Source organism: Phaenicophaeus curvirostris, chromosome 12 (assembly GCF_032191515.1).
Source record: "Phaenicophaeus curvirostris isolate KB17595 chromosome 12, BPBGC_Pcur_1.0, whole genome shotgun sequence".
NCBI lineage: Eukaryota > Metazoa > Chordata > Aves > Cuculiformes > Cuculidae > Phaenicophaeus > Phaenicophaeus curvirostris.
The window spans coordinates 20,529,582-20,670,660 of NC_091403.1; the positions used below are offsets into that span (position 1 = coordinate 20,529,582).

The 141,079-nt window shown below is 53.1% G+C and overlaps 1 protein-coding gene across 7 annotated transcripts; it reads left to right on the forward strand.

Moving 5' to 3' along the window:
* Positions 1-46,003: 46,003 nt before the first annotated feature.
* On the forward strand, positions 46,004-77,399 carry TLE3 (TLE family member 3, transcriptional corepressor). 7 transcript variants are annotated; one of them, XM_069866612.1, is made up of 21 exons: positions 46,004-46,192; positions 46,660-46,787; positions 47,598-47,698; positions 47,788-47,851; positions 49,038-49,082; positions 58,521-58,583; positions 59,026-59,100; positions 65,792-65,993; positions 67,554-67,570; positions 70,135-70,254; positions 70,504-70,554; positions 70,739-70,894; positions 71,049-71,181; positions 71,770-71,951; positions 72,767-72,843; positions 73,011-73,260; positions 73,418-73,665; positions 73,956-74,103; positions 75,186-75,336; positions 76,042-76,118; positions 76,353-77,399. In XM_069866612.1, exons 2-21 carry the CDS (start codon positions 46,764-46,766, stop codon positions 76,458-76,460), a joined length of 2,292 nt encoding a protein of 763 aa, XP_069722713.1. In that variant the 5' UTR covers positions 46,004-46,192; positions 46,660-46,763; the 3' UTR covers positions 76,461-77,399. The 7 variants fall into 7 exon arrangements, with proteins under 7 accessions (XP_069722713.1, XP_069722709.1, XP_069722708.1 ...); XM_069866608.1 differs by having other exon boundaries at positions 46,005-46,192; positions 59,026-59,130; positions 65,789-65,993; XM_069866607.1 differs by having other exon boundaries at positions 46,005-46,192; positions 59,026-59,130; positions 71,770-71,966.
* Positions 77,400-141,079: the final 63,680 nt, after the last annotated feature.

The following is a 141,079-nucleotide window of genomic DNA, read 5'->3' on the forward strand; positions in this document are numbered from 1 at the left end:
CTGACAGCCCGCTCGGAGCATCCTGCGTGGCTGGCAAGGCCTGAGTTCCCAGGGTGATCACTTCTGGCACTGCCTCCACCCACGGCCCCTAGAATGGCAGAGGGGACGCGCAATCCCAGCTCTGAATCCACGCTGTTGCCTCCCTGGGGCAGGTGCTTCAGCACAGTTGTTCCCTGAGCTCTCAAAGGTCGTATCCCCTGCTGCAGGGCAGCTCTGCTCGCTCCTGCTGGGCAGGGCTGCGGGGTGCACACCCAGCCCCCAGCCCTGATCCTGCTGGCGCTGAGCCCCCTGCATTGCCAGTGACTGCGTATTTATTCCTGATGACTCCGATAGCTGACTTTGCAATTCTTCCCACGTGGAAACAGCTCTCCAACGCTGCTTGCAGTAGCCATGTCCCAACACCACGTGTGCCCAGGATAGTTAATCTTTTGCCCAGCATGAAAAATAAGACAAACATTCAAATTAAATGGAGCATTAAAGGAGGATCAAGATGGTATTAATATTCAATTAGAAATAATCAGGGTGAGACTAAGGCTGACTCTTCTATTATTGCTGTGTTTTTAAGCAGCTTTTTCTTGCCACTGGAAGCTGGGTTGGGAGCAAGGGACCGTCCTTGTGTCCTCACTGGGGACAGATGCTCCACGCTCAGCTCAGTAGCAATTGGAATGGTTGTACTTGATGATCTGGTGGGTCTCTTCCAACCTGGTTATTCTATGATTCTATGATGGAGGGACCAAGCACTGGTCCTGAGTGGAGCCTGTGACTCTTGTGAAGCAGCCAGGCGAATGAGTGCAATAAACTAGTGAAGTTGAAAAGCAAATGCAGGTTCTGGTGCTGAACTAGCCTGCTCTGAGCAAGCCTGGGGAGGGGGAGCAGCCCCCAGGGCAGGGAGGACTCCAGCTTCTCTTTGCAGTTCCCATCTCTGCAGCCATGGAGCACAAAGGCAGAGCTGCATCCAGTCCGGGCAGCAGAATAGCCGGGCTTGTTTGTGCTTCAAGGCTGTGCATGAATAAAACATCTCGAGAGCACAGGCTCCCTTTGTCTGGCCAGTAACCGGGTGCTCTGTTTTCGGCCATGTGCGCACAACTTGAAGGGCAATGTTTTAATGGGATGCTGCCTCTGACCAAGATAAACGCCTGATTGTTCTGTCTGTCCTTCCCCAGCAGAGGGGGGCTTCCTCCAGGCACTCCTCGTGCCACTGGCTCTGGTGGGTATGAAACATCCTTCCTCCAAGGGAGACCAAAGGCTCCTTCCAGGTGATGGCTCTGCTGATGCTGCACAGCTTCATCTCCAGAGGCAGAAGCAGCAGCTCCGCATGCCTGCCTGTCCCTCCTACTGAGTTTCGTCTGTGAAAAGTCTTCATCAGAAATGAGTCACAGACAGAATAATCAAAACTTTTGATGTTTCAGAGGATAAAGAGGTCAGAGCAGCTCAGACGGAGCTCTGTCTGCATCCTGGGGAGGCCCCCTGCCTGTTCTGATCTGGAGGCTGACAGTGCCAGATCTCTGCCTGCTGTGGGGCTGGGGAAGCAGGGGTTAAAGAGGGTTAATGTGGAATCCAGCCCAAAATCACAGGGTTATTGCTGATCCTAAAGCTGAGCTCAGGTCTCTTGCTTTTGGTGGCTGGGACTGCATCTGCTGCAGCCTGTGACAGCAAGACCAGCTTTGGGGGTAGCATAGTCACTGCATGAAGGGGATCCCAGCAGCGCAGGGAGCAGGGCCACGACGCTGTGGTGTTGGTAAGTGCCCTGGTGTCACATCATGCCACATCATGTCACAGCAGCGGTGCTGCTGGCTGCTTGACTCCCAAACGCCAGTGCTGCCCCATAGGGTGGCAGCAGCTCGGAATCAGATGACGTGGGGCAAGCACGTGTCCTGCTGGCACTGCGGTCCCTGAGCCAGCTGCAACAGCCACTGGGCTGATGAGTTCATCCCCACCTCTGCAGAGGTCAGGGACCAGGCTCCACTCGTGGATCTGAGCTCAGGTGCTGCTTCTCCTTCACGTTTTTCATCAAATCCATCCCAGGGAAAGATTTAGGTGTTCAGAAATGAGCTTAGACATTCATCTGCCTCCCCCTGCCCCATGCGCTGCCTTGGCCAATGCTTGCTATGTTGCTTGGCTGCTCCCTGCAGCCACCAGTGCTGCCCCACGGCCCCTTCACAGCAGAGAGGTGAATCCTTGGGCAGCTCCAGCAGTGTTTTGCCCCGTTCCCATGTGACGTGATGGATCACACACGAACTGACCCCTTGCCACGAACAACTGGGTGTGGAGGTGACTTGCGATGCCTGTCTGAGCTCTGGATGCTTTTGGGCATCCTCTCAGCCCTGGGAGGGGACCAGGAGAGCCCATGCTCTGAGGTTAAAATAAGGAACATTTCTAAAGAAACAGGGTTTTGTTGGAAACCATCAACATGTCCCAGAGGAGCAGCAGAAGGCACAGGAGCAGAAGAGCTGCTCTGGCCTCAGCTCGCTCCCTCAGCCCAGAAATAACTGTACAAAAATCATTCCCCCACTACACCATACTGCAGGCGATCAGGGGATGAAGCACTTACGATGATAATAATAACAATAATAAAAAATAATTGATAATAATTAATAATAATACTCATCCACTGTTCATTGAGAGCCTGCTGGAGCAGGATGTGCAGTGACAGAGTTCATCCACACCTGATGCAGGTGACCCTGTGTCTGGTTGTCCCGTCCCTGTGTCTGATTGTCCTGTCCCTGTGTCTGGTTGTCCCGTCCCCGTGTCTGGTTGTCCTGTCGCTGTGTGTGATTGTCCTGTCCCTGTGTCTGGTGGCCAGCACAGAGCGAGGGCCATGCTGTTCTCTCACCCCATGGCTCAGGCGCTCAGGCACCTCAGCAGGGTGGTGGCTACACTAGGAGTGATTTAAAAAGGTTTATTAAACACTGGGGCCTTTGAAACATTAACAAAAGTAATCAGGATGCGTTCTACTCTTAACCTTTTCTTACAACTGAAACCTACCCATGGCTTCTCAAAAGAAAAAGCTGGTGGGGTGCAAAAAAAATATTAAAAGGTCTGATTTTTTTTTTCTTCCCAAAGAAACAGCCCCAATTTTGATGGCACCAATTTAGAGACAAAATGTTCCTTCCAAACAGGCGGTTTCTAATTGGAGAGGAGGATTTTTTTTTGCAATTCCCAGCCAAGTGTGATTTCAGCGGCTCTGGTGAGGGTGTCTCCCACCATCACCCCGTGCTGGAGTCTCCTGGGGACCAGGAACCAGTCCCAGCCCCAACCATGAGCAGGGGCTTCACAGCGGTGGCATCTGTGTCCCCTCGGCAGTGGCTGCCACTCTCACTCGACTGGAGCTGGGAAGTGCTTATATTGGGCTGGGTTTTGTGGGAGGAGAGGGCTGGGGAGGAGGAGAGCTCCCAGTCATGGCAGGGATGAGCCGTGGAAAACCGGGTGCTGGCTTAACACTGCTGGAGACACGCAGGAGAACAGAAATGCAGGAGGAGTGGCATGTGATACTTGATTGCTCGCTACAGGCATGTTGGCTCTGCATGTGTAAAAACAATAATTAAACGTAAGATGTGGGAGGATTATTAAAGGTTTTATGGCATCTAGTCCTTTTTGAAACCTTTCTGTAGGCTGGAATCTGAGGCTAGAGCAATAAAAATGCAAACTACACCCAGATTAATTCCGTACACCATTATTTTCCCTCCCCAGCCCATGCCCTTGGTGTTTACGGGGCTGTGGGAGCCGGCTGGCAGGCTGGAGACGGGATGGGCATCGCCTTGTGCTGGCGCGGAGGGAATGGGTGTGAGCTGTGGAGATGCTGCGGCTGTGGATGCTCCAGCCTTGGCAGCGCTGTGGCTCACAGGGCTGGGGAGCTCATCCAGCTCGATTCAGGACCCACATCATTAACACCTGGAGCACTGCGCTTACATCGGGGAGGCCCTGGAACAGGTTGCCCGGAGCAGCGGTGGCTGCCGCATCCCTGGAGGCAAGATTGGAAGGGACTTGGAGCAACCTGATCCAGTGGAAGGCATCCCTGCCCATGGCAGGGGGGTGGAACTGGATGGGCTTTAAGGTCCCTTGCAACCCAAACCACTCTATGATTCTATGATCAGCACAGGTTCATGCGTGTGTGTGAACATACAGCCAGGTACATCTTAACCCCACCTTCCAGCGATGCCCCTTGGGTGCAGCTCCTGCCCCTCTGTCTGAGGACAGAACTGAGCAATCCTTGTGCCCCCACAAGCGATCATGGAAATAAATAAATTAATAAATGCGGGCACCTTTCACACGTCAAAGATGGGAGATTTCTTTTCTCTCTTCTCCTCCTTCAGAATGGCTTATCTCCATGAAATTAGTAATTGGCGTTTCTTTCTGAAGCTGGGTAAGCACCAGCAGCCGCTAACACCCACGCGACACTCCATTCTCTCTGAGGGGCCCCAAAGCCAAAGCAGAGAGGCTCATAAAAATAATAACAGGCGAAAAAAAGAAAAGGCAGAAAGTGCTGAAATCAGATTTTCCTTTTCCTTTTGCTCCTTCAGTGTTTTTCAGGGTGTGCAAAGTAGTGTCAGGGAAGCACGGCAGGCAGGTTTGGGGCCCCCTTCAGTGGATGAATGCTGGGGAGAGCGGCGTGAGTCAGGGCGAGCCAGGCTCTCAGCCCAAACCAGCCCTTTTCCAGGCTGGGGTAGATACACATATTTACCAAACCATTTCATCTCCAAAGTTCCCTTGGGGCAGCAGCATCCTCTCCCTGAGCTCCCGGCCTCGCCGCTCGTCTGGCACGTCAAGGCGGCAACCCCCAGCCAAAACAGGTTTTGGCTTTTGACTTCCAGCCTGCTCATTAACTTTGGGTCCTTCTGGTTGGCTTTATTAATTTTTTTTTCCATATGTGCCAGCTCATCCTGCCCTCATGCTGGTTCTTGGATACCCCCCAAGCTTTGTGTGAACTCGTGACCCAAACCAAGCTCCCTTGGGGTTCCTCTGTGTTATCCTCCATGGGTCTGAAGGCATTGGAGTGACCTCCCAAGTGATGCCTTGGCTGGGGGAGCTGAGAATGGAGACATGGGGCTGTTCCCGGGAGGGTGTGCCGGCTGCCTCACCGAGGGCTGCGGCAGATCCTTATCGATGGCCAGGAGTGCATCCAAACACGCGGAAAACAAAACCAGCCTGCCAGCGGGGCAAGCAGCAGGTGAGCTGGGCGCACATGGCATATCCCTCCTAATCCCCTTTGAGTTGCTGATGTTGAACACGCCCTGACAGCCGATGGTTATCAGTGTGGGAGATCCTGGGTGCAGCTCCATGCCCTGGCCATGCCAGAGCTTCCCAATCTGTCTTGCATCTCTATTGCTCTGGCTAAGGCTGCTGCAGTCACTGAAAGAGAGGCAGTGGATGTCAGCTGTCTCCTGCTCAGCTGTTGCACTGGTTGGATGCCCCAGCCAGCTGTGAGCAGCAGCAGCTCAGCAGAGGAGTGAGGCTGATGCTGGAAACAAGCCCATGAGTCAGAATCATGGAATGGTTTGGGTTAGAAGGAACCTTAAAGCCCATCCATTTCCAAGACCCTGTCACGGGCAGGGACACCTCCCACTGGATCAGGAGCTCCAAGCCCCATCCAGCCTGGCCTTGAACCCCTCCAGGGATGGGGCAGCCACCACTTCACTGGGCAACCTGGGCCAGGGCCTCCCCACCCTCACAGGAAAACATTTCTTCCTAAGATCTCATCTAAATTTCCCCTCCTTCCCCTGAAAACATTCCCCCTCATCCTGTCCCTGTACTCCCTGATCAAGAGCCCCTCACCAGCTTTTCTGGAGCCCTTTTCAGTACTGGAAGCTGCTCTAAGGTCTCCCTGCAGTCTTCTCTTTTCCAGGCTGAATGACCCAACTCTCTCAGCTTGCCCTCGTATGGGAGATGCTCCAGCCCTTGGATCACCCATGGCCTCCTCTGGACTTGCTCCAGATCCATGTCCTTCCTATGCTGAGGGTTCCAGAGCTGAAGGAGACCTGCTGTTCTGTCTCACCTCTCTTGCAAAGCTTGCTGTGCTGGGGCAAGTGGGGCTGAGAGGCACCACCAGCTCATTTGGCACCTTGCAGCCTCCCAGGGCAGCCAGGGCTCACCCACCCTCCAAATGTCTCCTTTCTCTACAGAGAAGCAGTGCAGTGACTGGGGACTACAAAGCGACCCCACAGTCCCAGGGCAGAAACACCAGGCTCTAAAAAGGGTCTGGAGGCAGGAGCCTGAGGGGGTGTCCTTGGCTGCACCCCTCCCCCTGCAGACACCTGGTCCTGCTTTTGCTCCCCAGTCGGGTGATTCATGCTGCTCCCCAGCACAGCTACCTGAGCAGGTAAATTACTTTATTAGGTAGAAATTGCAGTGTGAATTAGAGCATGCTGTGGTTTCTAGCCTGGGCTTTAAGGAGTGCTCCATTTACTCTGGGGTAACCCCCTGCAGACACTTTGGAGGATGGCTGGGGTTGTCATGGTTTGACCCTGAGCACAGGGGATGTGACATTGCCTTGGGAAGGAGCCACAGACCCCCTTATGTCCCTCTCCCCAAGCCATGCTGGGAGATGCAGGCACCAAGCTCCCACTGTGAAACAGGAAGCACTGATGGAGAAGCCATTAGGTATTTCAGTTTAATGAAGATGAGCCCTGGACCTTGTGCACACACATTTCCTGGGGTCATTTAAACAGGAGAGTGGCTGAATAGGTTGGGGTAGAATGCAGGATGGGTTCCCTCTACATTAGGGCTCTTTACTGGCTGGCAGAGGACCAACAAGACCAACTCCACTGCCAGACTCCACAGCAGCCCATATCCTCCTCCATCCTGACTTCTTACAGTGAATCCCTGTAATTTGTCTTTTTTTTTATATATTTCTTCTCTCAGGCAAGCCAAAAGCACAAAAATTGCTCTGAATCGATTTTTTGGACACCGAGTTTAGATGGGTCATATTTGCCTAGCTTTTAATGCCTGGTGTCTATAGCTTGCACTTCCATCATCCCATTACACGGATGACAAGCAGGCCAGCACCACAGAGAAGAAACAAATTACCTAATAAATCAAGCACCTAGGATATAAAGCAGACAGGGTTATTAGGCTGCTACTGAGAGGGATAGTAACAGATCATCATAGAATCATGGAATGGTTTGGGTTGGAAGGGACCTTAAAGACCATCTAGTTCCAACCCCCTGCCATGGGCAGGGACACCTCCCACTGGAAAAAATTCTTCATGGTGAGGGGGGTGATGCACTGTCACAGGTTGCCCAGGGAAGTGGTGGCTACCCCATTCCTGGAGGGGTTCAAGGCCAGGTTGGATGGGGCTTGGAGCCCCCAATCCAGTGGAAGGTGTCCTTGCCCATGGCAGGGCTGTTGGACTAGGTGACCTTAATGTTCTGTTTCAACCCAAACTATTTTATGATTCTATGAGACGAGTTCCACACCGAACGGAGGAGGTTCATGGGGCTGAAGGGGTGTTTTTATAAGCCTTCCCCTTTTTCTGAATCCTCCTTGCAAGTTCTCATCGCTTTAACAGATTCTGCGGGGTTAGAAATGAGCCTGCTCCAAACCATCAGGTCTTTGTGGCCTCCATTGCAAAGCGCTGATTTCATTGTGGGATTATAATTAGCAAGTACAATGCCATAATTATGCACCACTTAGCTTCTTGGCTTTAATAGCTGTGTAAGCCAGCATTAAGGCAAACGAACAGGATCCCGGTGCTCAATCGTGGGGGAAATATAGAGGGAAGGAGGCATTTCCAAAGGGGGTGTCATTCCTGGCGTGCGGCTCAACCTGCCCTCTCCCAGAGCCATTGCTATTGTTTTCTGTGAGAACGGAGCGGGGCTGCGGGATGGAGCAAGCCCTTGGCCCCGCCGGGGCAAGAGGCAGAGGAACAAAAGAGGGCTGCAGGAAGGAAATGCTTCAGAACCTTCTAAAAGGCTCCCTCTCAGCAGAAGAAACGCTTTTGATTTTTATCACTTCTGTTCTTTCAAATAACCTCCCCTTAACCTTTTTGTGTTTCCCTTTCTGGGACAACAAGATAGTGCTGGGAGTGCTTGGAACTCTCGGTGCGGACGGGGAAGACTTGGATTTCATTTTGGTACTCCTTACCTCAAGTCCTTTTTGTCTCTTTGCCTACAGAGGAGTTATCTCCGCTTTAGCATCCGCAACTTTTGAGGCCCAGGTGGGGACCATGCTTTGTGGGGCTGGGTCCCCACCGTGTGCCAGTAACCCAAGGGGATGCACCCCCCCTAACACCCCTCTGCCCTCCCCATGTCCCTGGGATCCCTCGATTTTCTTGCCTAGCACAACTGAGTGTGTGTTCCTTGAACTCCGCTGCAGCTATCACCCTCTGTGTCACTTAACTCATCAAAAGCTGCCCTGCAACTCATTATTCTGGATGAATTAAATTGTTTGTAATTGATAAATTATGCAAAAGTGCCTGCCAATTTTGAAATGTAGAGCTGATATCAGCCCACCCAGGGGGACTCAGTCTAATTTTATCTCAGCCTCGCATTGTGCCTCGCCTGCTTGATGTGTGTTGTATTGATTTAACAAGGCTCCTGGGAATTAGGTTGATTTTCTAATTTTATCCCCTGGATGAAATGAATCAGATTTAAAAACAACGAGGGCATTGTCTGCCATGGGTGGAAACGGTGGCCCCTGGTCTGATGGTTGGGACCAAACCTACCCTCACCTCCCCTGCAACAGGCACCTGACAGCAGATGCTCCACACGCTTTTCCTTCCTTGATCCCCTCAGATCACAGCAGAGCAGGAAACATGAGATTGCTCCTCAAAATAGTCCTGGCTTTTCTATCAGGTAGGGTTGCTAGAGCTGCTGTGGTGCTTCAAGGACGACGCTGGCATGAGCAGTAATGTTAGTGCTAAAAAGAAGCTCAGGAAAAAGAGGAAGGCTGTATTTTTTCCATGCTTGTTCAATTCTACATGGTAATAGTCTATAGAGGGGATAATGGAAGAACTTGATTCATGTATCGGGTGCAATCTCTGCCTGAGAAATTTCCATTAAAGTGTGTTCAAGGGTGTTCCTGGTCCCTCTGAGCCTCCCCAGGGCTGAAGGCAGGAGTCTCAGCCTGTTATCACCTCCAGCTGGAGGACTTTCAAAAAACAGCATCTGATGCTCTGATGCCCGACACAGCTGTGCTCTGCCAAGAATCACTCTGACCCACCCTTTCCTTATATCCATTTATCAGATAACTGGGACAATTAAGAGATCATGACCATAAATAATCTGGAGTATGCAAGAAAAAGCTGTGGTTAGGGTAATGTGTTTTGATGTGTTGGATTCAAAAGGCTGGAAGAGACCTTTGGCTTCTGGATGCGGCTCAGAACGGTGGGTTTGGAGGAGATGGGCAGCTCAGAGGATAAAGCACCAGCCAGGGACACGGGTGCTGTGGGCTGCGCTTTGTCCCTGGTTTCCTGCTGCGGCTGTGGTTGAATCTTTTCAAGGCTTGGGGTTTTCTGTAGCTATATACCAGACCTGGTGAAAAAAAAAACCAAACCAAACCAGGAGATGTGGATGCAGGGTTTTCATCTGTGTGCAGATCTTGCTGGAGCCCAGGATGGGATTGTGCACTGTGGCCTTTGCAGTAGTTTGGGTTGGAGGTGCCAGAAGGTAATTCCTGTCAAGCTGGATGCAAACGCTGCTCCCAGGCGGTGTGGGGAGAAGCTGGGGGTGAATTGCTGCTGGGGAGAGGAGAGCTGATCCCTGCCTGACCTCCAGGGCTCCTGGCACTGCCTGAGCTCTCAACTTGAGCTCTTACTGCTGCACTTCATTGCACAGGTTTTATCCCTGGGATATAGGATGCAGCCTGGAAACCTCTCCTGGGTGGAAGCTGCTATCCAAGGGGAACACTTGGCCCTGGTGTCACCAGTCAGAACAGCATCTCCCTGCTGGAAAGCATGTTGGAGAGGCTGGCAGCGGGCAAGGGAGGATGCCCTGCGGTTCAGCTAAACCCTTCCCTGCCTGCTGAACCTGAGCTGCAAGGCTGGGTTTGAGCCAGGGGACACACAGGGCTCTGATCCCCAGTCAATCCCCTGTGGCCTTGCTGGTGGGAAGCGCAGGAGCAGCCGGGGCTGTCCCGCAGACCCGTTCCTCGCCGGAGCAGGCTGGTCCAGCCAGAGCTCCCAGACAGCCTGGGCGGAAGGGAAGAGCTCGACAGATTTTTCTGGTTGCGACGATAAACACGGAGGAGCCAGCAAGCACATTTCCATGCAGGAATTCTGCATAACTTGTCTGTGCATACAGTACAATGGCCCCGAGGCAGCCAAAATAACACAAAAATTAATTTTTTTTTTAACTCCTGTTTTCAATTAATACATGTGTTTTCCTTACAACTAGGACTAGCTCTTCTCTCTCTCTCTCTCTCTCTATGGGAACAACATAGAATGGTTTGGGTTGGAAAGGACCTTAAAACCTACCGAGTTCCAACCCCCCTGCCATGGGCAGGGACACCTCCTGCTGGATCAGGGGGCTCCAAGCCCCATCCAACCTGGCCTTGAACCCCTCCAGGGATGGGGCAGCCACAGCTTCTTTAGAATTCAGCCTGAAGAAGAGAAAGCTCCAGGGACACCTTTGAGCAGCCTTCCGGTACAGAAAGGGGCTCTAGGAAAGCTGGAGAGGGACTTTTTACAAGGGCCTGTAGTGATAGGATGAAGTGTAATGGCTTTAAAGAAGGAGGACTTAGATTAGAGAGTAGGAAGAAAATCTTCGTGCTGAGGTTGAGGAGACCCTGGCCCAGGTTGCCCAGAGCAGTGGTGGCTGCCCCATCCCTGGAGGGGTTCAAGGAGGGTTCAAGGCCAGGTTGGATGGGGCTTGGAGCCCCTGATCCAGTGGGAGGTGTCCCTGCCCATGGCAGGAACTGGATGGTCTTTCAGGTCCCTTCCAACCCAAACCATTCTGTGAATCTAAAATGTGTTTGGCCGTTGAGGAAAGGGTTTGCTAATAGGAGGGCGATGAATTGGTTGCCTGGGTGGGGAAACCTCCAAGAAGCGTGTCTCAGAGCTTCAGAAGAGTCTAAGTGGGGGATCCAGGGGCTTCTTTGTTGAGCCGAGGTCTGGTCCCAGGCGTGTGCTGGGCTGGAGGCAGAGAGCTTGGTGCCAGCCGTGCCCTCTTTTGCAGTCCCCTCCCCTCCTGCGTGGGCTCTGCTAAAGACCATATTGATCCCTTCTTCCAGCACAGAGCCTGTTAGGACTCGAAAATTGCTGTGCACCAAGAGCAGCTTCACCGAGAATGAGAATTTGGAGTGTTCAATAAATATTATTAGAAAAGTGAAAGATAATAATTATGTCAATTATAGGATGGGTAATTGGGCCTGGAGAAGAAGAGTACTTTTCTTCCTAATTGCTGGGGCCATGCTACCATGATTGCATGTATCAGTTCCAAAAATAAAAGGCCAGCTATCAAGTGGAGAAAGCACTCTGTTTTTCTAATGGCATGTTAGAATGCTGTGTCTGGAAGAGCACACTGGGGTGGCCTGCAGGAATGTAACAGCATCAGATCAAAAGAAAAGAAAGAATAGCATTTTCAGGTGTGATAGGAGCCTCTGCTGCAACCCTTTCACTCCCACAGCCATTACCACCCTGACTTCTGCTTCTACCCTCACCTTCCCTGGTGTCCTGGTTGTTGTGCTGGAGAGGAGCCCCTCCCCAGCTTTCCTGGAGCCCCTTTGAGTACTGGAAGCTGCTCTAAGGTCTCCCTGGAGCCTTCTCTTCTCCAGGCTAAATGACCCTGAATTTCTCAGCCTATCCTTATACAGGAGGTGCTCCAGCCCTTAGATCCTTGGCCTCCTTTGGATGTGATCCAACAGATCCATGCTCTTTCCGTGCTGAGGGCTCCAGAGCTGCATGCAGGGCTCAAGGTTGGGTCTCACCAGAGCGGAGCAGAGGGGCAGAATCATCTCTCTTGCCCTGCTGGTCCCAATGCCTTGCACGCAGCCCAGGACACGGTTGGCTTTCTGGGCTGCAAGGTGCCTTGGAAGTGACTGTGAGAGATTTAAGCGTGGTGAAACAAGCAGCAGCTCTCAGTCAGCAAGGATCACCTCTACGGGGTGATGGCAGCAGAGCCACCACAGCCCTCAGCCTGCCCCGTGTCCATAAGCCCCATGCTGAGCATCGCTGAGCTTGGTCATCTAATACCCTCATCCCATGGGGAAAATCAGGGAGCACTGTTGGGGGTAGGAGGGGTTAGCAGAGCCCCAGCTCTATTCTGGGCACCTCCTGAGTACCATCGAGTACCATCCTGGTACCTACTTCCCATGGCGTGACACTGAGTGGGATACAGGCAATGCTGTCTTTTCTGGCTCTCGGCAGGCTCCGAGATTGAAATTTTTAGCTGTGTGCTAAATTACATGGGCCGTCAGTCAAGTCTTCGAGATGTTTTGAGTAGACAGATTTATACAAACACTCAAAGCTCAGTAGACCCAGCACAGTATCTTTTATACCGGGCGAGGAGGAAATAAATCACCACTCCCCTTTCCCTGCTTCTACCGTGCTGAAATTTCTCCCAGGCATATTTCAAGCAGGATCACAGGATTTTTTATTTACCACGGAAAAAACCAAAAGCCCCAAGGCTCTAGGGGATGTGCCTGCCCCTGAATGATGGGTCATCCAGCCCTGGCTGGCTCTGCAAGCCCAGAGCATCCCTCGCCTGGCATGGCTCCACACACCCTGCCCAGCCTCAGGAGCCTGCAAACCCACCTAAGGAATAAATGGGGGCAGCACTCTGGGATTTTATCAGGGAGAACAGGGATAGGATGAGTGGGAATGGTTCTCAGCTGAAAGAGGGGAGATTGAGATGAGATCGAGATGAGATCTTAGGAAGAAACGTTTCCCTGTGAGGGTGGGGAGACCCTGGCCCAGGTTACCCAGAGAAGTGGTGGCTGCCCCATCCCTGGAGGTGTTCAAGGCCAGGCTGGATGGGGCTTGGAGCCCCCTGATCCAGTGGGAGGTGTCCCTGCCCATGGCAGGGGGTTGGAAATGGATCGGCTTTGAGATCCCTTCCAACCCAAATCATTTTGTGATTAAGGTGTGATGCACCCGGCAGCACAGACACATGAGGTCAGGATGTTTGGGAGCTCCAGGACAGCCCAGTGCACTCCCTGTGAGCTCCCTGTGAGCTCCCCACGTGCTCCGCTGCCCCAGCTGCAGCCCAGGTGCCTTCCCACAGCCCGGGGACTGGTTTTGGGGGCAGAATAAGACTTGTTGGCAGAGTAGACTTGGGCTGAGGCACTCAGCCCCAGGCAGTGGTGGCTGTGGGGGCACAGGCTGTGACTAGGTGTCATCTCCCCTCAAAATATCTTCCTTGCAAGCATCAGGCCATGAGAACCAGCTGAGCAGGTACTGGCTCCCAGGGTTTGCCTGACTCTGCTTTCTTTTTCTTCTTTCCCTTTTATCTCCCACTTAATTTGTCTGCCTCATTCGCCCATATGTTTGCCTGGAGATGGCAAGGTTTATTTTCTTCCCCCCCGCTCTATAAATAGACATTTCAGAACAACTCCTTGCTGCCAGTTATCCGTCTACACATCAACATTAACATAATTACCGCAGTGAATCTCTAATCTCGGCAGTAGCGCATTCAGGTTTTAACAGCGGATCGAGCATCGTAAATGTGTGTAATTTGGGTCTTTAGTGAGCTGACAAATCTGGAGGCGAGCGGCAGCGGAGAGCTGTGAGCATCCCCCGCTCTTCAGCCCCGACTGCTCCCAAGCTGTGTGGTGACCAGTGAGATGGGAACAATGAATGCTCTCTGCCACGGATCCCGGAGGTGGGGATGGATCACAGCCGAGCTCGTGGCTGTCAGGAGAGTGGGGCATTCATCTTTCATCTTCTTTGGTTTGTTTGCAAATGTCCCCAAAGGACAGAGCTGTAACTGGGCCAGTGGCAGAGCTGGCAGTGGAATTTCTCCAGTGTGTTTTCCAGCTGCCAATGACAATGGCTTTCTGTGGAGCTTGTTTTCAGCAGGGAGGTGATGCTTGCACCACTTGCCTGTCACCAGATCCCCAGGACACACTGCCCAAGGCTGTGCTCACTGGGATTTGGGCTCAACCGCAGCCTCCCTTCAGCTGGAGTCCACCAGCAAAGCATCTCTGCAAACCCACATTGAGTCCACGCATCTTTCCCGTTGAATGCTACTCTTCCAAGAGATGCACCTCCTTCTGCTTTGCCCCAGGACTGGGGATGCATTTGTGGCTTGCAGGGACTGGAAGAGAGAGCTGCCTCTCTGCAGCCCCTCAGCTGTCCCCAGGGCAGGAGGCTTCATGCTGGCAACCAGCTTTGCCAAGCCAGGGCTCCTGAGAGCTTCTGCTTTCCAACCAGCACGAGGAAGAGTTACCCCAAACCGTAAGTGCCTCTGTGTTCCCTTCCCAGCCTCTGAGTTACACAGGGACTGGTTAGATGGTTTCAGTGGTTAGATGAGTCATGACCTCATCATATTGTGGCAAGGCTGCTATAGTACTCACGCTACAAATTATGGGCTGGATCTCTCCGCCCCGACGGTGGCTGGGTGCCTGGTGACTTCAGATACAGTAGAGTGTGTTTGTTTTCTGAAAAGCTTTGACTTCAATGGGAGGGTTTGGGTTTTGTTTTTTTTTGTTTTTTTTTGCCTGAGGAAGAAAGAAAGAAAAGATGGGGCCTTCAGAACAGAAGGAACTGTGCTGCTGGAGCTGCTCTGCTGTCTGGCTGGGCTGGGATGTCCCTGGGCTGTGACAGGCTTAGGATCCCTCCCTTTGCAGAGGACGTGCCTCTCCATCTCATTAAGTCACCTGTGCTGTCTGTGATGCCTCCGCACAGCTCTCGTTAGCAATAAGAGTTGCCTGTGTGACCCAGGTACCACTGCCCAAACTCTCAGCTCCCCGTGAGCTGCTGTAACTTGAGTGACATTTGCAGCACATTTTCCACTGCTGTGGTGGGCTGCCTGGCAGAAGCCTGCTCAAATCATCATCACTTTGATTCCCAACAAAAGAAAGGAGCCGACTGAGTTAAATGCCTCCCTTCTGATGTGCTCTTTTGTTATTTTGCTTTCAAGAAAAATAAATATCCCCTTGGCGTGTTTACAGTGCTGGTTTGGTACAGCAAACACAAGCCGAAATCGGAGGGCAAGGCATTTGAAGAAGAGGAGTGAAAGCAACCTTGGGAGTTGGCTCTCCATGCTGGAATCGCCCTGCAGCGGGGCAGAAGGGGCCTTGGGATCCAGTTCCTCGCTCTGCAGGAAGGAAACCTCTGGCTGAGTTTAGGGAGCTGCTCCCACAGCCCCTCTTTTCCCCCGGCACGGCCCACACGTCTTCTCCTCTCCCTTCCCAGGGCTTCTCCTCCCTCATAGGCTTTCAGCTGCCACCTCGGGGTGAAGCAGCTCTGCCCTGGGTGATTTCCCCCATTTGCATGCTGCACCTGGCTCCTCTCAAGCTGAAATGTTGCTCGCTGTTTCCTCGGGTTCCAGCCCCACTGGCCTGGGTGCAGAGCTGGGCTGAGGGGATGCTGCTCCTCCCTTTGCCCCACGTCCCTCACCCTCAGCCCCATCTGCCCACAGCAAGGTTTAACATTTGCGTTTTGATTGCATCTGATATTTGGTGGCATCTCCTGCCTCCTCCTTCGTCCCCAGGCTGCAGCCATGGGTGCAGGGAGCAGCAAACCGGCCCGGCATCTCCATCCATCCCTGCAGATGTGCCAGATGTGGGGCTTGTGAAAGCAACAGTGAGGGCTGGCAGGGATAGGAAAGCTCCAGGGAGGATGTGCCACTGCTGCTTGCTCCTTCCCTGCCCAGGGGAGATCTGGCACACAGCATCCTGCTGGGGTGTATGCCCTTGGCCCAGAGCAGGGAACACTGGGAGCAGCAACTGCTCCTCCTTCCTCCAAATCTGAGACTTGGGGTTGTTCAGCCTGGAGAAGAGAAGAGAAGGCTCCAGGGAGACCTTAGAGCAGCTGAAAGGGTCTGATAAGAAAGATAGTGACAGACTTCTTAGCAAGGCTTGTAGCAACAGGACAAGGGGGAATGGTTCTAAACTGAAAGAGGGGAGATTTAGACTGCATCTAAGGAAGAAAAGTGGTGAGGCACTGATAGAGGTTGCCAGAGTGGTGGTCAATGCTCTTTTTATGTTTCATAGACCTATAGAATCATGGAATGGTTGGGGTTGGAATGGACCTCAAAACCCACCCAGTTCCAAACCCCCTGCCATGGGCAGGGACACCTCCCACTGAATCAGGTTACACAAAGTCCCATCCAAACCGACCTTGAACACCTCCAGGGATGGGGCAGACACAACTTCCCTGGGCAACCTGGGCCAGGGCCTCCCCACCCTTACACCAATATTTTTGTCCTAAGATCTCATCTCAATCTCCCCTCTTTCACGTGAAAACCATTCCTCTCATCCTATCCCTGTTCTCCCTGATCAGGAACTCCTCCCCAGCTTTCCTGGAGCCCTTTTCAGCATTGGAAGCTGCTCTAAAGTCTCCCCACAGCCTTCTCTTCTCCAGACTGAAGAACCCAAACTCTCTCAGCCTGTCTTCCTAGAGGAGGTTCTCCAGCCCTTGGATCATCTCTGTGGCCTCGTCTGGACTCAGCCCAGTAGATTTATGTCCTTCCTCTGCCTCCCCATCCTCCCCATCCCATTTCCCCTGCAGCTCCCCATCCCGCACACCCTTTCCCATAAGGGAGCTGAGCCCCAGGGTGGGCAGAGGGGGGCAGGCAGGGATGCGGGGCCAGCCTGGTGGCTGTCGATAGGCAGGGACGATGATAATCACATCGCACTATGGGGGGTGACGGTTGTTTTTCTTCCCTCAGGCTTGTGTGGATGCACCAGCATCTCTGACAGCATAATCTTCTGCCTGGTGTCATCATTATGGAAACAAGCTGTAAATCTTCCCTTGATGTTATGTAGATCCGGGATGGCTTGCCTCACGGGAACAGCCAGCGTTAAGAAATAGGGTGTTGAACATAAAGATTAACATATTGCAAGCACTAATTTTGGGCAGGAACTGCCTTTGTGCGGAGAGCCGCGGTTGGTGACGCCGTTAGCAGCTCTGCCGAGCCCTGTGCTGTGTCTGCTGGATACTCGCACCACTCCATCGCCTTCTTTCTCTCTCCTTCTTTTCCTCTGGCTGAGCTGCTGAGTAGCAGAGGGAAGGATAGAGCAGAGCGAGGGATGCCGTGCGCCAGCAAAAAGTTGCTGTTTGGATGTTTTCAGCGTAATCCTGCTGACCCGTAGACACCTCTGCGAGCCGCTGCGCCCAGACCTGTCATCTTCCCACCTGCTCCCATTTCATCCTGCCCATCCCGACCGGTGCTGCGTGTCCGTCCTGCCTGTGCCGAGGGTTCCCACTCACCCCCACGCTCTTCCCCACCAGCCCTTTAATCTCGGGAATCTTTTTTTTTTTTTTTTTTTTCCCTCTGACATCTCTGACTCTCTTGTGAAATGCAAATTAATTAGATTCTAATTACTCACTGTGTGCTGTTTCTGTTTCACTCTCTTGTTAGGTTAGTCTAACATCTTTGTTGTCAGCTGTATGTTGTATGTATTCAGCCCATTAAAAGTGATCCTTGTTCAGCAGGAGACAGGCAGAGCAAAGAGACAGTTCCCCCCCTCCTGCTGGGGCTTTGTCAGGAGCAGCTTTGTCAGCACTTCCCGGCAGCATCGCGAAGGCAAACCTCCGCTTTTTTTATTGTTCAGTTTTTCTCTTGTTTTTTTTATAACCCAGCGAGTTAAGCATTTCAACGAAACATTTAGCGAGCATCAGCCAACCCTCTGGCTCAACCGTGGTGCTCGGGGCTGCTCCAGTCTTTTCTCCAAGCTGATTTTGCGCTGCCAATGAACTGGGAAAGTCCTGGGACCCCTGCCTGGGTTCTTAGACTCCTGCATGTCCTGCATCCAGCCCCATCCTGGGTCCCACATCCCTCTGTCCTGCTGGGAGGACCCTCAGTGCAGACTCAGAGGCAGAGGTGGGACCCTTAGTCCAGGGATGCTCATCCCCAAGGACCCTTTGACCTATGAAAGGTCCCACAACCACCTTGGTCCCTCCCTGCCCTCTATGCCTCCCAGTGGGAAAGCAGACACCAAACTGCATCCTCTTGCCTTGCCGATGCCTGGCTTTGTCCCTTCTCCTGTCCCCTTCTCCTCACTCCTTGGCACCATTCTCATCTCCTGCCAGATCCAAGGGACCCTGCTCTCATGAAACCACCTTTGCGCCATGGGAAGGGGCACCTACAAGCACTTCTGAGGCTGTAGATGTGGCAGCTCTCATGGTACGTGTCTTCTTCTTGCACAGGTGGCTCCTGGACAACAACCTGCCACCGCTCTGGGTGGGAAAGCCCATGCAGGTGTGGAAGGGAGGGCAGAATCGCACACTATTGTCCAAAAGCTGGCTGAGAAACGTGGATATTGGGCTTCATCCTGTGCCCAGAAGTTTCAGACAGATTCATGCCTGGATAGCCCAGTAACAGAGCCCTTAACGGAACTCGTATGCCACTCAGCAATGACTCAGGTAATAATGTCAACATAGAAATGGTCCTCATGAGCCATGGGAGCTCCCAGCCATGGCACAGAGCACTGTGGGGTTGCTGAGGGCACGGCTGTGTGGTGGGAAGGGGGGTTCCCCCAGATTCAGTCCCCCCACTGTGCCCCCCGCTGGCACTCAGCACCTCCCAGCGAGGAGGCGGCTGCCAACCGGCAGCTCCTTTAGGTGCCTGTTTGATGTCTTAACAATCTAACAAAACATGTGGCAAACAGGAGCATTCATCCCACGCCTGACGCTGGGAATGAGATGCTTCTTATACTTTCTATAAATCGAGCGCGTAAGCAGGGAAGCTGAGAAGGAATCACACGAGGGAGAAGGAGCATCGGCAGCGCTTCTCTGGCGGCTGAGACTGGCATCGCCCTCCTCTGCACCCCAGGAAGCTCTGCAGACCCCCAGCCTGAGAAAGTAGCGTCCGAGATCAGTCTGACCAGCCCACGGCCTGGGGATGGAGATGTCGCTTTGCATGGCAGCCCCTTCGCATGGGCAGATTTTGCCTGCAGGAATGAATGCAGAGAGGAAGCCCCAGACTGCAGTGCACTTGTCTTTTGGTCTTCAAGTAACTCAGGGAGAGGTTTGCAAGGTGTTTGGCCCCTGGCTTCATGGCTGTGTGCAGAGTAGAAGTCTGAGTGCTGCCCAGGTCTGGCTGTGGCAGCAATCCTGCATCGCTGCCTCCCCTGGGATGTCAGCCCTTTACCTGGCCCTTTGAGCCACTGCATCCATCTGCTGCAGCCTTGTATCCCCGGGGAGCGTCACGCACGAGCACTGCGAAGTTTAAGAGGGGCCACAAAGCATCCCTAGTCGGTCACTGTCCTTCCAGCTTGGGTCATAAAATCAGAGAATCGTGGAACGATTTGGGTTGGAAGGGACCTCAAAGCCCACCCAGTTCCACTCCCTGCCATGGGCAGGGACACCTCCCACTGCATCAGGTTGCTCCAAGCCCCATCCAACCCGGCCTTGGACATCTCCAGGGATGGGGCACAGTTGGGTGTCCTTTCAGCTGTTGAACTTCCAAATGGGGGGTTTGTGGGAGGTCCTGTGCCAAGACTGATGCAGCAGAGCCCCCGCTGCTGCCCAGGTGTGGGTACCAGCATCTCCCTAGGTCCCACAGGTGCAGAGACAGGAGGCTGCTCCTATAACAAGGCATCAGCAAGCAAAACAGACCAAAGCTTCTTCAGGATGCTTCTCTCCCCTCCACGTACTGCACAGCCCATAAACAGTGTTAAAATACAAGCAGGATCTTCTACCTTGGTGCTCTTTTTCTTCTGCGGGAAGCCTGGCTCGCAGCTCTCCGGAGTTTGTTTGTTGCCCTAGGAGACATGCTGACAAGCATCACAAGCTTTGAAAGTCAATTGCTCACTGGAGTTGAAAATGTGTTTTCAGGTATCTGGCTGATAGGTCCTCCATGAGGAGGATGTGGCTTGAATGCTAAGTGAAGCAGCGCTGAATCTGGCCCCTCGGGCAGCAAGAAGGGGAGATTGCTGTGCTCTGATGTGCGGTGATAAAATGCTGCAGCTCGAAATGACCACAAGATCGGAGTGCGAGCTCCTTGTTTGCCAAGTCGATAGAGTCGAAGCAATTTATATTTAAAAACGCTATAAAGTTTTTGCTCCTAGAGAAATTATTTGGGATGAAAATGAATCATAGAATGGTTTTAGGTTGGAAGGAACCTCAAAGCCCATCCAGTTCCAACCTTCTGCCATGGGCAGGGACACCTCCCGCTGGATCAGGGTGCTAAAAGCTCCATCCAACCTGGCCCTGAACACCTCCAGGGATGGGGCAGCCACGACTTTTCTGGCAATGATGATTAAAAATTTCTGTGGCTCTGGGAAAACTGTTGTGACTCTGGGTTTTTCATGGTCCTGGTTCCTCTAGGAGCAACAGCATTGCCCAAGTCCACTGGGCTTCAACACGCAGAGCAAGCCTCTGGATGAAGTGTCACACCAGTGAGGTCCAAGTGTCTCCTGTGGTGGCTGCAGAAGTAGCAATAGTGATGCAAATCAGGCCAGAAAAATTATTCAGCTCTCCTGGGGCTGGTGACGGATCTCCTCGCCCTTCCTTGATGCCACCCTTGGCTCTGCACTGGAAGCCTGGTGCCCCAAGACATTTCAGTGCTTGGAGGTGATGCTTGACCGAAGTCCATCAGCTCTAGGGCACACAATCTAGGCTCCAAGCACTTGGATGGAACTTTCTCCAGTAGTCAAAAATCTCTCTGTGTTTCTCTGCCTGGAGTTTGCAGAGCTGCATCACCTCCCTGCAGCTCCATCACCTGCTGGAGGTTGGGCGCTCACAGTCCTGGCAAGGCAAGTGCAGCTCTGCCTGCAGCCAGTGTTGATGGGGCTGAATATTCCAGCAAGCCAGCCGTGCATCTTTGATGGGGTTTAAATTAATCTCGATTGCTGTCTAATATTTTAAAAAGGCGCTTTCTATAACACACGAGAATAATGTAGGAGAACTAATGTTCCCTTATGAAATGCCTTTCAGAACAATGATAAAAGTGCACTTTAATCTGCTGTGAGAAGTCTCCATGCGGGAGAGACGTCACACGAGCAGGTGGAATTGTGGAATAAATACAATCATTAATGAGAAGGGAGAATTTGCATCTTTTGACTTTTCCACAACACCTGCTCTTTTTTTTTTTTCCCCCAAAAGGCTTTATTTTGTTTCCCGAGGGGGTCAGAAAACCTGGGGATCCAGGCTTCTGGCCATTATTAAGTCATACTTTCAAAGACTATAAAACGTCAGGGAAGCAGCGCATGGGAACTAAGTGCTCCATTAAGTTTTCCCTATGAAATTAAGCACCTTTATTGCCTCCAATGAGAACTACCGCCTAATGATGGACCGATGCAAATTCCCACCTGCACACTGGAGTGAAAGGGCTGGTTCCCACCGCAGCGTGCAGGGAGGTGCTGTCAGCGATGAGATCCCTGCCTGGTCCTTGTCTGCCCAGCACCCTGGCCCAGCAGGAGGGAGCCTGGGGACAGAGAAATCGAGGACCTTGTCTAAGCTGATGGAGATTGCTCCCAGTGACGTGTGTGGGGCAGGAAGGGGGTTGGGTGCAGCTCTGCAAGGCAGCAGCGTGGCCCCAGGCTTGGCTTGTTCTTCCCAAAATTGAGGCTCTCATGGTGGGGTGCTGATGTGCACACTGTTCCCAGCTAGCGGGGACAAATCCTGGTCCTGTACCCCCCATGCCAGCTACTCAGGGTCTTTACCAATGAGGATGGCTCACATCTGGAAGAGTAAGCAGCCTCTTATGTCTCGAGACACTGAATGAGTAACAGGTCTGCCTACAGCAATCTAATAGTCCATTCGCATTTGGAATATCTCCTTTTTAGAAGGTGCTAATTTTAATACCGTTTCTGGAGAAATCTTACAGTTTCCTTCTTTGTCTGAAATCGCGGTGTTGCAGCAGACAAACATTTTGCAATCACAATCCAGTTGCAAAATAGAAAACCCTGAGCAACTGGTTCATTCTGGCTGGGAAGAGCTTCAGACACGAAGGTTGTACAATATGTGTTAGTCCTTGATAATTGCAGAATCCCAGGCAGACTTCAAAGGTCTCCATCGATGGGCAGAAATTTTAAGGTTTAGACTAGATCTTAGGAAGAAATGTTTTCCTGTGAGGCTGGGGAGGCCCTGGCCCAGGTTGCCCAGAGCAGGGGTGGCTGCCCCGTCCCTGGAGGGGTTCAAGGCCAGGTTGGATGGGGCTTGGAGCCCCTGATCCATGTCAGGTGGTGGAACTGGGTGGGCTTTGAGCTCCCTTCCAACTCAAACCGTTCTATCATTCTATGATAAATACTTTACAAATACACTATCAGAATGCATACTTTACAACATGGCATGGATCATCATTTCTTCTGTCCTGAGGGCAATGACTCTAATTAAACACTTACAGATATGATTAAAATTTAACCCCAGTGATGGTAACTAACCATTCAAGGACATACTTCACATAGTTAGGGAAGTACCTACCCGTATCGGTAGCTGAATGACTTCATACCACTAACTCCAAGCACTCTAGTACGCCAGGGTCTCACCATCCTCACAGGTAAACCTTTCTTCCTAAGATCTCATCTAAATTTCCCCTCCTTCCCCTGAAAATCATTCCCCCTCACCCTGTCCCTGTACTCCCTGATCAAGAGCCCCTCCCCAGTTTTGCTGCAGTCCCTTTCAGTACTGGAAGGTTTTATGAAGATCAATACTCGGGTTTTAAGGCACTATGAGGATAAATTTCTGCAGTCATCTTATGATTCCAGCTGTTCAGCCACGAAAGCCTTCATGAAGGATTTCAGCAAGATGCCTGAGTATGCAGACAGTGGCTGGGGAAAAGCAGAAGCAGCATGCTGGGGCCTCATCCTGATTGACTGTGCTGTGCATGAAACCAGGAACGCACAAAGATTGGGATAAAGGCTCAGGAGCAGTGTCTGAGCCAGTTAAAGGACATGTTGAGTCATTCTGTGGAGCACAAGGACAAGGGCTTGTTGATCTGCTGCTGGGAAACATCCCCAGTGCAGATCATGCGCTGCCAGCTCTCCAACACTGCCGCACGTGATATGGGCAAGACCATGGTAAGTAGGAAAACTGAGCACAGTCCTGTGTGTGTCCCTCCCAGGCCAGCAGTGATGTGCCCGGTGCTGCTCCATTCCTCTAGTCACAGCATCCAGGCTGAGTCTCCCACACAGGGATCGGATCCACAGCATCACAGATGTTAATGAACCCAGTTCTGCAAATGAGCCTGATTCCGTTTCCCGGTGGAGGAGCAGGCACAGCCAGGGCATCTGTAGGTCATCAGCCCATGGATGCACAAAGAGGAACCTCCTAGGACCCACCAACTTCCCTAGAGCTGTAAACACTGCCTGTTAGAGGAACACTGAGGGATAGGAGCAAGAAGAGTGTCCATAAGGAGTGTGTTGTGCCTGGTGGTTACCACCGTGCTGTGGTCACGTTTTCAACTCCTCCTCTGCCATCTGTGAGAGCAGGGAGGCAGGCAGGGAAAGCTGCTGGCCATGCTGGAGACCTGCACCATTATCAGGCAGCAGAACCACAATTAGCAGCCACGGCAGCTTCATACGCAGTCAGAGAGGCAGCACATTGGGAACGGCTGCATCAGGGCTGAGGTCTGGACCTCCTCTGCAGCGGGATGCAAACGTGGCAGGAGCATCTGGAGGCTGAAGTTGATTGTCCTCCGCTCGTGGCATGTTCTCTGCGTGAATCCGTAAGGTGGCTGTAACCACAGCCGGGCAGCAGCGATCCGGCAGCGCCGTTCGCAGCCGATGGTTCCCATCCCGCAGAGACGCGGGGAGAGCAGCAAAGCTCTGCCACCAGAGTTTGCAAGGCAACACTTTCATCTGGTAAATAACACATTATTAATTTGCATGAGGGTTAAACTACTGCGCTGAGCTGTGTCTGCTTCAAAGCCATTTAAAGAGCAGACATTGAAGTGGTAACTCAGGCATCCTCTGAGCTGCTCTTAACCAGTCTTCCCTGTTTGGTGAATGGCTTCAGTATTGTAGCTGCTTATTTAAAGCTTTAAAAAGTAACCGACTTCCTTGAAGTCATTAAAGCCTAACCTTTAAACTCCAGGAGTCTAATGGTTCAAGCCAAGCATAATGTTGAGGCACATCTGTGATAAATCTGCTTTTAATCTCCACAAAGTGCTTTTCATAGATTCCAACTCGAACGTATGAGGTGTTAGATGAACACACTGAGTGCTGGTAAAACACACGCGATTGTAATCCATTACCTTTTACACAGAGCAGCGTTTAGTTTTATTAACTATTGAAATATACTGAAAACTGTTAAAAAAGCACCGTGTAAATCTCTAAGATTCATGCTGCTTGATTTTATAGAGGCCTAATTCCTTGCCAAAGTAGCAGGAGAGGAGTTTGGCCAAAGACTTAATGCTTTGTAGCTGATTAACAGAAGCCTCCCAGCTAATTGAGGGAAATGCTAGTTAATGAGGGGCCAGGCAGGGTGCGGGGATGGAGGGGGCTCTACGGGAGCTGGGACCAAACACCCCTGTGCACCCTGAGTTGTTCTTTGCATGGGTGCAGGGGCTCAGGTGCGGCTTTTCAAGTGAGGTGTTTAAAACCAGGGTGTTTCTGACCCTGAGTGTCTCCAGGTGTGTGCTGGGATGGGGAGCAGCCTGCAGGACAAGCACCAGCAGGGTCAGGTGAGCCTGTCTGATGTCTAGGGGAGGCTCTTTTTTTGCATATGCGTCCTCCTGGTGAGAGGAGAACCTGTGAGTGATGGCCTGACAGCCTGTCATGACGTCCCTGCCACCCGTGAGGTTGCTGTTGATGTGTTTTAGCCTGGGGTGAAGTTTGCAGAGAGGTTGTTGCAACCTGCTGGGGTTCCCCTTGCTGCAACAGGGAGGCGAGTGGCTCTGCCTCGGAGTGGGGCCGACGGGCTGAGCGCGGGGCAGGATTACCAGAGCGTGGTGGTGTGTGCCAATCATGGGGTTATACCTCCCTGTCGCCTTCAAGGGTTATCGGGGTTGTGGTGCGTGGGGGTTGGTGCAGAGCCAAAGGCTCCCCAGGCGCCCAGTGTGCCCAAGAGAGCGATGAGCATCCCCAGCCCGGGTCCTGCGTCATTGGGGCAGGAGGTGGATGCTCACAGGGACTGTAATCTGCCACGCGTCCCTGTTCCCTGGTGCCCTGTGTGTGCCTGGCCCTCTCTGGGCCACCTTCCTCGTGTCCTCACCCAGCCCAGCAGCCACATCCCAGGCTGTTTAGACGTGAATAAATCCTCACTGACTCAGCTGAGCTCCAGGCTGGGTTTTGGGGTTTCCTCAGGTGTGAAAGTGCAGAGGATAAGTCTGGGATGCAGCGGGGCTGGGGCTGGCATACCCACCCCTCTGTCCCCAGCGAAGGACCTTTCTGCCCTGCCTGCACGCTTGTGCCACGGGAGTTTGCAGCTGCACAGGCAGGCACGGTGCGGGGTGAGTCAGAGCAAGAAATGGTGAGGTTGGCTGGGGGAGGCCTGGGCTTCCCCTTCTGCTGCTGCCTTGCATGGCTGTGAGGAAAATTCAACCCACGCATGAGCCGTGGGACATGCCCAGGGCCGACCTCCCCAGCCCAGCTTGCTGCTGGCTGGTGCATGGGATGCGCTCCTGGCTGTGCTGTGCCCGAGCGACCACCCGCAAGGGTTCCCAGCCAAGCTTGGAATGCCCTGAGGTGCCAGTTGCAGGGATGCTGGGGATGTATCCTACTGCAAAGCGGGGCTGGGTGGCAGGAGGCTGGGGATGTTTAACGTCGCTTGTGTGCAGGAACCTCACCAGATGCCTCCTGCACGCCCAGGGAGAACCTGTCTGGGCCCAGGTTTTCCCTCAGGCATCAAGACCCTCCTGCTTGAGCCATCACATGCCAGAAGGGCTCAGTGCAGTGGAGCAGCAGCGCTGCGGTTTGCTTCGCTGCTATAGGCATCGATGCAGCCAAGCGAAGCGAACCCTCTGCCCGGCTGCTGCAGCGCGGAGCACGCCCAGGGCGCAGTGCCCGGCTGCTGCACGCACCCCGGGACTGGCCAGGGGGGACACGGCCAGCACTGAGCAGGCCTGCGTGAGCCTCAGCTGGCACACAGAGAGCCTGCAGAGGGGGGGACGTGCCCAGCCATAGATTTAATTTGCTCGCTTGCATGCAAGCGTTGGAGCTGAAGTTGCACGGGAGGCTCCAGGATGGAATGAGCCCACAGGACCCGCACCCCACAGTGCCTCCCAGTTGCCCTGCAGCCCATCCTTTGCTCCGTGACAAAGCCTGGCAGCTCCCAGACTCCGGCTGGCCTCATCCTGGCTCGCTTGGCTGGGGGCTCCCTCCCCAGGGCATGTACTGAGAGGGGTGGTGCTGAGCTGGAGCAGGTGCTGGTACGGATTCTAGGCTTGCCCCAATCCTGAGCTAGGATGGGGCTGTGCTGGGGTAGATCCTGGTGCTGAGCTGGGACAGTGCTGAGCCGGGGCTGGTCCCGATGCTGAGCTGGGGTTGGCTGCTGGCACCGCAGTGAGGAAGGAGGTTTGGATTTCAGGGCTGGACTCATCTCCGTCTCCATCCCTTCATCTGCGCTTTTACAGCCAGCAGGGATAATTGTCAGGAAAACATGCATTTAAGGGGAAAAAATCCTTTAAGCCACAGCAAACTATAAACATGGGAATAATTAAAAGACATACAAGGGCAGGGAGTTAGCACAACAGTAGGTGATTTAAACATGTGCACAGGGATCTCTCTCTGTGCTTCCCAGCCAGCCGCTCCCAGAGGCCTTTGAGACAGCAAAGGGAAGGTTTGTTTGGATGCCAGGAGCCCGAGTAGGGGCTGTAGCACTAGGTACAGTTGCAGTGGCAGAGGAAGCTCCGTGGGGCAGGCAGCAGCGTGGGTCTGCCAGGGCACGGCTTCGTTTTAATAAAAAGCTAAATTGGAAAATGTGGTTCGAAAGTCTCTTCCAGATCCTGAGGGAAATAACTCTGTTTCAGAGCTGATGAAGCCAAAATGTGTTTTGGTTCTTTCCCCTTTTGGAAGAACTGTCGATAGCTTTTTTCCTCTCACTCTCTCTCCTCTCTTCTCCCCGTGTGATTATTCAATTTGCCATGAAAGTTGGGACCAGCCCAAAACCTCTGTGCCAAAACCTCTGCACTTGGAGAACATTTGGACCCCGAGCTGGGGCTTAAATTACATTTTGCACATGGCCCCAGCCATGCTGGATTAAAATCCAAGATATACATGAGTTCCTGGTTGTCAAAACTCAGCTCTGGAGTGAGCTGTGTTCTGCCTGGGGGTTTCTCCGTCTTCCCCAAACCTACGGGAAAGAAATCCCAGTGCACTGGAAGGGTTTCCCCACGCGGGGACCGCTGGGTGCTGATGGGTGCTGTGGTGCTGGGGCACACGGCTGCCCCACAGCACAGGGGGCAAGGGTCACAGCTGCCCTTTAGGGCGTTTTGCATTTCTGCCCTGGCTTAAAGGAGCTGGGGGTCCCTTTTTGGTCGGGCTGGGCAACCACCCCTTCTCTCCCACTGTGGCCAGGTAGGAAATACCTTGCACAGCTCAGTCCCTGGGTGGGTGGGAAGGGGAGAGGGCAGCTCCTGCCAATCCTGTGTCCTGGCAGGGAGATGGGGAGATATGGGTCTGGCACAGCTCTGCTGTGGTTGATCTCAAAGCCCTGTGCGTGTGTCCTGCAGCACCAACAGCCAGATGGCTGGATGCATCCTGCTTTCCATCTGCAACAAAGAGGGTGGGCACTGGGTGCTGGTCCCTCAGGACAGTGCTTGATTGCCCAGCTCAGGCAGGCTCTATGCTTGACTAGAAACTCCTCAGTGATGTCTTCTTTAGGATGAGATGGGACCAGCAGCATCTGTGCAGGGATGCCTGAAGCCTTTGCTTGTGGCAGAGCCCATGTACCTGCTGGGAGGAGCTGCAAGCCACTCTACCCAGAGCCTCCACACATCACCCTCCTGCAGCCAGCAAGAGGCAGCTTTGCTCCTCGGCCTTCATGCTGGGATTGTCCAAGACTGAGCTGCTGAGGACTGTGCCAGCCTTGATGCTCTTACCAGGGTCTCTGAAGGAGACCAGCTTGCCCATGCTCTGAATAACTCTTTCCACCAGCAGGATCAGTGCTTTCCATCAGGAGGATTACCCTCTGCATCTCCACCATCTCCCTCTCCATCCTGGTGTCTCCCTCTCTGTGGGATCCCCATGGGACCCAAGCCACAGCTCACAAAGTGTTGCCCTAGACCCTTTTCTTTCATGCTTTCCTTTCCCAGTTTCCTTTCTTCTCTTATTTCCACGTCTCTGCCTGCTCATATTTATCAATCAGTCGCATAAACAGGCACATCCTCCTCTTGTGGAGCCCATGACCAGAGAGCTCTTGGCCTCATTTTAGCAGTACAAGGTGTTCCAGTGATTATTACCCCTAAATAATGTGGTTTAACAATTAACAGCTTGTTTAAACAGTATTTGCATTTCCCTGCTACTGAACGGCAGACTTTAATCTCCACACACAGACAGAGTCTTGTTGGGACAAGCTGCGGGATCCCCAGGCTGCGGTGCAGCCGTTCTCACCCCACCTTGCTGTCCCTCTGCAGGGTTTCACCATGAATTCCTGTGACATAACCAGGACCCGCTCCATCAACCCTGCGTGCTTGGGTCCAGCCAGTGCCGAGGGGCTGGTAGGGCTCAGCACGTCCCCAGCGTGGCGGATCAGACCCCTTGGTACAGACGGTGCTGTATGATAGTGCAGCCAGCTCCTCTGCTCCTTGGACTCCTTTGAATGTGCTCGTTTCAATTATCTCTAATTACACGCAGTATATCGGAAGCCAGGCTACTTTGAACCTGCAAGAGAATCTGCACCGTTTCCAGACGCAGTGAGCCACCCCAGCCACATGAAAAGGTGGTATTTCTGAAAATATTAAAGAAGTGCCTTTTAATGATTTAATAAAATAGCCAGTGTAGCAAAGAATCATCTCAGATGGCAAAACCCAATCCAATAAACCATTGCTCTGACAGCTGGCTTCCTCAGATACTTCATCAGGGAATGATTTTCCGAGGCAGCCTGGGATGTCCATAATGATGGAGCTGAAAGGGACCTGAGGAAGGGTCATCACTGCTTGTTAGCTCTGGCTGGAGCAGCTCCCCGCACCTTTGGTGTGGTGATGGTCAAAGCTCACCCTGCTCCATCCATGGCTGAGAGAGCTGGGGGTGTTTAGCCTGGAGAAGAGGAGGCTGAGGGGAGACCTCATTGCTCTCTCCAACTACCTGAAAGGAGGTTGTGGAGAGGAGGGAGCTGGGCTCTTCTCCCAAGTGACAGGGGACAGGACGAGAGGGAATGGCCTCAAGCTCCGCCAGGGGAGGTTCAGGCTGAACATTAGGAAAAAGATTTTCACGGAAAGGGTGATTGGTCCCTGGCAGAGGCTGCCCAGGGAGAGAGTTGAGTCACCTTCCCTGGAGGTGTTTAAGGCACGGGTGGATGAGGTGCTGAGAGACATGGGTTAGTGTTTGATGGGAATGGTTGGACGCGATGATCCGGTGGGTCCTTTCCAACCTGGTGATTCTATGATTCTATGGCGCTCTCACCTCTGCACGCACCGCAGCTCATACACCTGGGGATAGAATCATAGAATCATGGATCATTGGGATTGTTCAGCCTGGAGAAGAGAAACTCATCAGGGAGACCTCAGAGCAGCCTCCAGTACGGAGACGAGCTCCAGGAAAGCTGGGGAGGGTCTCTTGATCAGGGAGCACAGGGATAGGACAAAGGAGAATGGCTTTAAATTGAAGAGGGGGAGATTTAAATTGGACATTAAGAAGAAATTCTTTGCAATGAGGGTGGGGAGGCCCTGGCCCAGGTTGCCTGGGGAAGTGGTGGCTGCCCCATCCCTGGAGGGGTTCAAGGCCAGGTTGGATGGGACTTGGAGCCCCTGATCCAGTGGGAGGTGTTCCCTGCCCACGACAGGCGGGTTGGAACTGGGTAGGCTTGAAGGTCCCTACCAACCCAAACCATTCTATGATTCCTATTTATTTTGAGGATGCCTGGTGACCTTTTACAGGCAACACAGATAAATGCTGGGCCAGGCAGCATTGTTCCCTCTTGAACCAAGAAATAGAAACATTAATCATCTAACCAGTCATTTATCATGGTTTGGGGGCATTAATTTGATGGTATGTCATTTCCTATTTGGTTTGTGTGTTGTGGAGGCTGCATTCAAAACGCCTTCAATTAGATGTAACTAATGATATAGAGCTATTTTAAGGACCGATGATCCTTTAGAGCAGGAGGTTGCTGTGACCAACACAGCCCTTAGAGCAGCCACCTCTGACACCAGTTTGGAGCCAGGGGATGATTTAGCCTCTCTTCATGGAGGATAAGCCAGGGCTGCTGGGATGCAGGAATGCAGCCCCACATGGTGCGAAGAGTCTCACTCCACGCTTGGGAAATCATGAAATCCCCCAAATCCCAGGAATTCCCTGCTCCTCTTTCATTCGAGGTGGTCGGTGGGCTCGTGCAGGCAAACCCAGGCAACCCTGTTTCCAGCTCATAGGTGCCAAGCTGATGTTCCTCATCACGGCCCTCCCTTCACCTCGGAGGGTTATTTGTAATGCAGACATCGTGGAAATGTCCTGGACCACGTCTGCCTCACAGCTACCCAGGCAAGGAAGGCCTGAGATGTGCAGTTCTTGAGTCTGGGTTTGTCCTGGGGGTCCACAACAACATGATGGGAGCTGCAAGTGGATGAGGTTGTGATGGGAAAGGGGACAGGGAAGTGTGAGCAACCAGGCACCTCCTGTCCCATTGGAGCCTGAGCACTTGTCTGAGGATGCTGCAGTACTGAGGGTCAAATAAGTCTTGAGGAGTTCGGATCAGGACTGGGCAGATAGAGTTTGATCCTTTTCTTCCTCCATGCATCCACTGCATGAAGACAGGCAGACCACAACGCTCAGATCAAAGACGTCCAAAGGAGAGCGAGACCCCTGAGGACGTGGTCCCAGTGCAGGGAAGCACCCTGCCAGCTCAGAGACCAGCGTGCCCCAGCCTGCGAGCACCGTGGTCCTGCAGAGGAGCCCCAGCCTGGCTCTGGGCCGAGGTGTGAGCACAAGCTGGGCGAGCTGTGGCCTGGTGATTGGGCGTGGGTTTGGTTCCTGGCTCGGCTGTGGACTCATTGCGCAACGGAGGTGAAGCAGGTAACCTCCCACCTTGCTTGTTTGACTTTGGAGAGCTGTTAAGTCTCTGAACCCCGTAATGACTCAGGTTATTAATGGTTGCTCGGGGTGTAATGGCAATGCTGGGAAGATCAGAGGAGCAGCCTGCAGCCTGTCATCTGCCTCAGAGCTGGCCTGCAACACCCTTATCTGTCCCAGACTGGTGCAGCTCCTGAGCAGAGTCTACAGTGCCAATTGCGCAGCAGAACAGGCAAACACTCATTAGGTGCTGGGTGGAGCCTACCAAACCCATACTCAAGAGCCACGGAGACCACAGCAAAGCCAGGCTGCAGCATCAGGCTGAGCTGTCAGCACGAAGCAGAAGGAGCTGTGTTGCCACAGGTCGAGGTCAGAGCTTTGCTGTGCCTTGGAGAACTCTTGCTGGAAGAAAAGTGAGCACCTGCCCTGCAGCCATGCATGCAACACACCCTTGCCACCACGGCAAGCCGTAACACTCTCTAATGCTCACTAGAAAGTCCTGTCTCCTAAAGACCTGCTCCAAAGCTACTTGGGGAGAGGCAATTGGTGTCCTTTAGAGAGGAGGGTGATTTACTCCATGACCTGCAGTGATTCACTTGGAGTTGGTCTGGTCTATTTGGTCAGGGCTGTTTTCCAGGCTGGGCTTTTGGTTCTTGGTGCAGCATCACCTCGGGGGCCCTGGCCACAGAGGCTCCAGGTTTCTTGGGTGCATGGTGGGTGCCAAAGGGACTGGAGACCTCCAAGCATCTCTGTGTCCCAGGGCAAGTGAGAGAGCTGAGGAAGAGGGAACCATCCCAAGGCACGTTTGGACTTCCAAAGGCTTTGTCAACAGGGAGAAACTGCCTGGAATAGCTGTTGCAGAATAAGCTGTTCAGCTGAGCTGTTTGAGGCCGAGAGACCCCTGTTCCCTTTTGCAGGCTGGGGAGCCTTTGAAAAGCTAACGAAGTGAATCTCGTGTGTCTTTTGCACCAGCTTCTGGCTTTTGCACGGGAATTGTGCTGTGATGATGGCTTTAAATAAGAGGAGATGCTGGCCCTGGCTGTGGGAGGGCGTCCTGCTCTGGCTTGAAACACAGCACTGATGCTGGCCAGGTGGAAATCCTGCCTGAGTTCAGCGCAGAGTTGGGCTGGGAGGACACTGGTTTCCCTCCCGCCGCCCCCACCTCACTCAGGCGACTTCGACTCCTATGGCAGAGGCTGAGGCCTTTCTGAGGTGCAGGTGCGGGCTGGTGGTGGTGCAGGGCTGCGCCCACAAGTCATTCCTGTGCCTTTTCCCCCAGGTACCAAGCACCTCTGGGCTGCTTCATGCTGGGGGGAGCTGCACCAGGGCCATGCCCTATGCTGAGCACCAGAGCTGCCCCCTCCCGTGGGTCCAGCAGCAGGCAGGCAGGCAGAGATGCCCAAGAAAAACACTGTCATCTCCTTTTTCTCCTCCATGCCAGACCCCTGCCCTGCACAGGGCTGACACTGCTCCCCCAGAGCCGTTCCGAGGGTGTGCTGGCCAAGCTGCACTCCATACGGATGCCACAGTAATGCTGCTGTTATTCACAAACCCCACGCCGTTATGTTTTCGCCTGGGCCCAGGCAGTGGCCTGGCTGTCTCAAAAGAGCGCGAAGCCCTTCTAAAACTTTCCAGCTAGCTGACAAAGTCCTCTGTGATGTAGCAGCCCCAAGTATTTGCTTGATCTTCTGTTGCCACACATTCTTCCGAGAACAAACCCGCACAGCAACGCGCGCACGTCATTCTCCTCCGGAGAGCTGGCTGCTTTTCTCTGGTTATAAAGCAAAGCTGACAAGTGTCAGACCTCCTGCCAAATCCGCGCTGACTGGCATTCTCATGAGTGTTGGTCAAACAGTAAAATCCATTCATTCGTCTAAAAGCAAAGCCACAGCATTCTCCTTGTCTCAGGCTGGGACAAAGTCTGTGCCTGTCTGCTCCCAACGCCCTTCCTCTGGTGGCAGCGGCATCGCCCCCTCCTAACCCCGCAGCCGGTGCAAGGATGGGCTCTGCGGGTGGCACAGGCACAGCCCTGGCCCCCTGCAGCCGGTGCTTGGTGGAGAACATCGCAAGACCCTTGGCAAAGCAGGAAAAAAATGCTCTGGAGGAGCTTGGCCTCGCAGCCTAGAAGGCCAACTGTATCCTGGGCTGCATCGGAAGAAGCGTGGCCGGCAGGGTGAGGGAGGGGATTCTGCCCCTCTACTCCTCTCTTGGGAGACATCACCTGAGTCCTGAGTCCAGTTCTGGAATCTCCAACACAGGAAGGGTATGGATGTGTTGTAATGGGTGCAGAGGAGGTCACAGAGACAATCTGGGGGCTGGAGAAACTCTGCTACGAGGACAGGCTGAGAGAGTTGGGGTTGTTCAGCCTGGAGAGGAGAAGGCTGTGGGGAGACCTTAGAGCAGCTTCCAGTATGAAAAGAGGCTCCAGAAAAGCTGGTGAGGGACTTCTTTGAAGGGCCTGGAGTGATAGGACGAGGTGGAATGGCTTTAAATTGGAAGGGGGAAGATTTAGATTAAACATTACGAAGAAATGCTTTCCTGTGAAAGTGGGGAGGCCCCAGCCCAGGTTGCCCAGAGCAGTGGTGGCTGCCCCATCTCTGGAGGGGTTCAAGGCCAGGCTGGATGGGGCTTTGAACAACCTGATCCAGTGGGAGGTGTTCCTGCCCATGGCAGGGGTTTGGAACTGGATGGGCTTTGAGGTCCCTTCCAACACAAACCGTCCTATGATTCTATGGTTCTGTTTGAGGCAGTGGGGTGGGAGGTGGTGAGGCTGATGCTCTAACTGGGATGCTCCCCTCCATTGTCCCAGCACAAATTCCTCACACCTAGGTCCCACCTTTGCTCCCATGGATCCCGGGAGGCTTCATTCTCCCCATCCACAGCACGTGGCAGCAGGCAGCTTGGCTGAGGCTGAGAGGAGCGCTGGGTTTCTGGCTGACGGCAGCATCAGGGCTCGCCACTCAGATTGACGTGCGTGCGTGTGCTCTTCGTGTTTGATTAAATGCTTCTGAGGAGGGAGATGCTTCATTTCCAGACCAGCAACAGACTGAGCAGCAGAAGCATCTTCAGGAAGCTGTGGGTATTTTTTTTTTTTGGAAATGTATTAGGAGGAAAGCAAAAAACACAGTGTGAACGTTGTGCAAACCTGGCAGCTCCTGCGAGCGGCTTGTGCGCAGCCTTCACCTGGGAGAAGCGACGGCTTTGAAAGCTGAGAGTGAACCCCGCTGGTCCCGGATCCGCTTGGAGCTGGGTGTCCTTGGCCAGGGCTGGAGCACAGCCCTGAGGAGGTGCTGCTGCCCTGGTACCTATATGGGCTAATCTGGCAAGAGGCAAACCACCGGCCAATGGGCTCCTGGGGAAGGGAGAATCCCTCAGCCCAGGCAGCTTCTGGGACAAACCCTCACACCATACCTTATCAGACATGATGGGAGGCCTCTTTACCTTCCCCCTCTTCCATTTTCTTCTTGCTTCAATGAAACTTCTCACACGTTCTCACAGGCCACTTTGCTGAGCCCCACACTGTGCCTTGATGGGCAAAACAAGCCTTTTGTCGAATTCCCAGCTCCCAGGTGGCTCCTTCCCGGGGCTGGAGAACAAAAAGCAGTGTGGCTGCACTATGCTGGAGTCCCACCAGCGTGTCCCCACCCCCGTGCTGCGCACAGACCAGCCAAGAGGCTCTGAAATCAAACCTGTCCTTCACACAGGGTCCTGCTCTTCTGCAGCCCCCAGCTCAGCCCAGCCCACGGTTGGTTGCGGGCTCCACGGATGCTGCAACGCGCTGCGGGCTGCGTAGGAACCGCAAGGTCCCTGATGCCTTTCCTGGGCTTCTGGATGTCTCAGAAGTTATCACTTCTCGAATGCTGAAAGCTCAATGCTTTGGTCCCAAATTCCATGATTTAGAGCTGGGATATAAAACATGGTTTAATTAGCCGAGGGGATGGAGGGGTGCTGGCAGCCGCCTCCTGCCCACTCAAGGGAGGCAAAGCCCTGGGAGAGACAGCAGCGCTGGCTTCGGGCAGGCAGTGGGACCACTGCCACGGGCTCGTACGGTCATTATTCCTCCAAAGAGAGACCACAAAATTGCTCCTGCCCAGCAGATACTTGCTGCAACTGAAACCATTCCTGAGCGATCGCTGAAACCCGTTCCAGGCTGAGCCCCAGACGAATGTGCGCGGCTCTCGTGTATCAGTGGTAAATGTCTTCCTGTTTAAAATCTCTCCAAATCACAGGGGTAGCTTGTTTTGACATTTGATTAGCCACAGAGAACAACTCGAGAGTGCTTGAGTGAGTGAGTGAGCAAACTCAGAAGCAATCCTGGTGCTGAATGCTCTGGCCTGTTAGCGATAGAGGCGTATCGGGCTGGGAGGGTGGGCAGCGCTCCAGGGGAAGATAAGTGGGCTGCCGGGAGAGACGAGCACGAGGAGAGGAAGTGATGAGTGAAGTCAGCTGAAAACAGTTTCTTTTGCTCACTCTGACTCATAAATTTCATTAATACCCGGGTTTGCGAGCAGAGCTGTGCAGAGCTCCATCGTCCTGGATCTGTGCAGAGCGACACACTGCTGGAGGGGGACCCTGGCTGGGCAGCACCCAGGAGGCTGGAGACCCAGGAGGCTGGTGATCCAAGAGGATGGAGATTTAGGAAACTGGAGACCCAAGAGGATCATAGAATCATAGAATCACCAGGTTGGAAAAGACCCACCGGATCCTTGAGTCTGTCCATTCCCATCAATCACTAAACCATGTCCCTCAGCACCTCATCCACCCGTGCCTTAAACACCTCCAGGGAAGGGGACTCAACCCCCTCCCTGGGCAGCCTCTGCCAGGGACCAATCACCCTTTCTGTGAAGAATTTTTTCCTAATGTCCAGCCTAAACCTCCCCTGGCGGAGCTTGAGGCCATTCCATCTCATCCTGTCCCCTGTCACTTGGGAGAAGAGCCCAGATCCCTCCTCTCCACAACCTCCTTTCAGGGAGTTGGAGACAGCAATGAGGTCTCCCCTCAGCCTCCTCTTCTCCAGGCTAAACACCCCCAGCTCTCTCAGCCGTTCCTCATAAGGCCTGTTCTCCAGCCCCCTCACCAGCTTTGTTGCTCTTCTCTGGACTCGCTCCAGAGCCTCAACATCCTTCTTGTGGTGAGGGGCCCACAACTGAACACAGGATTCGAGGAGCGGTCTCACCAGTGCCGAGTCCAGAGGGAGAAGAACCTCCCTGGACCTGCTGGTCACGCTGTTTCCGAACCAGGCCAAGATGCCATTGGCCTTGAAACACAGCACTGGATGGAGATCTAGGAGGCTGGAGGCTCAAGGAGATGGAGACCCACTGCTGGCAACCGTTTCAGCTGCTATTAACCCCCCTGTCCCTTGTGCCGGTGGCCGGAGAGGCGAAGGTGCTGCATTGCTTGTCTTGTTGGTGCCAGCATGATGCTGGACCCCAAGTGTGAGGTCTGCCCAGGGTCAAGGGCACGGGGGGTCAAGGAGGAGCATCACTGCCTGCAGAGCCAGGCCTGGGCAGCCCTGAACTCCCAGGGGTTCATTTTTTTTCTCCCAGACCTAAAACGTGTTGTGTCAGGTTGGTCATGACACTGCAGGGCTGTTTTCCTTTCCCTTGCTATCACTGCTATCAAGTAGGAGTTAACAGCTCTTGTTTATACAATGACTATCTGGCCAGAGGCTGATTTAATACCTCCCACTTCTTTTAAGTGCAAATAGACTCTAATGTGTGTATTAGGCTACTTGAATGGCTGTTCTGGCGAAATCTTGCTTTCCAAATAACTTATCTGCAGTTAATGCCGGGAAGAAAAGAGCAAACTACTTTAGAATTTAGCGATAATAAAAAGAAAACAATCCGTTTATTATATTTTCCCCCTTTCCCTGGCTAAGCCTTTAGGCACACCGAGCCTTGCTGGGTTTCAGCAAGCAGAATCCCATAATAGTTTATGGGCCGCAGCCCTGATTCAGCGAAGTTGCTTATGAGCATCCCCAGGCCTGAGCTGAACAGCTCTCACAGGCGATCATAGAATCATAGAATCACCAGGTTGGAAGAGACCCACTGGATCATCGAGTCCAACCATTCCCATCAATCACTAACCCATGTCCCTCAGCACCTCGTCCACCCGTCCCTTAAACACCTCCAGGGAAGGTGACTCAACCCCCTCCCTGGGCAGCCTCTGCCAGGGACCAATCACCCTTTCCGTGAAAATATTTCCTGATATCCAGTCTGAACCTCCCCTGGTGGAGCTTGAGGCCATTCCTTCTCGTCCTGTCCCCTGTCATTTGGGAGAAGAGGCCAGCTCCCTCCTCTCCACAACCTCCCTTCAGGTAGTTGGAGAGAGCAATGAGGTCTCCCCTCAGCCTCCTCTTCTCCAGGCTAAACACCCCCAGCTCTCTCAGCCGTTCCTCATAAGGCCTGTTCTCCAGCCCCTTCACCAGCTTTATTGCTCTTCTCTGGACTCGCTCCAGAGCCTCAACATCCTTCTTGTGGTGAGGGGCCCACAACTGAACACAGGATTCAAGGAGCGGTGCCACATCTGAGGACACAGAGCTTTGCAGCAAGGCTGCCATCACCCCACTTCCAACCTGGTGCCAGCCTTGCACCACCACCATCCCGCATCCCTCCCGCTCCCCAGGACACTTGCTCCACATCCAAGGACACGGAGCTTCTCAGCAAGGCCACCAGCACTCCGCTTCCAACCAACCCAGCGTGGATGCCAGCCCTGCGCTGCCACAATCCTGCATCTCTGTGGCTCCCCAAGCTCCAGGCTGGAGTGTGGCCACTGGTGGGGTGGGAGTGGTAGCCGTGCTGCGCAGGCAGCCGTCTTGCAGGCACGCTTGGCAGGGGAGACAAAGAGTAATATCATCCCTGAACGAAACTGTGGAGTTTCTGCTGAGTCATAGTCATCAGGGAACGGGGAGAGCAATTACAGCCGAAAACTGGGAAGGCATCCCAAACAAATTGGTTATAATTAACAAGTAGGAGAATAACACCAGTAATACCATTAGCAGGCCCAAAAGCCATTTGCAATATAATATCTATAATTAGACAGGAGACAGCAAGAGCCTGGGCTGAGCGGCTGGCCCCTCCGAGGGAGGGCAGGTGAGGGTGGGGAGAAGGGTGTCCACAGGCTCCGGAGGCAGCGAGAAGCCTCGAGCATCCATGAACACCCATGAGCAACCCTGAGCAACCTGGCTGGCCCTGGCTCTGGTGTCTGGGGAGGCACAGCTGAACCTGCTCTCCCTGCTGAGAGCGGCCAGGGTCTCCTCTTCCTCCTCCAGGTTCTCCTCATCCCTCTCCATCCTGAATGCAGCCTGGCTTTAAAGATGGGTAAGCGCACTGTGTGGCTGCATCACAAGCCCACACAGCGTTGAAGCCCCAGCACTGGTTGAGCGTGCAAGACCCTTGGTGTCCCACCCTCTGCCAAACACAGTCACGGCTCACGGTTCATCCAGGGGGTCCCTGCGTGGGGCAGCACCCAGGCTGGATGTGAGCAGGGGCAGGGAGGCAGGTAGGGGCAGAAAACACTGTTCCTCTGCCTGCAGAGTCCTGTTTGCCCTGCCTGGTTTGGATACTGGTGGTTGTTTGATGGAGCCGACAGTGCTGGAGCTGCTGAGTTTTGACCAGAGCTGCAGCTGAGCCTGTTAGTGAGCGCTGGGCCTGGTCCCTTCACCTGCTCTTCTTGGCCAGAGCTTTCAGCTGAGGCTTTCCTGGCAGGAGGGATGCCTGGCTCTGGCTCCTCTGACATGTCTCTACTGCCAGGAGAGGCCTGGGCTCACCCTCCCTCCAGCACCATTTGCACTCATATAATCATGGAATGGTTCAGGTTGGAAGGGACCTCAAAACCCATCCAGTTCCAACACCCCTGACATGGGCAGGGACACCTCCCACTGGATCAGCTTGTTCCAAAGCCCCATTCAACCTGGCCTTGAACATCTCCAGGGAGCAACCACCACTTCTCTGGGCAACCTGGGCCAGGGACCTCCCCACCCTCGCAGGAGAATATTTCTTCCCAGTATCTCATCTCAATCTCCCCCTCTTTCAGATTAAAACCAGCCTGTCCTTGCAGAGGAGGAGCTCCAGCCCTTGGATCATCTCTGTGGCCTCCACTGGACTCGCTCCAACACATACATGTCCTTCCTGTGCTGAGGACTCCAGAACTGGATGCAGGACTCCAGGTGAGGTCTCCACCTGCCCCCCATATCCATCTCCGCACACCTCCGATCCCAGCTGCAACAGGGACAGGGAAGAAAACCAGGCCCTTGTTCAGTGCCAGGAGGGATTTGGGGCAGGTTTGGAGCAGGTTTGATGCCTCCCAGACCCCTGCCCGTGTGACCCCAAATGCCCAGAGGTGCCTGGCTGGGCGGGCACAGGGATTGCTCAAGCAAATCCTGCAGATGCGGGTGAGGCCAGTGGGAGTTTGGCTTGTGAAAGGACGGGGAAATTGGGCTGTGGCAACACCAGCAACCAACGCTCTTCCCCATCCGTCTGCTGCCAAAGCTGGGGAACCTCCGGGAAGCGTCTCGGAGATGCTCCTGTGGGTTTGCAGAGTGGGAGCACGTGGCCATGGGAGGCAAGAGCAATGCCCATCGCCGCCTGCTCCTGCCACCAGCCTGGAGGACCCTGGCATGGGGCTGCCAGGAGCTCAGAGGCTCTGTGGAGGGGTTTGAGGAGGTTGCGTTGCAGGTTCCTGCAGCAGGAATCCACCCCTGTCCCACAGGAGAGCCCCATGTCCTCTGCCACTTCACAGGTTTGTGGGGTGCATTTTTCCCCGTGGAGTCCCAAGATTTGCTCGGAAAGGGAAAAAAGGAGAAACAAAAAGCTCGGAGCCAGAGTGCAGTCTGTTGTGCAGGTGTTTGGGTGCTCGAGCATCATAAATAGGAACACTGAAAAGTAAAGGGTTTTTGTGCTGTGCCCAGCCCTGCAGGGGTGCTGTGCCAGAAGTGGTTGCAGGATTGAACCCTCTTGCCAGGGGGGCTGTAAAACCTTACTGCCAAGCGCTGATAAACCAGAGCGTCCCCACAAAGCGAAATAAACTCACTGATAGCTCTCTGGGCTCTCCAGGCTCAGTCATTTGTATGCGTTTCACTGCCTTCCCAGTGCTGAAACCCTTGTTTAGGTAAACTCCGAGCTAAAGGGAATTTGGCAGGCAAGGTCCTGCCCTGTGCAGAGGGCAGACAGTGTCACCTGGAATGCAAACACACACTGCTGACCGGGGCCTGGCCCCGCTGCCAGCGATAACCGCCGTCACGCACCCGCGCACACGGAGCAGCGCCTGCGCCCTGCGTGAATTCGGCTGGACCAGGGGCTGGGGAGGGAGCAGGGGACACAGGGGGCTCAGTGAGCAGCAAGGGGGCTCTGTGTGTGTGTGTACGTGTGTGCAGGATGTGTGGTGTGTGTGCATGCACGCCTGCACATGCATATGCAGGTGTGTGTACGCGTGCGTGTGCACGTGTGTGTGCGCAGGGGTGCACACGGATTTTTCCTCTTTCGCCGCCGCCTCCTCTGCACCCAGCCAGCCAATCCAATAATGGAGCTGTGTAAAACCACCACCAGCCTCTTCCAGCATTCCTGGGACACACAGCGGATGAAGCGGGGCAAAAACTACAGGGGAAAAAAAACGCGTTTCTGGTGGTTTGGACCTTTTGCCCTGCTGGGAAGCTCAGGGAGAGCATGGGGGTTGTGGCTGTGGAGGCGTTCAGACCCCATAATCATAGAATCACCAGGTTGGAAAAGACCCACCAGATCATCAAGTCCAACCATTCCTATCAAACACTAAACCATGTCCCTCAGCACCTTGTCCACCTGCCCCTTAAACACCTCCAGGGAAGGTGACTCAACCCCCTCCCTGGGCAGCCTCTGCCAGTGCCCAATGACCCTTTCTGTGAAAAATTTTTTCCTAATGTTCAGCCTAAACCTCCCCTGGTGGAGCTTGAGGCCATTCCCTCTTGTCCTGTCCCCTGTCCCTTGGGAGAAGAGCCCAGCACCCTCCTCTCCACAACTTCCTATAAGCTGCAACAAAGCTCATCCTGCAGGTTTCTTTCTCCCCTCATTTCCACAGCCCCCAGGAGAACCTGGCCTCTGGGAGCACTGAGGCCAGTGGGGTCAGCCAGAGGTAGCCAGTGTGGGAGTATCACCCATGGGAGGATGGAGAGCAGCAATTCTTCCCCTGCAGGGGCCGTTCTGGAAGGGGAAGGGCAGCTCAGACAGTTTCCCCAAAGGGCGGCATCGCGGGGAGCACAGGAGGGTGTCACAACACCCCATGCCCAGAAGCCGAGCCGGAGGTTTCTTCTCAGACAGGGTGGATGAGGACATCTCCTGTTTCTTCTCCCTCGGGTGTGAGACCTCACAGGGTGCCACAGCCGTGAGCACACAGCACACCTGGGCACCTGGGCACCACGAGAAGGGACAACTGTCCACAACAGACAACTCTCTGTGGGACAACTGTCCCTAGGGAGACATTAGGGTTAGGCTTAGGGTTAGGCTTAGGCTTATCGTTAGGGCCAGGCTTAGGGTAAGGATTAGAGTGGTCCTCCTGTAGGGATGTCACCTTCCCTGGAGGTGTTTAAGGGACGGGTGGACGAGGTGCTGAGGGACATGGGTTAGTATTAGTCAGCCTGTGGTGACAAAGGTACCTCATGGCATCTTGCTGGCTGGGAGAGGAGCCGGCGGCTTCTCCCGCTGAGGCTTGATCTGAGTTCATTAAGGATAAAAAAACCTCAGGAAAAGAAAAATAACTTATGGGAAGAGATCACGGTTGATAATTGGGATGTGCAAATATCAATTTAAGTAGATTTTAAATCAATATGAACCAGGACGTTTCCTTTCACCCCTAATAGTTCTTCTCTCCTTCTCTCTCTTTTTTTTTTTTTCAACCAGGTGAGTTTTAATAAGCTAAAATAAAACATCTGCTATTTCAGTTCATTTCTAGTGTGAGGAATATCAATTAACGAGCGGTGTTCTCGGTCGTTTGAGTTCACCACAACAGCGCTGGAGCTGCAGCGAGATGGGAATGGGAAGAAAATTACAACCTTTTCGGGGAAACCATTAAATAAAAATCAGAATTTGTCCATAAGTGCCGCCGAGGGAGGGAGGCGGCTCATCTAATGGGTTCTATTTTGAGCAATGAAATGAATTTTCAGCCCAAACCCGCTGCTTTCTGTTCCTCTCCCCATGGCCCCGTGTCCACTGAATTCAGCTCCAGAAAGCGCCTTGGGGCAAAGGGTCCGGCTCAGCCCCACTGCTGGAATCACCCCAATTTTTTCACTTTTCCAGCTCAATTAAGTGCAGAGTGAGGATCAGGGGGGAATAGGAGCTCAGTAGACAGTGTGACCCAGGGACAAAAATTCTACCCCAGGATTAGCATCAGCCTGCAGGGGGAAGATCACTTAACCTCCCCAGCCATGGAAATGCACACAGACCTGCGACCCGGCAGCGAGTGCTGGGGCCAAAGTGCCTGAGTTGGAGAACTATGATTTGAGGGTGGGGAGGCCCTGGAACAGGTTGCCCAGAGCAGTGGTGGCTGCCCCATCCCTGGAGGGGTTCAAGGCCAGGTTGGATGGGGCTTGGAGCCCCCGGATCCAGTGGGAGGTGTCCCTGCTGTGGCAGGGGTTGAACTGGATGGACTCTAAGGACCCTTCCAACCCAAACCAACCCATGATTCTGTGATCCTATGATGATCCTTCCAGCCTGCAGGAAGCCTCGGCAGCTCTGGCCACCTGCTGCCACGCGAGGAGAGGCAGCATGTGTCCCAGTCCCAAGGGCCTCCCAGCGGGAGGGTTTTCAGGTGCTGCTGCCTTTGCTTTGCAATCCTGAGACTGATGTGAGTGGGCAACACTCAGAGCAGCGGTCACGTTTCTCTGCTAAATTGATGTTGCCTCGGATGTACTGAGCAGCGCAAACTGCCAGGGAGAGCACTTTAGAGGAAGAATTAGTACCAGTTTCACCGCTAATATTTCCAGGGTTACTAACTGCCATTAATTTTTGCTGTTTCCCTGGGTACAGGTGATCTCACGAGCCCCGTCTTGCATGGCTGAAAAGCACTGTGGGCCCACGCTCTCCCACGCTGGCTTGCCTGGGTGCTCTCCCAGTGTCTGCTTGCCTGGAACAGGTAACAAATCTCTTGGGGCTGCAGTTCCAGGGACGCTTTGCGCTCCTACATGCACCATGATGCCCACCCCGACGTGCACCCTGTTTTTCCCACATGATGTGTACCCCATTTTTCTCACCTCATGTGCATCCCAATGTGCACCTGGATGTCCACCCCAACTCCCACTCCATTTTTCCCACCCAATGTGCACCTCAACAGGCCCCATGGTGTCATAGAATCATAGAATAACCAGGTTGGAAGAGACCCACCAGATCATCGAGTCCAACCATTCCTATCAAACACTAAACCATGTCCCTCAGCGCCTCGTCCACCCATCCCTTAAACACCTCTGCAATCTGTTCCCAGCGCCGACGACGACGAGGGGTGGCATTCGGTGCCGCAGCGACTGAATGCCTGGTGGATGGGAGCGGGGTAGGAAAGGGCTCTCAGCCCTCCCCAGCACCCAGCTCGGCTGCCGTGGGCGCTGAGCGCTGCTCCTTGGCACCCCAAAGGGCGAGCATCCCCGCCGGAGCGGGCACAGAGCCTGGGAAAATGGAGAGGGAAGGGAGCACCTCGTTATCCCTGCTCCAGACTGTGCGGCTGCCTGCTTGGAAAGCCCAGCCTGAGGGACCGCTCTGTGCCTGGGGTGGGCACAGCGTGGTACAGAATGGCACGGCACAACGTGCTATGGCACAACATGCTATGGCACAGCAGAGCGCAGCACAGCAGGGTACGGCACGGCTTGGAGCAGCATCGCATAACACATCATGGCATGGTACGGCACAGCACGGCACAGTGCGCTTGGGACAACACCCCGTGGCACGGAACGGCTTGGAATGGTGGGTATCATAGAATCACCAGGTTGGAAAAGAGCTATCGGATCATCGAGTCCAACCATTCCCATCAATCACTAACCCATGTCCCTCAGCGCCTCGTCCACCTGTCCCTTAAACCCCTCCAGGGAAGGTGACTCAACCCCCTCCCTGGGCAGCCTCTGCCAGTGCCTAATGACCCTTTCTGTGAAAATATTTCCTGATATCCAGCCTAAACCTCCCCTGGCAGAGCTTGAGGCCATTCCCTCTCATCCTGTCCCCTGTCACTTGGGAGAAGAGCCCAGCTCCCTCCTCTCCACAATCTCCTTTCAAGCAGTTGGAGAGAGCAATGAGGTCTCCCCTCAGCCTCCTCTTCTCCAGGCTAAACACCCCCAGCTCTCTCAGCCGTTCCTCATAAGGCCTGTTCTCCAGCCCCTTCACCAGCTTTGTTGCTCTTCTCTGGACTCGCTCCAGAGCCTCAACCTCCTTCTTGTGGTGAGGGGCCCAGCACTGAACACTGACGCGCTCCCTGCTTCTCCCACCTGCCCTGCGCCCCCCGAAGCCAAAGGGGAGACGGGAAAAGGGGCCTAAAGGGGCGGGAAACGTTGAGCGCAGCCTCAAGGCCGAGGAGGGCGGCGGGGCAGGCCGAGCGCGGCGCGGCGCCTCCAGCTCCGGCGCTGGAATCCACGCCGGGTTTTGTCGCCGCCCCCCCCCACCTCCCCAACCCCGCGCCTCGGCCGCGCCCCACGTGGGGCCGGGGCGGGGCCGGCCGCGCGGGCCAATGGGAGCGCGAGGCGCTGACACCGCGCGGCGCGTCAACAGCCGGGACGCGCCCAATTAGCGTTGGGGGGGGGGGGGGGGCGGGGGACGGGAACCAAGCTTGGGGCGGGGGGGGGGAACCGGGCTGGGGCACCGGGGCGCACCCCCCCCCCCCGGCCCTCCGCGTGCGTTTCGAGGCATTATTGGAGTGTTTTCTTTTCTTTTTCTCCTCCTTCTCTTTCACCGCTTCATTACCAGGGAGGCGAACGCGACCCTGCTCCTTTGATGCCCCAAATCAAATTGATATTTAGCCCGGCGCGGCGGGGCCGGCTCGTTTGAGCGGGAGGAGCAGCCATTCCGCGCTAATTACGCCGCCATGGCGGGCGGGGCCGCTTTGGCAGCGCCGGGGCCCCGCGTGGCTTTGATTGACGGCGCCTCCCCGTTCAGCCAATGGCGCCGGGGGACGCGGCGGCTCGGGCGCCGCCATTGGCGGGTGGGCTGGAGGGCCCCCACGTGGGGCGGGGAGGCTCCGAGTGACGCGGGGCCGTGAGGGGAGGAGGAAGGCCGCCATTTTGTGTGGCCGAGCGGGTCGTGGCGGCGCCGGCCCCGCGCACGGGAACCGCGGGGGGGCCGCGCGTGTGCCCGGCGCCCCCGCTCCTCGCCGTAGGGCTCGTTCAAAGCGCTCACACTTCAAGGGAGACGGTGGGGAGGGGGTAAAACACACACACACGCGGTAACCGGCACATCAAAGCGTGGGGAAGGGCGGGAGGAGGCACAGCCTCGCGGGGGCTCCGTCTGCCCCGCGCCGGCGCGATATCACGGCTCGTGGGGAGCGAAAAAGCTATAAAACGGGTTCCGTTCGCCTCGTAGCCCCCGCGGAACCCGGCGCGAAGGCCTCGGGGGGGACCGGGCGGCGGCGCTGGGGGGTGGGCGTGGCCTACGGGGGCGTGGCCCGAGGAGAAGGGGGCGTGGCTTGAGGAGGGGGCGTGGCCACCGGGGCAGCCCCCGCCGCCGCCGCCCCGGCCCCCGGCTCGCATTGTGACGTCGGCGCCCAATAGCCGCGCGCCCTTCCGGTCCCCACGTGGGGCCCCCGCGCCGCCATTGGCCCGCGCGCGGAGGGGCCGCCCAGGTTTTGTTCCCCCCCCCCCCCCCACCTCCCCGCCGCCCCGTTTCGCTCCGGCGGCGGCGGCAGCGGGGACCGCACCGCGTGCTCCGCGTTGTCTCGTTCCGCGGCCGCCGGGCTCCGCCACCCCCCTCCGGGAGCCTCCTTCCAGCATCGGGAGCGGCGCGATGGCTCGGGGAGTTACGGCGCTACCGGCTGCGCGGAGCTGAACGGCGGCGGGGGGAGCCGCGGCGGGGACGGCGCTTCGCATGCCCGCGGCGCCCGGGGAGTCGGATGTGTACGGCCTTCTTCCCCTCCTCCTCCTCCTCCTCCTCTCCTCCATGGCTCCGGCGTTAGTTCCTGGCTTTGCTTCCCCCTTCTCCTCCTCGCAGCAGGAATTCCGCGGGATCCTCCTTCCTCCGGCGCTCTTTGGCTTGTTTTTTTTTTTTTCCCCTGCTTTTTTTGGAGCGATTTGGCTTTTTTTTTTTAATTTTTAAATTTTTTAATTTTTTTTAAATTTTTTTTAATTTTTTTTTTTTTTCGGAAGCCGATGGGGGGGTCAGCCCGGGCAGGGCTGGGCTCCGCGGGTGCGCAGCGCCTCCCCGCCGGTGCGGAGATTTCCTCGGGGGGAGCACAGTCCGTCCACCCCCCTCGCCAGCCCCATTCCACCCCCCCCCAACCCCCTCGGCCCTGTTCTCCCCCCCCACCCCCCCTTTTCTCTCCTCCGCCCCCCGCACGGACTTTCCTCTCGTCTCTTTGTTCCAGTTCTCGGTCTCTCCCGGAGCGCTCCGTGGCCGCCGGGCAGCAGCTCCTCACGTCGCCATCGCCGTAGCTCGGCTCGGCTCCTGTGACCGCGCCCCAGCCCTGCCATGTACCCCCAGGGCCGGCACCCGGTGAGTCCCGGCACCCCCGACACCCCCCCCACCCCGAAAACCCCGAGATCTTCTCCCCGAACCCCCTTTTCCCGCTGTCTCCGACCTCCCCGTTCACCCCCCGACCTCCCCGTTCACCCCCCGACACCCCCAACCTGTGAGATCCACCCCCCCCACCAGCTCCTCCCGAGACCCCCGTATTTACCCCTCCAGTCCCCCCATCCTGCTCCCTCCGATGAGTTCCGAGACCCCCCCTGAACCCCTCCTCTTCTTCTTTCCCCCCAACCCCCTACTTCCCCTCCTCCTGGTGAGTCCGCCTCCCCCCATACCCCTCCAAACCCTCCCCTCTACCCCGCTTCCCCCAAGACCCTTCAAACCTCCCAAAGCCCCCTCCCTCTCCCTCTGTGACCCCCCCAAACCTTCCTTTCCCCCCTCTACGTTCCCCGCTCCCCCCTGCGAGTCTTGCTCTTTCTAAGACGCCCTGAAACCCTCCCCACTCTCCTTCCCTCGACACCCCCACGCCCGAAACCCTCAGACCTCCCCCCAGCACCCCTGGAGACCTCCCATCTCCCCCCCTGGGGAGCCCCAAGACCCCCTGTTACCCCTTCTTCCCTGCTCCCTTCAGACATTCCCCTACTCTTCTTGCCCCCCCATTGTCCCCAGTGACTCTTCCTCCCCCCAAAACCTTGTGAGCCCCCCTCTCCCCCCTAATCCTGCTCTCCCTGGTGACCCCAGAGAGACTCCAGGTCCCTCTGAGACCTTGGCTTCCCTTGACCCACCCCCCCCCACCCCAGCCCCTCTGCTGAGCACCCCCCTGTTTCCCACCCCCAGGCTCCGCACCAGCCGGGCCAGCCGGGCTTCAAATTCACTGTGGCCGAATCCTGCGACCGGATCAAGGATGAGTTCCAGTTCCTGCAGGCCCAGTACCACAGGTGAGCCCGGGGGGAGCCTCTCTGCCCCCATCCCTGTCCCCCCCCCCCGCCCTGCCCGCGGGGTCTCACCCTCTGCTCCCCCCCCTCAGCCTGAAAGTGGAGTATGATAAGCTGGCGAACGAGAAGACAGAAATGCAGCGCCATTACGTTATGGTAAGAGACTTTAATCAGATTTCGGCTCAGGCTGTAAATGTCATTAGCTGGGAGCCCAGGCGGGTGCTGCAAAAGGGGGGAACCCACCTCCCCCCAGTCCTGCCTGGGGAGCCCTGGTGCAGGGAGGGGGCTGCCTGGCCCCCCCAGTCTGGGAGAACCGGGAGCAGGAGGCTGGGAGTGGGAACAAGTTTCCTGTTAACCCCCTTTTTGCCAGTTCCTGCAGCCCCGAGGAGGCGGGGGGAGGTCTGTAACTGTGAGCCTGGGTCTGGGGTGGGCACTGGGGGGGGGTCTGGGCCGCCCTGGGCTGCTCAGTGGAGCGGGAGTGAGGTTGCCCTGGTGCCTTCCCAGGGCATCCCACTCCCCCTTTTCCCTCCCTTTCCCAGGATATTCTCTCCCTTTCTCCCCCCTCCCATTGTTTTCCCACGGCATCCCTTCCTCTTCCCCACCCCTATTTCCCAGGTACCCCCCCCGCCATCATTTCCCAGGGCATTCTATGCCCCTCCTTTCCCTTCTTCCCAGGGCATTCTACGTCCCTTCCCCCTTTCCCAGCGCTTCCCTGCTCCTTCTTCTCTTTCCCCCCCTTTCCCAGGGTATCCCCCACCTTTTTCTCCTTTCCGCCCCCCTCCATTTCTCAGGACACCCTCTCCCTGCAATTTCTCAGGGCATCTACCCCCCTTTTTCCCAGGTTCCCCCCCTCTTTCTGATCAAAGCAGGCTCTTTTGTTGCCCAGCAGCCTCTCTTTGCATGAGAGCCCCCAAGGCGGGGGGCTCAGTTTTGTGTCTGACTGGCTCAGCTGCCCCTGCACCCCTTTTTTTTTTTCCTGGTGGGGAAGAGAACAAATTCCCTGCCCCCGCGCAGTGAGAATCTGGGTTTTTGGCCCGGCTCCGGGCTGTACCTGTTCTGCCAGGGCTGAGCAGGCGCCTCTCACAGCTCTGCGCCTCTTTTGTTTTTCTAAGTAGCTTAGGAGGAGAAAACAGGAGTAAAAAGGAGTGTCCTCCTGGTAAATGCATGCTAGTTAAACCCTATAAACATCTGCTTATTATAAGGTATAATTTCCTTGGCTGCGAAAGCTTTAAGGGCAATTTTGAGCAGGATGCTTTCTGGTAATGACCTTATGCAAATACCTCCTGTTAAATTAATGCAAATTCTTGTCTCTTTTTTTTTTTTTTCCCCCTTTATTCTCCAGTACTATGAAATGTCGTATGGTTTGAATATTGAAATGCACAAACAGGTGAGTGATTCCAAGGGGGGAAATGGTGTTTGAGAAAAGGAGGCTGAGGGGAGATCTCATCGTTCTCTATAACTGCCTAAAAGGAGGTTGTAGCAAGGTGGGGGTTGGTTTCTCCCTGGCGTCCAGTGACAGGAGGAGGGGGAATGGCCTCAAGATGTGCCAGGGGGTATTTGGGTTGGATATTAGGAGGAATTTCTTAACTGAAAGGGTTGTCAAGCACTGGAAGAGGCTGTGGTTGAGTCACCATCCCTGGAGGGGTTTAAAAGGCAAGTAAATGTCGAGTAGATGTGCTTGGAGAGATGGACTTGGCAGGGCTGGATCGCTGGTTGGACTTGGTGATCTTAAAGGTGTTCTCGAACCAAACCCAGGCTGTGATTCTATGACTCCCATTGCCCTTTTCTCACCCTGAGCTCAAGCCCTGGTTGTGCTAAACAGGGAAGCTGAGCTGCAGTGGGGGCTGTGACTCCAGGTGAGATCTTGTGGCCTGGCAGTGGGAACTGGTGGTTTATGGCAGGCTGGTGGGTTTTTTTGCCTTATATATAGGAGGAACTTGGGTTTCAAAAAGAATGTTTGTGAGAAAAGGTGAAAATCGCATTACCTTCCACACTGGGAGGTCGGTACCTAGAGTAGCATGTTTCCAGCCTTCAGAAAATACTCTTTATCTCCTGCATTTCCCTCTGGATTTGTTGTTGGTGTGAGATGCCTCTCTCTAAGGTCATCCCCCATGCTGTAGCGTGAGACTTGGAAGGGAATTATCTTCAGGGATAGTGATATCTTATGCTGTGTTGCTCAATGTCGTGGATTTGTCTTTGCATCTGGAAGATGAAGCAATGTTTGGTGCTCTCTGTTTTGTTTTTTTTTTCGGTCTCCTCTAATATGTATCTTGCCTGAAGGGAAAATATAGAAGGCCGGAGCAGAATGTGGTGTGCTACCTTGATAAGATTATAGTTAAAGAGCCTAAAGGCTGGGCACATGATGGTAAAACTTAAAGGAATAAAGTATTATTGAGATTAGACCCGATTATTTGTGCTGCTGCTGCTTACTGGTTTTAGAAGGAGTTCTAATTAAGAACTTAAAGCAGATAGAAGTTGACATCAACTTTGCAATTCCCAAATCAGCCCCATTCAGCTCCAAAGTGGTTTTGCTTAATAGCAGCGTGTCAGCCCTAAGGAAGAAAGTGTTGTTAGGCGGTTGATGAGATTCAAAGCAGCCCCTCTGCGAATCTTATGTGCACGCTTCCCTTTAGCCTTCTGGTATGGAGTCACAGGGTAGCGAAAATAATTACTGCTTAGTCTTCAGTTTTGTAAAAATATCTTCTGTGCGGATAATCCTGAGTTCTTTCTCTTCGTTGCCTCTGCCTGGACGGAAGTGCCCGTGTGGGGAACACTGACAGGGGCTGCGTGGGACCTGAATCCCCCTGCCTGGGGCGAGTGGGGGCACACAGGGGTTGGGGCACAGCTCGGGAAAGCCTCGGGCATCCTGAATTCAGGATTCCTGCGTGGTGACCTCCTGTGAGAACCCTGTCAGCGTTCTGCAGGCATCCAGAAGGACACGGACCCTGCTGCCTCCTCAGAAACACTCGAGGGACTGGAGTCACACATGCGTTGGTGCGAGCTGCTTTCAAGAGAGGGAATGGCTCTTGCCACCCAGTTGGTGATGGAGCGAGCGGCTTTGCTCTGTGCGGATGCTGGGAGATGCTGAGATAATGTTGCAAGATGTCAAGCTCCTTCTCTTGGTCAAAGCTTTGGAAGCAATTGCTGTTTCCTGAGGCATGCGTCTCTTCTACCAGTGCCTGTTTGCAACCAAAAACTGATCTGAGAGGGTTTGCACCGTGGGATGAGTGTCGGGGCTACAGGGTGAGAGCTTTGTGTGGATGGAGCCTTCTGCCGTCCGCTCTGTCTTGTGGCGTGAAAACGTAGCGTGACTTCTCCGTGGCACTTGGTGAGGTGAATGAAGTCTCTGGAGTGGTTTTGCAGGGTAACTGAGGAACCTCAAGATGTCCAGGGTCGGTTTTTGGTGGGGCTGGTGCAGGCAGAGCCTCTGCTGCCCTCCCTGACCCGGATTTTGCAGGGTGGCGGTTGCCCTGCCGCAGCGGTTGCGCACAGGGAGGCCGTGGAGTGGTCGGTGTGCGCCTCGCAGGGAGCTTCACTGCCTTGCATCTCATCTTCACCGGATGATTCCAGCCTGTGCCGTGCATCCCCCGCCTGCTTGAGTTGTTCCTGGTGACATATGCTGCGTGCCTAATGCCGGGCTGACGGGGGAAGTTTGGGGAGGTGAAGCTGTCTTGCTGTTTAATTGACAGCAGCGTGCATGGTGCTGGAGGAAAACAAAGCAGCCTGAGCTGCTCCCAGTGCGCTTCCAGGCGAAAGTGAGGTGAGATGGAGCTCAGGGAAGGGGTGCAAGCAAGCTCAGGGATCGGGGAGCAGAGGGATGGGGAGAGCTCAGGTTGGAGTGAGCTCTGGAATGGAGGGAGTGGAGGTGTGGGGAAAGTTCAGAATGGAGGGAGCTCAGGATTGGGGTGCGGGAGCTCAGGGTTGGGATGCGAGAGCCCAGGGGTGGAGGGAGCAGAGAGCTTGGGATGGAAGCAGCTCCGGGGAAGGGGAGGGTTCAGGGATGGAAGGAGTGCAAACATGGGCTGTGGGAGCTCAGGAATGGGGAGGGAGCAGAGGGATGGAGCGAACTCAGGATGCAGAGCTCAGCTGAAGTGATGCCCGGAGAGGGACTGCCCTGCTCTGGGGACACAGCATCCCCCAGAAGGCATCCCTGCCGCTAATTGCAGCGTGGTCCTGCCTGCATCTGGTCGAGGGTGGCTAGTCCTGAACAAACAAGTTTATCAGCTGACCTGTTTAGCGGTTGACTTGTGTTTATCTGCACACAATCAAGTAGACTGGAGTGCCTGAATTATTCATGCAGTGTCCTGCCCTCCAGACTTGACTGCTTGTGATTACATCTGCTCGAGACAAACATTGATGGATACTTCATCTTTAAGCAAAAGGGGATTGTCTGGCTGTGGGCTTATATAACAGATTATCTCTTCTACGCTGAATGTTAAGTGCGTGCATATGTGGCCGCGTGTGGTAATTTTTCCCCCCCTTTCCTTGTTTTGTTTCTTGTTAAGGAAAAAAAATGCAGTTTCATAAGCAACCCCATATGCAAGGAAATATTTCGGAAGTGACTACCCACTTTGTTGCCTATAACGCAGCGAATTGCTCCTTGCAGCAGCCTTCCTGCTGAACGCAGCGCTGGCAGGCCTGGCTCAGCCTACCTCAACCTGAGACTGCTTGGGAGCTTGCTTTGAAAATTCTTTATTTTTTTTTAAGGTTAATTGATTTTTACAAAAGAAACTTGGGTTCTCCGGTTGGTTTGGCATTGTTTCTGTTCAGCTCTCTGTAGATAATCACTAAATGTAGTAACAATTCCAAAAGAAAGACTAATTTTATGTGGGGAAACGGGACACCTCGGCAGGAGAGCCTTTGTGCTGGGATTTTTATGGCTGAGAACTCTCCTCATAAGCACTTCTTGTGTTGGCGCTTAAACACTTTAATGCTCAAAACAAACCCGAACCCTCCTGACGCTTCCATGGGATGAGAGGCATGGGGTTTGTGTTCTAGAATATTCCAAGAACGCAATATCCTTGGTCAGGCTCATTAGTGAGGAGTGCCAGGTAATGATTTGCTGAAGTAATTTGTTAGGGTGATGCTCTTGCGCCTCTTAAGGTAGAAGGGAATCGCTGTCTGCCGTCTTCACCTCTTCCTCCCATTGTGGGAGGCAGCGGGTGGGGGTTCTGGGGTCCCTGGGTGGGGTTTTAGAGTCCCTGAGTGGGTTTTGGGGATCCTAGATGAACTCTGCCCCCTCCCAGCCTAGGTGGTGGGTGTAATTCTGTAAGGGGGGGTTCTGTCTGCCCTTCCACACCCCCTCTCTGAATTGAATTCTCATCAGCGAAGCTCTCCACTTTGCTAATAACGATAGCAGCCACAAATAGCTTTCAACATGCCATTGACAGCCTGGTTGGAGAGAGCACTTGAAATAGTGGTAGACAGCTGAAAGTACCCATAATTGTGCGCCGGAGTGAGAACCACACTGCTCAAGGGCCTTATTTTCATGTGCTTAAAGAGACAATATCCTGGTTTCAACAAATGCTGCTGGTGCTTCACCACTAGTGTGATTTACTTCTTGCCTTTCGCCGGCTGCCCTGCCGCCCTCTCCCAGGGCTGAGGGTCTTGGGGTGCCGCGCGGCACCAGCGTGGAGCTGGGGTGGCTGGAGGAGGCGAGGGGTGGTGGTGCAGACCTGTCTTGGAGACCTTGTGTTTGTGTGGCAAGCTGTGGTGGTGGAGCTGAGGAGGAAGCTGAGAGCTTGCGGGTGGGTTTTTCTCCCTTGGAATCTTGCATGAAACATGGCTTGATGATGATCATGCCATGTTCCTGCATCCCGTGGTCCATCACCTTTGGCAGCCCTACCAACCTATTTCTCTGAAGGCTCTTGGATGGTTGCTTCTCCCTGGGAGTCCTGTGTGAACCATGGCAGGAGAAGGATGGTGCTGTGTTTCTGCATCCTATGGACCATTGCCTTTGGCAGCCCTTCCAACCCCATTGCCCCTGGGGTTTTGGGAAGTCTTTAGGATGTTTTGGCATGTTTTTCAAGAGGAAGAAGGGTCAGCAGAGCGATGCCATGCATTTAGGCTCTTGTCTCCAGCCTATGTCCTGCTATTTAAATCTCTAAACGAGGGACTTTGTTCTGGTGTGGCGCAGAATCTCTTCTGAGGCTGCATCTGAGATGGTGTTCTGGTGTGACTCACCTCAAAACCATGTAGGTTCATGGGAGACCTGTCCCGCTCGGGGTGCTGGTTGGGGCGCGCGTGTTTTGTGCAGAGCACTTGGGAAGCCCAGGGTGCTCCCTGCAGTGCAGTGGCAGCAGGCTTGGTTTCTCCAGGCGTCTCCGTACCCAGAGCACGGCTGAATGCTGATGCCAAAGGCTCCCAAGTGCTGGGAATGCAGGAGGTGGTTCAGTCCAGTCCTCTGCCATGGGACTGGAATAAGCCTGTGGTGCAACCCTGGGGCACTGATGGGGCTGGGGCAGCCCTGCAGCTCCTGTTTGCTTGCTCAGCTAAGGCCAAAGCTGATATGTCTTGGTGCAAGGAGCATCTCTGTGGCCCTGAGCAATGTCTGTAGGATGTCACACCAGGGTGCAAGCTCCCCCCGCCACGATTCCCTCACCCCATTCAGAGCTGGGCTTTCACTCCGTGCTTCAGACCATGCTTGAGGTTGCTCCTTTCAGCTCTGCTCCATGTAGCTGGCGACTGATGGCTGGCAGAGTTATTTTTAAGCTTCCCTCTGCCGCGTCCAGGTGTAAAGATGAGCAGACGGGGCTAGGGCTGCTGGGGAGAGCCAACCCCCCAGCTATTTAACACCATGCCGCCACGCACTGCTGCAGTCGGTGCTTGGCTGGGCTCCAGTAGCTGCTCTCCGTGCCCTTAAGTGCTTTGGGTGCTGGGAGCTGAGCTGGCCATTTTAAGAGCGGGTGACAGGACTTGCAGCCCGTGGCCAAAGCAAAGTGCTGCGTCTCTTGATTTATAACCAGTGCAAATGTGTTCTCCAATCATTCCCTGCTCACAGAATGCCGCCCAGAAGTGTTTCTTGCCTAGCAGTGGGTCAGATTCCTGGCAGGCACAGGGCGCAGCGTGGGATTAGTTGGGATTTCAGGTTCTCCTGACTCCTTGCACTTTTTAACAAGGGGCATGAAGCTGCCATCAGCATCCCGTTACCTGGGAGGAGCATCCTGGGAGGGGTTCCCATGGGTGCAGGTGCCATCGCAGGGATGCGGGTGCTGGGCTGTGCTGGGCTGTTCTCTCGAGGTGCCCTATGCAGCCTCCGATCTTTACCCGGTGCTGGTTTGCAGCCCCCATCTCGTTGCTGTGTGCCGTGGTCCAGCGAAGACGCAGGGGATGTGGAGGCTGGGATTGCCATGGCAACCCCGCAGCGGGGGAACAGAGGCTTTTCTTGGCAGGAGTGGCTTGGGGGGGTTCAGAGGGGGCTCTGTGCTCTGGGGTGAGGTGATGAATGAGCCTTCTTATGGGGAAGGTGTCAGGCATGAAACCCTCCCCTGTTCCCAGCACACTGGAGGATCCCCTTTCGCTCCCGGTTAAACTTCTGATGGGGACAATGAGAGTTTAATTTGCTGGGGAATGGGAAAAGTTCAAGTGAACAAATATTTAAAGATCATTGAATCTAGTGCTAACAGGAAGCCTCGCGGTCATAAACATAATATTTTTGGACATCTAATTTCTTCTCACTTGTGGAATCCCACGTGGGAAGTCTCTCTCTTTGCAGAGCACTGAATTGTTCTTCAAATCTTTGGTGGAAGTTCGGGCAGAATTGGATTTAAACGTGGAGGCGATGGGTCATCGTGGTTGTCTGAACCGTGTTAGTGCTGGATGATACCCAGGGAAAACCCAGTGCACTCCCTCCCTCCTCCACGGAGGTGGCCTCTTTGGATGCTGCATTTTTCCATTTACACCTAAAGAACCTTTGGACACGCAGCTGGAGGGACTGCTTGTGCTGGCACTGCTGTTTGCACCTCAAGGAAGAATTGCGTTTGTTCTAGAATTTCTTGGGGGCTGGCAAGAAGGAGCTCGCAGGAGAAGCGACTGTGTTGGAGGAGCAACGTGCCGAGCGCTTGTTGCATCCAGAATCCAATAGGCTTCATCTGAAGGAATAAATATTTAATGGAGCTGCAGTTTATATGTAATCTAATCGATGCGGCAGTGCCAGAAAGGCCTCTAAAGCGGTTTACCTATCGCTGAGCAACGCGTGATACGAGCACCGGGGTGGTTATCGGTGGCACTGCTGCCACTTTGGAGCAGCACTGCTTTGCCGCGGTGGCTGGCAGCACGCACGATGCCAGCCTGTGCTCCCACACCGCTCTCCTTTGGACACAGCACGTGGCTTTATTTCTGCAGTTTGAGCTTGCAGCCCAGTTTTGTGGACACCGAGTGGTTGGTGGATGACGGGTCTGGTCTTGAAGAGCTGCTGCTGGCCAGAGCAGCAAGTGGAAGTGCATGTACCCCGATGATGGCACTCAGCTCCATCGTTGATGCTTGTTTAGCGTGCTCAGCAGCCTGTGCCACTTGCTGTTGGTGCTGTGGGGATGAAGGAGTGTGGGCAGGGAGCACCGTGCCTTCAGCCGCTGCCTGATGAGCCCCGCGTCCTTGCTTTCAGGTCCTGAATAATCCTGGCAGCTGCAGCACTTCCATAGTTGTGGCTAAAGTACCTGAATCCAAGCTGTAGTCGCTTCCAGCTGCCTCTGCCCTGGCCCTGTGTGCCAGCACACTGCCCTGACCTCTGGAAGGGCTACGAAAAGCATCGCATGTAACCCAGTCGCTGGGTCGCTTTCGGAAAAAAACGATGGCAAGAAACGTTCCCAATGCTTTGAAGCCAAACCTGGTGATGTCCACGTGAAGGCGATGCCTGGCAGCGAGATGAGGGCTCATGGGGACCCCATGTAGCGAGTCCAGTGGCTGTGGGGTCACCATGGGGCTGTTCCCTCTGCAGGCGTGAACTGGTGAAGGGGCTGGAGAACAGGCCTTATGAGGGGCGTCTGAGAGAGCTGGGGGTGTTTAGCCTGGAGAAGAGGAGGCTGAGGGGAGACCTCATTGCTCTCTCCAACTACCTGAAAGGAGGTTGTGGAGAGGAGGGAGCTGGGCTCTTCTCTGAAGTGACAGGCGACAGAACAAGAGGGAATGGCCTCAAGCTCCGCCAGGGGAGGTTTAGGCTGGACGTTAGGAAAAAATTCTTCACAGAAAGGTTCATTGGGCACTGGCAGAGGCTGCCCAGGGAGGGGGTTGAGTCCCCTTCCCTGGAGGTGTTTAAGGGATGGGTGGACGAGGTGCTGAGGGACATGGTTTAGTGATTGATGGGAATGGTTGGACTCGATGATCTGATGGGTCTTTTTCAACCTGGTGATTCTATGATACCGTGCTGTTCTGTGCTCTGTCCTGCTGTTCTGGGCTGTGTCACACCATTCCAAGCCGTTCCGTGCCACGGGGTGTTGTCCCAAGCGCACTGTGCCGTGCTGTGCCATACCATGCCATGATGTGTTATGCGATGCTGCTCCAAGCCGTGCCGTACCCTGCTGTGCTGTGCCATTCTGTACCACCCCGTGCCCACGTCCAGGTGCACATCCTGGGGATACCTTGGAGCTGAGCAGTGGGAATCGGGGAGGACAAAGCCTTGGGGTGCTGGGGATGCAAGTGGTGATTTGGGGAAGCACACAGGGGTTTCCAAGGGAGAGGCAACTGCTGGCTGTCTCGGGGAGGAGGCACCTTGCTGATGTGGAGGCTGGAGCAAGACCCGGTTAATTGCTGGTTATTGATAATGAGCTGCTTGGGGCTGTTGGAAGGAATTTCTGGGCGTTTGATTCTGCGCCAGGGCTCAGCTCCGGCCATTGTTGCGGCGCTGAATCCTCACGGCTGCTCAGCCCAGGCTATGTTTGAGTTGGACCAAGAGCTGTTTTAACAGCTGCCTGGGCCGGCGCAGCAGCCGGCATTAACTCTTGGGAGCCAGGCAGCAGCGATCCAGGCAGCTTCGTGTGCTGAGCACGAGCATCCATGGGCTGCAGGGTGCAGGGCAGGATGGCACCTCTGGGCACTGGGCTGCTGGCTCTCCCTCTCCACTTGAGGAAAGTGTTATTCCAAGTTGCAGAAACCATGGTTTGATGGCACATGTTTGTTGTTTGACTCCCAAATAATGCTGTTGAGCTGACAGGGGTTCATCGTTATGGGTTAAGTTTCCTGCTTGTGGTGTGAGGATGAAAAAAGGAACCCAAACGCTTCAGTTTGGGGTGGGGAAGGACCTCACCGATGCTTGGACCAGAGCGAGCACCCACCAGTCTTCGGTGTTTCCTGAATGCTTGCTGTGTGGGGTGGTGCATGCATGCCCAGGTTTCTGCTGAAGAAGCTCAACACCCACAAATGAGCTCCGTGAGCAGAAAGCGGTGGCAAGGGGCTGTCCCCGTGCCCAATCCTGGCTGCACGGGCCTGGCTGTTGGGATGTGATCCAGCCTTTGTGAAGAGGAGCGACTGCTCTAAGGATGGGGAGCGCCTGGTTACCTTTTCTTGAAGCCAGGGAAGCCCAAGCTGGTGCAAAGTAGTTGGGGCTGCTCTGTGACCCTCAGTCCCTTGATGGGAAAGGGACCAAAATGGTCCCAAGGGCATGAAGGTGCTTTCCTTATCGCTTCTGGGGTTCACCGTTTCCGTGTAGGAGGCTGGCAGGGGACCGGGAAGGGGATGCATGGGAGGGGGCCACATGGGAAGGGATAAGGAGGGGATTCACGGGAAGGGACAGGGAGGGGACACGTGACGCTGCTGCCAGGAAGCCTCGTGCTGATGTGGGAGGCTGCTCAGTACTAACTGTTGCTTTTTTTTTCTTCTTCCCTTTTTTCAGACAGAAATTGCTAAAAGACTGAATACAATTTTAGCCCAGATCATGCCTTTTCTGTCACAAGAGGTAAGGACATTTTCACACACCAGGTGGGGGATGCTGCTTCCCCGGGGGGTGGGGGTTCCCCAGGGAGGCAGCGCTTGTGCCTCTGATGGGGGGGTCCTGTAGTGAGAAAGGACCTGGCTGCACCAGACTTGGGGTTTAGGGGTGTGGGGCTTATATTCTGTGAGAAATGGGGCTCGGATCCCAGGTGTGTATTGCAAAACACTTGGGGTAGAGACTTTGTTCAGCCTTTGGCTGTGCAAGTCTGCACTGAACCTGTGGAGCGAAAAAGGCTCCCCGTGCACCCCATGGTTCATGATGCAGGGAGGTTCACATGGATTGCTGCTCTCATGAGTGAAATATAGACAAAAAAGGAGGTGCCAGGGGTATTGGGGGGGGATGTCATGTCTTGGCTTAGTGCCCCCATGTCCAGCTCTGACCCAGCTGTGCTCCTCTGTCCCCGCAGCACCAACAGCAAGTGGCACAGGCTGTTGAGCGTGCCAAGCAAGTGACAATGACGGAGTTGAATGCTATCATCGGGGTACGTGGACTTCCCAATCTGCCTCTCACCGTGTGTATACCCCTTTTATTCCTATCATTTACCATAACCAGAGGCAATCCTGCTCTCAGGTGGGCTTAAAGAAGGGCAACTTGCAGCACCCGGGTTCCCCTAGACCACCACAACTCCCCCAATCTGGCATGGAGCAAGAGGGAGGGATAGCAGCCACCGTTCAGGCAGCCCAGTCCCCCTCCCTGGGTACTAATGTGGCTCTGGGAGCCCCCACTAGCCAAATTTGACGATGTCCATGAGACTGGGGAGTGTTTGGGGAGCAGGGCCGGGTGCCCTGGTGGAACCCCTGAGCCCAGGCATGTCTCTGTGTGTGCTGTTGATGTGAAATGTGCTGTAAATCTGATGGAGTTGTTGTTCCATGCATTGACTTACCCGCTCCCGCCTTATTGGGCTCTCTCTCCTAGATCTCGGGTAGTTAAGACTAACACGTTTTGTTATCTATTTAATTGATATAATGGTCTCAGTCCTGCAGCAAACCCGTTCTCTGTTGGAGCTCCCTTAACCCTGGGACATCAGTGTCCCCAACCAGCATCCTGGGGAGGTGGCCCTGGAGATCCTTTAGTGTTTGTTCTCCAAAACCCACTGATTTTTGTTTGGTTTTTTGAGTAACTACTTGCAGTTCTTTCTTAAGCTACAAGAATCTTTGTGATTCTCTACATTTAATTCACTTTCATAGACATTTCTCTGGTTTTGCGGGTAATAGAGAGTCACGCTCTGGGCTCCTGCAAACCTTGGGGCTGAGGATTGCTGCTGAATCCCTCCCTGTGGGGCTTTGGAAGCAGTCTGGGCGTGGGAGCGTGCCTAGCTGGAGTGACACACAGCGCCTCGCAGCTGCCTGGCCTCCTGCCTGCTCCTTGCACCTTTGCAGCAGGTTGGGAGCTGAGCTGGTGCATCCACGGCAGAGCCAGCGAGCGAGGGAGGTGCTCGGCTTTGATGAGCTGCTTTAAGTCACAGCCAGGAGCCCAGGCAGCTAGAGGCAGATATTGGAATTCAATTAAGGTAAATGAGCGGGGGCCCGTGACCCCCATTTTCAAGGTAATTGCTTTCTCAGATCAGAGCGAGTGTCCTCCTGTCATTAAGCAGCCAGCCGTTTAATCGCTTTGCCTGATGAACTTTCAGGAGGCAGGAGTTATGGGCAAGCAGGAGAGCATGGAGCTGATCTGAGCAAGCGCTGGGGGGGCCGGGCAGCGGGGAGCATCTCCTCCACTGTGATTTTTCAAGGCAGGGACCCAGGGTGGTGCTGGGAGGAGGGTGGTGAGCGATGCCGTGTGCAGTGGTGGCTCAAGAGGGCAGAGCTTGTCTGAGATGCGCTGCATGCCCTGGGCAGACAGGGAGCTGGTTTGGGTCATGGATCCGTGTTTCTTGGTGGCTGCTGCACCTGCTCCGTGCCTCCCGAGATGTGAAACCAAGAGGGGTTTGGTGATTTCCAGCAAACAGTTTCTCCCTGTTGTGCCTGCAGCGGTTTGTTGCTGGAGGGTTGCAGAGCACTTGTGTGTGTTTGCACTTCTTGAGTCGAAGAGGGCAGCGTGCTAGGCTGTGCAGAGCCACGCGCCCGCTGTGTCCCACAGGGATGCATCGCAGCGCAGGGGGGGACGGGTGGCTCTGCCACATCCTTGCAGTGAGAGAAGGCGACTATTTATAAACTGCACCAGCGTCTCTGTGCAGGTGCTACGAACAGACCCAACACATGCACACAAATGCACCCAAATCATTAAAACCTTCTTTTTCGCCCCTTTTGAGGTCAAGAACTGTTAATTTTATGCATCTAGGCCATTGTCTCGCAGTTCCTCTGCTTCAGGCTTCTGTGAAATTGAGCCCTTGATTTGGTTATAGCTCTGGAAATGATTAGACTACTTTACTAAATTTAACGCAAGTGGTGAACTTAAGTGGTGAACCATTAAATCGGTTAACAAAGGCATGAAGCATGATGTACATAATCCAATTAAAAACACTCTACATATGAGATATTCCTTGCCAGCCTTTCTCGTAAATTGTAACCTCTTCATATCTTAACCATATTTGTCTGGCAAGTGCCGAGGGGCTCCAGAAGGAAACATCTCCATAGCTGTGCATCTCCAACCAGTCCTGGCCTGGACCTGGGGGTTGGGCAATGCTGACATCCCTGCTGTCACCCGGGGCTGGCTTTGCAGTGCCTTGGTCACAGCCCCTTGCTGCAGGCTGATGTCCTGGGCTCTGCTGGGCAAGTTTGGGGTCCACCAGTAGATGGGAAGCCCTAGTACAGCATCCTGAGTGGGTCTGAGCTTGTCCTTCGGCTTGGGTGCACTGGGGAGGGTCTCGGGCCCTGGAAGGCTGCCCCGAGTCCTTGTGCTGCGTGTGTGGCTTTGAGCAGGACCCTCATCGTGTGTGGAGATGAGCGCCCTGTCTCATCCCTGCCGTTGGCATGGGGCAGCTGGCTGCTAGTGCAGGAGTGTTTTTCAGGTGGTGAAGGTGGCTGAAGATCTCCTGCAATCCCCTCAATTGTTTGCAACAAGCCTTCACGTGACGTGTTTTTTAAAAACGACCTTTTTCAAGGGAAGGAATTAAGGGGCAGGGGAGGGGAGGTGGGCTTTTCAGCAGAGAAGGTGCCAAGTGAGCAGCACTGCTGAGCTCTGCTGCATCCCTCTGCACGATGGAGTCCCAAGCGTGTTTTATCCCCCTACGTGGAGTCTCCAGGATGTGATTCCCGAGTGCTGCACGGGAGTGACGTGTATCGAGCTCTTGCTTGGCTAATGTGCACGTGCACTGTGGAGCAGTGCAGCTGGGAAGGACCTGAGATGGCTGTGAGGAGTGTGAACGGAACCTGGGAATCCTGCGGCACTGCAAGAACCTGCACGGGCGCTCTGGCCTGCCCATCGGGATGTGCACTGGGCTCATCGCTTCATCATCTTCTCCTTGCTGTGGGAGCGACCTGGCTGGGCCACGGCTCTTTCCAGTGGTGCTGGGATGGAGGTCTGCAGCCCTAGTGTGATCTTTGCTACTCCATGGAGCTGTGTGCAGCCCAGCCCTGACGCCGGACACAGGGACAAGGCTTCAAAATGGAACTGCCTTGCAAGGAAACATTCCAAATGGATTCTACTTGCTGGTTCCTGCCTGCCAAAGGGGAGAAAAATCAACGTTAAATGGTATCTTGGGCCACGGTGGGATGTTGTGTATTGACATTCATTTTCAGCCCTGCGTGCCAGAGTGGGGCTGCTGCAAGGGGGCTCAGCCCCGATAAGGCCACAGTTCCTGCGACTCTCCAAGCCATTGGATGGATTTATTTGTTGGCAGCCTGAAAAAAAGGGGAAGAAATCGGTGTTTTTTCGCTCTGCTGGAGGGCGAAGCTCAGGGTGGAGATCATCCCTGCCTTCCCTGGTCTGGGTGCTGCTGCAATTGCTTGAGCTGGAGCTACGTTGTCTCCTGGGGCCAAGCCAAGACTGTGACCCAGGTCGATGTTCCTGGGCTGGAGTGTTGCTCTGTGGACCCAGGAATGCCTGTGAGACCCTGTTGCTGCTTCTGTGGAGCTCCTGCTGCTGTGGGGGTTTCACCCCAGGGAGAAAGCTCCTGGGAGGAGGAGCATTACGAGGCGCATGTGTTTCTGCGCACCATGGAAGTTGGAGTTTGTGGAGGATAAAGCGTTGCATCTCTGTGCTTTCCAGCCCTGTGGTGATGGGCGCCCCTGGAAAGCGTGTGGGAGAGGAGTGTACTGTGCTGGAAAACCATTGCGGCTGTTGTCCAGGGTGATGCTCTGATATAATGGCCACTTCAATGAATGGAAATCACGTGAGACTGGGACTGTAAAGAGCCTCATTGATTTCAGCAGGAGCCAAGGCTCTGTTCCTCTTGCTTTGGTGTTGGAGGGATTGATCTCTGTACGTGTGCGTGATGAGGAGGCAGGGACTGTGCTCCATGCCATCAAGGGACACACCAGCACGGTGCTGGCACCCTCTGGCTGAGCCCCTGGAGCTGGAGTCTGCTTCGTGGTGCTCCCCTCGCCCCACCAGAAAAGCCTCCTTGCGCACACTGATTTGAGGGCGCGTCCTCAAATGGAGGTGCTGAGGATGCGTCCCCTCTTCTGCCCTGTGGATGGAGCAGCCCAGCAGCAGCCAACAAGCTCCTGCTTTTGAGGACACAATGATTTATGCTTTTCCTATAACAGCACTGCAGAGGCCTAATTGCCTCCTTGATTTGGCTTCTGCCACAGCTGAGAGCTCTGCACTGCCTGGAAGAAGCTGCATTTTAAGATAATGCATCTCCTTTGCCTGAAACTGCAGCCACTGGCTTCCAGCTGTGACCCTGGGCTGCATCCTCGGTGGGGATCTCCCTCTCCCCTTGCACGAGGCTTAAAAACCAGAGCCTGGCAGGGCTGGGTCACCCATCTGGTTCCACTGTGTCCATCCTGCTGCTCCCTAAAGCGGGTCCTTCACTGGGTAGTGGGTGGGCTTCATGGCCTCAGTGTGGGATAGGGGTTTCTGGAAAGCTGCATCCTGGCTCCTGCAGCCAGGTTTTTGGGCTCATGGGGCTTTTTCAGGGTGCACCCCGGGGTACGTGGAACATGCAGCCTGCCCTCAGCTGCTCTGGGGCTGCAGGGATGCGTGGACGGCTCTGTAGCAGAGCTCCTTGCTGCACCACAGGCATGCGGGGGGCTTGCCAGCACTTGGAGGGGGCTGCAGGCAGGAGGGTTCCAGCCTTGCTCAGCAACAGGAGGAAAACTTTTGAAGTGCACCTTCTGTGCCCAATGGGGTCGAGCTGTGCCACCTGCAAAGCTTGAGCGCGAGACCCCTCAGGTTAAACCCACTTCTCCTGATTTTGCCGTGTGTTTTGTGGGCTGTGTTGCAGCGAGTGGTACAGCCCCGGGAGGGTCACCTACCCCCATCCGGCTGTGCTGGGGTCACCCCTGTGCTGCAGAGCAGTTCGGGGTCAACTGATTGCGTCCCCTTGCACTGCTGGGGGAGATGTGCTGGAAATTCCTGGATGGAGATGCTGTAAATGTAGGGTCTCCCATACCTGGGAGGTGTTTTTGGTCTTCTGCCATGCTGCGAGCTGAGCTGTGCTGCAGTGGTGAGGCTGCAGCCCCTTGCTCCTTGGCTGTTGTGCTGCAGGGCTGGGTCTGAGCCCCTTAGAGGCTTGCAGGGAAGGGCCTTTGCCTGCTCTCTGTCTATCTGTCTGTGCCCCTTAGGATTGAAGGCAGTAGAGTGGCAGCTGTGTGTCTGTGCTCCTCAGGGTACAAGGGCTGGGTTAATGCCTGTCCATCCATGCTCCTCGGGGTGCAAGGGGCAGGTTGGTGGCTGTCTGTCCATCCACGCCCCTCAGTATTGAAGGTGGCAGGTTGGTGTCTGTCTGTCCATGCTCCTTGGGGAGCCCTGTGCAAGGGGGTGGGTTGGTGATGCGTCCGCTCACCGTGCCGCGGGATCCTTCTCTGCGCACCGCGTGGCTTGCTAGAAAGCTGCCTGATCTGGTGATGACTTCTGCCGTGCTTGGTGGCACCAGAGGGGGAGAAAACCTGACTGGAGCTGGTTGTGAGCACTGTGGGGAGGTGGGAGAGGCTCCTCTGCAGTTTGGGTGTCCCCCCCAGCCCATGATTCTTGCTGGAGCTTGATGTCCCAAATGCAGTTTTCCCCAGCAGCTAAATAGGTGCTGGTTGAGGTGGCTGTGGGTGCAGGCAGGAGGGTTGGAAATGCAAACATCGACTCCAAGACCCTCCTGGCTGGACCACTGCTGTCCTTGGGTGGAGGAGCCAAGGGAGGGGTGGCCTTGGGGCTCCTGGCAGTGACACCACCGAAGGCAGGCCCTGACTGATAGCCAGCAACTTGGATTTTGGCTTGTTTCCTTTGAGTTTGTATTGAAATAGAAACGTAAGGGGTGCGTTTGGTTTTCCTTTCCTCTCCCCCAGAGCAGTAGTTCAGCTTTTTCCATCTGAAAACGAGCAGGCAATTCCTGCAGCTCCCCAAAGCCCTGGGGATGGGGGGAGCAGCTGAGGGGGGACTGTGCACCCTCCTGTGCCACCTGCCTGTGTGCTGGGGCTGTGGGTGCCTGGCCCTGCAACCAGTGCAGCTCCCGTGTGGTCAGCCCCGTCCTCCAGCTGCATCGGAGGGGGCCAGGAACAGCAGTGTGGTGGGATGAGGCCGAGGTACCGTGTGGACAGTTTTCTCTTCCCCATCAGGTGCCTTAAAGCCGGTCTTGAGCAAATAAATAAAGCTTTTCTGAGGTGGCCTCCGAGGATCCAGGATGCTTGGGTTTCCTCTCTCTGAGCTGGTTCAGTAGCTGGCACTGCAGTTAGGTCCAATTTCTGCATCCTGACTGCTATTTCTTTGGGTTTTTGCTTGTATTTACTGAATAGCAAACCTGCAGTGACGATGGGAACGGCCTCGAATGCAGGGTGACTCCTGCACCCTGGTCTGGTGTGCGTGCGCCATGCGTGCGCTTGTGCCACCCGGCTGTGTCACAGGCAGCTGTGGTGGGGATTGTCCCTGCAGCACCCTCTGTTCCTCCTGCTAACAGGGCTTTTCCTTCCAGGCAAATGAGCAGGGCCGCTCCGTGGGGCACCCCTTGCCACCCTCCCGTGGCGCTGGGCATGCCCCTTCCCAGCGCTGCTCCCACAGCCGTGCCGATGCTCGATGCCTCGTGTCGCCCGCGGTCCCGCTGCCCCCTCCCCGGCTCACTGGTGGTTTCATTGCAGCAGCAGCAGCTCCAGGCGCAGCACCTCTCGCACGCCGCCCACGGGCCCCCGGTCCAGCTGCCGCCGCACCCCTCAGGGCTCCAGCCGCCAGGCATCCCGCCGGTCACCGGCAGCAGCTCAGGGCTGCTGGCTCTTGGCGCCCTGGGCAGCCAGGCCCACCTTGCTGTCAAGGATGAGAAAAACCATCACGACCTGGACCACAGAGGTGAGAGCAAGGGGCTGGCTCCTTGCGGTCCCTGGGGGCTGCTCATCGCTGCATCCCCCGGTGTGAGAAATGCCCTGGTCCAGGCATGGCTCTGCTCCTACAGCCCCGTCCCTTGGGGAGTGGTCTTCAGGAGACAGGCTCTCGCTTGGAGGGATGCAGCTTTCTCTAAATGATGCTTGAGCCCCTCAGCTCAGCTTTGGCAGCCAAGGGAGGTTTTGCCGCTGTTGCAACAATTCCCAGTGGTGGCTTCCAGGTGATTCTAAAGCTTTCCCTGTTTTTTGTGTTGGATGAAGTCAAGATGCTCCTTAGGAGCATTCTTCGGGAACAGCTGAGGGCTGGTGGGATGTTTGAGGTGGCAGAGCAGGAGGGGACCTGCCTCCAGACTGCTTCTTTCTTGGCTGATTTAGGACAGGGAATCAAATTGCCCTGAGAAATCACTCTGGCAGATTGACCTCTCTTAGGTTGATTTGCTGATGTGCTCCTGCCTTTGCACACGGGTTTGAGTCCTTGTGGGCTTTAATGGAGCCTCACTGCAAACCTTGCAACCCCAGCCAGCCCTGCCTTAATGGTGAAGCAGCCTTCCTCCTCCTCCTTCTCTCCCATCACTGCCAGAGACATTTGATGGCCTGGGAACCAGAAATATTCACTAGCAAACTTGGATTTTGTTATTATTGGTGATAAGACAATCTTTTTAGAAGATAAAATGATGCAGGAGTTCAGTTGCAAAGCAACAGTGAGTCCAGAGGAGGCCACAGGGCTGGAGCACCTCCCATACAAAGACAGGCTAAGAAAATTGGGGTTGTTCAGCCTGGAGAAGAGATGGTTCCAGGGAGACCTTAGAGCAGCTTCCAGTACTGAAAGGGGCTCCAAGAAAGCTGTTGGAGGGGCTCTTGATCAAGGAGTGCAGAGATAGGATGAGGGGAACAGTTTTCAGATGAAAGAGGGGAGATTCCTAGGCTGCCCAGGGAAGCGGTGGCTGCACCGTTCCTGGAGGTGTTCAAGGCCAGGCTGGATGGGCTAGGAGCAACCTGATCCTGTGGGAGGTGTCCCTGCCCATGGCAGGGGGTTGGAACTGGATGAGCTTTGAGGTCTCTTCCAACTCAAACCACTCCATGATTCTATGGAATTCCCAGGAGATCCCAGGACAATCGGGCTGTTTGTGTACAAAAGAATGGCCAAACCACATCCCGTTAACGTAGCTGCAGAAGTTTTCTGTCAGGACCTTCTCACGAGTTAGTGACTTTGGGTTGAAGAGCCTTAGGCTGATGCCATTCCGTTTGCATTTCACAGCATTTCCCCTTTCCTCTGTGTCTTGTGCCAAATAAATCACACTGCTAAAAAGGAAGGGGCAGGAGGCAGGGAGGCTGGATGGAGAGGGGACAGGAATTATAAATCAAAGCCAAAGAGAGCTGAAAGGTTTTGAGTCAAGACAGGATACCTTGCAAGGAGGAGTTTGACATTTATTTTTCTGTTTAAATACTTGTTCTAACTTGCTGTATTTTTCTCTCCTGTCTTTATTTTGGCTGTGACCTCACCTGTGATGCCAACTTCTTCTAAAAGAGCGAGACTCAAGTGCAGTAAGTGCTGTTACCTCCTTTCTTGGTTTCTGGTGGCTGCATGGTTTTGGTTGATCTATTGACAGGCTGAGAGAATTGAGGTTGTTCAGCCTGGAGAAGAGAAGATTCCAGGGAGACCTGGAGGGGAGATGCCCTTGATCAGGGAGTGCAGGGATAGGATGAGGGGTAATGGTTTTCAGATGAAAGAGGGGAGATTGTGATTTGAGGTCCCTTCCAACCCAAACCATTCCATGATTCTGTGATTGGTTTCAAACCAGACTCCAAGGATGCCTTTTGCACAGGTCCTGTTTGAAAAAGCAACCAGGAAACCCCTTCCTGGCTGGAAGAGCTGTTGGCTGTGCCGGGATGAGTCGAGCCACCTCCTCTGGGCCGGTTATGAGATTGGGTTTAAATCTTTTTGATTGCTGCAGAGCATTGTGATTCGGTTTCAGTTGCCTAAGCTCCGTGAACAAGTGCAGTTGGGTCTGTGGCAGCTCCAAATCCTGTGGCGATTAGGAAAGCTATTTTATTCCTGATCACTCGTCTATTATCTTGGGTCATCTAATCTGTTGGGATGGGGTTCGAGCTATTATGCTGTGTTAAGTAGGACTTGGAAGGTCAAGCAGTTAACTAACCAGCTAAATAACCGTGGTGTGGAGGGCAACCGGCACCTTCAGCACGACTGCTTTTTATTTGCATCCCTGTCATCTCATTCTAACAGTAGCTGAGTTTGTGCTTTGCCTGGGCGCAGTATCTGAGCGTGGGTGGAGAGGGCAGGGGGTCTCAATTTTGGATTTTGGTGCATAGAGGCTGGTGGGGGGCTGCCCTCGATTGAGGGGGGGTGCTCAGCCCATGCTCCCCACCTCTGGATTGCATGATGTGGGGGGCTGACCTTGTCTCCCACCCCTGGGGTGCACAGTGTGGGGTCTGCCCTTGCTGGGGCCGGGGGGGGGGTTGTGCTCAGCCCGTGCCCCCCATCCCTGGGGCACACAATGCCGCATGTTGGGGTAAAGCTCTCAGGACAAAGCCCGGCTGAGCCGCAGCTTCGCAGCGATTTCCTGCCATCCCTGAGTCCACAAATGAGCCTTTTGAGAGCCAAGAGGGAGGCGCATGGGAAGAAAAGCCCCATTTATGGGGGGGAAGGAGGGGAACTGGGCATCATTAACCTGCTGCTTCGGCAGGGAGGGGGCCGTCAGGGCTGGGCAGGTTCCTGATCCATAAAATGCAATCCCAAGGATTCCCTGCGGAGGTTGAATGCGCCCGATAATCAGCGTTACTCATTCATATTTTCCTAGCCTTGCCTGCGCAATAAAAAATATTTAGTTGCTTGGCATCAGGCCAGCGGCGGGGCTGGATGGATCGATGCCTCTAAACGCTTGACATGAGTCTCTGGTAGCTGCAAGGGGTTTTCAGCATGACTGCCTGAGAAGAAAGAGCCCGGTGTTATCCAAAGCTGCTTATTGGGAACCGAGGAGAAACATGAACTGCTTTAGTTCTCCCTTTCAGCCAGGGAAGAAAGGCAAGGCAGAGGAGCTTAGGAACGTTTCTGCTTAGCAGGGATGGTGGGTACCGCTACGAGATGTGGAGTGATGAGGATTTCTCCCACCGCTCAGAGAAACTCATTGAAGGGCGTCTGCGCAGGGCTGGGCTTTCTCCAGTGCTCGCGAGGTCATTTTGTGATGCGGTTTTTGCTCCCAGCCCAATCCCAGCATGCAAAAGGGGCTTTCCTGGGAATACTGGTCTCTACTGGGCTTTGTTGCTTGAAGGGAGCATTGAAAGCCCACACAGAGCAGAGCTTCTCCTGCTGATGGGGGTTCCCAATGTATTTTAGATGCCCTTTGGCTAGGCAGAGCTCAGTGGCAGGTGGGGGTGAAGCAGTTCCTTTGATCACTGAATCATGGAATGGTTTGGGTTGGAAAGGACCTTTACAGGTCATCCAGTCCAGCTCTGTAGTGAGCAGGGACATCCTCAACCAGGTCACGTTGCTCAGAGCCCTATCCAAAGTAATGAACACCAGGGAGGAGGCCCCAGCTCTGCGATGCTAGAGGAAGCAGCTGTGGGTACCAGCCCTTGTGCAAAGCCCCTCTCCTGCCCAGGGCTGGAGTGAAGCTCTGATGCTCCCCATGGCAGGTAGAGGATGAGGAGATGGGGCTGTTTCAGGGAAGCACAGCTTTTTCGTCTCTCTGCATTGCCCAGTACCTGCTGGTGGATCCCAGCGCTTGCTGGGAGCTGCTGTGGTCACACACAGCATCCTCCCAGGGTTTCTCTTTCTAAACAACCACCAGCACCCCTGCTTTTTGGTGCCTTGCTCTCACAGTAAATAGGCTTGGGTGCCCATGAGCATCCTTGCTGGAATGGAACAGCTGCCTGGGGCTCAGAGTGACACTTGGAATGGTGGTGGCCATCCTCCAGCCCAGGCTGGACCCTGTCCCCAGCTCCCTGGGGTCTCACCCTGCCGTTGAGGTTTAGCAGTCTGGGGCAGGTCTGGGTTTTGGTCTCCATGCTGGCCTGAGGGCTCTTTGTGGCACCTCCTGTAGTCCCATTTCCTTGTATTTCCCACTTAAAAGTTTAATTTGTTATTGTAGAACAATTCTGTTTCACCCTCGGAAAGCCTGCGAGCCAGCGAGAAACACCGGAGCTCCACGGATTACAGCATCGACTCCAAGAAGCGGAAAGCAGAGGAGAAGGACAGCATGAGCCGATATGTAAGTGGTGGGGAATGGTCTGCAGCTGGGGCGCCGAGAGCTGGGGGGGGACATGGCTCTGCAAGGCGTGGGGTGTGCAGCATGTGTCTGGCCAGGGCTTGGGGTGGGAGAAAGCAGGGTTTGGGTGATGTTTCCCAGATGTGCTGTGGGTGCCCTGTGTTCAGCTGCTAGGGGGGGTTGGGTCCCCAGGCCTTCCCTCAGCCCCAGGCTTCGGTAGCTTTGCGGATTGTGACTCGCTTTGTGTTTCAGGACAGCGATGGTGACAAGAGCGATGACCTGGTGGTTGATGTCTCCAATGAGGTGAGCTGGGCTGGCGGGCATTTTGGCAGTTTTGCTCCTCTCCCTGCACTATGATGGGGGTTTGTGGGGTGAGGGGAGATGCCTTAGGGGTCCCCCCAGCGCCAACCCCAGTCCTGTGTGGAAGAGGAGCCAGAGGGAGCCCTCCCCACTGCTGCAGGTGCCAATGCTTTCTCCTGTCTTGCAGGACCCTGCCACCCCCCGGGTCAGCCCAGCCCATTCGCCCCCGGAGAATGGCATAGACAAAGCTCGCGGGCTGAAGAAGGGGGATGCACCAAACAGCCCGGCCTCGGTTGCCTCCTCCAGCAGCACTCCCTCCTCCAAGACTAAAGACCTGGGCCACGTATGTCCTTTGCTCTGCCAGGGGGTTTGGGGGTGGCACCCGTGGCTGCCGGCGGGTGCTCGCTGGGTCTGGGGACTTGCTGAACCAGGAGCTGCAGGTGCTAGTGGTTGAACCTCGTCCCCCCCATTCTTGTTCTCATCCCTTCTCCATCCAGAATGACAAGTCGTCGACGCCTGGGCTCAAGTCAAACACTCCAACGCCGAGGAACGATGCTCCGACCCCGGGGACGAGTAGCACCCCGGGGCTGCGGCCGATGCCTGGCAAGCCGACTGGCATGGACCCTCTGGGTGGGTACCGGTCCCCTGGGTTCCCTGTGGTCCCCTGGTGCCCCCTCTTTGCCTCTGTCCCCCAGGGTCCCCTCTTTGCAGCTCTCTGGTTGTGCCTCCCATTGGAGAGACAGCAGTTTAGGGGGCAGCTCAGGTTTATCAGGGACCTCACCCAGCTCAGGACACGACCTTGGGGTTTATCGTTCCCCCAGGCATGAGACTGTGCTGCTCCCTTCCCCTTGTTCTTGCTAAACACTCAATCCTACGCTTTAGGGCAAAACAAGAAGCAAAACGCTGCCATCGATGTAGAGAAGGCCCCATGCAGCCAGGGTGCTGGGCATAGCTTCACTGCTCCTGCCACTGGGAGCCTGGGAGCACAGGGAGGGGTGAACACGTCCCGCACTGGTCCTTGCAGACAGGAAACTTTTGGCTAATGCAACAGTCCTTTCCCTTTCTGCCAGAGAAAAAGGACAGGGGTGCCAGCAGCTCAGGTGGTCTCCACACCAGAGATAGGGTGAGGAGAGAGATCCAGCCGTTGCACACCATCCTCTTGGGTGAGCGGGGCTGGGTGCTGTCAGGCTCCATCCTCTGACCGTGTCCCTCCTGCAGCCTCGGCCCTGCGGACGCCCATCTCCATCGCAGGCTCCTACGCGGCTCCCTTCGCGATGATGGGGCACCACGAGATGAACGGCTCGCTCACCAGCCCTGGTGCCTACGCGGGGCTCCACAACATCCCCCCGCAGATGAGCGCCGCCGCTGCCGCCGCCGCTGCCTACGGCCGGTCGCCAATGGTGAGCTTTGGAGCTGTACGTAGCACTTTTAGCTCCTTTTCTTGCTGGTGGGAGGTGTGGGGAGGGTCTGAGAGGGTGCAGGGGATGCTTTCCTGTGAAACTGGGGGCTCCTCATGAGCTGCGTTTTCAATCGGCTGCTGTCAAGGGATGCTGGGTGGCAGATACCTCCCTGTGAGGTGATACATTTGTGCCACTTGCCTTGGTGTTTATCCTTTCCCAATGCATGGGGTTGTGCGGGCCCCTTCCCCTTGCTCTTGCTAAACATTCAATCATACGCTTTAAGGCAAAGCAAGAAGCAAAATGCTGCCGTTGATGCAGAGGTGGTGGGTTCTGTAGCCAGGGTGCTGGGTGTGGCTTGGCTGCTCCTGTCCCTGGGAGCCTGGGAATAGCATGATGAGGGTGAACGTGTCCCACGCTGGTCCTTGTGGACCAGAAACATTTTGCTAGTGCCCCAGTCCTTAACCTTTCAGCCAGGGCAAAAATAACCATTAGGTATTTTTCATGAAGAGGCGCTGGCACAGGTTCCCCAGAGCAGTGGTGGCTGCCCCATCCCTCGGGGTGTTCAAGGCCAGGTTGGATGGGGCTTTGAGCAACTTTATCCAGTGGGAGGTGTCCCTACACGTGGCAGGGGGTGGGGCTGGATGGGCTTTGAGGTCCCTTCTCACCCAATCCAGTCTATGATTCTACTGAGCAGCAAGGGAGGAGAGGGAGCTGCTGGGTGTCCCTATGCCTGCCCAATCTTGTGAACAGGGGGCTGTTTGCTTGTGTGCCCAGCTCGTGCCTGGCCTTACTTATGTGTATGTGTCTCTTGGCAGGTTGGTTTTGATCCGCATCCACCCATGAGGGCTCCCGGCCTGCCCTCGAGCCTGGCGTCCATCCCCGGAGGGAAACCGTAAGCCCCTCTTGGGTTTTTGTGCACTGGGTGGGGATGAATGTGCCCAGGAGAAGGGGATGAGCACGGGGCTTCACCTGGCGCTGGATCCATCCAAGCCCCTTTACGCTGGGTGTGCGGCAAAGCTCTGCCTCCGGGGCTGACCCCCGTTTGCTCTCCTCTGGCAGAGCCTACTCCTTCCACGTGAGCGCCGATGGACAGATGCAGCCGGTCCCCTTTCCCCACGACGCCCTGGCGGGGCCCGGCATCCCTCGGCACGCCCGGCAGATCAACACGCTGAGCCACGGGGAGGTGGTGTGCGCCGTCACCATCAGCAACCCCACCAGGCACGTCTACACTGGGGGCAAGGGCTGTGTGAAGATCTGGGACATCAGCCAGCCGGGCAGCAAGAGCCCCATCTCCCAGCTGGACTGCCTGGTAAGGGGGCTCGGGGCAGCGCTGCCTCGTACGGGAGCTGGAGCGTCCCAGATGTGCAAGCCACATTGGATTTCTCTTGTCCCCGAGTGTGTGTCCCCTGCTTTTCCCCACCTATGATGCGAGGAATCATTCATCACCCACCTCTTCCCCGCTCCAGAACAGAGACAACTACATCCGCTCCTGCAAACTCCTCCCTGACGGCCGCACGCTGATCGTGGGAGGGGAGGCGAGCACGCTCACCATCTGGGACCTGGCTTCCCCTACACCCCGCATCAAGGCTGAGCTGACCTCCTCTGCCCCTGCCTGCTACGCCCTGGCCATCAGCCCCGACGCCAAAGTCTGCTTCTCTTGCTGCAGCGACGGCAACATCGCCGTCTGGGACCTGCACAACCAGACGCTTGTCAGGTGAGCCGGCTTCGCATCTGGATGTGGCAGGAGAGCACCAGAGGGGTTGCTTTCCTCTGTAATTGGGGTCTTTCTGGCCACGTTAGGACTTTGGGGATGGCAACAAAACACTTACCTTGTGATGCTTTGTCTGTAAGTGGGCCCAGCAGGCTCGCCTGGGCTGGTTCCCCTTGGCAAAGGATGCTCCCTGGATGGATTTCCAGGCGTGCTTGGTGCAGGGAAGCGTTGTAAATGCAGCCTGACTAGCAGGCGTTCCCCTTGAAGACGTGTGTATTTTTGTTTGTTTAAAGGCAATTCCAAGGCCACACGGATGGTGCCAGCTGCATAGATATCTCGCACGATGGTACGAAGTTGTGGACAGGGGGGCTGGACAACACGGTGCGCTCCTGGGACCTGCGGGAAGGGAGGCAGCTCCAGCAGCACGACTTCACCTCCCAGGTGAGCTTAGAGGTCCTTGGCCAGGATGTCCCTCCCTCCTGAGGCCTTGTGCAGCCCCTTGCGGAGACCCCAGGCAGGGGTTTATCCCTCCACGGAAACCAGAAAGCCCGCTCGGCAGCTGACTTGTGCATGGCTGTGGAAGGGGACTCTTCTTACTGGGAAATAGCCTGTGCAGGCCCCTGTTAGCTCTGAGCGTGGCTGTCCCTGCTGCTTCAGGTGGAACCCAAGAGCCTTCAAGGCAGCGAGAGCTGCAGGGTTCCCCTGGCTCTTGTTTCAGCTGCTTTCATCTCTTTTTCATCCACTGCAAGATTAAGCTGCTGTTAGGAAAGCAGTGCTTGGCTAGGGATGCCTGTGGGTGTTACAGGCTCTGGGTGCCCTTCAGTTGGGACGGCAGCAAGGCTCAGGCACTAACTGCCTCCTGCAGGCCCTGCCAGAGGAGCAAAGGTGGCACCTTGGGTCCCCTCAGCAAGTGCTGGAGCTGCCCCAGCGTTCGTGGGTCTCGTGTGGCTGCTCCAAACACCTGGATGTGCCTCTCCAAGCCCTGTTGCACCTCTTGAGGGCTGGTGAGGCTGGAGTTGGTGACCATGAGTAACCACAGCTTAGAGTTTATTTAGTCTTGCTGCCTCCCACACTTGAGTTTTTCTCCTCTGGAGGATGCCAGGAAGGTGCTTTCTGTCCAAAGACAGAAGTCCTGTTCCTGGGAGAGGCTGAGCTGGGGCAAGAGCTGTGGGGCTGTGCTGCAGGGGCAGATGCCATCCGCCAGCTCTCACCATCGCTGTGCCTACATCTCAGCTTCTGGGGACACTTGGTGCTTTACAAAGACCAGGCTGCATCTTCCCCTGCCTGTTGGACTGTTTCTCCTCTGCATTGCTGGTCTCGCTGCCAGTGCAGCAGGCAAAGCCAGCGTGTTATCAGCATCACCCCCAGCTCGGCTCATGCCCGGGCCATTGGCATCTCTCTTTGATGGGGAATTGCCAGGGACAAGGAGATAGATGGTGCCTGTTCAGGGCAGGGGCTGCAGGCAGAGTTAGAAGCTGATAGGTGCAAGCCCCACCCTGAGCACCCCTCTTCTTTCCCCCCAGATCTTCTCGCTGGGGTACTGCCCGACGGGCGAGTGGCTGGCGGTGGGCATGGAGAGCAGCAACGTGGAAGTGCTGCACCACACGAAGCCCGACAAGTACCAGCTGCACCTCCATGAGAGCTGCGTCCTCTCCCTAAAGTTCGCCTACTGCGGTAAGTGGCTCCAGCCCCAAATGAGCCTCTGGCCCTGAATGTGGCTCCTGAGCTCCTTCAGTGATGGGTAGGAACGCGTGTGAGGACCACAGCACAGGGGATGATGCATAGCGACAGGACGAGAGGGAATGGCCTCAAGCTCCGCCACAGGAGGTTTAGGCTGAAAATTAGGAAAAAATTTTTCACAGAAAGGGTCATTGGGCACTGGCAGAGGCTGCCCAGGGAGGTGGTTGAGTCACCTTCCCTGGAGGTGTTTAAGGCATGGGTGGATGAAGTGCTAAGGGACATGGTTTAGTGATTGATAGGAATGGTTGGACTCGATGATCCGGTGGGTCTTTTCCAACCTGGTGATTCTATGGTTCTGTAGTGCGGTGCAGGAGGCTGAGCTCCTAGCAAGATCAGTCCCACAGATGGTGCATTTGGGGATTATCCCTGTAAAATGGCTCCAGTTGTGGTTGCAAATTGCCACGTTGTGGGAGATGATCAAATGCCTGCCCCTGTGTGAGCGTGGGGCTGGGTTCTGTCCTCTCAGGAGAGGGGCTGGGACAGGCATCTTTGGAAAATCTCCAGCTTTTCCAGCATCTCCTAAATCCTCAGGGTGAGGGGCAGGCTGACTGCGGGGTCCGGCCAGTGGTGTCGGTGCTGTGGGACAGGGGGTCAGCAGCAACAGCTCTCAGCCCCTGATGCTGTATTTCTTGGGCACAGGTAAATGGTTTGTGAGTACTGGAAAAGACAACCTGCTCAATGCCTGGAGGACGCCCTATGGAGCAAGCATCTTCCAGGTAGGAGGCTGCATCTTGGGCAGGGCACAGGGACCCCCCCTTTCAGCATCGTTTTGGGGGGCTGCTAACCCTGGGGAGGGGTCAAATCCTACTGGGGTGACCGGATTCAGAACCCAGGGTGTGGGATGTGGTGATGCCACAAGCATTTATGCTGCTTGGTTGAACACAGCTGTGGCAACCTCGTTGGGGAAACCAATCTGATGGGTTTTCTTTCCCCTCCCTCTTTTTTTCCAGTCCAAGGAATCCTCATCCGTCTTAAGTTGTGACATTTCAGCGGATGACAAGTACATAGTCACGGGCTCTGGGGACAAGAAGGCCACAGTCTACGAGGTCATCTACTAACGGTGGATTCGATCGCAGGGCTGGCAGCTCCCAGCCCCGGTGGGGACAGGACTCGAGCGGCCGGGAGCTCGGCGGGGGCTGCGTGGGGTGGCCCCCGCTGCCCAGCCATGGACCGGCATGCTCCGACGGGGCTCTGCCTCGAGGCGTTCCATACACATGGATTTATTTGGAGGTCTGCAAATAATGGCACACATCAAAGCCCTAAACGGATTTTTTTTGGTTTGGTTTTAGGGTTTTTTTGGGTTTAATTTTGATTTTTTTGGTTATTTCCTGGTTCTCTCCGTCTGCGCTTTGGTGGCACTATCGAGGACTTGATTTTTTTATTGTGACTTTTTGGTTTTTTTTTTGGTGCATCCTGCATAAGAACTTGTGAAAAATGTAAATACCGGACTAGTAAATAGCGTTGGAAGGGTGGGGGACCCCTCCTGGTACACTAGTTGTGTATTTTTCGTCTGCTGTAATTGTATTCCACTGATGGTTTTGGTGGTGGCAATCTTATTTTTGTTTTTTTCTTTACCCCCCCCCCCTTCCCAAAAAGCGTCTGTTTGGACGCGACCTTGCCTTGCGGCGCCTAACGAGGCTGAGCAAAGATGTCCACTGGTGAAAGTTGTTCCTCCTGTCGTAGCCGTGCGTTGTTCGGTGTGTTCGTGATGGTGGGACGCTGCTGGGACTCCTCAGCTGCTGACGGGACATCAGCAACACAATCACCTTTTTTTATATATGGATTTCTTTCTTTTTTTGTGCTCGTACGTTTGAAGAGAAAGGGGAAGCCCACGCTGCCGGGATTGTCTGCGCAAGCCCTTCTTGGTCTTCGGACAGAAGCAATGAGGAGTGATTTCAAAGAAAGCATAGTAAAAATTCAGCTCAGGGAGCCACGAAAGATAATAGCAACTTATGTGTTTTGTATTCAAATGAAAGTAAAGAAATTAGAATTGATAACCTTTAAAATACAAGTTTTTTTAAAAGCAAAGTTTACTAACAAGTAGGGTTTGTGTGCGATGGGGGGGAAGGGGCTGGTGGTGGTAGAGGGTCCTGTGGGCTGTGTGGTCTTGGTGTCTTCTAGTATCTCAGTCCCGATGAAGCAAATCCCCTCCCTGCACAGGCCGGCGTTTCAGCCTTTTGTACTAAAGGGTTAAAAAAGAGTTAAAAAAAGACATAACGGGAAAATAAAAGTATTTGTGTAGCAGAAGCGCTCGCCCTGTATTGTAGCATATGGAAGAGGATTTTTATACTGCATTTTTATGGATTATTTTTTAAGTTTTTGGTTTTAAGCTGGTTAAAAAAAAAAACAAACGAGGGTTAGGGTTCAGGTGAGACCCACCCGGCTTCACATGGAGAGGAGGAGGATGCGGAGGCGGTTGATACCCGGCTGCTCTGGTGGTTGGTTTGTCCCTCCAAGCAGCTGCGAGATGGGCTTTGAAGGAGACCTTATGGGAAATGATGTGTTGTCCCATCAAAAATAAGAGGTTTTTGAGATCGTCACCATTTGCTGGTCAAAAGAGAAAGAAGGGGAATGTCCCAGGCAAGTGGCGTCCACCCTGTGTGGCTCATTAGTGCTCGCTGTGTGCTGGGAGGAGATGGGATCGATCTTGCGCACTAATTATCTGATGAAGGGAAAAGCAAGCTTGTTTAACTTGCATTTAGTGGTTCGGCTTGGAAAAAATGGTTCTGGATGAGCCTCTGTTGTCAGGGGACCTGTGCTGGCGCCTACTGAAGGGTTTGGCGGTGCCCGATCTATATTTTGGGGTTCAGCAATGCCCAGTCTGTGGTTTGGGTTCGTATTTGGTCTCTGTGGCCAGCACAGACCTGTGCAGGGGCAGCTCTGCTCGTCCCCAAGCAGCCTCTGGTGCAGCATCTGACCCCGCAGCGCTTGGAGCATCTTTGCATTGATGAGGGGGTGTTGGAAGGGACTGGGGGCTTTGAACTGACCCCGTAGCAAACTCCCCTGGTGGTGCGGCCACCACCAACTTGCATGTCACGGGTTTGCAAGTTGGTGCTTTGTTTTCCTCCAAAAAAAAAAAAAGGAGGGGGGAGGGAAGAAAAAAATTAAAGGAACTGCATGTGCCAGAGCTGGCGGAGGGTAATGGAGTCAGACTTCTCAACTTTACACCAAAGTATGTAGCAGAACATGTACAGCTGTTAATAACTGCAACTGGTTTTTGTAAAAAAAAAAAAAAAAGAGAGAGAGAAAAAAGGAAAAAAAAAAGGAAAAAGAATAAAAAGTAAATGTAACAAAGTGCAAATGAAAGCAAAGTGTCTATAAACCCTTTGATCTCTGAAAACCTGCACTGAGTTGTTAATAAAAGCAAGCAGAGAAAGTGAGGGGCCGTTGTTCCTGCGTGGTGGGGTAGGGGGACAGGATCCCCCTTGCCCAGGGATGGTGATGGTGGAGGGCGGCTGGTTTGAGGAATCCTTGGCCAGGGCCTCCCCACCCTCCACAGGGAAACATTTCTTCCTAATTTCTCATCTCAATCTCTCCTCTTTCACCTGAAAACCGTTCCCCTCTTCCTATCTTGGCACTCCCTGACCAAGAGCCCCTCCCCAGCTTTCCTGGAGCCCCTTTCAGCACTGGAAGCTGCTCTAAGGTCTCCCCGTAGCCTTCTCTTCTCCAGGCTGAACAACCCCAACTCTCAGCCTGTCCTTGTAGCAGAGGTGCTCCAGCCCTCGCATCATCTCTGTGACCTCTGGACTCACTGTTGGTTTGCAACTGAACTCCTGCATCATTTTATCTTCTAAAAAGATTGTCTTATCACCAATAATAACAAAACCCAAGTTTACTAGTGAATATTTCTCGTTCTCAGGCCATCCAATGTCTCTGGCAGTGATGGAGAGGAGGAAGGCTGTTTCACCGTTAAGGCAGGGCTGGCTGGGGTTGCAAGGTTTGCAGTGAGGCTCCAAAGCCCACGAGGCCTCAAACCCGTGTGCGAAGGCAGGAGCACATCAGCGAATCAACCCCAGAGAGGTCAAGCTGCCAGAGTGATTTCTCAGGGCGCGTTGATCGCCTGCCCTAAATCAGCCAAGAAAGGAGCAGTCTGGAGGCAGGTCCCCTCCTGCCCTTCCACCTCAAACATCCCACCAGCCCTCAGCTGCTCCCAGGGAGCATCCTGACCTCACCAAGGCGGGGCTGTGGCTGCCCAGGCGGGGGACCAGCCCCTGGGGTGCCCGTGCCTGCAGGCGGGATGCTCGCCGCGGCTTGGGGAATAGGGTTCAGTGGCTCCAAACCCACGGGATGCGAGCACCCGCGTTCCTGCACTCCCAGCCTGGGTGCCCCTGACAGAGACAAAGCACTTTCCTTGAACTAGGACATATGTACCGTCCTACGGGGGCTTCCTCGTGATGGATTGAACATGACAGAGCCTGCTGCGAGGGAGAAATAAAAAGCAGGAGCAGCGCTCTTAACTGCTTGGCTTTCCGATAATGTACAGCGGTAAATGGTTATGAGTGCATTTAAATCTGATTTGAAGCTGGATGGAACAAGGGGCTTACACCGGGGACCATTAAAAGATAAAAATTGCAAGAAATCCTTTGTTGTAAGATTTGGGAGAGCCCTGTGCAGGGGAGCAGAAGGGTTCGGAGGGGCCTGGCATCCCCCCCAGCACCTCATCCGCTGCCCCTTCACCTTTCAACAGTTCCCAGCAAACTGTTGCCCTTTGCAATTAATGTGGTTTGACTCCAACCTCTCTGAAAGTGCTGCCAGAGAAGGTGTTGAAGCCATGCAAAGTCTCTCCGATTCCCATCTATGCTATCAGCCGGGCGCCCAATGCCCGTGCTTTACAATTAAAGCATCCCAAGCCCCACACACTAATTTTTTTTATTATTATATATTCATAAGGGTTTGTTTTTTTTTAAACAGGCTTTTAGTTCAGCCTTGGTTGATGCTACCGTGAAGACAAGGACCTTGCACATCACTAGCAAATGAGGTGGGAATTGCAGCGGGGCACCAGGACTCACCTGTGCCGGTACCTGCCCATCTCATGGCCATGACCTGGAATCCCCAGCCAAATGGCACCTTTGGGGCTGCATCACCCACTTACCATGAGTGATATCCTTCCAGGAGTATGGAAGGTGTTTGGTCCCAGCAGCTGCTGAGCATCAAACCTGAGCTGTTACCTTTTGAGGTGCACCTTGACTTTCATTGAACCATAGAATGGTTTGGGCTGGAAGAGACTTAAAGACCATCCAGTTCCAGACCCCCTGCCATGGGCAGGAACACCTCCCGCTGGATCAGGTTTCTCAAAAGCCCATCCAGCCTGGCCTTGAACACCAGGGATGGGGCAGCCACCACTTCTCGGGGCAACCTGGGCCAGGACCTCACCACCCTCATAGTGAAGAATTTTTTCCTAATGTCTAGTTTAAATCTTTCCTTCTCCAATTTATAGCCATTCCCCCTCATCCTTTCACTACCTGCCTTTGTAGAAAGTCCCTCCCCAGCTTTCCTGGAGCTCCTTCAGGTACTGGAAGGCCATTATAAAGTCTCCCTGCAGCATTCTCCTCTCCAGGCTGAACAACCCAGCTCTCAGCCTGTCCTCATCGCAGAGGTTCTCCAGCCGTCGGATCATCTCTGTGGCCTCCTCGGAACCCATTCCAACAGCTCTATATCCTTCTTATATTGAGGATTCCAAAACTGGACACGGGACTCCAGGTGGATTGTGCTCCCAGCTGGTTGCCCACCATGGTGCCATTCCTGGAGCCCCTAGCAAGTGGACGTTTCTCCAGGAGGTTCTGGTGGTCACCGCTCTCTCTTCCCAGCCTGGCTTTCTGGGCCTGCAGTCAGCCCAAACAGTGCTTTGAGTAACCAACAATTATCAAATTGCCGTGGGGAGGGCCTGCCCAGGGTGCAGGGTGGCCGCTCACGCTGCCGCTGTGACAGTCACCCTGGCGCTCCCCGTGTGCCCAGGGCACTGGCAGAGCTGCCCTGGGGCTCCTGCGTGGGCCGTGGTCACGCGTGTCCCCTGCCTTGAGCGGGTAGGTGGTGGCACCTGGGAATGTGCGCCCTGGGGAGCTGACCTGGCCAGGCTGTGTGTCCTGTCCCAACAGGGCAGCACCGGGCAGTGCTGCAGGCATAGCAGAGCTGTGCTGCGAAAGCCAAAGCTGCCTGGAGGAGAGGGACCTGGGGGTGTTGGTTGACAGCGACTGAACATGAGCCAGCAGTGGCCCAGGTGGCCAAGAAGGCCAATGGCATCTTGGCTTGGATCAGAAACGGCGTGGCCAGCAGGGCCAGGGAGGTTCTTCTCCCTCTGGACTCGGCACTGGTGAGACCGCTCCTCGAATCCTGTGTTCAGTTCTGGGCCCCTCACCACAAGAAGGATGTTGAGGCTCTGGAGCGAGTCCAGAGAAGAGCAACAAAGCTGGTGAGGGGGCTGGAGAACAGGCCTTATGAGGAACGGCTGAGAGAGCTGGGGGTGTTTAGCCTGGAGAAGAGGAGGCTGAGGGGAGACCTCATTGCTCTCTCCAACTGCCTGAAAGGAGGTTGTGGAGAGGAGGGAGCTGGGCTCTTCTCCCAAGTGACAGGGGACAGGACAAGAGGGAATGGCCTCAAGCTCCACCAGGGGAGGTATAGGCTGAACATTAGGAAAAAATTTTCACGGGAAGGGTGATTGGGCCCTGGCAGAGGCTGCCCAGGGAGGGGGTTGATTCACCTTCCCTGGAGGTGTTTAAGGCATGGGTGGACGAGGCGCTGAGGGACATGGGTTAGTGATTGATGGGAATGGTTGGACTCGATGATCTTTTGGGTCTTTTTCAACCTTGTGATTCTATGATACCGTGCTGTTCTGTGCTCTGTCCTGCTGTTCTGGGCTGTGTGACACCATTCCAAGCCGTTCCGTGCCACGGGGTGTTGTCCCAAGCGCGCTGTGCCGTGCTGTGCCGTACCATGCCATGATGTGTTATGCGATGCTGCTCCAAGCCGTGCCGTACCCTGCTGTGCTGTGCTCTGTTGTGCCATAGCATGTTGTGCCGTGCCATTCTGTGCCACGCCGTGCCCACCCCAGGCGCAGAGCGGTCCCTCAGGCTGGGCTTTCCAAGCAGGCGGCCGCACAGTCTGGAGCAGGGATAACGAGGTGCTCCCTTCCCTCTCCATTTTCCCAGGCTCCGTGCCCGCTCCGGCGGGGATGCTCGCCCTTTGGGGTGCCAAGGAGCAGCGCTCAGCGCCCACGGCAGCCGAGCTGGGTGCTGGGGAGGGCTGAGAGCCCTTTCCTACCCCGCTCCCATCCACCAGGCATTCAGTCGCTGCGGCACCGAATGCCACCCCTCGTCGTCGTCGGCGCTGGGAACAGATGGCGGGAGGAGGCTCTGGGACACCATCAGCTGTTGTTATCGCTAGCTGATGACACGGAGTGTAAATTCTGCTGGCACTACTCCCTTCGTCTGTTCTGCCTCTGCATCCCACCAGTTTTAATTACTGTAATTGAGTTATAATGAATGATTGTGCATTCCCATTGTCTGTAATGTGGCAAGGAGGATTCTGTTCGTTACACACTCCATCTAACAACATGCCCCTCCTCGTTGCTTTATTTATCTGGTTGAAGGGTGTCATCACTTCAAATGGCAGAGATAAAACAGTACTCAGAGTGTCTGCGTTTAGATGTTTATCGTTTTTCTCTTCTCAGACACTGGTGCTTCACTGAATCCCAGCGGAAAACGGCAGAAACAGATAAAAACTAATTTGGCTTAATCTCTCTTGGAAAAAAAAAAAACAAAAAAAAAACCCAATACACCCAAAAAAACCCAACCAACACTGCAGAGTTTTTGCCTGCTGAAAAAATCATTAGCACAGGCTGACAGGCATGGCAGGAGGGATCGCCTCGCTGCACCGGTGGCTGCTGCCTGCCAGCCTGTCCCTTCCACAAGGGACATGGGCACCTGGAGCCCCAGGAAGGTGCCTGGCTCTGCTTGGCCCATGCCCACCATGCTCGGTGCTCACAGCTGCCCTCACCTTTGCTGTGGGGGAGAGGCTGCTCCTGGCATGGGGCTGGGGCACAGCGACACAAGGGAGGGTTCTCCGTTGGGTTGTTTCTTGATGGTGACATCTGAGCACTCATCTGGGATGTTTGCAAAGCCCCTGAGACAGCTACACCTGCTGCATCCAGCCCGATGCCTCCATGCTGGTGTGTAGGCAGCACCTGAAGGGCCAGCTTCAACCTGGAGGCTCATCAGAGCTTCAAGGATCTCTGCTGCTCCAGGAAGGGGTCATGGAATCACAGAATCATTGAATCACCTGGTTGGGAAAGAGCTTTAGATCGTCAAATCCAACTGTACCTGTCCACTACTGAACCATCCCTGAGCACCTTATCTACCTGTCTCTTAAACACCTCCAGGGATGGCGACTCCACCACCTCCCTGGGCAGCCTCTCCCATGCATCATCACTCTTTCGGTAAAGAAATTTTTCCTGATTTTCTATTTGAACCTCCTCTGTCACAATTTGAAGGCATTTCCTCTCATCCTATCGCTTGCTGCTTGGGAAAAGAGGCCAGCACCCAGCTTACCACAACCTCCTTCCAGGGAGCTCCAAAGAGTGATAAGGTCTCCCCTCAGCCTCCTCTTCTCCAGGCTAAGCAGCCCCAGGTCCCTCAGCCACTTCCAGAACCCTTGTTCTCCAGCCCCTTCCCCAACTCTGTTCCCCTTCTCTGGAGGCTCTCCAGCGCCTCAGTGTCCCTCTTGTAGTGGGGGGCCCAAAACTGAACCCAGGATTCGAGGTGCACACTGGTGCTGAGTCCCAGGGATATTATTCCCTGTGGCTTTCCCAGCTGGTGCTTCCATGGATGGGATGAGGCACTCTGCTCCCTCCCAGCCACTCCGAGGGTGCTGGTGCCAGCTCCCAAAGGGGAAGCTCTGCTCTTCTGATGACTCAGCCACTCCCTTCGCTGCCTCCCCAAACCACCTCTGGAGCTGCAGCCCTGCTGGCAGGTAGCAGGGAGTTGCCAGCCTCGGTCACGGCTGTTGGTTGCAAGTGACGGCACGTACCGTGCCCATCCCCTGCAAAGCAGCCCCAGAGGAAACCACAGGGAACATGGTGCCAGCCAGCACGTCACCTCCTCTTCCACAAACACCTCCAGCCAGGCAGCCCCTGCCTCCTCTCCTGGCCCTAAAATGCATGAAGGGTCTCATTAAAGCATGAAGTGTCTCAAAAATCTCATTAGACCCCTGCCCTTTTGGGTGGTGGGGGTGCAGCCCTGCTTTAGTAAGATTTATCTCTTTTCTGATAAATACCTTCCAAGCGCTCAGTCTCTCAGACCAGACCCTGCAGCCCCTGCAAATCTGGGGATCTCAAGCCATGAAAAAGGGGGACCGAGGGGGAGATGATCTGAGGGCTGGAGCACCTCCTGGACAAGGACAGGCTGAGAGAGTTTGGGTTGTTCAGCCTGGAGAAGAGAAGGCTGTGGGGAAAACTTAGAGCAGCTTCCAGTGCTGAAAGGGGCTCCAAGAAAGCTGGGGAGGGGCTCTTGATCAGGGAGTGCAGGGATAGGATGAGGGGGAACAGTTCTCAGCTGAAAGAAGGGAGATGGAGATGAGATCTTAGGAAGAAATGTTTTACTGTGAGGGTGGGGAGGCCCTGGCCCAGGTTGCTCAGAGGAAGCGTGGCTGCCCCATCCCTGGAGGGGTTCAAGGCCAGGCTGGATGGGGCTCTGAGCAGCCTGGTGGAGTGGGAGGTCCCACTCATGGCAGGGGGATGGAACTGGATGGTCTTTAAGTCCCTTCCAACTCAAAATGTTCCATGAGACATGGAGCCACAAGCTCACTGAAAACACAGTGTTCGAGTAGGACTCTTATTCTTGAGGCAGAGGCAAAGATCACGTTAATTTTTAAAGGCAGCTCTGCATTTAGTGAGCACCCATTGTGCTTCTTGTCTCCTATGAGGATAAAAACGTGTTTGTGTGCACCTCATATTTCTGGTAGGCTGGGGTTGGCTTAGGAGATAAGTGTTGTGTGAGCATTTTTTGTGAAAGCCCTGGCTCCCTCTTTATGCTGTCAGTAAAAGGCTGAGCTAAATAACATGTTGTTATGAGTAGTAGCATTTGATAGTTTTTAAACCTTTCCTTTTTTCTTTTCTTTCTTTTCTTCCCCATCCCCCCCCCCCCTTTTTTTTTATTCCAAGGTAAATTCCAGCGGGATCAACACTGCACAGGAATTGCCCTGGAGGAAGCTGGCTGTTCACCAATTCATCTTGTAAAAAAGATTCATTACTGCTGTTGAGCTGAGATGAAACAATTCTCTGGAATTAACTGGGCTAATTCTGACCAGCCAATGTTTTGCTACAATGGAAGTTTTTATTGTTACACATAAAAGTCAAAACCCCCAGCACCCCTGAGGGGAGAAGATGGGTGAGATGATAGAGGTAACTTCATGCACGGGTGCATGTGTGCGCACACACACACATTCATCTGCAGCCCCCGGGATGCGGCTACACCACAAAACTGAATGAGGGAGGTGCTCGTCCACAGCTTGGTGTAATTATCCCATCATTCCTGAACCCTGGATGGGCTACGCCATGGGAAAAAGCCCTTATTCCTGGCTAGGGACCTGGGAGGGTCTAAGACACCTCTGTACAGTCAGATCTCTGTGGGATAGCTCTACATGGCCAATTACCCGCAGGGACAAGTCTATGTGGGAAGACCCAAACCCTAACCTCAACCCAAACGTTAACCCTAGCCTTAGCCCTAGCTCTAGTCCTAACTCACCCTGCACAGAATTATCCCCATGGAGAGCTGGATGTGTAGATTTGTCCCGTAGAGAGCTGGCCGTGTAGATTTGTCCGATGGCAAGTTGTCCATGTGGAGAGTTGACCTGGAGAGTTGTCCATTGCAGAGGGCCGACCGTGGAGAGTTGTCCCTTCCCAGTGAGGGATGCCCCAGGCTCAGCAGGATGCAGGAACACGGGTGGCTCAGCCCAGGCATCCTGCATGGGGTGGTTTGGGCACTGGGGAGGGAGGTCATGCTGTGCACCATGGGCTCTCGCCACACCTGGGATGCTAACGAGGTTGATGAGAATGAACTCTATAACTGATAATTGGTATTTATTATGTGCAGGTTTGATAGCTTCTGCCAGGAGGTTAATTAATGGTTCATTTATCCCCTAGAAGTCCTTAACAAGAGTCTATTAATTTGTTTTGTTTGGTGTTCACCTTCCAACCAGCACCAGCAGTAGAGGGATAAGTGGCAGCAGCCCCTCTGGGGCACATTTTGGGGTGCAGAGGATCCCCCTCCAGCATCCACCCTGTCCCCATGGAGGGACTAAAGCTTTGCTTTTGGCAGGAGGCGACAGCAGGGCTTGGGCTCATCTCCTGCTCACTGCAGATCTCCAGCACGGAGGCAGGGGATAGAATCCATCAGCGAGGCACTGGGACCCACGTTTACACACACCAGCATGTCAGGGCTGATTTATCAGAGGAGGGATTCACCTCCCCACAGACACCGCGGTGCGGGAGCCACGGTTGCATTCAGGAGCTCTCATTTAGGCACCCTAGCAAACGGCCCAGCCATTTTAAAATGCTTTATGGCAGCACAAAGCAGCTGTGCTGTTCTCAGGGCGTATTGGAGCGGTTTAATTACATTTTGACACTAAGAGCTGTTTTATTATCCCAATTTTTGTTGTATAACTAGAACACGCAATGGATTGCAGAGGCATAATCCATTAATACTCACTTGTGAGGATTTGTAGCTTTGGGCTCGTGGCCTCATACCTTACTTGCAGATAAATATATTATCCCCTGGTACAGCCTATCTATCTGGGGGAGCCAGCGAGCCCACAGCGTGCAGAGGTGAGGTATTTATGAACCCTCATTACCCTGAGCCCACTGTGGGCAGGTCTGGGAGCATCGCACGGCACGCTGGCATCATTTGTGCCCTCCTCATCACTGCTGGTCAAACCCTGAAGCCACCAGCTGCCTTCAGCATGCACTTCCGTAGGAGGTAAAACTGTAAAAGTCAATAAGATTTGGAAAACACAGAGTTTCCGAGAAAGATTAAGATCAAAGCCAGCAAGGTCAGACTGCAGCATCCCAGCCCCAGCGATGGCTCTGGCTCACAGGGTGGCTCGTGCCGTAGCGGGTGGCCGTCCCTGGGCTGTGCGGGGTCCGGGAGGGGTGCAGGGTCTGGGGGAGGCAGCGATGCGGCCCCGCTGTGTGCAGACAGGGAGCACCCTGCCTGGGGGGACCTGGCTGTGGGGCCAGGCAGCGCTGTGGGTTTGTAGGCATCAAAGCCCTCGTTGGGGCGGACTCAGTTCCACCCACAGCTGCTTTGCGCTGCGCAGTGTTCGAGAGCTCCAAACATCTGGGGCAGCAACATCTGGGGCAGTCTGTGTCGCATGTTCCCTTGCAGGCTCCCCCACACTGCTGTCCCAGCCGAGGAGCTCCCACCCAGCCCAGCTGGATCCCCGAAGCAACCTCAGCACAGCGGGTGAGCCCCCATTTCTCCCTTGGGGCAAACTGGGGGCTTTTGGATGGTTTTGGGCTCCTTTTATTTTTTTTTTCCTAGTAGCATCGCAAGAAGAAAGGGGAGACATCTCCAGTGCGGCTGTGGCGTTGCTGCTGGCCATGGGATTCCCAGTGAGCTTGGGTTTGGCTGTGCTGGAGTTCACTGCTCCTCCTGAAAGCACAGATGCTCCTTTGAAATGAGCCAGCACTGAGACACCATGCTTGCACCCCCTGCCCAGCTTTAATGAGCTTCATCTCTGCTCTGATAACAAGGAATAGGAGCCTTTTGAATAGCAAAGCAAGTGTCCCAGCTAATACACAGCCCAGGAGCTCTCCTGAGCCATCAAACCACCCTTGCTGGCCATGCAAGAGCTGGTCCAAAGCTGCACAAGAGCTGAGCTTGCCCAGCTTGTGCAACCCCATGATGATCCTTGGAAAGAGAGCAGAGGTCTGCCCTCCATCTATAAATGAGAACCACAAGCCCTTGCATCTGGCTTGCTCCTTGGAGCAGAAATAGGGACAATTTTCTCTAGAAAGGTCTTCATCTCGATTACTTGTGAGTCCCCAAGGGCCCATCCTGACGCATGGATGAGGTGGGAACGGCCAGGATGCTGCTCCACAGCTCTGCACTGGCTGACACTCTCCTAATCCCCCAAAGCAGTTCAAAAATTCCTCAAAGCAAGAGCATAGCTTTGCATGCTAATGGGAAGGCAGTGAGGATTAGCCAGCATCCCACCCCCCAGCAGCTCCCTGGCCCAGAAACTGTGCAGACACCCTGGCAGATGCAAGGACCTCAGCCTGCTTTATGTGCTGCGTTCTTAAATAAGTTGCTTTTCCCCTCCCCTTTTCTAACACTTAACCTCATGCTCCTCACCCTTTGAACACACACAATTTTGGCACGCAGCTCTGCAGACCACCCTCACAAGCAAAGCTCTTAATTTATGGAGAGGCTCAGCTTAAAACACGTGGGAGGCTTGGGTTTTTCTTCCCCCCACCAGCCCCCCCTCTCCTTTTGCATTTTGTCCTGACTATAAATTTTTAACAACAGTTTCGAAAACACGAGCAAATCATCAGTGACATTTTTATAACCTGCCTAATACTTTAAATAAAAAGCTCCCCAGAAGTGCACGTCCGACGCTTGGGCGCAACAGCATCTCAATTGCTAATGAGGTTGGGCAACAGGGGAAGGATGGATGGGAGCTCATCTGAAAGTTCTTCCTCCCCAAGTCCCCATCCCGGTGAGTGGATGTGGTGGAAACAGCCTTGGATGCTGCTCCTTGTGTCCTTTTGCAGGTCAATGCCATCTGCTGCCGTGTTTCTCCAAAGAGATTGATTTGATGAGGGAGACTTGCAGGGACACGCGTGCCAGGGCTGGACAGAACGGCTCAGCCCTCCCTGCAAGCCACAGCCCTTCAGCAGAGCCAGGAGTGAGGCAGCCCCTGCCTGCCTCAGCCCCAAAGATGCCCCCAAAGCTGCACTTCCAGTCCCCGAGCTTGCATCCCCAGCCTGGCCCTAGACATGAGTGCAGGGTGGGAAGGCCATCAGCGACCCTGGGGATTCGGGACAATAAGTGCTGAGAGCTTTTGCCTGAAAATAAAAGTCTGAATAGAGATTTTAGTTTGGAATATGCTAAAATGTTTTGTTTCTGACATTTCCAAACTGGAATTCATCCTTTGCGTTTACAAACCATGGGATTTCATTGTTTTAAACTTAAAACTGGTTGAGCTTTTAAAAAGGTTTAAATAACCTGAAGCACCAGATTTCCTCCTAGGTCAGACATGAAATTTAGGTGCCCCTAGAAGTGCTTTTGAAGCTGCTGTAGGCTGGTTTGGCCCACACTGGTCCTTCCTCCACCCAGTTCTTATGTGAAAGGCTTTGCTTTTGGCTGCTTTAAAATACACACAGTCAGCTTGTGCCCAACTTGGTGAGTTTTCACCCCTTCTTCTTCCATGCCCCCCAGGGAACAATGTCTGTTCTTACACGTGGGCCTCCAGTGGTCCCCTGCAACAGCTCCTCTGGAGCCCCCGGCCACCTTCTGCGTGCTCTGAGCCTTCAACTCATCCAGGTTCCCAGTGCTTGGGACAATACAGAACCTATCTCTTTGGCATTACTGACTGTTCCCCAAACTTGTAATCTCATGAAGGAGACAGAACAAGAGCTTGACAAGGGCTGTTTCCCATAAATCCATGTTGATTGTCATTAATTGCACTGTCCTCCTCTGACTCTCTATTAATTGAGTCCCGTATCAGCTGTTCCATTATTTTCCCCGGGATCGATGTCAGCCTGACAGGACTGTAATTACCTGGGTCATCTTGTTTGCCCTTTTAAAATACCGGCACAACATTAGCTTTCCTCCCAGCCCTCTGGAACCACCCCGGTGTTCAAAGACTTATTGAAAATCAACATTAATGGTCCAACCGTTCCCCTTGGCCAACTGTTTTTAAAGCTCCTTGGCTACAGCTGAACCAGACCTGCCGATTTCCACATGCCCTGAGTTTAGCAACTGCTTAACGTTCATTCGAGTTACTGTGGGGCCGGGAAGTCTTTCATCACCAACCACCAATCCCAACCACCCGACCAACAGCTATTGAACATTTCTGTGCTTTCTGCATCCTCCTGTAGACCAGGAATACATTGCCAAGATGCCCTGCTCTGAAAGGTCTTCTCAGTTTTATCTCCACTGGCATTAATTTTTCCTTCAATACACTGGTTTGAAACAATTTGTGGTTTTGAGTTCAGTACCTTTCTCGTCTCTCCTGATGTTATGTGGGACAGTCTTTGCTGTCCGCCTGGCAAGGACCAAATTGCTCTTCAATGCCCCAAGGCATCATTTGCAGCAGGACTCAATCTGTGTTGAAGTTCTGGCCTCACAGAAAAGCCAGCAACTGGAAGAAGAGAAATCAGCTCATAAAAGTAAGGCAAAGCTCAGCTCATGACACAAAAAGCAGCAAGCCAGGACTCTTCTACAGTTGGACTCGATGATCCGGTGGGTCTTTTCCAATCTGGTAATTCTATGATTCTATGATTCTTCCAGGAACCCTTGCAGGAACATCCAGGTTGCTTCCGATCAATGAACAGAATCATAGAACGACCTCAGTTAGAAAGGACCCATGAGGATCATTGAGTCCAGCTCCTGTCCCTGCACAGGACAACCCCAACAGTCACACTGATGCACCAGTACAAGCAACGCAGCAAGCAAGGGGTTACTGCCCATCCTGGCAGGGTTGGTTGGAACCTACAGCTGCTGGAACAGGTTAAGATAATGTTCATCTGTCTTCATTAGGCACAGGAAATGTGTGAAGGAGCGGTGGTGCAGCACAACAACGGGGCCCTTTTCAAGGATCATTGTGCCTTTTTTCCAGGTAATAGAGACAAATGGAAATGGCTGGAAGTGGGTGTAAGTAATCCCAGTCCCAGGCTCTGCAGGCAGCACTGGGGGGAAATAGGGATACCCACTCAGAATAAGGCTGTTCCCGCAGCTGATTTATTGACATAAGTAACAGCAGAAGGAAAGACCTGCTTGGGACCCTGTGGGTGCTCACTCTGACGGGTGCTGAGCATTGTCCCTGGTGTGGAGGTGCCATAACCCTGCCAGGGTCCCCTGGCCTCATTTGGGTCACTGGTGGGATGAGGACAGGGTTTCTGCTCCTTCCCAGGGAACCGCAAGCCTCTCCCTGTGCTGCCGGGTGGCCGCTGCCTCCCCAGCAGCTGTTTGCTTATGCCGTTGGGCCACGACGACATCATAAATCCGGGCAAACCCAGCAAACACAATAAGCAATTGTTATTTGAGAGCGTTGACTGCTTTTGAACCCTCACGCAAACTTCTGCAGTGGGAAGCCAGGGCTGTAACCCACCCTGTGTCCCTGCCAGCCACCTCCTGTCCCCATCCCCTTCCAGGGAGCCTTCCTACTCGGCTATGGGCTGGTGGTAATTATACTGAGCCACAGCTCTTCTTAATTGGCTGTAATGGATGGCCACACGAGGATATGGGGATATTAAAAAGGTTAATTGGTTTGGGCTGGGCACTCGTTTGGATGGCAGTCCCTTCAGAGGCTGCCCCAGCACCCAGAGAGCATGGCACCTCGGCACGGCCGTGGCAGGTGTCCTGGCTGTTGTCTAGCTCACACCAAGCCCACCCACTGCTGGCATCCATATCTCTGGGTCTCTGTTCGTCTTCTTCGGGCTCCTTCCTCACCTGTCCTCCCCTGAATAAATTCATGACTGTTTCCATCTGCCTGAAGGAGTTTGTGCCAAAAAGGGTTCTCTGGGTGCCGAGTGGTGACGTCAGTGTCCCCAGGGTGCTGCAGTCATCCACAGCCCTCCACTGATGCTACCACAGGTGACCCCTCCAGCCAGACTGCTGGGCTGGGTTCCCCTTGGCCAGGCAGGTTTTTCAGGGAGCAGGACAGCTTCTGTCTCCTCTTCCTTTCAGGAACAGCACAGCCCATGAGCCGTTGAGCAGGAGATGATGGACCTTTCTACCTCTCTGCAACCCAAGCAGCTGTGGGGAGAGCAAGGAAAGGAGCCACACACTGGCTATGCCAGTGGATATGACAGCGGGAAGGAGAGTCCCCTGCTCCATCCCTGCCCTCCTTGGCCTGGAGTGGTTCTAGGACACTACACTCCTGTGGCAACGCTCACCAGGGGTATGAGGGCATCCAGGGCTCCCAGCAAGTCCATGCATCCCATAATTTCCCCAAACCAACGGGAGCCTTTGTACAGGTGAATAGCTTTAAATTGGAAGTGGGAAGTTTCAGAGTAGTTGTTAGGAAGAAATCCTTCACCTGGAGGATGGGGAGGCCCTGGCCCAGGTTGCCCAGAGCAGGGGTGGCTGCCCCATCCCTGGAGAGGTTCAAGGCCAGGTTGGATGGGGCTTGGAGCCCCTGATCCAGTGGGAGGTGTCCCTGCCCATGGCAGGGGGTTGGACTGGATGGGCTTTGAGATCCCTTTTAACTCAAACAATCCCATGATTCTATTCTATTCTACAATCCTATTTCTGCAGCCATTGGGATGGGACAGGACTGCCCCAGCTCCTGGCTAGTTTGAGGGATACCCAGCTCTGGGCAGCTGTTGAGAATGCTTCGAACAGGGACCTCGCAGGTTCTGATCACAGAGATCTCCAAACAGCAGCACTCCAGCTGCCCCTGATGTGACCTGAGCTGCTGGCAAAAGCTTGTCCACCACTACTAACAAAAAAGCATCTAAAAAAGCAGACATGGCTGTAAGACTGATGGATAAAATGAGTGTTTGTACCCAAGGCGAGGCAAGGGGTGATGTGTCAGGCTCAGGAGTTGACAGAGAAGAGCTGTGTTCGACCCTTTTCTTTTATCTCCCTGCAGCAGCTCTTCGAACTGCTGGGAGAGAACAAAGTGTGCACAGCAGAGGGAAGGAAATATTGATGCAGGAGATCGCAGAGTCAACGCTACCAGGCAAAAGGAGTGTGAGGATCCATGAGGGTACACGGCTGAGCACTGGGCCGCGTCGTCCAGCACCAACTGCATTGCTGCCGCTGCCGAGAGGGACACGCAGCCCCCCACGCTCCCACCCCTGGCAGCAGCTTTAAAGGAGCAGTTTTTCCTGAACCCGCAGCAACAGTGAAGGAAAACAAATCCCAGCAACGCTCTGAGTGAGGCGGCACTCCAGAAAGGAGCTTCATTGCAGCAAGTTTTGATGTGAGTCCCTCTCAGAGAGGCTATCTCGACCCTGTGTGGTTTATTTTGTCATTTTTTTTGGTGAAAGACAAGCTGTTTTGTAACCCCACCTTGGCTATTTAATTCTCTGATCTGCAGGAATGTCAAGCAAGGCCAAGTACTTGCCCTAGCGTCACTGTGAGACAAAAGCTGACACTTTCTGGCATTAAATTGCTAAGAGACGGTCAAGGACTCCTCAATGCGGCTGCAAATTGTGTGGCCAAGCTGGAAAACACAAGCCACAAGCTCCTCTTGGCTTGAACGTCCCCATAATCAGCTAAAACCAAAATGGAGCACAGAGCAAAAAAAAAAAAAACCCAAACCCCCTCATTTTCAACATGTTGAAATGATGGGAAAAGAATCATAGAATCATTAAGGTTGGAAAAGACCTCTAAGCTCATCCAGTCCAACCACCAACACAACCATGTCCTGACGCACTGCACCTACAGTTTTAAACCCCTCCAGGAATGGAGATTCCACCACTGCCCTGGGCAGCCTCTGCCTGCCTTTCACCACTCTTTCAGTAAAGAAAAATCCAGTCCAAACCTCCCCTGGCGCAACCTGAGGCCATTTCCTCCGTCCCATCAGTTACTTGGTTGAAGAGACCAAAACCCACCTCGCTCCAACCTCCTTTCATGTGGTTGTAGAAAGCGAAGAGGTCTCCCCTCAGCCTCTTCTTCTCCAGGCTAAGCAGTCCCAGGTCCCCCAGCTGGTCCCAGAACCCTTGTTCTCCAGCCCCTTCCCCAGTTCCGTTCCCTCCCTCAGGACACGCTCCAGCCCCTCAATGTGTTTCTTTTAGTGAGAAGCCCAAAACTGAACCCAGGATTCAAGGTGTGGCTGCAGAAGCACTGAGACTGGGGGACAATCCCTTCCCTGCTCCTGCTGGCCACCCCGTGGCTGATCCAAGCCAGGATGCTGTTGGCCTTCTTGGCCACCTGGGCCACTGCTGGCTCGTGCTCAGCCAAAGTTGCCCAGCACCCCCAGGCCCAAAGCTCTGCGCTTTTTCTCTCCTGCTCTCGACGAGCGCGTCCACCAGGCCTCATGGCGGCCGCTGGCAGGGTGGATGCGTTCAAGGCCTGGGTTTGCGGGCTGGGATCAGGCCCGAGAGCATCGAGGACGCGGGTGCTGCGGCTTTGAGCCATCGGTTGTGGCTGCAGAAATGTTTAGGAATCAGCCGCTTAATGAGAACAAAAGAAATTAATTGGTGGTTTAGGCCTAATGAGACCGCTGTGCAAATTAACAGTCCTCGTCGGCAGAAACAAACAGAGCCCTTAAACGAATCGCACCCAGCGAGCCTTTGCGGGGTGATAAATAGGGGGTCGGGAGGGACCATCTGCCCAGCCCTCCCCAGTACAGGCTCCAGGGGAAGGGGAAAAATAAAAAAAACCCCACCCCAGATCTCAATAAAGCATAAATTCTCCGTGTTATTCATCCAAGCCCAGCTTGACACCACCATCTTCCAGCCAAGATAAAGGCTGAACCCCACTCGGATTTGCATCTGAAAGGGGCACGCCGTGGCCCCTCGCTCCGAGCCGAGCGGGGTCTCGGGGGGCGTTTAGCCCCTATTGAGGTTGGCACAAAGGAACCCCCCTCAACCCCACCCGGGGATCCGTCACACAGCCCGTTTGTTCCCGCTGTTTACTTAAGACGTTCCTCAATTCCCAGAGAGGATTTGTGTTTCGGGGTTGGTTTACTTCTGCTCGTAGGCTGGGAAAGGGGGGAAAAAAAAAAAAAAAAAAAAAAAGATCTGTCTGATCTTTAATAATCAAAGTAATTAGAATAATCCTTTCAGGGCTCAATGGGGGATTATTTCTTCATGTCATTTTAGTTTCATCCTCATTTGGGCTCATAAAACGTGGAAAAAAGCACTTCAAAAGCCCCACTGTAGTCCCTAACCCTTCACGCTCTTGAAAATTCCCACCCAGGCGCCTGCCGAGCCCCCGTTCTCAGGGAAACCGCTCGGCCCCAGCCTGTTTGGCTACAGCACATTTATTTATTTCAGCCGTGGTCAAATAAACACCGGGTCCAGGGAGATTTGTGGATCGTTTGTTGTTTCGCTGTCTTGGGCAGATAAGGAAACCTTTGATGAAGTGAAGGGACTTTGTGTGTCTAATCTGAGCCCAGCAGCTCCGCGCAGTGATTGTAAACCGCTGCGGTGTCTGCAGGGAACAGTAATTACATAGGAGGATTAAAAGGTCCTAAACCTCACCTATATTTCACTTTTGTAAACTAGCAAGGAACAAAGAATTCTTGGCTCGCCCAGAGGAAAGAATAATTGACACTATTCGCAGGCGCGGGATTATTATAATGTAAATAAACGAAGGGAAGAGGACAAAACTAATTTAGGCTTGAAACTTTTCATCTGGCGTTTAACAAGGGGGATAAACACAGCTTCCAAAAGAAATGCCGCAAAAAAAAAACCCCAAAACCAGACCCCCCTCCCCTTTCCACTTTGTCCCTTTCCACTCAGGGGTGCAGTTCCTTCAGGGGCTGGGGGTGAAAAGAGAGCAGGAGGGAGCAATGCCCTGTGCCTCTCATTGCTTTAATTCCCCAGGGAGCTACTCTGTCCCCACAGTCTGGTCAAGGCCCTGGCTGCATCCGCTGCGATGGCTGGAGGGATGGACATCACGGTAGCTGCAGGGATGAGCATCACCATGGCAGGAGGGACAGGCATCACGGTCACAGGAGGGATGAGCATCATGGTGAGGGATGAGCATCATGGTCACTGGAGAGGTGAGCATCACGATGGCAGGAGGGACAAGCACTGCTGTGGCTGGAGGGACAAGGGACGAGCGCTGTGGCATGAGGAAGTGGCTCCCAGCTAGGAGAGCTGTCGTGTTTTTCACTGCTGTGTGCCCTTGGACACTCACCCAGTCGTGCACGTGTCTGGAGAAGCTGCGTGGGAAAATCAAGCCGGCAACTGACCTTAGTTTCGCACCCAGCTGGCAGTGCCTTGCTGCTGGGGGGAACCAGAAGCTGGATTTTAACAAATTTTAGCCTTCCAGTCAATAAAACACAGCCTTCCCTGTTTTCCAAGGGCCACATGAAGCATAATAAATCAGTATTTGTGAAAGCCTAAGTGGCACAGAAGTGCAAACAGCCAGCAAGCAGCCACGGTGCTCTTTCTACTTTAAGCCAGCAGATACCTGAGCACAATGTGCATCAGAATTACACAGGAACAGAGCCAAAAGGGAGGAAAAAAAAGGCAAAAGAGAAAAAAAACCCCATGTTCCTTTTGGCCAGCTTGACTCCTAATTTCAGCTGAAGAAAAGCATGTAAGCTCCCATCCGAGGCTGGAACCCAGACAGGGTTTGTAGAGTGCAGGAATGAACCCAGCTCCTCTGTTTTCCAAGAGTCCAGGTTGAGTTTCCCAACAGCTGCTGACGCTGATAAACCACCCCCAGGAGCACCTCCCTGCTCTCATGGAAAAGCAGAGCTGGAAAAGAAACGAGAGGCACGCAGGCCTGGCCTCGGTGTGTGCAAAAGGAACGTGCACGTGCGTGTGAGCACGCGGGTCTGCGCGCACACGAGCGTGCGTGGGCGACGCTCCCGCGCTGGCACCCAGCCCCGCTCCCCGCACCTCCAGGTTGCTATGGGCAGGGGGAAACACTCGGGGCTTTAAATTTATGAGCAATTATCAGCGGGAAAATGACAAGAATGAGCAAATTTAACAAAGAGCTCAATACCTTCGGCTAAATGCCTGACATAAATGCATTCCTATTAGGCAGTCAATATTGGGCTGGCAGCTCCTGTCTGTGCCTATTTCTCATTAGACAAAGCCTTGACCTTGACCTCATTGTCCTGTTTGCCGGGAGACAGAATCCCATAACAACTCGTTTGGCAAATGTATTGGACCAGTAATCCATAAATATTGATTCATTGTTTGCAGTGTAATTTAAATGTCAGTTATAAGCCCAGGGCAGATAAAGATCTGTATCAACAATAAAACTGGATAGAAGCTATAAATCCCCTGGGGCAGGCTGGGTTAAAATGGATACTCAATGCATGAAGCCTTTAAAAGGAAAAGCAAAAACAAAGAGAAGAAAAGCGCCACGTTTCCTGTACATTAGAAGGGGAGAATATTGATCATCTGGGCAACCAGTGTGGGTTTGCCAACCCCAAAGTGGGTGGCCTTGATCCCTCTGTGTGCCCCTTCCACCCTCCCCATGGAGATGTGGGTCCTTCTCTGCCCAGTGATGCTCCCCAACTCTGCTTCACCCCCTGTCTCTGTGCCATCCTTCCTCCCCTTTTCTCCAAGGTGCCCAAGCTGTGGGACCCCAGGTGTGGGGCTCCCAGCACTTCACAAGCTCATACACCCTTGGTAAGGCACAAGCTGCTCCTTAAAACACACTTATTTGTTTGCCTTCAGGCAAGAGAGGGGGATAACCTCGACCAACAACTGAGTAACTGTCCTAAAGAGAGAGAAATGTAAGTTTTATAGGAGTGGTTTCAAATCTTTGTGTTAGCCCCAAACATCAGTGTCATTGCAGCTGACACAAAGATGCAAATATTGGGGGTTTTTAAGAAAAATTCCCCCTTTTTTTTGCTGATGGACACAACTCCAGCTGCACTGGGGTTGCAGATCCAGCCCCTCAGAGCTATGTTTCCCTCCAAGGAGCAGCAAGGAGGGGCGGAAGCCCTCCCTGCAGCCACAGCTGGTGCTGTGAACAGGCATAGCCCAAACCCCAGAGAAACAGCCCCAAAACAAAGCCTGGTGCCAGGCCAGGGTCACGCAGGCAGAGGTGCCCGTGCTGCCGCCGCAGGTAAAGCTGGCTGAGCCCCAAGTGACATTTAATGAAACGCTGGGGCAAGGCAATCGCCAGGCTTTACCCGTGCAGATGCTTCTCCTTCTGTGTTGTTTCATTTCTTCTAAACATTTAATTACACTTCCAGTTCTGTCCCTGTTCGGGCTGGATGCTGGTGGACTAATCGACTTCCCAGTGACAAAGAGCAAATCCTATTGACAGCGGCGATAAGGAGTTACAGCCCCCAGCTGCCGAGCAGGGGCTGCAAGCTGGCCGAGGCCCTGGGGCAGCCCCACAGTCCCAGCTCCCCCAGCTCCCTGGCATACGGAGACCTTCCGCGGCCACGCTGCCTCCTCAGCCCCCACGGCCCTGCCATTTGGCAGTCGGGCTCCCCACACAAAGGCTCAGCCGGGCAAAGAGGAGGGAGGCTTTGCATCCTGGCTCCCAACGCAGCCTTCATCCTGTCCCCAAAGCCCGTTCAGTCCCCGGCTCCCAACCCCAAAACAGTCTTGGACCCACTGGCCAGCATCACGGCGTGGGGTGCTGGCAGGTTTGTAGGACACGGGTCCCACCCAGGTGGGTCCTGCAGCTCAGCATCCCACAAGGGGACAGCAAGGTACGCCTGGCACGTCATTGTTGTGCATGGGAAGCCATTCCTCATTTTCTTTAAGCAGGAATCCCACTTTCACTATGCACCCTTAAAATACCCCGTTGTATTTGCTGTGTTTGCATGACTCCGGAACAAGAGAAGGGTAACAGAGCTGGTGAATGGGTTTAGAACAAGTTTTATGAGGAGCAGCTGAGGGACCTGGAGAAAAGGAATCTGAGAGAAGACCTTATCGCTGTCTACAACCACATGAAAGGAGGTTGTTGTGAGATGGATGCTCTTCTCCCATGTAACAAGCAACAGGATGAGAGGAAATGGCCTTAAGTTGCACCAGGGCAGGTTCAGATTAGACATTAGGAAAAATTTCTTTGCCACAAGGGTTCTCGGGCACTGTCAGAGGCTGCCCAGGGGTCCCCATCCCTGGAGGGGTTTAAAAGCCAGGTAGATGAGGTGTGCAGGGATCTGATTTATTAGTGGACAGGTGCAGTTGGACTTGATGATCTCAAAGGTCTTTTCCAACTAAGCAATTCTATGATTCTATGAAGAAGAGCTCGTCTCCACCTCCTTCTATCAGATCCATCGATGAGGCACAGGCTATACACAAACTCATTTCTGCAGCCTTCTTGTTGTCCCAAGGAAATGAGACAAATTCTCATCTTTCCATCTTTCAAACACACATTTCTTCCTGCAAAATGTATGTAAACTTGCTGCTCAAATCCATTACGCATTCAGGTGTGAACAGAAAGCAATTTGAAATGTTTCTTTTTCCTCCAGACAGACCTTCCCATCCTCTCCCACTGGTATTGTTTTTATGCAATACACTACAGTTTGGGGTTTGGTTTTTTTTTTAACTTTAAGTAACAGTCATTTAGTCTGATATCTCTGTGAAACAGTCGCAGGCACAGAGCTCATTATTTATTGAGCTCTATCAGTGACTTTAAAAGAAATCTTTTATATCAGCTTTGCAGCATAGTAATCTCCTTAGTCTGTTTGACAGCAAGAAAACCCACGGTGCATAAACTCCTTTACTGCCTCTGAATATGGGTTAAAAGAAATACATTTTTCACGGCATGGAGGGGAAGATCCTGGGGATTAAACAGAGCAGCAGGACCCTCACCTTTCCTCGTAGTGAGATGCTAATGGGATTTTATCTCCTGCCTCCGAGAGGGAAACAAAATGCCAAGTCTTACCATGGCCCAGTGCAAAAAGGGTGTCTGGCAAGAGGAGGGAGACTCCCTCTTTATGAGGAGTCACATGGAAAAGACAAGGGGCAATGGGGATAAGCTGCTCCTGGGGAGATTCTGATTGGATTCCAGAAGAAATTTTTTCCCTGTGAGAACAGTGAAACATTGGAATGATCTCCTTAGGGAAGGGGTGGATTCTTCTACACTGGACTCATTTAAGGCTCAGCTTGACGGAGGGCTAGACCTCCTCATTTAAACTGTAGCTCACCTAAAAAGGTTTGACCAGGTGATCCTTGAGGTCCTGGATTCTGGACCTTGGGTCTGGCATTCTATGATTCTATGATTGTCTCTTCTCCAGGGCTCTCCAAAAGGCACGTTCCTGCCTCGAACGGGCATGAGGTCCCTGGGATGGGGAAACCGCATGATGGGCATCACCAAGTGACTCAACAACACAAATAATTCCTTCTTTGTATGGTCTGCCTACCAGCTTTCTCTGCTAGAAGTGGCAAGCCTTAATATCTAGTGGGATGGAGCTAAGTTGGGCTCAGAAGGGGTAGATTTAGACTGGATATAATGAAGAATTTTTTTACGCTGAGGATGGTGAGGAACAGGTACAGGTTGCCCAGAGAGGCAGTGGAAGCCCCATCCCTGGAGGTGTCCAAGGCCAGGCTGGATGGGGCTTGGAGCAACCTGGTGTAGTTAAAGATGTCTCCACTTCTGCAAGGGAATTGGACTGGATGACCTCCAAAGATTCCTTCCAACCCAAAGCCTTCTATGATTTTATAATTCTATATTTGGGCACAACAGTCCTTTCTCCACCTCCACCCACCCTTTTTGTGGTGGCAAAGCCACCCTGGAAAAACCCAAGGCTGGACCACAAACAGTGCCCCTCGTGGTGCTGAACCTTGCCCCAAACCATCAGCTCCGTGCACCCTCTGTGCTGCATGGTCTTCCTCTGGAATTAATATAAGCATCCCTTGGAAGTTTTCATGAAGGCGTCATTTAATCCGGTGCAAGGGGAGGCTGGTGCGGGACACAGCCGAAGGGCACAGGCAGCCAACGCGACCTTTTCATGTGGTCCGGAGGTATGCGTGCTCTAATCTTATTAGGCTTAGGGGCTTGAAGTTTAGAAGTTTAATTCAAACCCACGTTATTATGACTTACTCTTTATGCTCCCCTTGCGATGATTAAGCTGTGAATATAAAAAGTCCCTCCCCCCTGTAAATTTGCAAGACACAAAGGAAGCAATAAGGCATTTTCTGGAATGATTTAAAGTGGGTTTTGAGAGAGACTTTGCTCGAGTGCTGGGGCAGATCAGAGGAGCATGGGGGACCGTGGTTTACAACAGCCTTTGAATGCAGGCAGTTACATTTTAATCCTGTATTTAAATAATGTGGCAAAAAAGCCTTTTCTGTTAAAAAATAGAGAGCAGCAACAAAAAATAGAGAACAACAAACCCCCAAAGACAAGCTGGGGCTGGTTAGGCAGCGGCCACTGCAGTTCAAGGCTTCATGGAGAGCTCCTCACATCACTGGGAGCCAAAGGGAGCAGGAGCAGGGCAGTGCGGGAACCCCGAAACCTGCAGGACCCCGAGCTCTGCAGCTCTGCAAGCTCAGCACCACCCCAGCACCCAGAATCAAGGGCATTTGGAAACCTGGAGAAAGCCCAGGCTGGACAAGCAGTCATTGGCCGTGGGAAGAAACATGATGAGTTCAGGGACATCACCTCAAGCCTCCCAAATCTGCAGGCACTGGCTGGCTTCAAACCAACCTAACCTGCACACAAACCTGACATCACAGCCCTAATTTTGGGGAAGGGGTAAAAGATACGGAGGGGAGATTTTTATGGAAAGGAACCGTGCCCACTGAAATCAACGGCGTGGCACCAGGGCACTGATTTATCGCTACTGGGAGATGCCACAGTCCTGGCACCCCAAAAATGCCATGGCCCTGGTCAGTGCTTTCAGCAGACCCTTGCCCTTCTCCTGGTGCCCTGTACACCCAACAGTGCTGCTGCCGCATGCATCACACAGCGCTGAAGCGGGTCCTGCTACCACTACCCCCTTCCCCAGCTGCTGATGCTGGAGCTGATGGGACGAATGGGTGCTGAGCCATCCCTGTCCTGTGCAGCCTGTGCTGCGATGCTGCTCCCCCCTCACTTGGGGTGCAAATGCCCTGGCCTAAGACAACGGAGTTGAAACACAGCAACGTGGGCCTCCAGCTTGCACCCACACACCATTTTGGGAGGGGGGGGGGGCAGCTTTTCTGATCCTAAACATTAATATCCTGAGGCTTTTCTGCTCAAGAAGAATATTTGGGATGATTAGATCACAGGCATTATGGAAACCAGGAGAAACACCAGGCGACTGCTAAACACCACGCTTTACTACCCAAGAACGGCACTTCTGCATCTTCATCCAGTATTATTTATTTAGTGTCAGCTTCTTAAACACACTCTGGAGGATGCTGAAGGTGTACAGCTCACAGGGCTGTTCTCCCCAGCAGCTACCTCCTCCTATATCAAGTATTAGGGATGCTTAAATCAGGCTAACTGGAAGAGACGCTGAATAAATGAATTCCAGCGCCACAGGCATGCCGTGTTTCCCCATGCGTGCAGTGTAACAGCCTGGGAAGCCCATTGCAAAGGCTGGTTTCTCCATGCACAAACCTTATAAATCTGTTTCAGGACAGAGGAAGACCTGGAACCCAAAGTGGTTCAGGAAGCCAGAGCAGTCAGTGGATAAGAGGTTTTATACATTCCAGCTCCCCTCACGGTGACAGACCTATGGCATCCTTGTCTGGAGGAGGCCAGTGAGGGGCTGATGGCATCCCTGGGTACCACACCCCCTCTTTCCTGCATCCCTGGGTACCACATCTTCTCCCTGCTACATCCCTAGGTACCATATCCCCTCACTCCCACATCATCTCCCTCCCACATCCCCTTGGGCTGGGTTCCCTCCTCCCCTTGTCCTGTCAGGACACAAGGGGATCTTAGTTTCAAGGGGAGGGGGAGCCCTGATTCTGTGTTGAGGCTCTTCCTAGGACCTGAAACCCTTGAAGCATCTCTCCCCGCTGTGAACAGCCACTGCTGGAGTCAGCAGAGCATCGGGTGCAGCCACTCTTGATGTGGAAGCCAGCAGGACGGGTGCCCACGTATCTAGTGGCAAGATTTGGCCCCATATGTTTTTCCTCTGCTTTAATTTACATTCCAGGAATGGATCAAAAAAACCAAATAAAACCAGTGAGGCTATGCCAGCTCCTACATCTGCCTTTGGAAACCTTCAGCTGTGGCCACTAATGTTGCCTAATTCCAGCCAGACAGTGCAGCTGAGAAACTCGGCAGCAGCAGGGTGGGGAGCCTGCCTGCAGGCAGCGAGGTCCCCTTGGGATCACAACCCTTTCCCATGTAAGAGACCACCACGCTTCCTCCATGGGAATCCTCCTCTCTCCACTGAAGGCTCTTGCAGGGCATGCGGCTGCATCATGCTGAGGGGAAAAGCTCCAAGTGTGCACCCGCTTTGGCTTCGATTTTAATTGCTTGTGATGAAATGAAGGCACCGGGTCCCACCAAGGGCCAGTGCCTTCCAAAACACCCCATTAGCAGGCAGGCAGCCCCGAGGTACGTCGTTTTTTCCAATGAGTTCATGGAGAGGCCATGTCCCCCCTCCGTCCCTCGTTTTTTGGAAGTGCTTCGATGTCAGCCAACATGTTCTGCTTTGATCAACAAAACTGCAGAGGCACCAGAGCTGATGGTAATAGAAAACAAATTGAACCAGGCTGGAAATATTTAAAAGGAAACACACAGCGCACAGGAGCCAAAAAGTGCAGTCCGGCGTGTCCCATGCTACGTGGAGCAGCTTCTACCCTAGATCTTGTGACATCAAACACCAAAAGAGCCAGCAAACCTCTCCCGGGCCCCAGAGAGAAGGATTCTTCCTCCTGCGCTGGCCGTGCTGTGACAGCAGCACTAGGCTCTCTCCACGGCTACACTCTCAAAAACCCCACAGTGATGAGTCAAGCACACAGGCTCTGCGAGGGGCCAGGCACCAGCCCAGCAAATCTCTAAAATTAAACCAAATAAAGCCTTTGGCTGTGCTGCAGTGTAATAGGGGAGCTCCAGAGGGATCTGCCCCCCAACAGCTCTAATAACATCCTGACAAACCTCATGGAAAACCACATGAGCCCCAAACCTGTGCCCCAAAGCGCCTCAAGAGGTTTTGAGCTTTAATGGGAAGGACTTTGATTTACAGCACCAACAACTGCTGCAGAGCTAGAGCTGATCTCCGTGATGAGCTTAGAGGTCTTTCCCAACCTTAAGGATTCTACGATTCTATGTGCAACTCCAGCAGATCTCTGGACACAGCAATGGGGTAATGTTAAAGATTTGCATCCCTGCCGGTGCCTTCAGCAGCTCAGCTGTGGGGAGGAGGTTGGTAGGAGCCCTGATCTGTAGCCAGCATTGGCACCAAGTGATTGAAACACCAGAGATGCCATGAGCCAAGATCCTCTGCTCACTCGATGCTGTGTGGAAGCAGGTGTGCAAAGACATCCCAGCACTGGCTGAGGTCTGTTCCTGGGACATCGCAGGAGGATTATCACATCAGCAGAGCATAGGAGAAAGCACAAGAGCTGCCAGACTCTGTACAAAGCAGCAGAGGGGTGTTGTATTTTGATTGTTGTTAAACACCAGGCTTAAAAACCCCAAGGAACCAGCTGGGATTCGCAAGCTGACACTCACTGACTCATTTGGGAAGTGCACCCTCTAGACCAGACCAAGAAAAAGTTTACAGCTCCCAATATTTTAACCCTAATCCCCAACAGAAAATCAGATTTGGGATGTAATTTGCATAGCATGTCTCATGATTTCATTTAATCTGCCCAATCCTCTTATGGAGCAGAACAGCATAAGTTATCACAGACAACGGGGGCTGCTTAGAAACTGCAAATCCACCCATCCAGCAGACCCTGGACTCTGTAGTTAATCCCACTCCTGCCAGCACGCATCACCATGGAGGATGGAGAGGATGGGAAGAGGCGAGGCAAAGCTCCCGTGCCGTCAGCTCTGGATCAGCCTCCACAGAGGTGAAATTGTAGGGCTTTGAGTCACTTCTTTCCTTCCAGGCGATCTGCCTGTACCCAGATCTTATTAGGAACTTAAATATCAGCCTGATTGACACACTAAAAATACGCATTCGGCTACGTTTGCCTTCCAGAATTGGCTTAACCCAAAATTCCCTCCTAGCAGGAAACCCACACAGGGCTCTGCCGCTTAGCTTTGTCAGAGCATCTACCAAAGCCTTTAGGCTTCATCTTTAATTTGTCCATATAATTACAGAGAAAATGCATTCTTTATAGCGATCAAATTCCAGATCGATCTGGCAAGCAGAGCCACAGCCTATTTTTCAATTAACTCTCCACCATCAGCCCCGCTCCCTCCCACTCCACTTCCATACCATAAAAAAAAACCCAAACCAACCCAACCAAATACTTTTTAAATGATTTGTTGTGATCGAATAACTCCCCCAAATACCACAAAGTATTAAAATCTCTACTTCAATATCCTTTATCCTTTAAGGTTCTTTATAATTCAATAAACAGGATTTCAAATCCTCCCAGAACCGGGGTGGACTTGTTCTGCGCTGCCGTTCCAGGCCACTCTTCTAATGCATACTCTTATTAAGCTGTGCAAGCTTACAGCTCTTTAATCTTTTTGAACACATGTTGAGAAGAATAAAAGCAATTTTGTTTGGGAAACTGAAGGCCATGTTCAGCTGGAAATAAGCTTTTTCTATAATCTCACCTCTTGCTTTACAGAGCTGGCTCTGAGGCCGTTACCCAGTAACCCCTGAAAGGCACCACCTCGCTCCATTCATTTTCTCTCTTTTTTTTAATCATGGGAGGGGAGAATTAAAGAAAAAAAAAACCCTAATTTTGGCTCTTTTTGCCCAAATCGGTACATTTTTTTACAGTTTCTGCCCTCAAAATAATCTCAGATCTGGGCTTCCTTTGGCTCAGAGCTAATCTGGATGTAATTCCCCTACCTCTGCCTCTGCCCTTGGCAACACACAAATACAGATTAGAGGGTTATATAAATGTAATTTTCTAATTAATCATTGCAGGGCCAGCCGCCGCATTTTGCTGTATACCAACAAATGCACATGAAGTTCAACTGTGAGCAAGGAGAGGCTTTACATAACAGAGAGGGTTCTGATCTGCATCTGGAAAACAAACTGCCCTTTCACATTGCCCTCAGCCTAACTGCCCAACGTGAAGCTGGAACAACTCCCCCCCAGTTGCCAAATCACGTCATAGAATGGTTTGGGTTGGAAGGGACCTTAAAACCCATCCAGTTTCACCCCCTGCCATGGGCAGGGACACCTCCCACTGGATCAGGGGGCTCCAAGCCCCATCAACCTGGCCTTGAACCCCTCCAGGGATGGGGCAGCCACCACTTCTCTGGGTAGCCCTGGCCAGGGCTTCCCCACCCTCACAGGAAAACATTTCTTCCTAAGATTTCATCTCCATCTCTCCTCTTTCAGCTGAAAACTGTTCCCTTTGTCCTATCCCTGCACTCCCTGATCAAGAGCCCCTCCCCAGCTTTCCTGGAGCCCCTTTCAGTACTAGAAGCTGCTCTAAGGCCTCCCTAGAGCCTTCTCTTCTCCAGGCTGAAAAAACCCAAATCTTTCATCCTGTCCTCTTACGGGAGGCGCTCCAGCCCTCGAATCATCTCCATGGCCTCTTCTGGACTCACTCCCACAGATCCATGTCCATCCTTTCCTGAGGGCTCCAGAACTGGATGCAGGACTCCAGGTAAGGTCTCACCAGAGAGGAGCAGAGGGGCAGAATCCTTGCCCTGCTGGTCCCTCTGCTTTGGATGCAGCCCAAACGTCACCTACCTGCACCCCAAAGCCTTGCTGGGCTGACAAGGGACTCCCTGAATCACCGGGGCTTGAGTCACGCTGCTCCAGGGATTCCCAGCCAGGGAAGTGACACTTCATCCCACCTGGAACACTTTGTGGAAACCCGAAATAAGGAGCATTTTGTTTTATTTCTGAATATCTCATGGAAAAAAATCCTCACGCTGCCTCTTTAAAAACAAACTGAAGTGTTCATTAGTTGGCCTATTTTTTCAGGTGTATTCTAATAGCACTAATTAACTCTAAGGTAGATTTTAGCACTTCAGCCTCCCTTTCTGCCTTCAAATGCCAAAACAAATCTTGCCATAATTACCAGCAATCCTTTTCATTACCGGCTGCCTAATTATCCTATTAATAGCACATCCTAAGAGACTATATTTGCTTGGCAGGCAAATATTTGTTTTTAAATTAGCAAACACAAAGACAAACTGCTCTGTTTGCTGAAAGATTTTTGAAATGCAAAATGGTTTATATTCATGGAAAAAAAAAATTAATCCAAGTAAACCCAAATGCTTAATCCATGTGAAACATTTGAATCTTTTCAATGCGTTCAACACGGGGGAGGATCACTGTGCCAGAAGAGGTGGCTTGGAATACCTTTAATAACACATCTCTGTCTGTAAAATCATAGAATGGTTTGAGTTGGAAGGAACCTCAAAGCCCATCCAGTTCCAACCCCCTGCCATGAGCTGGGACACCTCCCACTGGACCAGGTTGCTCAAAGCCCCATCCAACCTGGACTTGAACACCTCCAGGGATGGGGCAGCCACCACTGCTCTGGGCAGCCTGGGCCAGGACCTCTCCACCCTCCACTTGAAGAATTTCTTTCTAATGACTGCTCTGAATCTTCCCCCTTCCAATTTAAAGCCATTCACCTGTACAAAGGCTCCCATTGGAGCCTTGGGGAAGGACACAATGCCCAGGCAAACCAGGACTCTGCAGCAAATTGCACAGCTCAGAAGTCATCATGCTTCAGGAAACAAGAAAAAATATTATCTCCATCTTCCACCCCTTTCAAATTTAAATCCCAAACTAAAAGTACTTTCAAGTAGAATCATAGCATCACCAGGTTGGAAGAGACCCACCGGATCATCGAGTCCAACCATTCCCGTCAATCACTAACCCATGTCCCTCAGCACCTCGTCCACCCGTCCCTTAAACCCCTCCAGGGAAGGTGACTCAACCCTCTCCCTGGGCAGCCTCTGCCAGGGCCCAATCACCCTTATCATGAAAAGTTTTTTTCTAATGTCCAGCCAAAACCTCCCCTGATGGAGCTTGAGGCCATTCCCTCTCGTCCTGTCCCCTGTCACTTGGGAGAAGAGCCCAGCTCCCTCCTCTCCACAACCTCCTTTCAGGCAGTTGGAGAGAGCAATGAGGTCTCCCCTCAGCCTCCTCTTCTCCAGGCTAAACACCCCCAGCTCTCTCAGCCGTTCCTCATAAGGCCTGTTCTCCAGCCCCCTAACCAGCTTTGTTGCTCTTCTCTGGACTCGCTCCAGAGCCTCAACATCCTTCTTGTGGTGAGGGGCCCACAACTGAACACAGGATTCGAGGAGCGGTCTCACCAGTGCCGAGTCCAGAGGGAGAAGAACCTCCCTGGACCTGCTGGCCACGCCGTTTCTGATCCAAGCCAAGATGCCATTGGCCTTCTTGGCCACCTGGGCCCCTGCTGGCTCATGTTCAGTCGCTGTCAACCAACACCCCCAGGTCCCTCTCCTCCAGGCAGTTTCCAGCCAGACTTCTCCTAGTCTGTAGCACTGCACAGGGTTGTTGTGCCCCAAGTGCTGGACCCAGCATTTGGCCTTGTTAAACCTCATCCCATTGGTCTCAGCCCAGTGGTCCAGCCTGTTCAGATCCCTTTGGAGCCTCCCTGCCCTCCAGCAGATCCACATTTCCACCCAGCTTAGTGTCGTCCGCAAACTTGCTAAGGGTGCCCTCGATGCCTTCATCCAGGTCATTGATAAAGACATTGAACAGGGCTGGACCCAGCACTGAGCCCTGGGGAACCCCACTTGTCACTGGCCTCCAGCTGGATTTCACACCATTTCCCACCACTCTCTGGGCCCTCCAGCCAACCAGTTTTCCACCCAGGAGAGTGTGCGCCTGTCCAGGCCAGAGGTGACAGTTTCTGAAGGAGAATGCTGCGAGAAACTGTGTCAAAGGCTTTACTGAAGGCCAGGAAGATACATCCACAGCCTTTCCCTCATCCAGCAGTCAAGTCACTTTATCGTAGAAGGCGATCAGGTTAGTTTGGCAAGACCTGCCTTTTGTGAACCCGTGTTGACTGGGCCTGATCACCCAGTTCTCTTGCGTGTGCTTCATGATGGCACTCAAGGTCACCTGTTCCATGACTCTCCCTGGCACTGCACCCATGGAAGATGGCTAGGGAGATCCTTTGTGTGCTCAGAAGCGACATCTGTGCAGGTGCTGTGCTGTGGGGCTGCTGGTGCAGCAGGGTTGTTGTTCACATGCCAAGGGATACTGTTGCTCTGGAGGTTGGACCATAGCAAAAAACCAAGCTGCCCATGGCTGCAGAAACTCTCCCTTCTCTCAGGGCTCTACCATGCAAAATTTGCCTGTCAGAGACGGCTCCGGGCACTGGGAGGATGCTGCGGTACAGGGAAGGCACACAGCTCTGTGCCCCACTTATCCCATCAGACCAAGGGGATAATGTCATGATATTTTGCTTTTAGTAGGGAGGAGAAGCACTCTCATTCCATGCGTAAAACTCCAGAGTGATTAGCCAGAAGAGTTAACTACTCCTGCCATAGTTAAGAGGAGAAGTGATAAAGGACTTCAGCAAGGTGCTTCTCAGGCTGGAGGCCCAAAGCTGCAGTGAAATCCATCATGGGGATGTGGAGGGTGCCAAGACTCCTCTGTTTCTGCGGAAAGGCTGTGGCCAAGCCTGAGCAGGAAGCTCTGTCTGCGGGATTCAAACCAAACAAGGATCAATAGATTAATCTTCAGCAGAGGAACTCTGCTGAAGTGAATCAGAGAATAACCAGGCTGGAAGAGACCCACCGGATCATTAAGTCCAACCATTCCTATCAAACACTAAACCGTGCCCCTTAGCACCTCGTGCTTGCAGCCTGTGTCAGAGTAGTTGAATTATTTATAGCCCTAGAGGGGCTTTTTCCCTGGAGGCTGGCAGAGCATCTCCCTTCACAGACGTAATTACAGGCAGCTCTTCAGAAAACCAACACCTCCTTGCTTGCTTTCTTTTTAATGAAAACCCAACTGCTCCTTCCCTTGGTTGTAAAAAGAGAAATACAACCTCATCTCACAAACCTCAGACACGAAGGAGATAACTGGGCAACGTTTGCAGCTGTGTTACCACCAGCACAGTGGGTGCAGGCAAACCTCCATGCTCAAGGAGGGCTTCAGCCTTTGGGCTGCACACACAACATAGGCTCGCAGCCATTCCCGAACCTCAGCTTGTTGCACATCCCCTTCCACCTTCCATAACCTCCACTGCTCTTTCTCTGCAGCCTGAGACGGGAGGAAGGATAAACACGCAGCTTTTCCTTCCAATTTAAGACCAACCTCCCACGCTGCAGCCTGGGAGATCTCAGCCCCGTTGGAGCGGGACGTTGTTTCTGTTTGGATCTGCTCCTGCTGCCTGTTTGCCTCCAACCTGGTCCCCCTTCCACCAACCGCCACCACTGTCACTACCACTGCCACCTCCACCACCGCTGCCACCACCACAGCCACCGCGGTGCCGCTGCCTGCAGCAGACAGCATTGCCAAGGAGCTTAGAGGGCTTTATTTGGGATTAGAGGGTGCAGCGATAAGCCAAGCTGCTGCTCCTCCACTGCGGGAACCCCAGCAGCAGTATCCAAACTCCCTCCACCCTGGTCTCCTCCCTGGCCAGTCAGGGAAATCCAGCAGCCTGGGCGGGCTGAGGGTGCAGGGCAAGGGACACCACGCTGTGAGGGGAAAATGAGTCAGTTCCTGGGAAAGAAAAGGTTAATCAGGCTGTGCAGAGCATCGCCCAGGGTTTACTTGAATGACTCAAGCCTAAAATATAGCAGCGGCCACAGCGAGCATACAAAGGGGCTTTGCAATCCATTACGCTGCGTCGGAGACCTGGCTGAGACCACACATGCGACAGCGGCAGTAAATAATGCATCGCCGCCCCGGCCAGCCTCCTCCTTCTCCCTTTCCTTTTACCCTGTCAACCTCCTTGTCAGATCATGGTGCCAGGCTGCCCATTTCAATAAGCACTGCGGGATAATGAATATCAAACCTCTCCTCCTGCAAAATGAAGACAAGACACCAGTATCGCTGTGAAATGCAGGGTCCTGCTCCATTCCTTAGGGGAAGAGAAGGCACAGAGGGAACAGCTCTCTCCCTGTGGTGTTTCTGAGGCTATGGGTTAGGTCGTCTCAGTGCACAGAGGTCATGAACACCCTGGATGTGTTCAAGACCAGGTTGGATGGGGCTCTAAGCACGCTGATCCAGTGGGAGGTGTCCCTGCCCGTGGCAGGGGGTTGGAACTGGATGGCTTTTGAGGTCCCTTCCAACCCAAACCATTCCGTGATTCTACGATTCTATGGACCTTGGCTCTGAAAGGCTGTTGTGGCCACTCCACATATGGGCAGACTCCAGCTGCTGGACCTCCAGGAAAAACCCTGGCCTGAGAGATCCAACCCGTGGTGCTGCTCGCCACTGGCACAGTCGAGTGATGCTACTGATCTGCGTGCAATCACATTGAACACGCAGTGATGCTCAGTGGCTGCTGGCAGTGGGTCTGTAACACGCCCTGGGGACCACACTTCTCCTGCAGCCCGTGCTCAGCAGGACAGAGGAAAGAGCCATGTCACTGCTGAGACCCGATAGGGACAGATTGTGCCCCTGAGTGTTGTGTTGACACCGACTGACAAACGCCTTTGGGAGAGCGACAGCAGGGCGGCTGCGCCTGTGTCCCCACCAGCAGCAGACAAGCTGCGTGCCACCAGCAGAGGTTTGCCAGGGCTGCCACCGCCTCATCACAGATGAGGATGGAGTTTGAGAAGGGGTGATCCTCCAAGCTCAGGAGCCTCAAAGAGAAGGAGAGCCACCATTTCTGCAGCAGCAGGACTCAGTAATTCAGGACCTCCTCTGTCTGTCTGTCAGACACACGCTGACACAAGACTTGGCACAACTCTATCCTGGTTAGATTCAGAGATTCTAGGAGCAGAAGGAACTGCTTTGCCAACTCCCATGCTGTGCCAGGTCCAGAAGCTCACCTGGAGCTCATAGCTCAGCCTCCCCGGAGACTCTGGCCCCAGCAGTGGTGCAGGAGGTGAGGGAGGGGCTGTCAGAGGAGCCGGGGTGCTCACTGGTCCCTGCCAAGCCCAGCTCGGTGGCTTCTCAGAAGTTTCAAGGGTCCTGAGTAGCTGTCAAGAGTGGAAGGTGGTGGTAGTCGGGGGGCACCTGCAAAGACTGGGGGAAAAACAGCCCTGGCACTAGGCTCATTTCTCCAAGAAACATCCATCTCAGCAGAGGATGATGCAGCTGGAGTCATCCCCAGAAGCTTCCTGACTCCACCAGAGTATTCCCTGTAGCTCCCTGGCCACTGGTCACCCATGGCTGTGAAAACAGGGCAGAAACTCCAGCTAGAGCCTCTCCAGCGAAACAAAAAGAAGAGAAACCAGAGGCAAGAGCGCCTCGTGCACCAGCAGCAGGGAAAGAAGCCCGGCTCCCACAATTCACCGAGGTTTGTTTTCACCTCGCGCAGGGTGGGAAGCAGATGGTGTGCCGAGGGACAGCGCCCGCCCAAGGGTCCCGCTCGCTTCTGGGTTTGATGAGCTGTGCACATGTGAAACCCGAACATCTGCAGCACCATGTGGCGCGTGCAGCGGGCCAGGCGCCGCAGCCCCCTGCAGCCCCCCAACCCGCAGCTAAACACCATCAATTATTCATGCCCGAGTTATTTGTGGTGCAAAGGGTCCATCAGCGACTTTGATTAAAAACCCGATGAGTAATGAATATGCAAAAGCAAGCGACTGCTTGGAGGAACAGATTTGTCAAATTGTCCATACTTCATCCAGATGAAGAAAAACCTCAAGAGGTCCCGAAATTGAAAACCTCGCCATCGAATCCCAACGTTATCTTAATGATTAAATCCCCTCTGCCACGCAGGCACTTTGCATGAATCTGAATAGGAAAATATTTGTATCGCAAATTCGAAGTAAGGGCAAGAAGAGTGGGGCGCACACAAGAGGAAATGTGATTTTAATTCACATTGTGACTCCACAGCCATTTAATTATTTTAATTAGGCTTAATTAGTGGTAAATTTACAATGATATGCTTGATACCTGGCATTAAATCTTTCATGCATAAATGTTTTGTTAAAATGAGAAAATAGGCGCGTGGCGTTTTGCCAGCAATTAGTGCTGAATGCTCTAATGAAAGATTACCGCTCCGCTGTGATTCATGGTGACAGGCAGAGCCGGGGAGCTGTTTGCGTTGCACCGGGCGGGCAATAACAACATCACTGTCACCTGCACTACCACGGCTGTGGGCTTGGACCCCAAGCTGCTGCGTCCCAGAGAGCAGCATCCCAGTGCAACCCCTCAGTGGTCAGGGGGACCCAACCACTGGTGGCCCTGCAGGTGGCCCAGAAGGGGACCAGCTATCCACTCCCACCCTAAGGCAAGTTTTGGGGTCACCCAAAGCATCCTTCTCCTTCACAGGGGTCCCAGATCAGCCAGCTGGTCCCTCTCTGCCTCCCTCCACCAGAGAATCCATTTCCACCCCAAAGACGAGGTTGACCCCCCATCTCTGCCTCTTCAGAGCCCTTGCTGACACCTTTTTCATGCACCCCACACTCCTTATGCCTGAATCCTTTCTCATATCTCAGTGCAACTGGCAGTGCTCAGCTCCCCTTGCTTTCCTTCACGTCCAAGTGTTTTCAGTGCTTTCTTTCCTGCGTAGTTTTGGCTTCTGAAATCCTCACCCACTTCTAAAAATCCTTGCAGAAAGCCAGAAATAAGAGAGACCAGTCATGTTTGAAGCACATCTCAGCTCAACACTGGCCCTGTGCCAGGTGGACCAACTCCACCACCATGCAAGACAAAAAGCAGCATTTCCATCAGCTCAGCCTCACACACAGGTTTATTCCTTATGCGTCCCAGGAGGAGTAGGTGGCCAGTGGGACTAGGAGGGCTGAGCCATGATGAGGTGACTTCCAAGGCTACTTTGCTATGCTGCTGTTGCCACCTCTCAGCCCTCTTCCACGCTACAGGATTCAGAGATGCTGGGGTAACACAAAAGGAGGAACATGCAGCTCCCACCAGAGACTAGGTAATTCCAGGGTTTGGAAAGGGATTATAAATCCAGACTCACCTTTGGCTGCTACAGAGCACAGGACTTGAGTGAACTTGGTGCGAGCTTGCCTGCCAAGTGCCCTTTGCACACACTGCCTCAGGCCAGCTACCCTCAAGCCCTGGAGATCCCCAAAAGCTTGTGCTGCCTCCTTGCCTTTTAAAAGAAACCCAAACCGGTCACATTCCCTGCCTTCAAATGCAACAGAGCAGTTCTGTTTGGGTCATGCCAAGCTACCACCCAACTCCAAACCTGTCTGTTGTGGAGTAACAGGAATGATTAAATTCCTCAGCTTCACCTGGCTCTAATTAGAAGTGCTAATGAGGGGCTGTGTGCAGTGCCTGGGCTGCTTAAGGTGCCCATTCCCCACAGCCTGGATGCAGGTTGGGGAGGACCCAGCTGGGAGCATCCTGCAAATGCACAGGGGGGTGAGGTGAACCTTATTTTCCTGAGCCAGCCTTATGTTTGCATTGTAAACGTGCCCTTTGGTGTGCGCGGTGGCCGGGATGGAAAACTGAGCTGCTGACCCTGAGCAAGGACCGCGCAGAGGAAGAAACCCAAGGAGCCATGGGGAAAGGAGGCTCTCGACAAGGACATGGGCAGCAGCGTTTGGTGCAGCAGCCCAGCGTGGTTGTCCCAGAGAATGAGCACATGCGTGGGGCTGAGGCAAGCAAAGCGGTGGGACAGCAAGCCCTCCATGAACAGATGATGTGCAGCTGATGGTTATGCACACCTTTCAGCTCCTAGAGTGCCAGGAAAACATTTCATTAATCTTGGCATTAAAAGTTGTAAGCTGAAAATGGAAAAAAAAAACCCAAACCCCAACCCTTTTTGTATAGAATCATTGAATGGTTTGGTTGGTTTAAGGCACGGATGGACGAGGTGCTGAGGGACATGGTTTAGGGTTTGATAGGAATGGTTGGACTGGATGATCCGGTGGGTCTCTTCCAACCTGGTGATTCTATGAGGCCTCAAAGCCAATGCAGTTCCACCCCTCTGCCACGGGCAGGGAGACCTCCCACTAGTCGCAAAGCCCCATCCAACCTCGCCCTGCAAAGGATGCTCACAGTGCCGTACAAACCGCTGTGTTTACGGGACATGGGGAGAGATGGTGTGGCTGGGTTAGTATGAGGAGGAACAGAGAGAAGCAACGAGGCTCTGGAGACCTTGAAAAGCTCTTGTCAGCCAACACGAGTGAGTTATTGGAAATAGATGCAGAATGCGTGTTTGTTTTGCAGCTGGTGGCACAGCATTTCCTCATTGCTCAGCAAACACAACACAACCCCCACTCTCACAGAGCAAATGAGGTGGTCAGGCTCTTCGATTTGCATCGCTCCTCTGGGTCAGGGTATCTGGAATATCTGAAGCTCCTCTGGCCAGGGAAATGCAACGGGAGAGCCAGCAGGCTGCTCCAAGCCTCCAGGCCTGGGTGAGGAGAAAGGGTGAGCAGGGAGATGAATGCTTTACACAGAATGCAGCGCGCAGAGCAGTCCAAGATACGAGTGCCCAATGTTTCAATTACAAACCTGCTAAAAATCACAGGAAGATGAATTCCAGTATTTTCTAACCACAGTTAAGTGCACCGGGAGGATATTAACTATCTCCCTGGCCCTATTGATCTTCCTGTCTCCCGCTACTACTGGAAACAATTAGAGGTCAATAAGCAACATGAGATGGAATTTACAGCTGCCAGATAAACCATTTGGAAATATTTCCTTGCCCTTTTACATCAGTGGCTCTGTCAATACCGCAATCAAATATTTTTTATGGAAAAGAAAGTATCGGGAAAAATATATCCATCCTGTCCTGCAGACTGTGAGCACGGTGTGTAAATACATGACTAGCTGCAAGCAGTCCTCAGAGCGAGATCCAGAGTACAGATAGCAGCGAGGCTTTCTGCATTAACAGAACCATCCATCCAGGAGCTGCACTGATGCATTTACCCTCGTGGTGACCCTGCGAGAAGGAATAAGAAATCTTCCTTCTGAAGCAGCCAAGAAGGAAATCAGAGCATGAAAATGTCGTAGATGCAGTCTGCAAACAGCATATGCGTAGTGATTCCACTGCCCACAGGTGAGGACATGGAAGCAGCTGTGTGCAAGACCCCCGGCTGACTGGGGGCTCCACAGGGATGTGAGTGTTGGAGCCCCCACTGGAACCAGTGTGGGATGCACGTTGTTGGACACACCAGATGCATGCATTAGGTACATGCATGGGGTGCAGATGTTGGATGCGTGTGCTGGATGCATGTTGCACGCTTACATTGGGTACATGCTGGATGCATGCATTGGCAACACGCATTGGATGCACGTGTTGGGCACAAGCTCGAACTCCGGGGCACTGTTGCACGTGCTGTGACTAGTCCGTGGCCTCACAGAGATGCCTGGTTGGGCAGAGCACAGCCACATCGTCACAGGATGCTCCTGGGGTCCTGGTGCTGCAGTGGTGACATCCCTGCCACCTTCCTCAGCTCCTGCAGCCACTAACACAGACGTCATCACAGGGTGACAGAATAACCATGGCAGAACCTGGTGGAACCTTGGCATCTGAGGCAATTGTAGAGAAATCCAAGGAGCGAAGGGAACCCAGCCCTAACACCAGGGACTCAGGGCAATGCACTGGAAGAAAATTTTGCTCAGGGCAAGAGATATTCAACCTGAAGAGATGCACAGCTCTTGCATAAAAAAAAAAAAAAAAAGCCAATAAAGGCTACACATTCATGACAGATTGACTGAAAAAGCAATGACTGCAGTGCTGAGCAAGTGTACACACAGCTCAGTTCTGTAAGGAATCATTCATGGTACATTTAATGAGGCTCCAGGATGAATGGGCTGAAGCATTCTTTTGCTATTTATCTCCTATTTTCCTTGCTTGTTAACTCCTCCTCCCCAAACTCTGCTGTCACCACATTCCCACCCCTGATCCACTGAGCCGTGCTGGGAGGATGGGGAAAGCTGTGCTGATGTCCACTCTGAGCTACGGTGGAGCAGCGAGATGAGGAGAGCAGTGCCCATGTCCCCCCTGGGCCACTGCAGATGGCATTTTAGACCCTGCAGTCACACACTCCTCTTAGTTGTAACTCCTCTTGTTTTAGTGATTGATAGGAATGGTTGGACTCAATGATCCAGTGGGTCTTTTCCAACCTAGTGATTCTAGGATTCTGCATGCAACCTGAGCTGGCATGTGGGCAGGTCCCTGGGTGTCAGCAAGCCCTTCTCTGCTCCTGCATCTCCACCTGCATCCTTAGAACCACCCTGGAGCCACACTTGACTTCCCACACCAGCACTTCACCTTTCTGAGACCTTAGGTGGCCAGTTCCTCTGAGTACCAAGTGCTGGCTGGTGGCACACCACCTCCTCCTGTCAACACAACCTCTTCCTGCCACTCCCTAGAGCCTGAGGAACGGTTCATCTCCCTGCAAAGGGCTGAGCCAAACCTCCAGCTCCAGCAGCCACCTCCTCAGCCTTTTTCCTGCCAGGATCCCTTCCGCAAGTGAGCTATAGCCCTGCTGGATACCAGCCCTCTCTCTCCCTGCTGCTGTTCCCTGACCTCCTACCCTGCCATCCCATGGACCATCTCTGAGGGCTGTGGGTCTCCTGATGCCCACGGTCCCTCCTGGCCTCAACAGCTGGGCTGTGCCGTGCTTGTGAGACGCTTCACTGTCATAAACTAAAGGAAAGCTCTTCCTAAATTAACCTTTCTCCCCCAAAGCTGGGTTTAGCTATTCTCTAGGCCCAGCAGCATCTTCTTCATTCCATGAGGTGGGAAAGGCAGAGCACGGTGTTACCCCATCCCAGGGTGCATTGTCAAGGCGATGGTTCCTGCAGTCTGAGCACATCCTAAAGGCCTTCTGCCCCCAAACAACCCCTGTGCCTCTAGGTCTTGGCTGCATCGATATCTTTCCCCTCCCAACACCCTGCATTCTGACAGCGCAGGAGACCTGCATCTGTACATTTGTGCCCCTGGGAACAATTTTGTCAACAGCACTTTAACATCCAAGTGATTCTCATCACAGCTGGTACCAGGAGCACTGGGAACTGCAATAAAGATAGTTTTATAACATAAATTACCTAGCATTTGCATATCCTGTGCATAAAAACAGACACTTGGATGCTGACACTGAATAATCCCCAGGTCCAGGTCTGGTCTGGTAGCAAGAAAGAGAATAATAAACAGTGAAAAAGCACTCTTTCCCCATCATACCAGATGGTAAACAAGGTCTGGAGCAGAAAAACTTAGCATTTCTTAATTAAATAACACTTGATTTCAGAGTCCAACCAGCTCTAGGTGTGTGAGCCAAATAGCATCTTTCTCTTGGAGGTGAGGGCACACCAGCTTTCCTGGTGAGGGAGGACCAAGAACCTGAGAGCAGCCAAACTCTCCTAGAGCTCTGGTGGGCAGGACGCAGAACCCACTCAGCCTGTGCTTGCGCCACACTCCATTCATGGTTCCAGGAGGATCAGAAGCTTGAGAACAGTCAAACCCTCCTGCAGCCCCAGTGGGCAGAATGCGCAGCCTGCTTAGTCTGTGCTTGCTCAGTGCTCACTCTGCGTGCTCTAGTGATGGTTCCAGGAGGACCAGGGATCTGAGAGGAGCCAAATCCTCCTGCAGCCCCAGCAGGTAGATGCAGAACGCACAGCCCACTCGCTTCATGCATGGTTTCCTAGCCACAACTCTGCACCCACACAGAGATCTCCCAGAAGCCTGCAGCCCCTCAAGGTGCAGGAGTTGCTGTGGCTTGTGGTTCTGGAGACAAAAAAAAAAAAAAAAAAAGGATTTTTTGGCTACCTGTGCTTCAAATTGAGGATGAATGTTTTTAAATGCCAAACCTCATAACAGTGGTATGCAAGTAACATCCTGCTGCAGCCAAGGCACCCTGTGCAGGAGGCATCAAGTCATTTGATGGTCTGAGAACAAATGTCACCATTTCACTTATTTGAACAAGAGCAACCCCCCTTATTTTACAGAATCTTTTCAATTTCAAAAACAAACTCCTTGCAAGGATTCACTGTTTGACTAAGTGAGAGCTCTGCAGGTGGAGGAGGTGGCTGTTCAGCTGCTGAGGAATTTATAAAGTGACCTGTTGAAAGCTACATGTGTTCAGCAGAAGAGGGAAGGGTAAAGTATAAATTTGGACATAGCTAGGAGGAAATCCCCCTCCCCAGCCCCAGCTGCCCTGCTGCAAAGGCTGGAATGCTGCTTTGAGACACGGGATGAGGGAGCTCTGCAGAATTCAAACGCCACTTCAAATGCATTACCCTGGGAAGGGTACATGGAAGACCCAGTCCCACCACAGAGAGCACCCCATCCCATTGGGGAGGATCTCTTTCCTCTCTTGTGGCAGTCACAGAGTAGTTTTTGCTTATGAGCCCCTTTTTTCCACTATTTATTAGTGAGGTGGGAGTCAGGACACCTCTGCCCCAAGCACTTACAGCTCACACCACCACTCCCACACTGATATTAGGAGGACAGGAGTTCAGAGGGTACATTTTCTGCGGCCCCAACTCATCGATTCCATGAGTGCAAACATAGGTCCTGACCTGCTCCCACCCTCCAGGCACATCAGGAGCATCTCCTGGACTGGTGCATGGCTCAGCCTTGCGCATCATCCCCCCCCCAAAAAAAGGGGCATGAGCAGGTGACTGTAGCTCAAGTGCCACCACACAGGTGACAGGGGATGCAGCTCCAGGACTGACATGCCCTGCTCATTCCCAGGGCATGCAAAGGAATGTGCAGGACACCAACTTTCCCAGGCTTCCAGTCCTGCATAGTCACCATCCTGCAGATGCTGAGCTGCCCCCACACTCCCAGTCCTGCCTGTGCCAGCCAAGGGCTTCCAGCACTTTGCAGGGACAGCCCCTCTGGAACGCTCAGGGTTAACAGCATCCCATTCAAAAGGCTTTCTTCTAGAAAACAACATTATTTACAGCTCCTACCTCCTCGGGGTAAATTTGTGGCCACATCATTAAGCACAGATAAAAGCCTTTAACCAGGCTGGGGCAGGGGGTTTTCACAGCCCAGCCAGGATAGAGCTGGGGAGGGGGATCCAGGCTCCCCATGAACGAAAAGAGGGGGCAGCCACAGGCTCTGGTGATGGAGCTGCAGGCTGGATGGGGTTTGGAGCCCCCTGATCCAGTGGGAGGTGTCCCTGCCCATGGCAAAGGGGTTGGAACTGGATGGGCTTTGAGGTCCCTTCTAACCCAAACTGTTCTCTGATTCTATGACTCTTTTATTAGCCATCCTGGGCATCCCTCCGCAGCTGCAGGCATCCTTCCAGTGGGTGCCTGCTGAAATCAAACATTCATGGACAGGGAAAAACGAGCCAGGATGCTCCCAAGCTGGCTGATTTCAGGGCAGTTTCTCATTTCTGCCAGCAGTAAATGAGGACCACTTACCAGATCAAATAAACTGGTGATTTATTTAGTGGTGACAAAAATGGGGCATCCTTCCAGCTGCAGCCTAGCTGGGGATCCAAGCATCACACTGCAGGGCTGCGAGTCTGCTCACCAGTCCCTGAGAGAGGCTGGGTGGGGGCTTCTGTCCTCCTTCCTCCTTTCAGATGGAGGGAAGGTGGAAGGAGAGATTAAATCCTTCTTCCCAAGGCAGTGGTTACATTACACGACAAGCAGCCACTGCACCACCCTGCAGAATTATGTGCTGTTAAAACTCTGGTTAATTCTTGCATTCGACCTTCATAGCATAATCAGGTTAATGCAGTTCGGGGGCTGAGCAAGCCCCATCTCCCTGCACATAATTCAATAACGGCTTGAAGAGCGAGATCCTCAGATGCTTATGTTGTCATGGAATCCATGAAATAAGATTAATCGGGGTAGAGGAAAAGAAAGTGAGAAATGAGAGCCTGGTTGGGGAGGATGAGAGGAGCTGAGGAGGATTGCCATCGAATACCAATAGTGCTCTCATCTGAACATCTCCAGAGCTCTTAAAACACAGAGAGAGTTGCTACTCCTTCGCAGGAGGAGCAGCATGTCTGTCTGCACAGGGTCTCTGGCAACAATTCGCAGGTCAGACGCTTCACTGGGAACAGAAAAGACAACAGAAAATTATCTGAATACTTTCAATTCCAGGCCAGCCCATGGATCCCCTGGGTGCAGAGTGTGATGCATCTCCTGCCTCTGCCCTCGGCTGGGACCCAGCCCTGGGCACTGCTCACGGCTCCTCACCCAGTCAATGGGCCGTACAGCCTCGGTTAACTGCATTAATTAGGGGAATATGGGAAACTGCAGGATGGGAAGTGTTATAAATCTCCTCCTGCAATGAAGAATATAATTCTTGAATTGATTCTGAGTGGCCAGGGAGCAATCTGCAGAGCAAAGGGCCCTGCTCCAATGGCCATCTGAAACGAGGGGCACGTCTCACCTATGAGGACCTCTTCCCTTCCAATTAGCAAAACAGCATTGATTTGTCTGTATCCAGGGCCAGAAGAGCAGATGATGCTCTGCATGTGCTTCTCCAGCTCTGTCACCCCCAAAGCACCAGCCAGCATGATGCAGGAGCATCTCACACACCTGTTTTCCATGCCGCTTTCTCAGTTCGAGTTCCTTGCGAATCAGAAGGATCCTGCTCTGGATCATGAAGCACAGACAGCAGAGATGTGTGTTTCTGTAGGCAAAATTAGGATGCTTAAATGCAAATAGGATCCTTAGGCTGGTGCCATGAGCTGTGAGCCAGCCAGTCCTCCTCCCCTGGGACACCCCCAGGCACTGACACATTTCCACCGTCAGAATAAAGTCCTGGACGTTATTCCAGGGGCACCTGACCACTCCTGAACCACACCAAGAGAAGTTCTTGCGTCTAAGTCCATCACAGAAGGCAGCATTAAATCAAACATGGTGCTGTCATTATGTATCAGAGGTGGAAATGAGTCACAGCACTTGGGTATGGATTTGCAGGGTCACTAATGTAGGACAGGGCTGGATTTCATCCATGTCCCATCCAACACGCCTGCACTGGGTGGTTGGTCTTCCAGGTGGCCGGGGGGGGAAGAAAAAGCATTTTAAAAGGAAAGGGAACAACTTTCTCAAGCCACCCTAACGTTGCTCTGAACATACTGAAGCAGAACTCACTCCAGAGACTGTTTAGACATGCTTAGCTGATAATTTAAGTTTATAATTAAAAAAATGATTTATTGACAGAAGCTTTAGTGGAAAATGTTAGGATTTCATGTTAAATCGATAAAAGTCCTCATTCACATCCTCTAGACTCGAGGATTATTTATAACAAGCTCTTATACCTAGAAGGGTGGGACTAGAATAAAAGCTCCATACCTGCTTAATTTCCTCTGTGGGGATGAATCCTTCTTGGTTAATCCTGAAACAGGATAGGAGCTGAGGAATGACTTCAGTCTTACACTTCATCATATATGCCCTTACTCAGTTTGCCAGAGTTTCCTTCACTCACAGGGAAAGCCTTCGGGTGGTGGGGAATGAGAAGCTCAACATGAGCTGGCAACATGTGCTCCCAGCACATAAAGCCAACCGTGTTCTGGGCTGCATCCAAAGCAGTAGGAACAGCAGGGTGAAGGAGAAGAGTCTTCTCCTCTGTGGTGGGACCCCACCCAGAGCCCTGCATCTAGTTCTGGAGTCCTTAGCCCAAGAAGGACATGGAGCTGTTGCAGCAAGCCCAGAGAAGGCCACAGGGATGATCCAAGGACAGGCTGAGAGATGTGGCACAGAGCAGTCTGGAGAATAGAAGGCTTTGAGGAGACCTCAGAGCAGCTTCTAGTACTTAAAGGAACTCTGGGAAAGCTGAGGAGGGGCTCTTGATCAGGGAGTGCAGGGATAGAACGACAGGTAATGGCTTTCAGCTGGAAGACAGGAGATTGAGACGAGATTTTAGGAAGAAATGTTTTCCTGTGAGGGTGGCATTGCCCAGAGTAGTGGTGGCTGCCTCCCACACCACCCAGGAGGTGTTCAAGGCCAGGTTGCCCCATGGCAGAGTTGGAACTAGATGGGCTTTGGGGTCCTTCCAACCCAAACCATTCTGTGATTCTAAGGCAAATCCAAGCATCCCAGCCCCTGTGTGATGCAGGATTCTTCACAAGCCAGCTGACCCAGCTAAGGGCAGAAATAACATCAGCTGATACAAACAGAGACAAAAAGAGGCAGGGAGGGACCTGATGAAAAATAACATTGCTACCTGCCACCGGGAAGGAGGGCTTGCCTGTCCCTCAGAGCACGCGGCTCACAACCCGCTGGGACTGCAGCTGCGCGGTGCAGCTTTCATGAGGTGTAAAAATGCAACTTTTTCTCTCCAGGGGTTGCAAGGCTGGGAAAGGGCCTTAGGGGGTCATTCAGTCTGCCCCAGGGCATTCTGCCTGCACTAGCTGGTGGACATGGGGAAAACCTAGTTCTGATGGGCTCCCTCCTGCCCGCAGAGGAGGACGACTCTTCCCTCCATCCTCAGTATTCAAAAATGTCTCATCAAGAGGAAGGCAGAGCATGGAATACCCAAAGCTGTGAGCGAAATGCTGAGTGTCCTGTGCTGGCTCAGAGGTGAGTAGTGGCTGTGGAAGGAGTTGTTGCCTCCAAGCCTTTTCTTCTGGCTGCCTCTCAGTGGCAGCCCCTTGGCCGCAGGAAGATGACAATTAGAGCAAACATCTTTTGCAAGATAAGGAAAGTGTGGTTTCCTGCAGCGTTCACAAGGGGTTCTGCTCTTGGGAGGCCAGCAGAAATCCAAGGGAGTGCCGTCGCTTAGAGCGAAGTGCCTCCTTTTTCCTTTTTAACAGCTGGTTTAGGTCAAAGTCTCTCTGTGTGTGCTCTAAATACGCTCTGTCAACAGCAGTGAGGCAAGAATGAGAGATCGCACGTGATGGCCTTCTGCTAAGCAGCTCTGTGTTACTTTACCCAACATTTACTCTGCGTGGTGCCCACAAATCCACCTGAAGGGAGAAGGTAAATATTTCCCGAGCGGACGCTCCCCTGGAAGAATGCTTGCACATCACTCAGCTATGCTGGAAATGAATCACCTTTCAAATATTTGCTTTATCTTACCTTACCACATAATTACCATCTCGACTCCCCCACCGGTTTTAGTTTGGGAGCAGTTAAATAATTGGCTTTATACCCACAACGGAGGCAGCGAAGCCTGAAAGTGATGAAGAAGCGGAGATGCTGCGTGAAGGAAGCGACCAGACTAAAGCTTCCATCACGCACTTTTCCTCCGGGAATCGCAACCTGTCCCTGATCCCAGCCTTTTCCCAAGCTGCAATGCCTGGTGGCACCCCAAAACCTGCCCAAACGTGGAGATAAATGCTCCAAGCCCCTCATCCTGGGGACACCCCTGCAGCAACGACCAACCACCTCATCCCCCTTGTTGTAAAAGTTGTAATCTAAGCAGTCTGTAGCAATGAATTATTTAGCTTTAATTATTATTTAATTTAGATTGGTGAAGATAACTATGATCTGTTTACTAAATATTAATTAATTATTTAAGATATATTTGTTGCAGCTCAGAACAATGCAGTAGATGTGTATCGGGCCTCTGTTAAACCTTAATAAATACGTGCTTTTAACAAACAATCGGCTTTTAAAGCATAATAGCTACTCCACGAGATGAAATGACAAGATTAACCAGAGCCAGCACGTGATTTGGATGCTGGGTGAGGGAGCTGAGGAGCAGAGGGGCCAGGAAACGCCATCCCTGTGGATCTCCACCAGCATCCCCAGCTACCACCGGGTGGTCCAGGCTGGCCTGAGCATCCTTCTCAACACTCGTCCGCTCTGCGTGTTGAAGGCAGTGGAGTGTGAGGCAGAATATGAAACCGATGCTCGATCAGCAGTACGCGGACGAGAGCGGACTGTCACAGACAATGACTTTCTTTATCCCTTCACGTTTTGTTCCCATGGCATGAAGGTCAGGAGGAGAGTAGATTTATGAAAGCATAAACAAACTGCATAAATGCTTATGGTAATTCCACTTCCGTTAAAAATACCCTGGTTATTTTTAAAGATACTTTAAATTATCTCCTTTCTAATGAAAACTCACATGTAATCTGTTAGCGAGGGATGTCTGTTGAACCATGAATTATTCAAAGAAGTCTCTGTTCTGTTATCGGGAGTCTCTGGAGATTATTCCCACTATTGTCCGTTGTGATGGGTCATTATGCACTCTGTGAATTTAATCTTTTAGGCTATCCAGCAGCACAGAAAAAATGTATGAATAACAATTTTCCTGTAATAACCTTCAACTAACCTTTCAACCAGAGTGAGTAATTCCAATCCTATTTTCACATCAATAGAAGAGTCAAAGCCAGGCAATTATCTCTTATCTGTTCCATAACCCTCCCCCTTTTAATTTTTAAAAAGGATGTTAAAGTACTTACTGGAGGCAAGAAGAATAAAAGAGGCTGGAATGAAGTACGGGCAAATTTTGATGAACAGTGATAGGGGTGCGGTTTAGATAATTATTAATTTCTCCCCCCCCCCCCCCTTCCATTTTGCTGCATTCCTCTGTTCCCAGTGGCACACCAGTTGCCTCACCCACATCCCAGCTAGGGCAGGAGCACATGAACATGGCACTGGGGTTGGAACTGGATGGGCTTTGAGGTCCCTTCCAACCCGAAAGATCCCACGGCTCTCTGATTCCTGGGGATTGCAAGGTAGAGGAGAATTGGACACATGCTCTGTGAGATGTGGCACGTGATCTCCACCAGCCCCGTTCCAGCATCGGACGAGGGTTATGGGGCACTGGCATCCCTAGTAGAGCCGTCGAGGGGGGATGTGAATGTGCAGGGAGGTTTCAGGCAGCAATAAGGAAGCGCTGGCGAATCCCCATCTGTTTAGATTTCAGTTTGCTCGCTCAGGCACCGCACCAGCCATGTTTGAAGGTCAGAGGTTTGTGATGATAAGCCAAGAATGAGTAAGCTGATTGCCAGCCTCGACCTCTCCGGTGGGAATTTATATCAGCTGAACTCTGGAAAAAAACTCTCCAAGGCTCAGGAAGGGACATTTTACTAGCGAGGGAGGCTCAGCGGGTGTAGGAGCTGCAGAGTGGGGACTGGGTCCTCCCTGTTCCAGTCCCATTACTGGACGCTCTGGGTTTGGAGAAGGCAGGAGTGAAAACTCAAGGGGGAGAAGTGCCCATGCATGACCTCCAAACAGCTCCCAGCTCTCCCTGCACCTGCTTGAAGCCTTTCTGCCCTGGTTGGTTACAGGGAGGGAGGGTTAAGTCCCCCGCTGCTGCCAGGAGCATCCCTGGCACAACGCAGGGAGCTGCCGAGCTCAGGGATGCTGATGTCTCACTTTATCTTTTATCCTCCTTACCTAACCTATGTTCACAAGGCCTTTTAGGAGGAAACGCTTCATGTGGTTCCAAGAGGAGCAGCCCCAAGTCAGCAGTGCAGCCCTGCTGTGTCCCTGCCAGCCCAGGCTCATGCAGTGCCCCTTCTCTAAGGAAAACCAGCCTTGCTGAGCCTCTGTGAGGTTCCACTGCAGACATGGACCATGTTGCACGACTGCTCCATGCTCAGCACCCTCCCTTCACAGACGGACCCACCTCTCTGGAGTGGGAATTGCAAAGCTCCTCAGGATGCTGTTGTGCTTCAGAGCCCACCACACCAAGCAGCTCTGTCTCCTGTTCCCTGTCCTGTATCCACACCTCACACTGTAGCCATACAGACCAGTCCCAGACCTCTGGACTGAGATTTCAGAGAGAAATCATAGAATGATTTGGGCTGGAAGGGACCTTAAAGCTCATCCAGTTCCAACCCCCCTGCGATGGGCAGTGACACCTTCCACTGGACCAGGGTGCTCAAAGCCCATCCAGCCTGACTTTGAACACCTCCAGGGATGGGGCAAGACTTTGCTGTTGGTGAAACCTGGAATATTTGGTTTGTACTAAAAAGTCCTGGGTTTCCAAGGTCAAGGCTGCAGCACTGGTGGAGCTGCCTGTCCCGCCTGGGCTGGCTTGGGCCCCTGTTAAAATGTGGATTATTACACATATGCAGATAATATAAATAATATAAATATAAATAATATAAATATAAATATAAATATAAATATAAATATATAAATATACACACACAGCGTGCTTTTGCCATGTCCTGTGGAGCCTGTGCGTGCCCTGGCCCCAGCTGTCGTTGCTGCGAACACAACCGCATCCATCAATGCAAATCCCCTTCCCCAGTAAGTGTATAAAATTGCCCTATTTGCACTTGCTATTTCCTTCAGGAACAGAAATATCGCTGGAGTAATCTTGGCCCGCTTGCCAGCGCTGTGCCTCAGAAGGATCGCATTTGAAAGTCTAATGATGGGCATATTCCTCCTAATCAGAACAGTAATTTCATGGGCAAAACACCCCATTGTTTTGCAGAGAATGGCAACCAGGAAACAAGAATGCTGCGCTAAACATTAATTGTATCAGTGCCCAGGCATTTAAGAGAGCAGGGAGTTCTCAAAGCAATGCACTCCCCAGTTTTGAGGACAGTTGTCTTTAAGAGCCCTGGAAAGGGATGAGAAGGCTGATCTGCCGCCAGCTGGCAGACTGGCTGCTCTGGATAAATGCAAGCTATTATTGTTCAGGGCTTTTACAACAGCACCATCGAGCAAAGAGGAAAGAAAAATAAAACAGAAATTAAAAAGAAAAATCAGCTGGCAGTGCGGAGGTGAGGGCAGAACAGGGATGCTCTGTGCTCTGTGCAGGGATGCCAGGCTCTGGGATGCCAGGCGGAGGGGTGCAGGGTTCCCACTCGCCCCACGCATCCCACAGCGTGGATCTGGCTCAGGGCTGCGGTGCAAGGTCGCATCCTGCCTCTCGGGGCCACGGCCAGCGCCCCTCGCCAACGGGCACCCCTGCGGGGAGCTCCTGTTGTTCACCAGCCGTGGGGAACACCAGCTCTGCACGCTATAAATCAGCGGAGGGAATCAATTCCTGGCTGGTTGCTCGGTGGGGAAGGTTAACAATCAGACCTTGTTTGGGGAGACATTCTTTTACCATGAGCTTCTCCAGCAGCGCATCTGCGCGAAGCGCCCAGGCCAGGCACAACCACCTCCCCAGCCCCAACGCAGCCGGCGCGCAGCATCCCAGCACACCGGGCTCGGCCACGCTACCTGCTCCCGCCGGCAGCAGATTGCATCCGAGCCGACCTGTTTATTCTCCGTATTGCAAGCACTCCCCAGCTCACGCCACTTTAAGCCGATTAGAACTCAGTAGGTGTTGCTCAAATGCACTTGCCACGCGTGTTCCGACACGTCTGCTGCGCTGTAGTGCCTGTCTGGCCAGCAGAAATGTTTGAGCAGCGCTGGCCAAGTCTCTATAAACTACTTATTAGTCACCCAGACTAAGATCTCCATGCCACAGCTCAAAAATAGCTGTAGGGTGAGAGCAGACTTCTAAAAAGCAATTAAAAAGACCCAGAAAGTAAACAGAGCAGGGCGAAAACTGAGAAGGCTTCAGAGTCAGAGCTCTGCTGGATCTGCTCATAAATGCTGGGTGATTTTCTGCTGAGGGGGGTGGAAATGAATCAAGGCACTTGTGAAGAGCTTAGCAAGGTGCATTTGTCATGTAGGACATTCATAGAATCGTGGAATGGTTTAGATTGAAAGGACCCATCCAGTCCCACCCCTGCCATGGGCAGGGTCACCTCCCACTGGAACAGGGGCTCCAAGTCCCATCCAGCCTGGCCTTGAACACCTCCAGGGATGGGGCAGCCACCCCTGCTCTGGGAAACCCCCATAGTGAAGAATTTCTTCCTAAACCTTCCCCCTTCCAATTTAAAGCCATCTGACGGAGAGTGGTTCTGCAGGCAGATGCTGCTGGTGACTCACATGAAGTCCTCACCAGCAGGTACCAGAGCCTTCCCACAGGTGACGATCCAAGGGGGGAAGCATCACTTCCCAAAGACATGAGGAGCATCTGGGCTCCCAGAGATGACATGAGCAAGCCTGTGCTCCACACAGATGTGCCACATCTACACTGTTCCCCAGAGGTGGACACCAAGCTCTCCCCATCGCCTCCAGCTGCTTCCCAAGGCTTTTCCTTCTCTGGGACCGAACAAAGGACACTTGATGCAGATCTCACCAGTTGATATTTCCAAACTCCTCAGGCGTGAACTCACACAAACACTAACACTGGATTGAGACCCAGCACTTGCACTGTGAAATTATGCCCTATCAACAACTAAGTTTCCTCCAGAGGAACAGAGTATGTGCTTTAATGACTCCAGTTGGCTTTAAAGCCTGAAACACAATTGAGCTGCCTGTGGCCAAATTTCCACTCAGACGATTTTTAAAAGTGCAGTCGCACATCTAGGCTTAAATGTGTCTGGATTCTCGTCCTCTAAGTCCCTGCAGGAGCCAACACCCAGTGCTCCAAGCACTCAACACATCTGCACTGCTCTGCTCAGCCCCAGTAGGAGGGTGACAAGTTGAGCCCTGGGGCAGGGCGTCAGCCTCCTCTGTTGGGACAGGACAGCAGGTTCAGGAGGGTCACTCGAGATGCCACCATCGCTGGGAGCTCTGCAGATGCAGCAGAAGATGCACCAGGCAGCACTGGGGCACAGCAGCCTCTGCATCCACCACGGCACCACGTGAAGAACCGGGGATGGGGTCAACAGGCAACCTGAAATCCCAGTGGTGGCAAGAGCAGCAGTATCACAGGCAAAGCTCAAAGCACAGTGTGTGATCCTCCCCTCTGAGAACTGCATTGGCTGTCTGGGCTGGGAGATGCCATCATCTCATACAACTACTTTCCAGTTGGGTGGAGCGGAAGAGACAACGCCTCGGCAAAGCTGCTGAGCAGAACAGCAGGGCTATCTTGTGGTGAGAAGTCACCTGAGAGCAGGGAAGGCTAGTGGGTGTCTGACCAAAGGTGAGGCAGGGCTGCAGGTTAAGCCTGGAGTGGCACAGATGAGCAGGAATGGTTAAAACTCCATTTTGAGGCCACCTTGGCCCATCTGCCCCATGGCCAGGGTGAAGAGCCTGCTGGAGCCCCATCCCTCCGCATTGCTGAAAGATTAAGGGATTCCCACCACCAAGTCTTACATTCACCCTGCCCGGAGGCCTTGCCTCACTCTCCCCTGTTTTGCAGCAGCAGTGGCAATCAGAGCCAGCCGATCCCCTCCCCTTCCCCAATTCCATCCTGCTCATCGAACTGCAGAGCAAAATCCTAGAATCATGGAATGGTTTGGATTGGAAGGGACCTCAAAGCCCATCCAGTTCCACCCCCTGCCGTGGGCACGGGCACCTCCACTGGATCAAGTTGGTCAAAGCCCCATCCAACCTGTCCCTGAACACCTCCAGGGATGGGGCAGCCACCACTTCTCTGGGTAACCTGGACCAGAGCCTTCACTATCATGAAGAATTTCTTCCTAATGTCTAATCTAAATCTTCCCCCTTCTAAAACACTTTATTCCCAGGTCCAGTGGTGGAGAACGGGAGCTAATTTGCCGGCACGGCTCCGCACCGATTCATCCCTCTTGCTCCGGTGGCGGCGGCTGGGTCAGTGCAAACACTAATGAGGCAGTGAAGACAAACATTTTGTCAGCGCTGACAAAGGTGAGCTTTTATTAAAGTGGAAAAAAAAAAAGGAAAAGAAGAAAAAAAATTAATTGGAATGGCTTCCAAACGAGCCCTTGCGATGAAAGCAAGGGCGCAGTGGGGAGGCAGGTGTACTTAGGCGCCGAACGAGAGCCATCGAAAGCCGGCTGCGAGCAGGTAATTTTAGAGACAATGATTTAAAGCGAAGCACAGAGAGGATTTCGGAAACCATGGTACCGGGTCCCCACGGTGCTCATTAAGGTGGTACAGATTGCATTTCCCATCTCCCTGCTAGCCCTCCAAAGTGCCTGTTATTAATTCATAAAAACATTGCAAGAGTGATTGAATCCAATGATTACTGGAGCAGGCAAACACAAGAGATGGTAAAATATTCTGTCTCTCTCTATCAAGGCTCTCCGAGCACAAAAAAAAAAAAAGGTTGGGGGGGGTGGGAAGTGTTGTGAAATATTAATCAGAGCTGTTTGCCCCTGGGCAGAAAGCGGGGAGCGGCGTAATCAATGTAGCGCGAGCTTTCCCAGTGACATCTATTTGAGAAGCTGATTACTGTGGGTAAACACAACTAAATATTCTGGATCTTTGGATTTCACCTCTAGTGTCGCCTCTACAATCCGATTCCCTTATCATCCCTCCGCAGGCACAGCCCCAAGGGGAATCCGGCAGCGCTGCTGCTGCAGCTGGCGGAGGGGAGGGCGGAGGGACGGGATCTGATACGGATTGCTTCAATTGCATTATAAACATCAGCTTGGGGGATGATCACATGAAAGACGTTGCAGGAGCCCTTGGCAGACCAGAGGATTTATTGCCTGCTACCAGCCCTGAAAGTGTAACTAATGCATTGGAGACACACAGGGAGTGCAAACAATTAATAGAAAATTAAGAGAAAGCTGTGTATTAGCATCGTTGCAGCTGGATCTGGACGTGCTGTCCCATGAATCCAGCACCGATGCACCCACGTCCCCCAGCTGCACGAATAGTGGAGGGCAGGGTGGTGATGCAATAACCCCATGCTCCTAAGGAAGTTCTCACCACTATGGTTGCTGCTAATTAGCTATGTCATCGAATCTAATTGTTTCAAATAGAATTGAATTTAACGGAAGCATCCATGTCGTTATTTCTCAGTGGTTGCTGGATGCAGACAGGCTCTGGCAGGGCACTCGGACACCAGAGGCCCCAGACTGGCAGTGGCAGGTGTCCATGTGGTGCTGCCCGCATCCCCGTGCATCGACAACCAGCCAAGTGATCTTCATAGAATCACTTGTTTGGAAAAGACCTTTGAGATCATAGAGTCCAACGGTACCTGTCCACTACTAAACCACATCCCTGAGCACCTTGTCGGCCTGTCTTTTAAACCCCTCCAAGGATTGGGTCTCTATCACCCCCTGCCAGTACCTGAGAACCCTTTTGGTCAAGGTTTTTCTTGATGTATAATCTGAACCTGTCCTGGTGCAACGTGAGGGCATTTCCTCTCACCCTATTGCCTGTCACCTGGGAGGAGAAACCAACACTCACCTTGCTACAACCTCCTTCCAGGCAATTGTAGACAGTGATGAGGTCTCCTTTCAGCCTCCTCTTCTCCTGGCTAAACAGCTCCAGGTCCCTCAGCTGTTCCTCATAAGACTTGTGCTCCAGCCCCCTCACCTACTTTGTTGCCCTTCTCTTGATGCACTCCAGTCCCTCATTTCCTTTCAGTCAATATTACCTTCCACACATTTTTTTTTCCCTGGGCTTGTCTATCATATCTCCCAAAAGCAGAAAACTTTAGGCTGAGAAAGGGTGTTTCCAGCAACCCAAAATATCACAGTATCAGTTTTCTAAGGAGACCTCCCAAATTCTCAATAGAAGAAAGAATAAAAAAGAAACTATTTTCTCACAAAGCCATTTTTCTTTGGGAAAAAGAAGAAATTTCAGCACAATTTCCAACTGATTCCAGTTCTCAGGAAGCTGCTAATTACTTGTCATGTACTTCTAAAACAATTCTTCCCTCTTCCAGCCTCCGCAAAGCCCTGGCCCACACAGGCTCCGCTTCCCCCCGCTGCTTGAAACGCCTCCATGCAGCCAAAGCAAATGACTCTGGGAGCATAACATGCATCTCTCCCAGATGTTCAGGCATTAGAACAAGCATTAGGAAATGTGTGCGAGAGTGCTGATGGACTCCTTTCATTGTAAGACTTTCCTGGCTTGGCAAGAACCCCAGGGCTGGTGCTGATGCGACGGATGAGGAGCCATAAGGATGTTGATGGAGCAGTGCGTGGAGCACCAGCCGTTTCCAGGAATGGTTTTGCTAAAGATGGTGGGTTTGCTTTCAGTTGGCTCGGATGTGGGGGGCTTCCCCTGAGCAGAGAGGTCCTTGGGGAGCAGCAGGTTGCACCCCAGCATTGCCATGCAAGCAGCGCTGCATGGAGCCCCGGCTAGCACCCACCTCCCCTCCACAGATGAACTTCTGTGCAAAGTTTCCTTCTGCTTGGGGAGCAAGGGATGCCTCGGGGGGCGCTATGCCTGGGGGAGCTTTTTGTTCTTCTTTTTCTTATTTATGATGGTCAGACTTTTCTGCAGCCAAGCTGTAAACTCCAAAACTCACAACCAAACTGCACAAACCTACAAACATCCTACTCCCTCTGCATGCACGGAATTCATCTGAAACACAAACATGCGTTTTTCGTTTGCTTTGAGGGGAGTATTTTGCTGGAATTAAAGCCATGGAAACAGAGCTTTCCTTCTCCAAAGCTCATATAAACCTACTTATTATCACACCACAGCTTCTCTTCCATTGCCCAGCTGATACAAATAACTTCACCTCATCCTAAAGCAATTGTGACTTTCTTTCTCTGATGCCACAGCTCTCCCTGTACGTATATTTATTCCCAGTTCATTCCAATTCTCGGCCATCTGTGGACCATACCAACCCAAGAAGTGCATTGTACAGCAAGTGCTTGTTTGCAAGTTTTGCTAAGTTTCTTCTTTCCTTGGACACAGGCTACCTCAAAGGAGCTTCTTCCCCAGCTTCTCCATCTTCAATTGAAGTCTGAGTGGTGACAGGCAGATGTAAAATGCCTGCCTTGATACCAGCATCTTCAGCCTTCCTGGATTTCCTTGGCCTCCTTGGGTTTGGGTTAATTCTTCACTTTTTCACTCAATAGGTTAATGTAGGGAGGATGGACAGTGTCTCCATCCGCACAAGATGCAATGATCAAGTCAAGACCTGCAGTGCCCATTTAATCCACCACAGTGGCCTGAAAACAAGCCTGAACATCTCTATCAGGCTACCTCAGAGCACCTTTCTTTCTGCTGAGAGGTCCAAGTCCTGCAATGCTCGGACAAGCAGCTGAACCACTTTGCATTTAATTGCAGACAGTGCACATTTTATATATAAAAATTTATACCACTTAAGTCCCATTAGGAGAAGACAACAGTGCATGTGAAAGGCAGCATTATCGTTACATAACAATGAAATTAAAAATTTGGAGCAGTAAATTGAGATGGGCTGATCTCAGGAGGGCTGGAGATGAAGGCCAGCTCAAGTAAGTGCTCGGATGATTTAAGCCACTTGTGTGTACAAACCCGGGCTGGGAATCTCAGGGGAACCCATGTGAAAACTTTCGCCTGTCCTGAGTTTCAGTGGACGAGTGCAAATGACTTTTCCTGGGGTGTTTCAGTGTTTTTCATTCCAGGTTTCTGAAGAAAACAGGAAATGTGGAGTCAGATGGGAAGAACTCAGCCACATTTTTGACCTAATAAAAAGGTCCTATTCAACGGTCAGGCAGAGCGATCTGGAGTTTGCCCTCATCCTGCCTGTTCCTGGCTGTACAGACCCTGCAGCATTCGCTGCCACAGTGTAAGGAATGGGACAAAATACTTTAAAATTACCAATATCACCCTGGAAATCCAACCAGAAGAGAAGGGACACCAGCCTGCTGCAGCTCCGTTGCTTATTGCTCACAGGGATGTGTGTGCTCTGCCCTGGAGCAACATCCACCTGCCCTTGTGCCAGTGATGCTGCCTGCACTCACCCTGCGTGACCCACACAAGCTCCTCAGACACGCCTGTGGATGGGGAGCAGGGGCTCAGCCACCACTGAAGGCAAAGAAATGACCCTGGAGCAGTCCTTAGTCTCAGCTTTAGAGCCAAAGGCCTTGACAGGGCTGATAATCATCCATGCTGCTGTAGGGATGGCCAAGGAGATGTCCCATGGCCAGCCCAAACCCCAGAATTCAGGAGAGGTACCACCCCGTACAGCCTTGCACCCACAGATGCAAAATGACTGATTTGAATAATGACAATCATTTACACGCATCTTCAAACTACGTGTGCACGTGGTTTTCCTCTCCCCTGCAAGCTGAGCTGGCAATGAGCTCCTGGCTACCCACTGTGGCTCCCCAGACTTAGAACACAGACAGGCAGAAGGGACAATTAGTTGGGACCTGTTTGAGCAGCACAAGACCTGTTGCTGTTGCCCAGCTATAGCACTCTCAAAGGAAAATAAGGAAACCCAATGTGAAATGCATTCCTTGGCTCATCATCTCTTACCGCTTCCATCACTTTGGACCCCAGGATGATCCCAGCTAGAACAAGACAGTCACTCTTAACGCATGACTCTAAAACCAACAGCAGCAGCATGCCAGATGCCCTGGGGTTTTGTGGACCTTATTTCAGGGGGGTGAAAGCCACCTCCACCTGCCCTGCAGGGACAGCCAGTGCTCAGGACAATCCCTTGGGAAGTGGAGAATTTGCCCAGGTCTATGCTTGGCCTCATACACTCAGGGTGACCTCAACCAGTGTGTGGGAACCTGCCCTGGACATATTTAATGAACAGGCCAGAAGAGTGGCAAGTGGTATCCAGAGCTGGTGCATCACACCGTTTCGAGGAGCCGCCCTATTTAATGCATGAAGTGGGAGGTCAGTGCAGCTTCGTCCAATACCTTCACCTCTCACATGCACCTGGATTGCCTTCTGCTCTGGAAAACCTCTCCACAATACGGCAGCCCCAGGTTGTTGGCAGCAGAGGATGCCCAGCAGAGGATGCCCAGGCAGCTCCTCTCCATGCCTGCCAAGGACCTGCAGGTCTCTGGTCTGGGAAGATGCCAAAGTGGAGCAGAAAGGAGCTTCAGCCTGCAAACTCAGGCGTACCCACAGCAAGCTTGGTGGGTGCCTTGACGATGGCAGCCCAGTAGCCTGAACCAGCTCCTCCGCTCCTTCCCCACCGCCCAGCTCCTCAGGAAGCCTCTCAGCAAGCCTTGCTCTTCAAAGAACAACTTGTATAAATATTTTCCTAAACAAACAAGGCCAACTGTGAGGTATTCCCCAAAGAAGCGTTCAAAAGCAGGCTCTCATTTGTACTGAGGAGTAGGGTATGCAAATGCAGCAGCTGTCTGAAGCTGCACGCAGTGACAGGGATGCATTTAATATCTGCGCCTGGTGATGGAGCACGGTTGAGATGAAACCGCTTAAATCCGTTAGCGCGTGGTTTTTAAGTGCTGAACTTGCTGTTATTGCTGCTAATGGGAGAACAACCCCATTACCACCGACCCGCGACGGCTACGCAAGATGCTTGTGTGGAGCTCTGCAGAAACAATGAAACTCAGAATGGAGCAGAAAGGCTCAAATTAAAATCCTCCAGGAAGAGGGGATGAAGCTGAGTGCTCGTTACCAAGACGAAGCGAACCTCCAATAAAATGACATTTTGCTTTTTAACACATTGTACTTGGAGGGGTTTCTGTCCTTGGCAACTGATTTGCTGCCTGTAGACACTTTCCCTTCTGCGCAGTCACTGAGCCTGGCCTCGTTATTGAATTTTTAATTATTATATTTTTACAGTGAGACTGGAATTCAAGTTTCCAGTTGGAGAACATAAGCCCTGAGTTGCGGATATTCCCATTAGTAAACACGTTTTGTCTGCAGTCGCTCACAGCACGGCCATCACCTTAGCTTGTCTCCAGCAACGGGACGGCCTCTGGCTTATTTGTTCAAATTCTGGTGAATCCCAAAAGGTTTGTGAAATTCAGCATGTCTGGTTACTCACTTAAGGAGACAGGTTAGTCATTATTTAGCCCTCGCCCATTTAAAAAGCTTCAGCTGGCCAATCAATGAGTAAAACCAGGACAACGCTGCGAGCATCAAAACCACAGCCAAAGCTGAATTCCCAGACTACAGTAAAGCTCATTCATCCCCGAAGGATGACGGCAGGGAGAGGATTCGTGATCGCTTCACAGATGACTTTCAGAATAAACAAAGGACTAAAGTCATTAGATAATGCATTTGCAATTAATGATCTGTCCAGCTCCAGGCCCAATGGAAGGAGAGGAAAGGGGGAGATGCAAAAGCCTCCCTTTTGTTGCCTGAAGTCCTGCTGCATTTTTCAATTGTCAAATAAAATCCTCATGGCATCACTAACCCAGAAAGAAAATCACTCGTGGCTCTGATGTTCCAGAGCTGCTGTGGTGAAGTGGGGAGCAATGACGTGATGAAGGGAAGAGGAACAACATACCTCCATGGCCACACCATCCCTGGCTGAGTTTCATTCATTCTTCTCCTTTTTTTGTCCAAAACATGGAAAAGTTGAAGAAATGGAGGCACGGGCCTCCCAAACTAAAGCATTGAACGGTTGTTAAGATTTGGCCAGAATAATCAACATAAGGAGATGCTCATCTTTCAAAACTGGTTCCTTCTTGGGGAAGTAGCTCTGTTGAGAATCAGGAGCAGGGCCAAGCCAAGGCAGGCTGCAAAATCAGTGAGAAACAGGCTAAAGTCCTGCTAAGGCTTTGGTCCAACTCGAGCCAGCCCTCTTTCAGCACCATTCCCAGTGCCTGTGTCTTGCTAAGATAAATGGTGCCACTTTTGGGTTGCGTTAAATAAATAAATAAATAAACATGTTCTGAAGCTGATAAAGTCTTTTAAAAATTCATTAAAGAGAAAGAGCCTGGCAAGAGGCAGCCGAGAGCAGAGATTGCACTTGAAAGCCTTTCCCAATCCGAGCTACTGCTCTGATTTGTGTGGAAGAAAAGGGTGAGCTTTCCTTGCAAACCCCACCAGGCAGTCTCGATCCCTGCCATATGGGCTGCAGGAAATTTCAAGGGACATAATTAATAAGAACTAATTAACCTCATGAAACTCGCTTGTTGCTGGTGGCCTAGCGTGTTTGTTGACCAAGTCCAATATGAGGCAGTTTTCACTCCATCTCCCTCTTTTCCATAGCCCGCACGCTTGGCTGCAGATAAGAGAGCAGAGGCAGCTCCAGCACTTTAAGGAGATGTGGGGACACAGAGGGGATAAGCCAGACAAAGCACTTCACATGGTCCACTACACCTTTAATGTACAGAAAGTAATTAAAATGGGAGACAAATTCATCATCAGTCACTTCAGTTCAAAGTGCAGCCAGGCTGGATCTTCCTTATGCATGGGTAGCGTGATGTGCATATCCGTCATAAAACCTGCATTAAAAATTAGTCAAAGCTGTTAGTACATCGCGGCAGACCAGATGGTTTATGCTCTGAAGTGTTTCAGGAACCTCATTTTATTATACATGAATGCCTCGTGTCGTAGGCCTGGGCTGATATTTTCATTAAACACACTCCACAAAGCATTACAGCTCTGTTGTCATTTTATTCAGCACGGATGATTTCTTGCACAGAGGCTTCACGGTCGCGGCTTGTCACGGCTGCTCCCGCGGCACGGCTCGCCACGGGCACAGCAGAGCCTCCCCACACCCCAGCCTGCTGACAGCCCCCACGCAGCTTCAAAAGCACCCAGGGAGCATCCCATGTCACTGCTGGCACCCTGGGACGCGCCCGGTGCCAAACTGGGGCAGGACTGAGCCCCTCTTCCCCCCTGCCTGTTCCAAGGGACCCCTCTGTACTCGGCACTGGTGAGACCGCTCCTCGAATCCTGGGGTCAGTTCTGGGCCCCTCACCACAAGAAGGATGTTGAGGCTCTGGAGAGAGTCCAGAGAAGAGCAACGAAGCTGGTGAGGGGGCTGGAGAACAGGCCTTATGAGGAACGGCTGAGAGAGCTGGGGGTGTTTAGCCTGGAGAAGAGGAGGCTGAGGGGAGACCTCATTGCTCTCTACAACTACCTGAAAGGAGGTTGTGGAGAGGAGGGAGCTGGGCTCTTCTCCCAAGGGACAGGGGACAGGACGAGAGGGAATGGCCTCAAGCTCCGCCAGGGGAGGTTCAGGCTGGACATTAGGAAAAAATTTTTCACGGAAAAGGTGATTGTGCAGTGGCAGAGGCTGCCCAGGGAGGTGGTTGAGTCACCTTCCCTGGAGGTGTTTAAGGGACGGGTGGACGAAGCGCTGAGGGTCATGGTCTAGTGTTTGATGGGAATGGTTGGACTCGATGATCCGATGGGTCTTTTCCAACCCGGTGATTCTATGATTCTCTGATCTGCAGATATCCACCTCACAGAACCGTTTGGGCTTGAGGGACCTCAATGTTCATCCAGTTCCAACCATTCTGCCATGCTCAATGCAGCCAGAGGGATGGGGAGGGGCTCTTGATCCTGGAAGGCAGGGATAGGATGAGTGGGAATGGTTTTCAGCCTAAAGAGGGGAGGTCGAGATGAGATTCTAGGAAGAAATGTTTTCCTGTGAGGGTGGGGAGGCCCTGGCCCAGGTTGCCCAGAGCAGGGGTGGCTGCCCCATCCCTGGAGGGGTTCAAGGCCAGGTTGGATGGGGCTTGGAGCCCCTGATCCAGTGGGAGGCGTCTCTGCCCACGGCAGGGGGGTTGGACTAGATGACCTTTAAAGGTCCATTCCCACCCAAACTGTTCTATGATTCTATAATTCAATGACAGCCTGGCCATAAACGGGCATTTAAAAAATCCCCAGCCTCACTGAAGCAGCAAGCTTTGTGGCCCAAAGAGACACAAAGATATTTTAATTCAGATTTTAATCCACACAAATCTTCTTTAAACCCCTACGGTCTAGTGCTGTTCTCAGTTAAGATTTTGACTGCCTTGCGGGTTGGAGGCCTCCTTCAATTCACTGCAATAACTTTCTTTAAACAACAGCTCCATATGCGTGTGTTCTTGCAGCCGTTTGGGGTAATAGCTATCCAGCATTTTAGATTAAGTTTAAATTAGCTCAGGTCATGTGTGTTATACTTTCAAATTTGTTATCTGAGCTCAATAGTCCATTAAAAAAAATACCTCACTGCTGAGAACAATTCAAACCAATTGCATTTGCTAAAATGAGCCCCGAGATTGAAAAAGAGGGAGTGAAATAACATTTTATACCTAAGACATAGTGATCCCTTCAGGTCAAAGTGAAGCGTGTTGGCCGAGCTTGGCGCAGGCAGCACCATGTGGCTGCAGGGTCCGCATCAGGGCTGGAGATAACACGATAGAGGGCAATAAACACACAATGAATTCCATAACTATGATTTGATTTCTTTTTATCCCCCTAATTTTCTTTCTGCAGATGAGATAAACAACTTAAATTAGACTGGGGTCACAGAGATGAACAGTTTGTGCCAGCTCAGACGTTGTAAGGTTGCTGGCAGAGAGGCATCCACCAGGGAGGGGTGGTGGGGAGCCCCTCAGCATGAGAACAGATAATTTTCACCCCTCAAAGTCCAGAGATGAGGAGACCTGAGATGGTCTCTGCAGGAGGATAACCACTTCCATGCTATGCCTGGCCTTCAAACCTGTCCAAGGCGTGACAGATGACTCCAAGGTTTCTCATGTAGGATTTTCCTCTTTTCATTGTAGGGCTGATGGATCCCAGAGAACCTACGCTAAGGAGAAAGGACCAGGAAAACCAAGCCTGCCTGTCACTGTTCTTTACGCTTCGCCAGTTTAGGAGCATCATAACAGGTACGAGCAATTTCATCTGCCTCACCCATGTCTTGCACCAGTGAGGTGCAAGAGTATGAACTTGGGTAATGCCTGTGAAATGGGCTGATTTACCAAAGAAGGGGCTCCAAGCTGAACCTCTCAAGCTGCCCTCCTACCTCTTCCCTTTCCTTGCCTGCATTTGGTCCCTTGTCAACACCAACACGTGGTTTGCTGTTCACTCAACCCAACTGTGTCTAAAAGGTGGTGGAGATAGCCAGGGGGACACTGCCTTTCATCATTACACATCTCCTCATGACACTGAATAAACAGCAGCTCTTTACTGCTGTGAACTCATTTAGAGAGCCAGAACACCCAGAACCATGCAGCTTTTCAGATGAAGATGATTCACTCATCTCTCCAGTTGCACATTTCTCACTGAGTCTTACTCATCACCAACTATTGTGGTGCATTTTTCTGCCCTT

Coding starts and splice junctions, on each gene's coding strand:
- TLE3 (XM_069866605.1), top strand. CDS start 46,764: ATGTACCCCCAGGGCCGGCACCCG. Junction 71,182..71,769: donor GACTGGCATGGACCCTCTGG/GTGGGTACCGGT, acceptor TCCCTCCTGCAG/CCTCGGCCCTGCGGACGCCC. Junction 75,337..76,041: donor CCTAAAGTTCGCCTACTGCG/GTAAGTGGCTCC, acceptor TCTTGGGCACAG/GTAAATGGTTTGTGAGTACT.